Source organism: Leucopleurus acutus (assembly GCF_964270905.1).
Source record: "Leucopleurus acutus genome assembly, chromosome: 7".
Lineage (NCBI taxonomy): Eukaryota > Metazoa > Chordata > Mammalia > Artiodactyla > Delphinidae > Leucopleurus > Leucopleurus acutus.
The window spans coordinates 25735004-25879182 of record NC_139150.1 but is presented as its reverse complement, the minus strand read 5'-3'; the positions used below and the strand labels follow the sequence as shown (position 1 = coordinate 25879182).

Below are 144179 nucleotides of genomic sequence, written 5' to 3'. Positions count from 1 at the left end.
CATCAAAGTGTTTCTAGAACTGGAGAGACAAACCTAGGAATGAAGCTTGCAGCAAAGAAAGGATAATCGATCTATTCAAAGGACCAGAGTTCTCCTGATAAGACTGAATGGGAACAGCTGGAAGTGGGCCCAGCAAAGGCTACAGATTAGGCAGTGATGGGAAAGGGAACTAATTTATTGGTACCCGTTTCTCTTCAAATACTGAGCTTGGTGAATTTAACAATGAACAAGATGATCCCTGCCCTCAAGGTGCTCTCAGACATATAGAAAATCCCCATACAGTGTGAGGTGAGCACCAATATGGGAGCAGAGGTTTGGGGCCCCAGGGAAATTTCCCAGAGACCTGAGTAAATACACATGATCCAAGGCTCAGAACATCAGGCCTCCATAATCAATGTCTCCTAAACGTCCACATCACACTTACTGGATTCAAACTATATCACAAAGGTATAGTAATTAAAGTAGTATGGTACAGGCATACAAATAGATACACAGACCAATGGAACAGATCCAACAGCCCAGAAATAAACCTTTGCATATACGATCAACTAATATTTGACAAGGGAGCTAAGAATACTCAATGGGGAAAGGATAATCTTGTCAACAAATGGTGCTAGGAAGACTGGATAATCACATGATGAAGACTGAAATTGGACCCCTATCTTACACCACTCACAAAAATCAACTTGAAATGGATTACAGACTTAAAACATAAGACCTGAAACCATAAGACTCCTAAAGAAAGCATAGGGGAGAAGCTCCTTGACATTTGTCTTGGCAGTGATTTTTTGGATTTGACTCCAAAAGCGAAGGCAAGAAAAGATAAAATAAACAAGTGGGACTACATCACACTATAAAACTTCTGTGCAGCAAAAGAAACAACAAAATGAGAAGTGCTGTTACAAAATGGGATGGACTGTCTTGAGAGGATGTACATCCTCTTATTTCTGCAGACATTCAAACACAGGTGGGATGAGCACTGGGCAGGGGTATGGCAGAGGGGCTCAAAATAGCAGGAGGTCATTTAGAATAGATGACTTCAAGCTTCCTTCCAAGCCTGACATTCTGTGACTCTACGTTGAAGGTTCACGCTAGATTTGCTCCAATGCACTCTTGATCCCTACAGAGCTCCCTGCCCAGAATCATGCTATGAGGAATGGTAAGTGGCATCTTGGATGGGCCAGGCCCAGGGCTAGCTGGAGATAAGTAAATAAACACATAAATATATAAAATCATAATAGTGCCAAACATTTATGTATGATACGCCTTCAATCCACTCATGGAAGGTAATCCGATGGCAACTTTATTTCTGTTTCCCTTCAAATTGTATTCAGTGGGCTAAAAACTCAGGCAATCTCGTGATATTTGGATCAATTTCTGATCAAAAGTCTGACAACCACTTTGAGCTGCAAACACAGTATAAACCCTGAGATTACAAAGACCAGCCTCCTATAATACTAATCAAAGCTGCCTCCTCATTTGAAGGAAAGACTTTCCCCTACTTCCCAGGGAGGGCGGGGACTGGAGGAAGGGGAAGGAGTGTGGTAGCTCCTCCTCCTGCCAAGACTCCGCTCCCCCAGCTTGTCAACGGCAGTTTCTGATCCCCTCAAGGTTGGGGTAGGGAAAGATCAGGTGGGGACAGGGGGTAGGAAAAAAAGTAAGAGTGGCAGGAATGTTTTACCTGCCTATCATAAGCAGGTTAGGCCCTGGAGATGGACTGATATTAAAGTTGTTTTCTGGGGCAGTTCACTGATGAGCTCTCACAGGCCACGCCCTTGACCCAGGAAAAAGCCCTCTGGTCTACCATTGCTCGCTCTCTCCTCTACCTCTAGGAATCCAGAAGCACGACTTCGACTTAGCCTCTACTGAAGGGCACTTCTCTCACCTTGGTGACTCTACTGGACAGCACACCAGATGACCCCACCCAGAGTTGCCAGATAAACCATCTTGTCTTTGCCCAAAATCTAGGAGTGAAGACCGATCTCCAAGCAGGAGCAGTTCTCCTTTGCTTTGCTGCTACATCAGCTAATAGCCCAGGTTTCATCCTCTGACATCCCGGGTGGGCACAGTGGTGTGGGACCAGACAACAGGCCTGTGTGTTTCCCTAACTGCTCTCTGGTCCCAGTGAAACTCCTCTGCCTTGACAAGATGAGGGGGGAAGCTCCCTTCAACCCTTTTCCTTGGATGGGGTAGGAGGACTCACCGCACAGCCACAACTCTCCAGGGAAATCCTCATAAATTTCTCTAACTTTCCCCTCTTCTAACCTTATTATATCCTTGATATGGCTGGGGGTTTGGTGAGCTGTGTTTTCCAACTTCTCTGTAATTTCTGCACATGGCCTAGACTCTCCTTTACATTGTATGGTATTGCATCAATTGAAACTTCCAATACAACATCCTGTTTAATTTTCAGTGACCAAATTGGTAAGAAACTATAGAATTTATTTATAGCTATCTAAGTGCTTGATGCTCCAAAGCAAAGCCCTTGTAAGAGAACAAAGAATGCAGGTGAGGCCTGAAGCCCCTTGCTTCCCACTCATGAATCTCTGCCTCTTCTATTCCCCAAACCCAAGGGTAGGATGTTAATCACTGCTGTGCAAAGAAAAACCACAGTGAACCACAACTACCAGAGGAAGTGGAGCTAGTCAAAGCACTAAAAGGACCACATTTGATCCCAAACCTAGTGCTGAGTATTCCAGGCACCTTTTTGTGGGACGAGAACAGTAGACAAGGTCAGGTTGTCATTGGGGAGAAATTCAATCCAACTGGAGACGGCCAAGTCTCCTCCAACACAGTAGAGAAAGACCCAATCATTCAACTAATCCTTGGAGTAGGAAGTAAAAGAGGAAGGTGCAGGAGAGCCTATCATGCATAGATTCAAGAAGTAAAAGAGAAAGAGGATGGCTTGGTCCCTGCCCCTGAGTAATCCAGAGCTTCCCAGTGGGCCAAGCTGCGGTGCCATGAATGGGTTCCAGATGTGCCACAAGGCCTTAAACCCCCAAGCCTTTGGGGGCTGCAGGAAACCCCAGACAGGTCAACTCTGGTCATGAGCAGCCTTATTTGGGGCTCTACAGAGGGGGGTTCCAGATAAGCAGGACCTGTCTGTACATCCCACAGTCCCTACAGGCAGAAGTGTACTGAGTACCACTGAGCATGAATGGTCAGCCTCAACGTTCTGCGCAGAGCTAAGCAGGAGCCCTTCGACGTGGACAGTCATGCCAGCAACTAAGCATGGAGCCCAGACTGCCCATCATGGACAAGTGGCCCATGGAGCTTCTGGGGCAGTTTGTATTCCTGGTGCCCAAGGAGCATGGTGCATAGCCCAGGGTGCCATGTGTCTATGTTGAGAGAAGGTAGACCAGGAAGGTTGAGCTCCTGGTGGTGGCCTTCCCATACATTTGGGACTTCTGCCCATTTGTAATTGATGTGTCCTGTCAATGATGACTGCTCTCGTGATGTGTGAGAGTTTTGCACATTAATATTTGGAAGTACTAGATGTGAAAAAGTTCTATTATATTTAAAAACATTTGCGTTATCACAAGAAATTTCAATATTAAGTTTGTCAATAGAAGGATGGGCTGCTATAGTCCCTAAATATAATTTCAAGTACTACAGATTTTGAGAAAGTTGTAAAACAATGGTTAAATAACTTTTTATGACCTCCTCATGCAAAGTTTCTAATTGATGGTGAATAACCAAAATTTGAAGAGATTGTTATTAAAGACTTTTTATCAGGAATTGAGTTCAGCCATTTCAAGCATCAAACTTGATATTAAAAAGTTACATTTCTAGAAGCAAACTCATTTATTTTCTCATTTTGAAAATTGACAATGCTCAATTTGGATGTTTTTATGCAAACCTAATATCCAATATCTTTCTCAATTTAAAATTTTTCTTGTAATTCCATGATGTAAAAAGAAATGATTTTTTTTCACCTTGTCCCACATAGGTGCCCCTGGAACCCCTTCAGTCTACCCACAATGTGCTGTAAGAATATTGCCATCTTCTGTATGAGCCATGACACAGAGGTAATCCTTGAGTTTGAGCACATGGTCTAATAATCAGATTAGGTAAGGGCTCCTTCTAACACTCTCTTGAGCTGGGCTTAGAGGGAAATTTTCTAACGAGGAAATTGCTTTGACGTACATATTTTTAAGTTTCCATGCTCTATCAAGAACATATCCATTGTGTGTAGTGTGTCAAAGGTGTTTCCTAAAACACTGATCCTCAACTATGGATCTCAGCTCTCCAAATTGCTGCATGAACCCCATCTTGGGAGCATTGTTCATGGCTACCTCCTTCCTCAGGATTCTCCCTCCCGTGGGAAGACAGAGAACAATCTGGGCGCTTCACTCTCCCAGGTGTTTCATATTACCAATCCACATTTTCTTATTTGGTCGTTTGGCCACCTCAAAAAAACAAAACCAATTTAATCTAAGTCTAGCATACTCTTTGGCTAATTTTACTATTTTCATTATTTTATCTTTAAAATATTTTCTCTATTCTTTTAACTTATTTGTAATATTTTATCTCTTTTCTCCTAGTCCTTCCCCATTGTGGAATGGGAAGATTGGAGAGATGAAGGTGTGACTCACATAAGTGACCCAGGTCAGAGGACAATGTGTAGTCAGGCCCAGGCCTCAGGAAACCTTGCTGAGTTTCTCCCACGCCCTCATTCATTGTTCACCTGCTATGTGCTAGGCACACACACATGCTATCGCTAGTCAGTACAAGGACCCTGCAGTACAGGTATTAGTAGGTCCAACTTACAGATAAGGACACAAAGGCTCAAAGTGACTTAGCAATTGCCCAAGGATACATCTCTAGTGAGTGCGTTAGTGTCAGGAGTTACAGTAAGATCTGTTTGATTTTGAACCTGTGCTCTTTGTACTCTGACAGTGCTTCTCAAACTTCAATATGCTCACAAGGACTTCCCTGGTGGCGCAGTGGTTAAGAGCCGCCTGCCAATGCAGGGGACATGGGTTTGAGCCCTGGTCCGGGAAGATCCCATGTGCTGCGGAGCAACTAAGCCCGTGTGCCACAACTACTGAGCCCATGCACCTAGAGCCCGTGCTCCGCAACAAGAGAAGCCACCGCAATGAGAAGCCCGAGCACTGCAACCAAGATTAGCCCCTGCTCGCAGCAACTAGAGGAAGCCTGCGCACAGCAACAAAGACCCAATGAAGCCAAAAATAAATAAATAAATTTATTAAAAACATATATATGCTCATAGGTCACCTGGGTGTCTTAAAATGCAGGTTGGATAGGTCTGGGGTGGGGCCCCAAGAATCTGCATTTCTAACAAGCTCGTAGGTGAGGCAGATGCTGCTCCTTGACCTCACTTGAGTTAAAATCTGTCCATGGGCTTAGCCAGGCCCCTCTGGGTACGCCAGCATCAGGGAGACACCCCAGACAGAGCTGTCGAGGTTATCATTTACAGCTGATTTCTCCCTCTTTCGCTCACTGGCTTTTGATCAGGGTTCCAATGGATGGCTAGCAAAAGCTAATTACAATCCCAACTAATTCACTGTGTCAGTTGTTATTCATTAACAAATTATGTTCCTGACAAACTGCTCTAGTGTGGTACCCTAAGTACTGTAATTAAAATCTTAGAAAGTTGCATGTGGGCCTAATTGATTTCCTTAATGTATTACTCAGACTAAACATTCCATTATTTCCTGTCTTGATGTTTATGAAGGGGTGGAACTGCCGCTGCCACCCAGGCAGCAGATAGATGGGCTCTGGCTTAATGGGGAGCTTGGCTGCTCTTGGGGACTGCCCACTTCCCCAGCAAATGACAGTGGGGACTGCTCTCCACCAGAAATATTCACGGAGAAAGGGATGGAGAGTAATTTGACTTGTGTCTATAACTAATTTGTGTCCTTGGATTTCCGGACTTTGGGGATGTTATAATGATTCCCTAGTGTACCGATGGAGAAACGGAGAGATGCTCTCCGAGGCTGTCATGGCCCCATGTCAAATAGCCTCTCCCTTTTAGCACTGAGCACCACAGGGCAGAATTGGAGAGGAAGCTGGAGACAATGTTTATATTCCATCTAAAGGTGTGTGTGATGCAGACAAGTCCAAGTGCATTTGGCAAATTTGGAATGTTACAGACAGCCAATATGCATACTGCAGGCCATTGAATTAGACTACATGTACTCATTCATTCATGTTTTCAATAGCCTCTTAATGAATACCTAGGATGGGCCAGGCCCAGGGCTAGCTGGAGATAAATAAATAAATACATAAAATCATAATTGTGCCAAACATTTATGTATGATATGCCAGGCACTGTTCTAGGAACTTTAAACATATTAATTCATGTAATTCTTGCTCAGCTCCTGTTTAGTAGGTATACTTATTAGCCTTGTTTTACAAATGAGAAAACAAGCAACAGAGAAAGTGACGAACTTGCCTAAGGCCACACAGCCAGGATTCAGATCTGAACAGTCTGGCTCTGACTCCTTGCTTGAACCCCTGAACTATACTGCTTCTCTTCAGTATAATAATAATAATTAACAAGGACTTAGTGTGTCCTCATGAATAACTCTAGACTCACAAAAACCCTAAAATGGGGTAGGTACTGTCATTATTCCCATTTCACAACTGAAGACACTGAGGCATAGAAAGGTTGCTTAACTGCCCCAAGGTCTCACAGCTGCTAAGGGGCAGAGTCAGAATTTGGGCCCAGCCCAGGACCACAGCCTATTCTTAATCTCTCTGCATCTTAGATAAAACTAGCAGAGATCTGAGAAATCATATGGGGGTTGGGAGCCTGCATAGGTCAGCCAATTTAAATAATTAAACTCCAGGTGGCCCTGCCCTAGATTTCCAGTGGATGAAAGTACAGAGCTGGATGTGAAGGCAGATGGTCCAGTGCCTAGGGCTGCCCCTGACCTCTATTATCACGCCTCTTGACACTATTCCCCTGCCCTCCGCCTTACTCACTCAGCATCCAGCACAACAGGGGTGGAACACACGTGTCTAAGGATAAACACATTTCTAAGGAAATGTGTTGCATTATTTGCTGCACACTGTGCGTTATGTACTTAATTTTGGAACTTCACTTTCATTTTTTATGAAGGCAGACATCAAAAACTGCAAACTATAAAAGACAGATGTTTCTTACATTTTCCTGATTTTGAAAAAAAAGGTGTCAGTTGTGAGGTCTTTGGAAGAACTAGACTACTTTGTTTGCTGGAACAGGGGACTGGGCTTTTCCATAGGTTATTTCTCTCACCGCAGCGATGTGCTCAATGAGGACTCCCATTACCCACCCACTGCCCTAAGTGTGAAGTGCTTCCTTAGTACGTTCAAGCTCTCCCCTCAGTTCTGGAACCACAGCTTGACATGACTCATCCCCGCTACCCTCTGAGTCACTTCCTGTGTCACTGGTTCACAGGCTCCCTCATCGTAAATTGCATTGTTTCTGCTTCTCTCAGACAAGTGCCTTTGCGTACACCCTAACCCAGAGTCAAATAATCTACACCCCATAGATCATCTGACTCCCACACTTCTGCTCCAGGAATCACAAATTCCTTTCCCTCTGGTTTCTCTGACTATGTGCCATCCTTGCGGAGCTCCTTCTCTCAGCAGTTTCCGCTCATTATTAGGCATGTTTTCCTCTCAGTAAACTGATTGTATATCCTTCCATTGGACTATCCCACCAGTAGAACAAACTGGCTTTTCATTCATCCCTTTTAACACATCATGTTCTCCAACTGTCTTTAATGCACATATATACATATATTTATATTTTAATATTAGCAGCCAATACTGTAAATTTTTGTCATATAACTAAGTTCAAAGAAATTTGAGTTTAAGTTTAAAGAATCATGTAGACATATATGCATCCCTGCAAACTCCATTTTTCACTTCTTATGCAGGACCTTGGAGCATTGATGACTTAGCTAATAGAAATGCTGTCGAAAGCTAAAAGTCGCTCCTTGGGGCAGTGCTACCTTTCTCTAAGAAAGTCCTTAAAAACACTTGACAGAACTCGGTTGCCGATGACAGATTTTCCCCTCTACACTAGTTACCATTTGCAAGCAGAGAAGGAGGCAACGCAATCATCAGAAAAGCTTCAACCATTCTTTTCAATTTATTTGATATAAAGGAAAACATCTGGTTTAGGGTATGTGTTCAGAATACAGACTATCTGTGAGGCAGGCATGATGCCGGTACCTAGGAAAGACAGAGTCTCTTTTTTCTTTGCTGGAACTGCCATTGGGAGGTTGCTGGCAGCTTCTAGCTTGGGGAGGCTGAGAAAGCTCTCAGAATTTCTGGAACCGATTCCTTTTGTTTTTGGAAAATTACCAGGATTGGTTCCGTAGTTATATAAATATAAAGCAAGTCCCCACCCATTGTCCTTGGCCACCGCAGTGAAGTCACCATAAATCTGAATGCTGATGCTGCAGATCCAGATGCCAAGTATTCTGTCCAGTGATGTAAGTGGGTATCTTCAGCCAGAACCATGCCCTTGAAGAGGGTGAGAAATGTTTTGCCTAAATGTGAATCTAGAGCAGGACCACTGGTATTTAAAGAGTAAATTAACACTAACCTTGTGAAATGTATTTTCAACTATTTGAGTGTTTTCAACTTTTCTGATTAAAAAAAAAGACATTTAAAAAGATATTTTATATTTTACATAGTATTCCAGTGAACATATGCCACAAATCTAACAAATAAGTTTCATAAAGCAACACCTGTCCTTATTATGCATAATGCTGATATTTCCATATATTCTTTGTCATTGTTTTTGATGTTGGTCATGTCCCACTGAATTCATATTAGGACCTGTTAATGGGTCGCAATTTGCAGTTTGAAAAACATCCAACTATTGGGTCCAGTGGTCAATCTGTGGAATCCAAGAGATTGGGGGCCTTAGACTTTGAGGTTTGGGGACCTATAATGATGACAGCATTTTACTTTAAAACACTTCAACATAGATAGGGAGATTTTATATATGTGCCAGTTAGTTTCAGTTTTAACTCTATGGGTAGCTGGGGCAGTCAGCTAGCATTCTGATATAAAGTCCATCCACCAGTGCCCCTGCTGTCTGTATCTCAATCAATAGTCATACATAGCTTTGTTATTTTGCACATGGAATGTAAAAAATTGGTTTTTATTGTGGAAAATGGTGTCCTGTTGATCAGCATAACAGATACCAGAAATGGGCTCCTTTTAGTGAAATTAAAAGGATTTTTTGTCAAATATATTTCAATTTAAAAACGTAAAAAAAAAAGAACATTTATAGTAAAGATGTTTCTAAGAACGTTAAAAAAAAAGTGTTCTTAATATGTGGACTAGTTTAGATATCTCTACCCTCTCTACACGAGCAGGGTGTCAGAATCCAGAGAGCTGGGCAGCCTACAACCCTTGGAAGACTTAATTGCTAAAGGTTCCATATGCAACACCGGTGTGTGGCCATCGATGTGGAATATCCTTGTTGTTGGATATTGACGGAAAGGGTGACAGAATCCTGCCTCTGCGGTCTTGGCTTTTGTCTCCAGTGAACAGAAGTTTATGCAAGGTGTTCATCAGACCATCCAAAAGGCCAGACAGAGGCTGTGACTTCGTCAAGCTTCCAGAATGACAGTGTGAGCTGCTTTGTGCCTGCTTGTTAGGGAACGTCTGCTGTGTGGCAGTCGTGGTCTGAGACTTGCTTTCAGTATAACACAGTGGTGAGTTACATGAGAGTAGCAAATTGTCCCCCACCTCAAACTTTTTTGGGTTACCATGTATTCTTTCACATATATTAAAAAAAAAAAAATGAGCTGTGTTACCAAATTGATTAAATCCAGTTCATAGGCCCCTTCGGCTCTTGCAAATCTATACAGAGATCAAGGCATCCCGGAGAAGCAGGTCACCTCAGGGGTGAATGGCTGACAAACACGACCAGAGAACAGATATGTAGAGCATGTGAGTGTCCTCTTGACGCCCAGAATTCAGTTGGTAGAAAAACCCAGCAGAGGAAGGATCTTCAAAGGATGAGGACTTAGGGTCATTTTACTTTAGATCATAAAAGGAAATATGACCTTCCTTGGTAATCAGAGGCTAGTGAGGCCTGGAAACCCTTAAGTCACCTTTGGAACCACGGTCTATAACAAGAAGGATTTTGTTCATGTTCCACTCTATTTAAATGTTGGTGTTTTCACTGTGAAGTTCATTTTCTCAGGATAAAATGGTGGGAGGAAAAGTGGCAGGACTCCCATTTGCGCCTAAGATATATCCACTGCTGAGTTTCAGACCATCCTGATGAGCCAAAGAAGGGGACAGGCCATAACTGAACAACCACTGAGGAAGGGGCTTTCTGAATTATGGGATTATTTGGAAATAGCGAGTGGAGGTTTGAAAAGGGCCCAAGAGCAATGAAGATGAAAAACTTGGGATCCTCCTTGTACATCACTCCCTGGCCCAGCCCATGAACTATGGGTCTGGTTAGATCTCTCAGGGCTGCAGGCAGAAACAAAAGGAGACATGAGAATATTGCTCCCAGTGTATTAGACCCGGCGAATTAAGTGTAGCCCAGACAGGAAGAAGGATCTTCTCTTCATTGCTGTTTGGATCCAACATAGAGAAGATTCAAGGGAGTGCAGAGCCACTTGGGAGCTACAGAGTTGGGGTCTGCACCTTGGGTATCACTTGGAGAACAGACAGTGCTGTCACCCAATGCCCTGGGATCAGTGACAGTACTGGAATATGGCCACTGAGGGGCTTTTCCATTGGTGCACATTGATTATGTAAGCCAGAGAAAAAGAATTTGAGATCAGTGTCTGTAGCCTCATGCAGATTGGGGCAAAGACAAAAAATTTTGGTCATTACCCATGCTGAGCTCCACTGTACCTATTTATGCAGGTAAGACCTGAGGAAACTTGAATTAAATTTAGGACTCTCATTAGAATTGTGGTGATTCTGGGTTCTCCTTCAAAAATAGAGCCTGAGACGAGGTCTTGTGTGCGAGCAGTTTATTTGGGAAATGATCCGGAAAAGTGAGGCCAAGAGGGAATGGCAATACCAGAGTATATTATCAAGTTGGTCACTCTGAGTTACTAGGGCTTGACCCAGTAAGACCCTCTGAGAAGCCATGTAGAATATGCCTCATTTATCCACCAGCTCTCATCCCCCATTAGAAAAGAGATGCCCATTGGCTTTAACTCTCCCACCCTTTCGGGTTCCACATGCCTGAGTGGGTTTCCATAGCCATCTCACGGCGCAGCATTTGAGAAGTCCCAGGGCAGGAAGACATGATGCAGATGAAGTGAGGCGCTGTCAGAATGTTTGCACAAAGCTAGCTGCTACAACACCAGCTGGAGTAAAACGTGGGCTGAGAAACCTCGAGGATGTGCAGTGGCACACACACAGTGATACGGTACATCTCTTGCATGGCTCAGATCCACTCTCGTCCGACGTTAGTCCCATTCATCAGACAGCTTTCAGTGTGACGGCTTTCTACAGTCTCTACAAAAGACTTACAGGAGGCTTCCTGGAAAAAGCTATAGTTGCTCCTGATACAACCGGCATTGCAGGAAGGGGTCCCATAGAGTCAATCTGCTACCAGATGCCTGGCCAATACTTTCCCCATACCTTCACAAGAAACAGAAATTCTCAATTATGGGAATTGCAATTCAGTTTCAAGTAATAGATAACTGACCCAAAGTGGTTTAAACTAAAAAGGGAATTTATTGGCTCATCTAACTGAGCAGTCCAGGAGTAGATCTGGATTCAGATAGGGCTGGATGCAAAATATATGTGGTACTGTTGCCATAGAACAGAAGGAACTGATGCAAGGCAGGAAAAAAAACAGGTGTATATTACATCAACATTTTAAAATTTTGCCAATACAATAAATGAAAAAAATAGCATTTTTATTTGCATTTCCCCAACCACTGCTGGTTTAGTGGTTGAAGTGGAATTTGAACACAAGTCAGTTGACCCAGAAATTCATTTTTTTTTACCAATATCCTACACTATATCTTTCACATCAGCTCCATTTGGAATTCTGAACTAGAAAAAGGCAGGAAAGAAAACACTGTCTATAAGATCTAAAAAGATGACAAAAGATTTAGAAATTCTGCCTGGGAAAATTTAATGGAAATGGGGATTTTCTCACTGTTAAATTTGTAAAGGCTATGAAATAATGTAACTTCTCAAGAACATTTAAGGGTTTAACTGTTGCCTTTTATTGACGGAGAATCATGAAAAGATTCTGACCAGCTGGCAGAAGAGGAAAGGAATTAGCCAGAGGGAATCAGTTTAGGCATAACAATTACATTTCTCAATAGAAAAGGTATAACACAGGGATGGGTATAGTAGACACACGTTGTCTGTCTACCCTGCATCCTCCCCTGGTCATGTGGTCCTAACGCAACTGTGAATAGTGATGCCACCCTACCCTCAACTCAAGAGTGGTCATGCAGCCCAGGCTGACCAGTGAATATGCTCATCCTTCTGGTCATGGTGAATGGTTCAAAGATGGGCATGTGACATAAGCAGAGTGATGATTAGTGAAGTAGAAATAGAAAGCATATCACATATTTAAGGAGACTTAAGGATCTATACCCAGGCCACAAAAAAGGAGAGAAAGGAAGACAAAAGCAGAAAATAAAATAGAAGTAATACAGTTACCACATGATTTCTGTAGTATGTAATAGAATGCGTATGCAATAGTGCAATTTTCTTTACTAGTCCAGCAAGGCAAATCTGAGCGGAGTCCTCCCCAAGACTTTTCTGCCAGAGCAATCAGAATCCCTCTGTTTCATTGGGGTTGATAGCCTGGCATCTAAAATCAGCATCATCCCTGAATTTCCAAATCATCTGAGCCAATAAATTTCCTAATCATCTGAGCCAATAAATTTCCTATTTTGCCTGAGTTGACTTGTTCAGATTTCTGTTTTCCAACAACAAGTTTTCGACCAATATACTAGCTCACTCTCAAAGCTGTTACAGCTCCTTCTTCTGAGTCTGTTTATGTGAGAGGCTTCGTGTGTGGAAGGACGATGGCCAGTCGACACCTTTAGACACCGGTCCCTTCACCAGGTCCCATGGAGAGTGTAATGGAAAGAAAAAGGAATGCAGGGAAGGGTGAGTCTCACTTCAGATTCCGGAAAGTGCATTCGTTCCCCCCACATTCCTTAAATATGATTCCAGAACCCGTAGGCGAAGGATATTTAAGTGATTTACAGTGTGTAAGCTATAATCCTTTTTCCTTTGTCGCATGGGAAATGAAAAGTTGATTCCTATGTACAATCATTTAAACAAAACAGATTCTGGACCAAGTGTCAGCTGTTATGTTATCAGCCAATACTGTGCTTTTTAAACAGTCCTTCCTACAACTCGTCCATTAGAGCCAATTGATAAATCAGGATGTGAGTTGGAAGCAAGGCTGTGATGAATAAAGACTAACTGCAGCCCAATTAAAGCCTTTCTGAGGAACTTTGTAATGTGGGGTTTCAAAGGAACAAAAAAAGGAGCTGAACTGAGTCTCTGACCCAAAGGTGCTTAAGTTCCCTGGAGAAGGGGAGGGACATCAAACCACAAGAAGAATGGCCACCTTTTGTGGAGCTGCTTCTCCATGCTAGGCACGCTGCCTGCTTTATCCCACTTGATCCTCACAACTATTTTATAAAAGAGGCATTTTTAATCCATGGATATTCACATGGAGAAACAGAGGCTCACAGAAATCAAGGTTTGCCCAAGGTTGTATAATTGGTCCACGGAGGATCTAGGAGTCAAGCTCAGTTCGAGCTTGTCCAAGGCCTGTGCTCTTCCCAAAAGCCTGTATTTTTTTCCACAGCATTATGTGGCCATGTATAGCTGTGTTTATTAACAGTTTTGCATTTAAGGCATTCCTTCCAGAACTAAACTTCTAGTTAAGACCTCTGAAGGAATCAAATCACACCCACAGTTATTACAGTACTGCTTGGTCTTCTTTTCTAGGAGGATGCTCTTCTAGAGGAATTGTTTACTGCCTTGAAATGCTCTCTTATAAAATCTCAGTTCAAAGGCTGTGTGTGTCCCAGTAAAAAAAAAAAAAAGCTTTTAAATCTTTTGCCACCGGCTTAAATAGTGCATTATTGTCACTCACGAGTCATATCCTAATCTATGGTAAATCACACGATGTACTCAATTTGTATTATAGCTAGTGCCCTAATTATATGTATCCTTAACTGTTTATACAATTGTGATGGAATCAATTCTATTAATTTTGCAGTACCCACAGATTTCCCCTCTTACCCAGTCTGCCAAAGAGATCCTGTAGTTAATTATCTGCTCTGTTCTCCTCCTTAGGAGACACGAGAAAATGAAAAAATTCCTCTATTATTTTGTGCTTATTTGTGCCTCTATAAATCCGACCCTTCTCTGGAACTGAAGCACCTGGGACACAGCTTCTATAGCGCTGCACGACAACACCTGTGAAAAGCTAGCAGTACACCAGGTACAGAATCACACATGCCTGGCGGCGTGGCAAGGTGGGATGATTCCTGGAGCCTGACCATCCCTTATGTGCTCTTCACAGCATTACCAGGGGGATTCCATGAAATAATATACATGAACATCCCTTCTTAACTACAAAACACTGTGCAAATGTGAGCTGTCCTAAACAGGTGGTGTGTGCAATGGAGATTACCTTTTGCCAGGGGGTAAGCATTTCAGTTTATATAACACTTTTCATTCCAGGAGCCCCAAACCCTTGTGAATATTATCCTAAGAAATATCCCTTGAAATAAAGTGCACATAAATAAACAGAGTCTAACAAACGGAGACACCAATTATGATGACAATGATGAAGGTCTTAAAAAAGATCGTCAATATTTTGACAAGTCAACTCTCAAGGATGCTGCCACTGTAATCACAACACCTTCTGAGGGGAAAAATCAATTCTCAACATTAAAGTTTCCCATCAGTGTTGACTGTTTGGGTGAGGGGGGAGGACGAGGGGAACAGAAGTGGGAAAACATTTTAAAATGTGAATTTTATTTCCCATAGCAGTATACATCAGAAAACTGAAATGTAAATCCGCGACTCTTTCAAGAGTTTCTTTTTGTTTTCCGATGGTAAAGGGGGAAAAAATAAACTGTCATTATCAGAATGATCAAATGCAGGGAGAAAAGAGGCAGAGGTAAGGACAGCACCAATTACAGTGCTGCCAATCTGTGTGCATTGGGCTCCTTCCAAACAACAGTGCAAATGGATCAGAGGATGTGGGGAGGGGATGGTGCAAGTAGGGAAGGGAGAGCTGCCAAAATACAAGACGGGAGGCGGAGAGAAATTGCCCCCTGGCGCTCTGGCAGCAGTTTAATCAGCCAGAGCCCCTACATTCCCAGGCACCGATTCCACTGTGTGTGTTCACTCGCGGATTTGGCTTCTGCCTCAGTCTCTTTGTTTGGGTAGCTAGGCATGAAAAAGAATCATCGGCAACCAGAGCTCCACTTAATTCCCAGTTCCTCTCTGGAAACTCTCTGTCCACTTAATTCCCAGTTCCTCTCTGGAAACTCTCTGTTGGCATCGTGTAATGTTCTGTGTAAAAGGCCAGGCTTTGGCAGGTCAGAAGAGAAATTTCAGACCCTCCATCAGGATCCTCATGGATAAAGCTAAGTCAATTCTTGGAAACTGGCAGAAGAACCTGCACCTCTGGAATAATGTCTTGCCCTGGCATCTCACTGTTGTTGACAGTGACAAATAGGAGCCCCTGACAAATGTTCCTCCCTCTCCTAGCGTATGCAATGGCGGCACAGCTGTTTTCCCACTATAAAAAGACAGTTACTCCTTTCTCACTCCAGACTATAGCAAAAGTTCAACTTACACTAGTGATTGAACTACCATGTGTCGTATGAAGAAATACAAAAGAAATTCAGCAGGAGATGCTCTAAGATTTCTAATCATTTTACCCACTTTCCAGTACCTAAATTTGAGCATGATGGCCACAAGTTTTTGAATGAGCAAAACCCAAGAAATCTGGCTGGATATTGCATTACCTGCTCTTTTCAGAAATCTTCATGCAGGGTAATTTTAATCCCTGCCTTTTGTCCCCATGGGTCAGGGAAGCCACTTTGTCTTATTATAACTGCTTTGATTTGTATCCAGTACCTATTGGGTTCAAGATACATTGAAGAGTGCTCTGAGAGACATAAGAAAAACTGGAAGAAAGAATAAGTGAATAGACTTCCAGTAAACAAGAAAGATTATACACATAAATTTGCCTTTCCCTTCCAAACCCCTCTAAAATGACAGTAAAAATTAAAAGAAAAAGAAAACATGAACCTACAAAAACAAAGAAAAGAGAAAAGGAGATGACAGCAGATTATAGACAGCCACAATATTTTGGAAATGGAAACCCAAGGAGGGAAAGGAAAGGAGGTACGGGAGGAGGACTTAACCAGAAACACACCAGTTCATGCCTCAGAATCCCCAGAAAGTCTCAGGATTTGAGGATGCCAGGTGCCTCCCAAGGAAGAAATGCTGAGTGGGTTTGAAAGCAGGACAACTGACCGCAAGTTTTGTAAGGAGTGAGCAATCCCTCCAACCCCTCACCAGCCCTTTGTGGCCAGGCAGCCACAATCCCTGCCCCAGTGGAACCTCAGCACTGTCCCCCGGACATGTCGTGCAGAGGTGTCTGGACTTGGGAACATCAGACACAGCTGACAACGGAGTGAGGCACCACAATTAAAAAAGGAGACTGTGTGATAAATCACACAATAAACAGACAGTCCAACCAAATCCATCCTCTTCTTCATGGTAGTTCTCAGAAATATTGCCATTTAAGCTTCAGATTGCAGACAAGACGGGAGTTCCCTGGTGGCCTAATGGTTGGGATTCCGGGCTTTCACTGACGTGGCCCAGGTTCACTCCCTGGTCAGGGAACTGAGATCCCATAAGCCATGCAGCGCAGCCAAAAATAAAATAAAAATTAAAAAATAGAACTACCAATAACCAAAAGGACCTACTGTATAACACAGGGAACTATACTCAATATCTCAAAAAAACCCTGCAGATAGGAGAGAGAAAACTAGTCACAAAGAAGTAGGGATAAGAATGGCATCATCTTCTCAATAGCAACACTAGCATCTTGACCCTGGTTGACTCTCCTTCAGTCCCACCCCACATCACTCCACATGCTTGGTTCTGCAGCTTTGACTTCATGCAGAGGCTCCCACAAAATATTAGTGTTTCCCTCTGTAAGTGCTTGGTATGGCGTATCCACCCAGCCCCCTCTTACCAAAGAAATGGCCTTGGTTCTCAACCTACAGAGATAATGAGGAACTGCTTTAGCAAGGGAAGAACCAGCATGGATTGTTTCCCTGGTCTCTCTGTTCTTTGGATAGTACTTTACTCTCAGTTCCCTGTCCTCCTCTTGTGATTATAACCTAAAGTGCAACGATGGCAGCCAATCCCAAATATATTCCTGATTCCTGCAATGTAGCCAAAGACTGATTTCATCACCCTTTCCTTTTTTGCTGGTGATTGGAGGAACAAACGGATCATGGGCCTGGTTTGATGAATAAATATATGGCCTGGTGACATCTGGAGTGGCAGTCTTCCAGATCTGCAATTGGCATAAAACACACATAATGAACCTGGGGTGGAGACACTGGGTTTAGGGACCATAGATTTGATATTACCTCACCATCCGGACATCAGCCTAGATTTCCCTTTCTTGGCTGCGTTCAGGGGCTAAATGCCAGTTCCTCATCAACTACGCAGTGGAGACAAGAAGATGATGCTTGGAAAGTCCACCGTAGTTTAGGAAGCCTGCCGCAGCCAATCTGCTGTGTCCTTTTAATTAAAAAAAAGAAAGAAAAAAGAAAAGGAAAGAAAAGAAGAAGAATCTCATTGTTAGATGACTGACGGAGAAGATGATTGTTTTTGCTTTCAGCAAACCAGTGGAAGAGAAAGTCAACCCACATGGTCTGAAAAGGAAAATGAGAACCTCACTCATATACTAGGAAGAATTTAAGAAAGACAATTTCCAGGCACTTGAATGGATACAACTCTGTTGTGCCTCTGGTTCCTGGATTTTGTGTTTGAGCTTGGTCTCTCTGCCTTTTGAACTTTCCACTGGTAAGGCCGGCCCCACCTCACTCATGAGGAGGAAATTTGCACATTTCCAGGTTCAGATGCTGAGTGGATCATGGAAGATAATGTTATTTGCAATAGAGGAGAAGCAGCCATTGAAGGAAAGAAGATGATAAGTTTGGTTGGGGGCAGGGAGAGTTTGAGATACCTGCAGAATGTTCAGGCTGAGGTTCCTGTGGACACTGAGAGTGTTACAAGGTAACTAGAAACCTAGATCCTGGGCTCAGGTGATCAATTAAGTTCAGTTCAGTAGATTTGGAATTCATTTAATTAGAGGATAAAGTTAAAGCCACAATCTGGATAAACTCATCAGGGGCTAAGGTGAAGAGTTTAAAGAAAAAAAAAAAAAAAAAAAGAAGGTTATTTCAGTCAGGGTAGAGCTAGATTATGCTGTAGAACAAATAATCCCCAAATCTCAATGACTTAATACCTCAAAGGTTTATTTCTCATCCATCCTTTATGTCAAGGGTTGACTAGGAATGCTATTCAGTGTCATCTCACTCTGGGATTTGGACTGATGAACAACCACCCACCCGCAACATTGCTGGTCTCTGTAGCAGGTGGAAAGCTGGGTCTCATACTGGCAGTTAACTGTTGTAGCCCAGAAGTGACAGATATTGCGCCTGCTCATAATTCAAAGGCCAGAACTCATCCCACAGCCCCACCCAACCGCAAGGAAGGCAGTACTCGTCATCCAACCATGTGTCTGGAAAGAGAGGAGTGCTGACATCAGGAGCCACATTAATGACTACCCCAAGGCCCAGGACAGACTTTGTATAAACATGTCACTACAGAGATGCAAGAACTAAGAGTCAGCACAGAAAAAAGACCAGGAAAGAACACTTAGGCATAGGAGGAGGACCAAGAAAGCAAGAGTCATAGATGACCAGGAGGAAGGAAAGAGAGTGAAGAAAGGAGCAAGTCATCAATGCAGAAGCTTCTAATAGAAGGGTACACCATGCACAGTAAGGCAGAGGGATTTAACACATCCAACTGGCTATCTCACAAGAGACCCTTCAAGATGGTGCTCATTTCCTTGATGATTTTCTCAGTCACAATTTCTGTCCGTCAGCCCAACCCTAACCCCACAACTAATCTTAATTATAATGATGTATACATAAGGCTGCCTCAGCCTGTGGCCACCAAACATTCTAAAGGTCTAATGATTTCATTCTTGTTAAGCAAACTTCTGCTTATGATTTGGCTTTCCTTGAAGGTCTATCTTCAGTAAGAGCCGTGTGTTAGTTATTGTATATTAGAGCATTTGGGACCACGTGACAACTCCACTGCTCATTTGGGTAAATTTAAAAGACAACATTCTGATTCATCAGTGGGATGAACATGGTATATATGAATCTCTCCCTAGATGGTTCCACCCTTGATATGCAGGTAAATGTATGATATGTAGGCAAACATAAGGCCTGCAAGCCCTATGTGCAATACTGACTTTTTTCTACAATGAGCATTTAGCAGGAAAAATCCAATAAAAATAAACTTCACATTGAAGAGAGAAAGAGGAAGGAGTACGAAGAATTCAACAGAGGAAAAGGAGTTAGGAAGTAAAGGAAATGGGGAAAAGAGAGACCCTGAGAAGAGATCGCAATTTCAGCAACCTAAAAACTTTGGTAGCCTTTTAATTTTTGCTGAATTTAAAACAGGACTACAATTGTTTGCAGACTATGAGGTCTACAGTTTGGCAAAGTTTAAGTTAAGGTTATTGATGGTGGGATGAAGTATCAAAACTGAACACATGTCAGAAGCCAAGTATATACCATATTTTTCTATTTCTAGAAACAAGCAAGCTGGGAATTATTAAATAAATTATAATAGAACCAGATTGTATATTTTAATATTACATATAACATGCATTATAATATAATAAATTATAACAGATTATAATATGATGGAATATAATTTGGTCACCAAAATTAGATCATTAGATAGTATTAAATAGCACAGAAAAAAAAACGGCCTCAATAGCACGTTCAGTGGGAAAACAGCAGGGCTTTGAAATGTGTGTGCACTATTATACCCAGCTTGAAAAACAGAAAAGCCTAGAAGATCTCCAGAACGGGTGGGGAAGTAGTGCTGTGGTTATGCTGATTTTTATTTTAGTCTTTATATTTTCCTGTGATTTTCAAATTTTCTATAATGAACTTAAAATTCCTTTAGATAATGTAAATGACTTGTATAGAGAAGCATGCTTCCACTAGCAACTCAGTTTTTCAATTATTTTGTTAGTTATATTAGAATTAAAACCTCATTAGATACATTAAATGTAGCATATTTAAATGCTCAGGGTATATATGTTCCCAACTGCTTTTAAAATGAAATTGTAATTAGATGGAATAAGAGAATTGAGACTAGAAAAGCTCTCTGAGGGTAACGGCAAAGGCATGAAATGCCCTATTTCAAATATTATAAAATACCATACAAATGGTAATCTTGTGAACATATTTTGCAGAATGCAATACATATAAATTAAAACTTGACTTTAGATTGTCTCATAAGTTTTAGTATGAACAGAAAAAGTTTTCTAAATTTCAAATTAAGCTCAAGGTTTATTTTTACAATATATGAAAATGAGATGATAAGCAAACCAATACTGAAAATAAGATTATGGAGAAAAGAGTTTACCTGCCTAAGAGAATATACGATTGTCAAATAGTGGAACCATCCTTTACATATTTACAATATATGTGTTAATTAACAATTAATACTCTAAGTACAGTTCTAAGCTCCATTTGGGGATGCAGAAGAAATGAAGAGTTTCCTCCCTTCTGATGAATTCTGCTCTTTCTGCAAAGACTGAAGCAAGATCATCTGAGAGTAAGGGGGCAGTGTGAAGCTCAGGGAGCAAGGAAGGTCGAGAGGCTCAAGGTAACTTTGCAGAGAATAGGAGGGTGTGTCCACCAGAGAAAATGCTATATTGCCATGGCTTGAAGGTCTCGACCTAGCTTTGGATTGAGATTATTTCAATGATATAATTGAATGATCTCACTGAGCAAGATGGATTCCTAGGGTGCAAAGAGAACACAATTTTATTCTTCACCCCCAACTGCCCATTTGAATTCTCTTTTTTGAGCCAGCTCTTCCTTACCTTTCAGATGAAACATTAGGAAGATCTTCTAACTCTCTGATCATCTCAGATAATAAAATGTCCTCTGGTCACTTCATCCCCAAATCACAGCTTCAGTTTATAAATTAATATGCCAAGAACTATTGCAACAAAACTCCAAACTTCACTGCAAGCTTGGATATGCTTTAGAACAAAGGGCCTGCCGTGGGGAATGAGATTTCACCTCTATTTCCCCATTAGTGCTACTCCTCCCGACCCCTGTCCGATCTCCCACCACTTGGCTACCAAAAGGTCTTCCAAGATGGGAGCAGAGACGGCAGGAAGGTAAGCGGAAGGAAGGCCTTATTTGACTGACACACATATAAGTTGGTGTAGCTTCCCTCTGGTTCTGGCTGCTGTTTTAAGCTGGCATTTCTTCTCTCATTCGAGTATCTGTGGCCTCCCCAGAAACCCGCCTGCTGGACCCTTCCAATTGGAATTCCTTTGCCTCAGGCAGTGCCTCTCCTCTAACCAGCCACCTACAATCCCTCTCTGCTTGTCTACCTAGTAGAACGTCCAACCCCTTTTTGCTGAGGACATCTCATTGACTGCAGGAAGTCCTTTGGGTCAGAATTCCTTTTAAACAACCCAGACTCACATTCCTTCTGTGGGTTTCACATTTGGTCCCTGGAAAAATACAGCTTTGGCCTGGCATAGACCAGAATGTGGTTATTTCCTAAATGCAGCCCTCGGCTGTACTGACACAGTTCATTTCAGTCAGCCCCTCATTAAAGACTTTCTTCCTGGGCTTCCCTGGTGGCGCAGTGGTTGAGTCCGCCTGCCGATGCAGGGGACACGGGTTCGTGCCCCGCTCCGGGAAGATCCCACATGCTGCGGAGCGGCTGGGCCCGTGAGCCATGGCCGCTGAGCCTGCGCGTCTGGAGCCTGTGCTCCGCAACGGGAGAGGCCACAACAGTGAGAGGCCCACGTACCGGGAAAAAAAAAAAAAAAGACTTTCTTCCCTAGGCATGAATCTAATGCCTGTCTGTGTCCCCCAAGCTTCAAAACATACCTGTCAAAGATGCCTGTGAAGCTCCCACATGGCTAAGGTATGGGGAGGGAGGGAGTGTCACATAGGAAGAACTCACAGCTCAAGGTAAGTGAAAGATAAAACTCATAAAACCTGTTTCCACCCACTTTCTTCACAAGTCATGTATAGGTGGGCCGAATGATTTGCCTTGGAATATGATAGTATTTGGCATCCTTGGTCTTCGGGCCTCAGTAAAAACTGGAACAGAGGATTCTATTCTACTTTTATCTTCCCTCTGTGCAATTTTTTCACTACTGCTCAGCCTCCCAGTTGAAGAGAAACAAGATGGTTGGGATCACGTTATGTCAAAGAGAAATGATGAAAAATAGAGCAGCAAGGGGATTTGGGCTCTGGTAAGAGTGACCGAATTGATGCAGCATGGAACCAAGGCCGGATAAGGAAGGAAGTAAAGGAGGTCAGTGGACTAAATGGTTCAGGAGGTTGAAGAATGAAGAAGGAATGGCTGAGTAAACATTCTGGAAAGATACTTTTAGCAGTTGATTGACTAAAGGGAATGGAGATGAGGGCAGTTGAACAGTCTTTGGGGTTTGGAGCCTTGTGGACCGGTCAGTGATTATGGAATTATTGGCAGGGTTGGAGTATTGGAGAGGAGAGCTGGTTTTCAGACCAGAATGATGAACTCTACTTTGTTGAACAAGCTGAACTTGAGAGGTTAGTGAGACATCCAGGTAACGTGACTGGAGGGTTGGAGCTCAGAAGAACAGCATGGTCCATGAAGCGCCTTTCAGAGTTAGGACCAGAGGTAATTTTGGGAGTCATAGGATTCAATGATGTCTCCAAAGGAGAAAGTAGAAAGACTGAATGCAGAAATCAAGGACCACTTGGGAAATGCATCTTGTTTGAAGAAAGGGGCATAAAAAGAGACTGTTAACAGAGAAGAAATAAAGCTCTCTGCCATCCCAGAGAAAGAGCTGCATCTGGAAGTCAGGCTAATCTGTTCTGAAGAGTGCTTCATCCAAGAATACCCTTTCTTCTGCTTCCTTTCTAATCACATTTATTGCCTGATTATGCAGCTAAATCTCCTCCTACCTCTATGCTTAGTTTCCACATCCATAAAATGAAGTTAGTAACACTTTCTGCCTCTGGGGCTGTGGTGAAGATATAGTGAAACAAAGGGTGACACGCCTGGCATAGAGTATAAACCCAGCAGATGTGAGCTATGATTATTATTATCATTTTTTCTCGTATCTGTCTCTGCTTAATCAATAATTACTCCTTTACAGGATGAGTATACCGAACTTGTTTCCAAAGGCTTTGTCTTTTTTTGCCTCTCCGTTAGCTCCTCCCTCTAATGCGAACGGCACTGGGAAAGAGAGAATAACTCAAATGTCGCACTCCTGATGCCCTGGCATGGTTAAGATAAATATGCTGCCATAACGACACTGGTTTGATTTTCAAATCTAATGTTCAGAAGTCACTATTTCCTCTTAGGGACTATGCCTAAAGTTTAGACACATTGTCCCCAACTGGACGATGATGGCTGAATTATGACATTTATTTACTGTATTAGGTTTCTATTGCTGTGTAACAAATTACAACAAACTTGGGGGCTTAAAACACCACTTCTGTCTTAGTTCACAGTTCTATGGGGCTGAAATCAGGGCACTGCGTGGGTAGGTTCTCTGCTCAGGGTCTCACAAGGCTAAAATCAAAAGTCAGCTGCAGTCCTCATCTGGGGCTCAGAGTCCTCTTACAAGCTCACTAGTGTTTGGTAGAATTCATTCCTTTGTGGCTGCAAGACTGAGGTCCCTGTTTTCTTGCTAGTTTGTTGTCTGGGGATCTGTCTCGGCTTCCAGAGGCTGCTCCTTTCCACTGGCAGTTCACTACATAGCTGTACGTATTCTTCCAGGCCAGCAGGAATGTTTCTCTCCGATGTTTTCCTTTGCTGCCAGTTGGAGAAAACTCTGCTCCTAACAGACTCGCCTGATTAGAGCAGGCCCATCCAAGAGGGTTTCCCTTTTGCCGTATAACATACCCTAACCACTAGACTGATGTCTCATCATTTTCATATGCTCCGCGCACACTCAAAGAGGAACGGATGATACAAAGGCAAGGGTCACCGGGGGTGGCCTTAGAATTCTGCCTCCCACGCTCACTTATGGAACAGCAACTATGTCTCATGCACTGCCCGAAGCACCGTGGGTACACGATAGATTAGATACTGCCTTTCAGTTGCTCGTCCTCTACCCCCCACTGTCCAACACAGGAGCCCCTGCCACATGTGGCTATGTAGCATTCAAACATGGCTAATCCAAATTGTGGTATGCTGTAAATGAAGCATGCACACTGGATTTCAAAGAACTAATACCCCCAAAAACCTGTGAAATATCTATTAATATTCATGTATTAAATACATAGCAAATTGATAATATTCAGGATACATTGGCTTCAAAAAATATATTATTAAAACTAATTCTACCTGTTCCTTTTTACTTTTTTAAAGTGTCTACAGTTGAGCCTTGAACAACGCAGGTTCGAACTGGGTGGGTCCATGTATACACGGACCTTTTTCAGTAGTAAGTAAAACAGTATTACATGGTCTGTGGTTGGTTGAATCCACAGATGCCAGGGAACCTTGAAAAGGGAGGGCCGACTATAAGTTATACACAGATTAACCCCCTGTGGTCAAGGGTCTACTGCTTAAGAAAACTTAAAATCACAAATGTAGCTGGACAGTACTGGTCTAGACCAAGAAAAAGACAAGCACTTCCATGCGTACCAGGTGCCAACAGAGGAGAAGCCAATGATGTTTTGGGCACACAAGGAGGAGTGGTCAGTTCAGCTGGGGAAGAGAGAGCAAATAGGAAAGGCTTCCATTGCTTGGCTTCCCATTCACAGCAGACAAGGTAGAGCACACTGGTCCTTTTCCAATAGATAGCAATTTATATAAAACTGCAAAGCAATTACTAGTGACTTTTTAATTTTAGAAGGCACACATCAGAGCAAGATTTTAAAACAAATGCAAATGCCCAAATACAAGTGAACACTTCCTGACAAACTTTTAACTGTTCTCCATCCAGCTGCACTTTCCTCTTTTCCTTGGACCCCAGCAGACAGAGCCAAGTCTCTCTTTGAGCTATTTTGTAGGGTGAGAACTTCAAGGCTGTCATCATGGAGAGAGGAGAGTGGCCTGTCTTCCAAAGTCCTCGCCGGCAGTGATTCTCTGGCTTTTAATCTCTCCGATAGAGGGTGGCTATTACCAGCTTAATTAGAGAGCAGTTAATTACCCTCTTGGCCCTCCCAATTAGTTCAAAGAGCTGTCTTTGGCTTCCTTGACTTATGGCAAATGAGAAAAAGAAATGCTGAAATGTGATTTATAACATTTTGTCTATTATGGTCTTCATTCCCATTGGGAGATTCCCTGTCAATTATCTTTTTAGACTATATTCCACTTCCTATAAAGACCCCTGTAAATAATGTGTACTCAGACAAATGCTTTTATATGCAAATAGTTAATACCCTTTAAGCACATGTTATATATCAGATGTGCTCAGCACTTACATCATCTCATTTAATCTTTACAACTCAAAAAGGTAACAATAATAGTATGATACTAACAATTATTGAGTGCTTGCTAGGTGCCAGCTACTTTTCTAATCTCTTTTTATTTGTGATGAAGTTAATTTAAGGATTAAATGAGATAAAATATGGGAAGTGCTAAGAATAGTGCCTGATACCAGAAGAAGTGCTCAATAAGTGTTAACTAATATTTAATCCTCACAAAGGTTTTGTGTCATCAATATTATTGTTATTATTTCTATTGCAAAATAAAGGTAAGTAAAGTGAGGCTTAGAGGGCTTAAATTCCTTGCCCTATATCAGTGTAACAGAATCACCTGGAGGGCTTGTTAAAACAGACTGCTGCCCCCACTCCCCACCCCGCCCTTGAGTTTCTGATTCAGTGGGTCTGGGGTGGGAGCCGGGAATGTGCATTTCTAGCCAGTTTCCAGTGAGGCCCATGATGATGCTCAGGGATCTCACTGCTCTGATCACACAGCTCATAAAGACTTCGCCTCTGCTGCCCATGCTCTTCACTACTCAACACTCCCTCTTTCCACCTTGTGTTAATGAAGCTTAAAGTGTCTAAAAATCAAGCTAACGTCAGAACTCAGACAGCTTTAAACAAATTATAAGAGTTTTCAAGGACAGTATAAAATGATTGACTCAAACTACATACTGGGAAATCCTGAACCAAATAGGGCAGCAGTTCTTCTGAGGACCATGCTATCCATAAATGCTCATTAGTAAGGGCCTTTTGCTCACTTCCAGCCACCATATATACCAGCAAAGATGAGTACTGTCTTGTCTAAATATGCATGTAGATGGGTTCTTTCCATGCAAATTATGGCTCGTTCTTATCATCTTCATGATAAAGGTTTTCTCCAGAGTGCAAAGGAGGGCTATGGGATTGAGAGGAATTCACAAAGGTTTTAATTAGAATACCAATGTTTTTGTTCTTTAAAAAAAAATGTGAAACAATTCTGGCAAAATGTTGAGATTTGTTAAAGCTCATTGATGAGTACACAGGTGTTTATTATGTTATTCTCTAAATGTTTCTGAATCTTTGGACTATTTTTTAAGCATATATATTTAAAAGATCCTATGCCTACTAGTTAGTAGGGAAATCTCATAATGGAAAAACAGACACAGACCCAATTCCCATAGGAGTCACTGTCCAGTGAAGGAGGTGACCCTGAATCAAACAATTATAGATAGAGTTTCAAACCGCAGTTTGTTTTACAAAACTAAGGTTTAGAGCACAAGGAAAGCTTTCAACTCTGGTACCTGACCTAGACTTGGAGTCAGGGAATGCAGAAGTTCAGCTATGAGCCAAAGGACTTGAAAGTGTTGACTAGGAGCAAGTGGGTTGGGGCACAGAGAACACTGTAGAAAGGCCAAGTGCTGGGAAGGAGTTTTCAAAGGAATGAAAGCGTGTCTGTGGGTCTGAAGAGCTGGCAGCAAGTAAAAGGGTGGCATAAGACGCAGCTTAAGAAGCAGGCAGCTTAAGAAGCAAGGGGCAGGTCATGCAGAACCATATTTAGGATTCTGGACGTGATCAGGGCCCTAGCAGAATGTAATGTGCCTTCATGGTCACCTGGAAATAGGTTGAAACTATAAATATTAAAGCCTTGACTACTAAGCATCTATAGTTTAACAAGTGGTATACTGGCAAACTGGCTTTCCAAATTTAAAAAAAAAAAATTCCTGGTTGAAGTGTTTGCCTATGTCTGTGGTGGAAATACTCCCTCCATGTCTGATTTCAGGTCACTCACGTGATGTTACAGAAGAGATGTGTAGCCAGAGCTGATACAAGCTGGCTTCTGTTCACCACCATATTGTAACTTAGTTCTAGACACATTCTAAATGGAAATGATATTGTGTACCTTGGTATTAGTGAGAAACAACAGTTGTTGAGAGCAGATAGAATAGAATGCATTTTTTTCACAGAGAATATAAGATGTTCTCTTATTTCCTGAAACAAGTCACCACGGTGAATTTTAGGTTTTGTCACTTAATGGAATCAAATCAGAACCGACCATGATTTCAATCTAACCTTGAGTTTATAAGCTTCGTTCATCCTTTGTTTCCTCATGCATAAAATGTGGAATCCCTTGAAGGGATAAAATCTTTATTATTTTATGAAATGAGGTCTTTTATAACCAAGATCTAAGTTATGCCCATTAAGGGTTATAGCTTTCTAGTTTCATTGTCAGGGTGTGGGGACACAAAAAATCAACCATCTGCTGCTTGCTAGTGGTTTCTGACTCATAAATCAAAATTTCCCTCTTCTCTGTATGTCAGAGAATCACCACTGACGTTGGTTAAGTGATTTGACTTGGCATTTTCAGCACTTAGTCCTTAGCCTACTATGAGAAGGCATCTTTTAGGTCAAATATCCGTGTAACTAATGCAAGCAGTCTTTATGTCCAAAATTTACTCCACCAGGACTTGGAATTAATTCTATAATTAAAATGTTAGACACCTGATTTCCTACAGCTACTCTTGGTGATGTCTCACTGTGTATGAGGGCCTCTGGAATCCCTGACTTTCTAAAGAAGTTTAAAAAAAATCAGTATTATCTCATGAATCCCAATTTGGTACACCATAGGTATTTATAAACCAGATTATACAGAAGGGAGAATTTCCTGATTGTGAAGTTTTGTTTTGTTTTGTTTCTTTTCAAGAGTGGTCTCCTTAACAAAGGGTATAAGACAGTATCTTCCAGCATCATTGGCAAGGGGCTATGATAATTTCCCTTGTAAAATATTCCTGTATGATTCATTTATTTCATGAAATAAAACTGAATGGTGGCACACACTTGCATGGAATATAGTTTGAAATCTCTCCAAGGACTGCTATTACTTTAAAAACATTCCATTACAATATTTATCGTGAACTCTTATTCATTCAAGCTTGCTGCAAGGGCTGTACTTGGAGCCCCAAAGAACCAAGCAGGAGCACATGGCCACGTATTGGCCATGTTACTCTGAGAAACTTTCTAAATTTTTATTATAGACATGCACTTTCATACATATCCCAAATGAGGGAAAACAGCAGAATGAATCAGCAGGTACCCACCACCTACTTCAATAGTTATTGATTCATGGCTGATCTGGTTTTATCTTTACCCCCACCCCCTTTTCATTCATCCAACCCCACACTGAATTCCTGAGAGCTTTCAAAGGAAGTTGCGGAATCTTAGCCTGTGGCAATAACAACTGCTCACATTCCTTCCTGGAAACTACACTTTCTTGTAACCTTACAGTTTCAGCACAGCCATCAAAGAAGGAATGAACACATTTTCCAAGGCATTCTATTTACATGCTCCGGGTTTTTCATCAATCATGTAAAACAGAGTGACATTTTCAATTCAAACTAAAGTGACTCATCAAGCCAGAGGGACGGGTCATTGAGGACATACGACACCTTCCAGTTTAACCTGCTCTTTGACTGTGAACACCTGTGTAGTCATCTTGCCATAAATCTCTCCCTGACCTTTCTGTAATGAGAGACCCTGTTTACATAATCCTGAGCCTTACCAGTACAGTAAGAAATGATTTCAAAATTTATTGCAGGAAACCTCAATTTTTGGAAAGTAGAGATTTATATCAAATTCAACAGCAGGTCCATACTTTTACATTAGAAGTAAAGCAATGGGAGAGAGTTTGATTCTTTCGACTAGAAATTTTTCTTAAAGAAACAATCAAGCAACTCTTCAAAAATGTATGTTAGGGTGTTGAGTGCGGTAGATTGAATATACAAAAAATACTGGAAACAATTAATTATCCAACAATAGAGGATTGTGGAAATAAACTCTGGAACATCCACACAGTGGAATATTATGAAGCCTTGAAGAATAATGGGGAAATGTTTGTGATATATTAAGTAAAAGAAAAATGTTATCTTTAATAAATAAAGCGCTAAAAAATAGATGGAAGAACCTATAGATTAAAAGAAACTTAAGAGAAATATTAACCAATTGCAGTGTACTGTATTGTCCTTGTAAGTCTAAGCATGCATACGTGGGCATAGAACTGAGGAAATCTGAACAGTGACCAGTTATTGAAAGATACTATGGGTTTTTTTATAACTATTTTTTAAATGTAATAGTGGTATATTTTTTTAAGTTCTATGTTTAGAGATGAAATGCTATGCTGATGGGGTGTAAGGCTATAGATGAAACAAGTTAACAAAATTTGAGGGTTCATTACACTCTCTACATCTGCACATGTTTAAAATTATGCACTGTAAAAACATGTTTAAGTTTGAAAACAGTATACACTCTGTGACTCTGTTTATTAATTTTAGCTATCTTTTTTCTCATTCTGTATGAAACATGATAATCTTTAAACACTTTTTGTAATAAATTATTTAACAACTTGAACGAATGAGACAGGAACGAATGGGGGCAGGCACAACCGTTAAAAGAATGACACAGCCATTGAGAAAAACGGGATACGACAAAGACTGGTAAAAACCGACCAGGCCCAAGATGGCAGAAGATTCAACCTCCAGGAGACCTTGAGCCTGAGCATCTGCTCATTGTAACACATCAGCTAAATGACACCCCCACAGGCACCATGGCAGCTCTGAGGCTGACCATAAAAGGCCAGAAAGTGGGCGGTAGCCCGATTTCTGAAGTCCCCATCCCTTCCCCAAAATAGTTAGAATATTCCTCCCACTCCTTAGTGGGTAATTCCATATTACCCACTCCTTAGGTAATATGAAATTACCCAGCCCATAAAAACTAACAACTCCATACCCCGGGGCCGCTCTCACTTTCTGATACAGCCGGCATTATGCCTGTGGAATATGTCTGTCACTAATAAACCTGCTTTCACTTTACTTTCGCTCGCTCTTGAATTCTTTCCTATGAGAGACCAAGGACCCTCACTTGGTGGCCTGTCCCAGGAACTCGCCCGAGACTTGGGACATGACCATTCTCTCACTCCCCCTTCTCCTGCAACAATAATTTATGATAGACGTTAATCACCAAAATTTTGCCGTTTTCTCATTTTTGCTAGTAAATCACTGTGTTCATAAACTGTTAAAAATAGCAATCTAAGATGAAGTCACATATTGTCTCAAACTGAATTTGGTGATCTTCTATTGACCTAAGGCCCATACACCAGTTATGAAGTGACTTTTATCCTGTGGCCTGGGAGCAATTTATGCCTGAAACAAGCAACGAGACAAGCACAACTCTTTTGAAATGCTTGGCTTTCAAGTTTCAATACGAAGCTAAACTTTCATAAACAAAACAAGTAAGCAAACGGAATCTCCTAACAGGTGAGTGTAGAGAAACAAACAAAAACTTATTTTATATAAATGATTTGAATAGTCTATAACATTTTAGGGACAATTCTGCCCAAACTGATAAGAAAATGCAATTTTTCCAGGTACCAATTTTGCTTTTGCTTTGTTAAGGTGGCAGGATTTATCTTATGTAGGAAAAACTAAGTCACCAAGACATTGAACTTCCAAGCTCCTGAAAGATGCAGTTAAGCCTGAAATGGGCTTTCCAGAAAGTGACCACAAGCATACAAAATGGAAAAAGGAAAAATCACATATAAAGTACTTACCATATCAGAACCCCTGTGGATAGGTGTGTGGTGCTTTGTAACTTGATCCTGCTTAAAAACTCAACCACAGACCCTGTGTGCAGGAAAGAGAACAGTCTGGAAACTGGATTTTTGTGATCCTGCTTGAGTCCTCCAAGGCTCCAAATTGTTTAACTGACTAGAAAATTCTGCTTCGCTTCTAGTATTGGTCTCTCCTCCCTGGCCCTCTCAACTACAGGCCCTGAGCCCCATTTGGGGTAATTTAAGTTCTGTCCCACTCACGCTCCTGAGCCCAAGTTCATCCTCTGTCCTGGGTGAGTCTCCACCCCCCCCCCCAGAGAGTGGGGTCTGGAATGGGCCTTGCTGCCCTGTTGCCAGATGGGTACAGGCAGCAGGAGGCTTCTCCCCTCACTCCTTCTCCCATGGCACCTCAGGACTTCTGTTTTGCTTTCCTGACTGCTCCCCTGGTCAATACCCAGAAAGAAGCCCTGAGTCTCAGCCTTCTGCCCCCAGATGTGGCCCTTATCCTTCTTCCTCTAGTAACTGCAGGCTGAGGTCTGGCTCCCTCTATGAGGGACCACCTGGAAGCACACTGCCCCCTGGTGGATGCCATTCTTCCTGCTTGGAGATCCCTGCAGCCAGCCCACCCCTCATGCCAGGTGGCTACCCAAATATCTCCTTAAGTGGGGATTAAACTGTAATTTGCCACACCTGTAAAAAACATAATTAGAACTGTGGGACGTTCCTTGGTGGTGTGCCAACTGATACATTTTTAGGCTTTCTACAAGTTGTACTGTTAAACACTGTCATTATTAAAATTGGCCACTGAGCCTGCGCGGCCGGAGCCTGTGCTCTGCAATGGGAGATGCCACAACAGTGAGAGGCCCGCGTACAGCAAAAAAATAAATAAATAAATAAAATAAAATTGCATAAACTTAAAATTAACTTACATTAAAAACAAAGGCCATAAATACTCAAAACTCATCCCTTCTTAATAATCTTACTAAATTTTACTATTTTCTATGCTCGTGAGTTGTTTATATCTATTGGTATCTGGGTGGTGGAAATTACTCCACTTGTCAAATCATAGTTGAATTGCAACCAGAGGTTGGCTATGGATACAAGAGTTCAGCAAAAAATCAATGAAGACATTCAGTGTGAATCAACTGGCTATATGGAATTTAAAATAAAAAGCATTGGGGCTTCCCTGGTGGTGCAGTGGCTGAGAGTCCGCCTGCTGATGCAGAGGACACGGGTTCGTGCCCCGGTCCGGGAAGATCCAACATGCCGCGGAGCTGCTGGGCCCGTGAGCCATGGCCGCTGAGTCTGCGCGTCTGGAGCCTGTGCTCCGCAACGGGAGAGGCCACAACAGTAAGAGGCCCGCGTACCGCAAAAAAAAAGAATAAAAAATAAAGAGCATTGTATATTTTATTATTACTTATAAATGGTGTGCTGCATACCCTTTACATCAGTAAAATTTATAAATGGACACAGTTTTTTTTTCTAGAGAGCTAATTGTTAAACATTTTGAAGCACACTACAGTGTCCCTTCCTCCCACTCCAGGGCCAGTTGTAGAGTCTCATTAATTCTCCCAGTTCTGCAAACACCCCATTACTGACTTTGAGAGCTGGCTGGAGGGTGGGAAGCTCATACTCCCACCCCCACCCTCACCACCCCCGATTAATCCTGTCCAAGTGGAGGGACATCATTAGCATACCACACCTGGCCTCTTCTGCTTCCTGACACATTCCTTCCCTGCGGAAGGTGAACTGACTTCCCTGGTTGGTGAGTTTAGAAGGAGAAAGAAATCATGCATGGCCTAGCTCCTGCTTCTGTTCCTCTTCTTAGAAGCCACCCACAGGGGGCGTCTCTCTCCACATGGGGAAGTCTGCCGTATTCTGGTATTGCCTGAGGCTGATGAGCCAGTTGGTCAAATTCTGGAGTTTGGTATTGAGAAGCCCACTTGCTCAGAGATAGAAGCTATGCTCTGTAAAGTAGCATTGATCATAATGAGGGCCATATATTGGCCTCCATCTGCTAACTCCTTTGTCTTATTTCTCACTGGTTTAAAAACTGAATGGGGAAAAGGAGTGCTATTTACTGGGTCCCTGAGAAACTCACAAAGGCTCCTCTTCCATCAGCCTTTGCTCCTGAGGTCACAGAATGCCTTGTGGCTGTACCCATTTGTACTGGTATGCATAAGCCTTTTCTAAGATGAGAAAACTTGACTGGCAAATTTATTTGATTCTAATTCCTTTTATTACCTATACGTGTATGTGGAATAATAATGCTTACACAGTTGAGCACCTTGTACATGCCAGATATTGTACATAGGAACACAGATCTTAGAAAGCAAGTATCAATGACCTAGAGTGTTAAAGTAACTTTCCCAAGGTCACAAAGTAACAAGCTCGTTGTCTGATTCCAAGGCCCTTGCTCTTTCCAGTACATTTTCCCTCATTCCCCTTTTCTTTCTTTCCTCCCACCCCCAGCTCTCTAGTCTTCCCTCCTCTCCTCTCCTCTCTCTCCTTCTCTCTTTCACCCATCCATCCTTCCACCACTACCTTCCCCCATTTCCACATTTTCTAGCCCTTTGACACTACAGAAAACTAAGACAGTATCTGAAATCTCAGAGGTTATTTTATTTTTTTTTTGCGGTGCACGGGCCTCTCACTGTTGTGACCTCTCCCATTGCGGAGCACAGGCTCCGGACGCGCAGGCTCAGCGGCCATGGCTCATGGGCCCAGCCACTCCACGGCAAGTGGGATCCTCCTGGACTGGGGAACAAACCCATGACCCCTGCATCGGCAGGCGGACTCTCAACCACTGCGCCACCAGGGAAGCCCTCTCAGAGGTTTTTACACATATATATAATTTTAGAATTTATACATATAATTATATATAATTATATATAAATTCTAAAATATAATAAAAATAAATAAAAATTCTGCAAAATCTTACCCCAACAGCTGGGCCCTCAAGGAACTTGGCGGCAGGCATGAGGAAAACTGTGGCTGTCTTTTTAGTATCCTCCTCGGGTTGCTCATGAGCAATGTCTAGCATCCCATTCAAGATCCTGGGGGAGGAGGTCACAAAGAAATGAGTGTGTGTCGAGAGAGACCACAGGATTGCATCAAGCTAGAGTCTGTGCAGGCTTGACCAGGGGGCTGGGCTCTACGTGGAAAATGCAGCCTTACCTCAAATGGAGTGTTTTCTGTTACCTCCACATCAAGCTTTCTTTCCCTGGGGTCAATAGTTGTGCAACAGTTTCAGAGATTGAGCAAACAGTTTAGAAATTATTTGGGGAATGATTACAGGAAGGGGAAAAATAAATACATATATATACACATATATACCTATTATATATATTAAAAAAATGCATTCTCTATGGGAGGTAACATCATCCCCACGGGGGTGAAAATTTGTTCTCAGGGGAGAGGGTGAAAGAAATCTCTCTTTTTACATATAAAGCACACATAATACTGACATACATATAGTGCCTAAACAAATACAGTAAGTCTTTGGTATTAAAATTTCATGGAGGGGATATTAAGAAAAACATGTCTAAAAAGGCTCCTTAGGGGAACAATAATTTTTTTAAAAATGGTTGAAAAACAGTGATGTATATTGAGAGCCTAGCAGACTATGTGACACATGGTAGGTATTCAAAACATGAGACTTGTAGGTGCTATTATCATGGTTAGTTGTTCTTACAGTTGTCCAACAAACTAACTAGAGAGCCATGCCATCCCATCATGGTTACGGTGGAGAAGGGGTACTGTGGCCAGCTCCCAGATGAAGTTAGCTTAGGGTGGATGCATGAGCTAGAGGTCCAAACTGCCTGGAGTTCTAGAAAATACGCAGATTCTTGCACACCACTGGGATGACCTCTGGGATGCTCAGGAACACTTGTGCAGGATGGTGTTAAAATCCAAAGAACAAAGCATGGCACAGACATTTGTGAGCAGCCCATAGGCTACCACAATGCCCATGTTAATCCTCTGGGGAAAGGACGTACTCCTAAATTCAGTTTCTTCCTGGCTAAGAACTCGACCACCGAGTTTTGTGTGCCTGCCTCTGTTTCTCTTTAGAGAATCTGGCTTCTAGGAGGCACTCAATATTTGAGTTAATACAGGGTTGGAGCAAATATTGAGCAACGTCTCATGGCTGCTGCATGTGCTCTGCAGGTTGAATTACCCAATGATTATTCTTAAGACCTGTATTTGTGTTCCTTTCAGCATACAAAGTGGTCTCATATATAGTATCTTATTAAATCATCATAATAACCTAGTAATGTTATTATTCTATCACTACTTGAAGGATAAAGAAGCTGAGGCTTGGAAAGTTCACTTATTTTAGTTATTTGTTGTTTTTTTTTGGCCGTGCTGTGCAGCATGCAGGATCCTAGTTCCCCGACCAGGGATCAAAACTGTGCCCCCTGCAGTGGAAGCATGGAGTCCTAACCACTGGACCTCCAGGGAATTCCCAGTTATTTCTCCTCTTTAGCTGCCCAGTAATAAGTAGCAGAGCAAGCCTCCTTTCTACTACGCTACACCACCTTTGATATTCCTTTCCCACAGAGGAGAAAGACACACGAATGGTAAAGCTACAGAGGAGAAGTCATATGCTGGAACTTGGGGACTCTGAGCGAGGGATATGGTAATGTCTCTGAATTGACACAATTAAGTCATGCAGGAAGAGGAGTTATCTCGCGGAATACAAATCTGGCATACGGCAGAGCCTGCTGAGGCTGGTCAAACTATAAACTGCCAAGTTACAGGGAAATGAAAAGCCGTCAAAATAGAGATGGAAGCATCTCAAGATGCTGTGAAATTTGGAACATAGAAGACTTAGGGCACAAATGTGGAGAACGAAAATGTGACATGAAAAATGAATGGCCAGGGGACTTCCTTGGTGGGGCAGTGGTTAAGAATCCGCCTGCCAGTGCAGGGGACACGGGTTTGAGCCCTGGTCCGGGAAGATCCCACATGCCGCAGAGTAACTAAGTCTGTGTGTCACAACTACTGAACCTGTGCTCTAGTGCCTGTAAGCCACAACTACTGAGCCCATGTGCCACAACTACTGAAGTCCACATGCCTAGAGCCCATGCTCTGCAACAAGAGAAGCCACTGCAATGAGAAGCCCGCGCACCGCAACGAAGAGTAGCCCCCGCTCGCCGCAACTAGAGAAAGCCTGCGTGCGGCAATAAAGACCCAATGCAGCCAAAAATTAAATAATAATTAAATAATTTTTTTTAAAAAATGAATGGCCAGGTACACACTTGGTGCAAATTTTCATTTCAGGGCCACAGCTTCAAATGTAGGAATGAAGGATATTTGACTAAGAATGGAGAACATTTTTCAAAGAGTGAAAAGAATGTGTTTAGTCAGAGACCAACTCATCTGGCCAAAAGGGCTGTAAATGGAAAACAGATGGGAAAGGAGAAAAAAACACCTACATAAAACTGAAATGGGTTTCCATGGATGACATGAAGGAAGGCCTGGGAAGAATTTCAGCAGTGAGGGAGGTGCCGAGTGATTCCATGAGAAAACTATTGGGAAGGACATCAGAAACAAACTAGACAGCAGATGTCCTGATATCATGCACAGAACATAGTAACCTTGAGATTACAGCACAGGGTGACAAACAAGACCTCATAGATACCAAGAGAGTTGGCAGGATGGAACAGGTCCATGGGAACATAGTGATAGAAGGGTGTGCTGTGCACAAAAGACCCGTTGAGAGGAGATGGAACAGCACTGTAGGCTGTAATAACAATAGATTCAGAGGAATCCCTGAACACTTGGATGAAGATGAAAGGAGAGAGGAACAGAAGTGATGTTTTTATGGAAACTGAGCTGAGCCACATGGGGGAAAGCCACAAAATTGGCAGAGCACACACGCTGGGGATAACATTCTGGATATCTCATTCAGATAAAAGCAGAGTTTTTTCACTTGCCTTCACATCCTAGAAGGTAGAGGAAAGAATAAAAATAACTATGCTCTGACTGATTCCAACCAATGGGAAGAAGCCATTTGTTAGAGAGGAAGGGATGAGACCCCGGGAGAACGTGGCCATGTCGTCTTCAAGGGAAGACAAGGATGAGCTGGATAAAATGCGTACAGAGGACTTAAGAAAGCTAGACTTCAAAATATCTTTTAAAATAGGCATAATTCCACAAGTTTCCAAAAGAAGACAGTACCAGGAAGTGCTCAGAAGCATGACTTTGGGCAATTCCAAAGAAGAGAAAAGAGGTGCGGATATTCTTAAAGAAATTAGAGAGATGGCACAGAGCTCTTTAAACTAGAATATAGAATGAACACTCAAAACGACGGAGGCAAGTGATCAGAGTGACAGAGAACCATACAAATAGTAGCAGGAATGTTAAAATCCTGGAGGAATCAAAGCATGCAAAACTGGCAAGGACCAGAGGATGTGTTACAGGTACAAGGGAATTATGATAATGGATGGTAGAAAGGATGTACTATTTCTCAAATTTCTCTTTTAGGGTCTGAAAAAGACTGCAATTGTGGGGCTGCAAAGACAAAAGTGGATAAGAATATGTTGAAATCCAAGGTTGGGGAAGATGTTACTGATCCCTTTTGAAAGCTAATACAGGATCAAACTTGGTGGTCCACAGTCTATGGATCAAGTGGCATTCATTTGCCTATCTCCACACATTCTTCCTTCTTCCTAAGTATTACCAATAGCATGTTAGCAAGTTGATCTCCAAATTCTTACAGGAGATTGGGGGTATCACTGTTTCGGATCAGAAGAATTGATTCCATTTGGATCATCTGCATACTCTCCTATTATCAGAGTGCTTTTAGTTGAAATATGTCTAGTTTAAGGCTTAAAACTAGCTAACTAATTACAGAAGAATAGTTTCTAAAGTCCTCAGCGGCATACTGTTTATACTTCTAGTAAGGTATTCTACCTTTACCAACACAAAATGAAATGTGTTGGAGTTTTCCAAGGGTTGTCTAGAGTGGTTTCTCTTAAAAGAACTTGGAAAAATGAGTGTCACTGTCTTATAAAAATTATGGAGTTAGCCCATAGTTAATACATCATTTTATGAAATTATAGAACAGGCAAAACTGATCTGTGGGGAGAGAAATCATGATAGTGGTTGCCAGGATAGATAGGGGCAGGGATAGAATGGAAGAGACCGTAGTGAACCTCCTAGGATGATGGCATACTCAGCTGGAGTACTGGTTACACGGATATCTGCAGTTGTCAAAACTCATCAAATTGTCACTGTCACTGTATGCAATTACACTTCTATAAAAATATATAAAAAGTATATAATAAATCTGGGCAGTGATATGAAGTGAAAAAAGAATGATTTTCTCCCATGACTTGACAGCGATCGAATGAAGTTAAGAACATCAGGGAATCAGAGAAAAGCAGTCTCAGAGTTTGAAATTAGCAGTACTCTACCAGTAGATTTAGTGAAAAGTCAGTCTTACCAACACGCTTGACCTGTTAATTTCCTATTGGCAAAGTCTCCCATATTGTAGAAAAGGGGCACCACCACCCTTTTTCCTGGTTACACTGGAACCAAGTACTGCTGGTTCCCAAACTTCCATGCACATAAATATCACCTTGGATGTTTGTTAAAAGTGCAGACTCTGGGTCCATACCTGGAGATTTTGATACAGTAAATCTAGGTTAGTGCCTAAGAATTTCCATTTTAGTGAACATCCTTGGGGAGACTGATGGAGGTAGTCAATGGACTTATACTTTGAGAAACACTTCAGATAATCAAATCATAAAACTAGTTCCTAATTCCTCTAATCTCAGGCTCTCCAGCCCACCTTCTGATAATATAGCCTTTTTCCATTACTTCACAAAGAAAATATGTTGCTTATAACAATACGTGTATTCCAGCCCATGTGACCAGAACTTTCTTATTCAGTAATAAATAGGCATTGGTTTTGTACCTCAATCTGACGGACCTGGTATTTAAATAAATATAAATACCCTTATAAATGTGGTAAACGTTTCACATGATACTGAAAAACTGTACTTCTTGGACTGAAGGACAGATACGTGCCAAATTTATGCCAAATTTACCAAGATAAAGGGTATTTACAAAATTCCCTCCTTAAAGAAATCCTATGCCTGACATCATTACGGTTGCTGTGTTCTTTTTTTTAAATTAATAGACTTAATTTTTTTAGAGTAGTGGTAGGTTCACAGCAAAACTGAGTGGAAAGCACAGAGAGCTCCCATGTATTCCCTGTCCTCTCACACACACAACCTCTCGCATTGCAGACATTCTGTGCCACAGGGTATGCTCTTTATGAACAATGAAACTGCACTGACATACCACTATCACCCAAAGTCCACGGCACAAATTAGGGTTCACTCTGTGTTGTACATTCTATGGGTTTTAGCAAGTGTTGTGTTCTTCTAAGCCAGTAAGCTTAACAATAAACATGTAAATATAATATTTCCATTTTAAACATAACTCAACAAATATTTAAATAATTTGTGTTGTGGTTTACTTTTCTAATGCTAAATAAAAGTTCTTTATTGACATTTTGGAAAAATGAAAACATATTTAAAAACCACAAGTGGGACTTCCCTGGTGGTGCAGTGGTTGAGAGTCTGCCTGCCAATGCAGGGGACCTGGGTTCAATTCCTGGTCCGGGAAGATCCCACATGCCACAGAGCAACTAAGCCCGTGCACCACAGCCACGGAGCCTGCACTCTAGAGCCCGCGAGCCACAACTACTGAGCCCACGTGCCACAACTACTGAAGCCCATGTGCCCTAGAGCCTGCACACTGCAACTACTGAGACCACATGCCACAACTACTGAAGCCTGCACACTCTAGAGCCTGCACACCACAACTACTGAGCCCACATACCACAACTACTGAAGCCCATGTGCTCTGGGGCCCATGTGCTGCAATTACTGAGACCGTGTGCTGCAACTACTGAAGCCTGCACGCCTAGAGCCTGTGCTCCACAAGAGAAGCCATTGCAATGAGAAGCCTGCACACCGCAACTAGAGAAAGCCTGCACGCAGCAATTAAGACCCAACGCAGCCAAAAATAAATAAAATATTTTTAAAAATTAAAAAATATTTTTTAAAAATAAAATTAAAAAAAATGAAAACCACAACTTATTTTACTACCCTGGGCTAACCATTGTGAATGTTCTGATTCTTTATTTCTTCTAGTCATTGTTCTGTTTTTATGTACATATATTTATCATGGTGGTGGTAATGGTGGTTGTTTATTTATTTACAAAACCAGGATTATAATATATAAACAGTTCCTAACACTGTATCATTCTATCATATTTTAACAGTATTAACCCTCCTCTGCTCTGATTTTATTTTTCTTCTTGGCATTTATTGCCACCTGACATAATACATTTACTTTTTTATTTTCTGTCCTCACTGAATGTATGTTCCAGAACAGCAGTTGTTCCAGAAGGGAGTTCTGTTCATTATGAAAACACAGCACCTATGACACGTGTTAGTTATTCAATACATATTGGCAGAATGAACAAATAAATGAATAAGTGGCACTTTATTGTGTTAGTAAATATGCTTCAAAATCATGATTTACAATAATTAAGCAATTCCATCAAATGTATACAATGTAATTTGTTGAATCATTCTTCTAAGTGATCAACAGTTGGGCTATTTCCACCTTCTAGTTTTTTACTATTATAATTAATGAGGATATATAAATCATGTTTATAAAAGGGAGTTCATATTTCTGATATTTCCTTAGGACTAATATCTGGAAGTAGAGTTATTATATGAAAAATTATAAAAATCTTAAAGATGTTTTTACATATTGCCATTTAACTTTCCAGGAATATTGTAATTCATTTGTCTATAAACAGTGTAAGAAAATGGCCACCCCTTTTCATCTTTGCTAATAGTGAGTACTGATATTTTATTTCAAAAAATTCTGTCCTGAGAAAGAAAAATGGAGATGTGGGAATCAGGCTCTCTGACTTCAGATGATACTACAAAGTTACAGTAATCAAAACAGTATGGTACTGACACAAAAACAGAAATATAGATCAATGGAACAGGACAGAAAGCCCAGAGATAAACCCACGCACCTACGGTCAACTAATCTATGACAAAGCAGGCAAGGATATACAATGGAGAAAAGACAGTCTCTTCAATAAATGGTGCTGGGAAAACTGGACAGCTACATGTAAAAGAATGAAATTAGAACATCCCCTAACACCATACACAAAAATAAACTCAAAATGGATTAAAGACCTAAATGTAAGACTGAATACTATAAAGCTCTTAGAGGAAAACATAGGCAGAACACTCTTTGACATAAATCACAGAAATATTTTTTGGATCCATCTCCTAGAGTAATGAAAATAAATACAAATAAATGGGACCTAATTAAACTTAAAAGCTTTTGCACAGCAAGGAAACTATAAACGAAATGAAAAGACAGTCCACAGAATGGGAGAAAATATTTGCAAATGAAGTGACCGACAAGGGATTAATCAAAATATACAAACAGCTCATGCAGCTCAATATCAAAAAACAAACAACCCAATCAAAAGGACAAGTGTTCTTTTCTCTTGTGTTGAGTTGAAATGTAATTTTTTTTAATGTGTATATTGACCACTTGTGTTTTATATTTGTTTATTGCCTGTCCATATCATTTGGCAAATTTCCTATTAGACGTTTTCTTATCAATTTGTAAGCATGCTCTATTACTTAGAGATATTAACATAGCACATGGTTTATTTTTGTCTTCATTTTAATTCTGCTCTTTTTTGTGAATGAAGTTAGCTGGAGCACTGACCCCTTTCTGTAACTGGCCTAATTTCTGCAGTACAAGCTTACTATTATTGAAACATCCATTCTTCTCCCACTGATTTGAAATGGTCACTTTTATCACATTCTGTTTATATGGACCAGTGGTTAATAGTGAAAACCCTGGAATCAGACTGCTGCCGTCCTCTTTGTCACCGTTTTTTATGAGGTTGTGAGTGAACTGGGGCAGTGGCCTTCAGTACATAGTAAATGGTACTTAAGTGATAGCTGTTATTACACTGGCTAAATGATCTCTCCTGTTGTGTTTTTTGTTTGTTTTCACATCCTGCTTCATTTGGTGAGATCAATCTCAGTAAGCCTTGACCTTTGCTCTTGGAATATTTTCAGCTACACACCTCCCTAGAGACAGTTTGGAAACTCTCTCAAGTAAGATAAATGGAGTTCTCTAAATTCTTTGCTTTGATGCCCTCCCTGCCACCATTAAAAAATTGCCAAACATGCCAGCTTTTGTCCTTGGATATTAGAGATATTGCAGGAGGTTACTGCGGTGGTGATATGCTGGACTTGTCATGACATGCTCAATTTACCATGGCAACCTGAAGGGTCACTGCAGCCACCAAACCCCTTACTGCCCGATCCAGGAGCTGGCTGTGGCACACCCCTCCCTTAGCCAGCACGCCTAGCAAAGTGAAGGTCCTTAAGTTCACAACCCCACCCAATTCTTTGCATCTCAGGGCTGGCTCCTGATAGCACTGCCTCTGCTCTGAGCCTGGAACACATATAGGAAGGTCTACCTGCGTTTGTTTGTTTACTGTCAGTCCACTTCCAGATGCTTTATAGCTTCTACAATGATAGCCAAGTATCAATCAACCCAAAATTTCATGGCTTAAAACATTAACTTATTAAGATCTCTCATGACGTTATGTGTTGACTGGGTTCAGCTGAGCAGTTCTTCTCCTGGTGTCATTTTAGGTCTCTTGCGCAGTTACACTCAGACGGCTAAGCTGCATGGGGACATCCGAGATGATCTCACACATCTGGCCCCTTGGTGCTTCTCCAAATGGCCATTCTCTCCATCCTCAGGGGTATCTCATCCTCCAAGGTCTTTCTACATGGCCTCTCTCTATAGCATGGTAGTTGGACTTCATACATGGTGGCGAGTTTCCAAGAGTGGGTAGGGGCCAGAATATGCCACCCTGAAATATGCCATTGGCATAAGGATTATTTTGAGCTAGAGGCAAATGAGAATTGACAAGTGCAGAAAGACACTTTCCAGGAGCTTCCCTTACCTGACAAAAAGCAGAAACTTCTGAGAAATGAGAGCTGCCATAACTCCCTCTCCCAGGGAAGTTTTATGGCCATGAAAAAGATGGAAAGTCAACACCGATATGGACCTGCAGAAACCAACCTCACTCCATTAGCTTCCCCCACATATTTACCAAACCATCTCCCTTTGTCCTGTCACTTCTCTACAAATTTATTGTTCTTTGCTAAGATGCCATACAAGTCCAAGTTCTAGCCACTCCTTTGAGCAACTCATCACTGAGCATACACATAATGCAAGTGTTAATAAAATTCTTTTGTTCTTCTCTCTGTCTTTAGGCAGTTTAATTGGCAGGGCCCCAGTCAATGACCTAAGTTGGATACAGAAAAAAAGTTTTTCTTTCCTTCCCTGCAAGTGTAAAAGAGGAAGCTGCCAGGACTTTTAAAGGCTTAGATACAAAATGGTCCAGTACCACTCTTGGTATTCTATTGGCTAAAGTCCTGCTTCAATATGAGAGGAGAACTACACAAGGACCTGAGTACCAATGTGCCTGTTTCACTGGGAACACTTTTATATAACTATCACATCACCTTCCTGGTTTTCCAGAGCTCTTATTTAAAAAACAAAACAAAACTAGATTACTTCAAAAAGATTTCAAGGAGAGAAAAATGGTGAATTCCTAGTTTTAATTCATCTTCTTCAAAGTGGAAATATTTGTTTTGAAGATGGCTATGCAAATTATTTTTTGCTATTTATGTCATCCTCCTTTTACATATGTGTATTATGTAATACAACATTTACAATACTCTACTCATTCTCCAATCCTCTCAATATCACTTAATTGAAAAAATAACCTTTCTTTGACAATGAGATCTCTCGGAATAAGAATATATTTAATTCTTATTTTAATAAACATTTTAAAAATGCCAATTATGTGCTGCGTCCTAACAATTAGGGTACAAAGAGACTAATATTTTCAATTCAATTCAATAGTCAGGAACAACAAAGCATTTTTTTAGAGGGCATTAAGCTGTTGTTAAATTTTTTTAGCGGGCATTAAGCTGGTACTGTAAGGGATATAAAGAATTATAAGACACAGTGCTGTCCTCAAAAGGCCTTCTTGCAATATGGAAAATTAGCAAATGTAATAAAAATGAACATCTAATATCCACGTGCAAAAGAATGAAACTGGACTCTTATCTAACACCGTATACAAAATTAACTCAAAATGGATCAAAGACCTAAACACAAGCTCTAAAACTATAAAACTTTTAGAACTGGGGAAGGCTTCATGACATTGAATTTGACAATGATTTCTTGGATATGACACCAAAAGAACAGCTACAAAAGAAAAAATAGGCCAATTGGACTTCATAAAAATTAAGAATTTTGTGCACCAAAGGACACTGCTATGTTTGTGTCCCCTCAAAACTCCTATGTTGAAATCCTAACCCCCAAGGTGACGGTATTAGGAGGTGGGGCCTTTGGGAGGTGACTGGGTCATGAGGGCACAGCCCTCATGAATGAGATTAGTGCCCTTATAAAAGGAACTCCAGAGAGCTCCCTCATCCCTTCTGCCACGTGAGGACACAGCAAGAAGACTGCTATCTATGAACCAGGTAGTGGGCCTTCACCAGACACTGAAGCTGCTGGCACCTTGATCTTGGACTTCCCAGCCTCCAGAATGGTGAAAAGTAAATTTCGGTTGTTTATAAACTACCTGGTTTATGGTAATTTTGTTATAGTAGCCCAAATGGACTAAAACAGACACTATTATTAAAATAAAAAGGCAACTCACAGGAGAAAATATTTCTGGATTATATATCTGATAACGGAATAACATCCAGAATATATAGAGAACACCCAGAACTCAACAACAAAAAAACAAACAACCCAATTCAAAAATGGGCAAAGGACTTGAACAGCTGTTTCTCCAAAGACGATACACAAATGGCCAAAAAGCACACGAAAAGATGCTCAGCATCACTAATCACTAAGGAAATGCAGCTCAAAACCACAATGTGATACCAGTTCAAATCCATTATGATGGCTATTATTTAAAAGAAGCTTTGGCAAGGACGTGGAGAAGTTGGAACCCTTGTACGTTGCTGGTAATAATGTAAAATGGTGCAGCCACAATGAGAAACAGTATGGCAGTTCTCCAAAAAATCAAACACACAATTACCATTTGATCCAGTAATTCCACTTCTGGTTATATACCCAAAAGGACTCAAAGTAGAGATTTGAACAGACATTTGTACACCCATGTTCACAGCATTATTCACAACAGACAAAAGTGGAAACAACCCAAATGTCCATGGGCAGATGAATGGATAAACAAAGTGTGCTATATACATATAATGGAATATTATTCAGACTTAAAAAGGAAGGAAATTCTGATATATAATACAACATGGAAGAAGGTTGAAGAAATTATCCTAAGTGAAATAAACCAAACACAGACCAAACACAGAAGGACAAATACTGTATGGTTCCATTTATATGAGGTACCTAAGGTAGTCAAGTTCATAGACAGAAAGTAAAAGGGTTGCTAGGGACGAGGATGGGGGAGGAGTCGGGGGGGCAAGGGCAGAATGGAGAGTTATAGTTTAATGGGTACAGAGTTTCAGTTTGGGATGATGAAAAGTTCTGGAGATGAACAGTGGTGATGGTTGCACAACAATATGAAAGTACTTATTGTCACTAAACTATATATTTTAAAATAATTAAAATGGTAAATTGTTATGTTGTGTATATTTTGCCACAATAAAATAAATAAAATAAACATATAGAATAGAAAGTGATAAATACTATAAGAGAGGCACAAGTAACCTTTCCCTAGGATTTCCCTCAGACATGGAATCTAAAATTTCAATCCTGGACTTCCCTGGTGGCGCAGTGGTTAAGAATCCACCTGCCAATGCAGGGGACATGGGTTCGAGCCCTGGTCCGGGAAGATCTTACATGCCGCGGAGCAACTAAACCCATGCGCCACAACTACTGAGCCTGCGCTCTAGAGCCCGTGAGCCACAACTACTGAGTCCATATACCACAACTAAGGAAGCCCGCACGCCTAGAGCCTGTGCTCTGCAAAGAGAAGCCACTGCAACGAGAAGCTCACGCACCACAACAAAGAGTAGGTCCCGCTCACCGCAACTAGAGAAAACCCGCGCACAGCAATGAAGACCCAATGCAGCCAAAAATAAATAAATAAATAAATAAATTTAAATTTTCAATCCTATTTCCACTCTGATACTTCTTACCCCACCCCCACGTGTGCTTTCTTTGTTCTTACCGCTATTTAATATTCTATAAATTTAACTTTATTTATTTTTATTGTCTGCCTTCCCCCTTAGAATGTAAGCTCCATAAAGGTAGAAATTTTTGCCTGATTTATCCATTGCTTTAACTGCAGTGACTAGAACATACAGTAAATGCTCAATAAATATTTGTTGAATGAGTAGATAAAATGATAAGGGAATTGAGAGGAAGGAAAAATGATTTACTGAGCAGTTGAAGGAAATCTTCAAGGAGAACGTGCCTTTAAGGATGAATAGGATTTGAATTCCTGAGAGGCAAGAGTGATGTGCCCATCAGATTGGCAAAAAAGAAAATTATAGAACCTATGAAGTGTTGGCTGGGGGGCAGGGGAAACTGGTACCCTCAAACCGTGTTGATAGGAATATACATGGCAATTTCGATAGAACTTTGGTAGGCTCTATTAAATTGAAAATCCACATTCTCTGTTGACCTAGCAATCTCACGTCTTTGCATCTTTCGTGGAGTAATTCTCAGACATGTTCACAGAGGAGGGAAACTGAACGGTACAGAAAGATTAAATAACTCGACCAGAGTCATCTCATAATGATGTGAAAATTAAAAGTTAATATATTAGGCATTTAGAAAAGGACCTGAACACATAATAAGCACTGTATAAACAATGGCCCACGGGACTTCCATGGCGATCCAGTGGTTAAGACTTTGCCTTCCAATGTAGAGGGTGCAGGTTCGATCCCTGGTCGGGGAGCTAAGATCTCACATGCCTCGCGACCAAAAAACCAAAACATAAAACAGAAGCAGTATTGTAACAAATTCAATAAAGACTTTAAAAATGGTCCACATCAAAAAAAAAAAATCTTAAAAAGAAAACAACAATGGCCCACATTATTATTTACTGGCTAAATGTACTTTTCCTGCAAATTTTCTGTATAAACCATTTGTGCTTTTGCCTAATTGGATTGTAATGTTTTTCTTTTTAATTTGTATGAGTAATTTATATATTAAGGCTATTAAATTTGTCACATGTTGGGAATATTTTTCAGTTTGTTGCATGCTTTTTATTCTGTTTATATTGTTACCACATGATGAGATAATGAAATCTTTATCTAGTCAATCCATTATGGCTATTTTTTTTAACTTGGATATTTGCTGCCAACCAGAAATTTGATAAATATATGCACCTTATTTATTCTGTTTCCATAGTCTGACTTTTTATATTTACTAATCAATCCATCTGGAATCGTTGTTAGTGTTCCTAGAAGTTCGGATATCAGTTTCCTAGGGCTACTGTAACAAATTACAGCAAACTGGGTGCCTAAAACAATAGAAATGTATTACCTCACAATTCTGGAGGCTAGAAATCTGAAATCAAGGCGTTGGCAGGGCTATGCTCTCTCTGAAGGCTCTAGGGGAAGATCCTTCCTTGTCTCTTCCTAACTTCTGGTGGTTGCTAAAAATTCCTGGTATTCCTTGTATTATGGCAGCATGGCTCCAATCTCTGCTTCCATTGTCACATGGCATTCTTCTCTTTGTCTGTGTCTGTGTCCAAATTTCCTCCTTCTTATCAGGTCACCAGTCGCTGGATTAGGGTCCACTCTAATCCAGCATGACCTCATTTTAACTGGATTATATCTATAAAGACTCTTTCCAATATGGTAACATTCACAAGTACTGGGGGTTAGAACTTAAACATATCTTTTGGGGAGACACAATTCAACCCACCATGGTTTCTACATAGCTAACCAATTATTCTACTGCTAACACTTTTCACTATTAAAGATTATTAAATAGTCTTTTATTGTGCCATCAGATCCTAAATTGAATGGGTATATGCTAAAGTCTCAGGCTGTCAGTTTTTACTCTGTTTCTTATACCAATATGAGAGGTGATATTTCTTTAAGTGTCTTATAATCACTTTTTATAAGTAGCTGAATATGATACCTTTTTAAAATGTCATATAATGCAACAACACAACCAAATTATTTCCCTCTGCCAAAAACCTATACTTTGACCAGCAGAGTCTTCTTCATTCCTAACTTTCTCAGAGCCTGTGGTTTCATCATGAAAGCTACATGGAAGAGCAAGAGGTACAGCTCTGCTACGTTTAGGAGCACATCCTATTCACAGCCCCCGTATTTTTTGGTTTTATTTTATTTTTAGCCCATATTTTATGTAGCCCATAAACTACAACATGGGTTACAACTACTTTATAATAATTTGGAACTGGCAGTAAGGAGACTCAATAAGAAATGAGACAGATTGGGACTACCAGTAGGAACTAAAACCATAAAACCAATTTCACTCAACAATGAATATGCAAGAAAAGATGTATCAGTGCGACAACTATCTAAGTTTCAAACACTTTGGGTCCTGGGACTCTTCTTAATTAATATATAGTGCAACAGCTCTGCAAAACACATGTATTGCATGTATTGCAAAACCACAAATTATAAACATGGGTCTGGGAAAAGGAACCCATACTTTCTATTTAAAGTAGAAAAAAAATTTTAAATGCTCTAAAGTTTCTTTAGAGAAGCCCATAGGATTATATTAATTTATTCATAGTTTCATTTGTGACAATATAATATTATAACTCTAATATAATTTTCAAAACACTTGACCAATATATAGATTAGATAACCAGCTGTGAAACAGAGACAGACAGAGAGCTGAAAAGATGCTGGATCCCTGTGTCCATCTCCTACCCCATCAAGAGCCAATCAAGCCTTACTGCCTTCCTGGAATCTACCTCAATCCCAGCACATAACAGAGATCTTCGACTTGTTTATTTCTCTTAGTAACCTCCTGAGGGCAGAGATTCAGAGACTCATCAGACATAGGTAGGGCCTGGCATATAATTGCTTCCCAATAAATATTGGAGAAAAAAATGACAATAAACTAATAAACACATAAACGTGATTTCAACAAAAAGCCAGCTATGCTTTTTAGCTCAAAAGACAAGCCAGGTATACTTGAAATAAATCATAAGTAAATCAGCTTTAGCTAGTAATGAAAAAACCTGCTGAAAGAAAAAGAATGATGAACTGGGAAAAAACAAAAGAACCCAAACTATTTAAACATATTGAACTTCAGCAAAAGATCTATTTCACAACTTGTTGCTAACAATTTTTCGACTCTCTCTTGCAAAATTAATGAGAAAATCAGTTCAAATGAAAAAAAAAGAAATTGGAAAAGAAGTAAAACTGTCACTGTTTGCAGAAGACATGATACTATACATAGATAGTCCTAAAGATGTCACCAGAAAACTACTAATCGATGAATTTGGTAAAGTTGCAGGATACAAAATTAATGCACAGAAATCTCTTGCATTCCTATACACTACCAACGAAAGATGTGAAAGAGAAATTAAGGAAACAATCCCATTCACCATTGCAACAAAAAGAATAAAATACCTAGGAATAAACCTACCAAGGAGGTAAAAAACCTGTACTCAGAAAACTGTAAGACACTGATGAAAGAAATCAAAGATGATACAAACAGATGGAGAGATATACCATGTTCTTACTTTGGAAGAACCAGTATTGTGAAAATGACTATATTACCCAAAGCAATCTACAGATTCAATGCAATCCCTACCAAATTACCAATTGCATTTTTTACAGAACTAGAACAAAAAATCTGAAAATTTGTATGGAGACACAAAAGACCCCGAAGAGCCAAAGCAATCTTGAGGGATAAAAAATGGACCTGGAGGAATCAGACTCCCTGACTTTAGACTATACTACAAATCTACAGTAATCAAGACAATATGGTACTGGCACAAAAACAGAAATATAGATCCATAGGACAGGACAGAAAGCCCAGAGTTAAACCCACACACCTGTGGTCAACTAATCTACGACAAAGGAGGCAAGGATATACAATGGAGAAAAGACAGCCTCTTCAATAAGTGTGCTGGAAAAACTGGACAGCTACATGTAAAAGAATGAAATTAGAGCACTCTCTAACACCATACACAAAAATAAACTCAAAATGGATTAAAGACCTAAATGTAAGGCCAGACACTATAAAACTCGTAGAGGAAAACATAGGCAGAACACTCGTTGACATAAATCGCAGCAAGATCTTTTTTGACCCACCTCCTAGAGTAATGGAAATAAAAATAAACAAATGGGACCCAATGAAACTTAAAAGTTTTTGCACAGCAAAGGAAACCATAAACAAGACGAAAAGACAACCCTCAGAATGGGAGAAAATATTTGCAATTGAAGCAACTGACAAGGGATTAATCTCCAAAATACACAAACAGCTCATGCAGCTCAATGTCAAAAAACAAACAACCCAATCCAAAAATGGGCAGAAGACCTAAATAGACATTTCTCCAAAGAAGACATACAGATGGCCAAGAGGCACATGAAAAGATGCTCAACATCACTAATTATTAGAGAAATGCAAATCAAAACTACAATGAGGTATCACCTCACACCAGTTAGAATGGGCATCATCAGAAAATCTACAAGCAACAAATGCTAGAGAGGGTGTGGAGAAAAGGGAACCCTCTTGCACTGTTGGTGGGAATGTAAATTGATACAGCCACTATGGAGAACCATTTGGAGGTTCCTTAAAAAACTAAAAATAGAATTACCATATGACCCAGCAATCCCACTACTGGGCATATAACCAGAGAAAACCATAATTCAAAAAGACACATGCACCCCAATGTTCACTGCAGCACTATTTACAATAGCCAGGTCATGGAAGCAACCTAAATGTCCACTGACAGACAAATGGATAAAGAAGATATGGTACATATATACAATGGAATATTACTCAGCCATGAAAGGGAAAGAAATTGGGTCATTTGTAGAGATGTGGATAGACCTAGAGACTGTTATACAGAGTGAAGTAAGTCAGAAAGGGAAAAACAAATATTGTTTATTAACACATATATGTGGAATCTAGAAAAATGGTACAGATGAACCGGTTTGCAAGGCAGAAATAGAGACACAGATGTAGAGAACAAATGTATGGACACCAAGGGAGGAAAGCGGGGGTGTGGGGCATAGTGGTGGGATGAACTGGGAGATTGGGATTGATGTATACACACTAATACGTATAAAATAGATAACTAATAAGAACCTGCTGTATAAAAAAAATTAATAAAATAAAATTCAAAACAAAGAATGTTTGGTTGCATAAATGATACTGTTTAAACATAAAACATGTGAATGCTAAGCCTTCGCCCCAGTGGCTAGCTGACTGCACCATTGTATCAACTTTTCAAATCATATTTAGATAGCTAAGCTGAGAAAAGTAGTTTCAGAGGTTTCATGTAGTGTGTACAAGAGTTGAAATTCCAGAAGTTAAGAACCACCTATATGCTAAGTGGCTTTCCAAAAGGTTGTAACAAATAGTAAAATCAGCAGCAAACTATGAAAAACATTTTTCCCATATACTTTTTGATATTATTGGAGGTTATTAAGCCTTAAATGTTCATTTTAACATGTAACAATATCACCTTGTTTTACTTTGCTTTTTTTTGATGGGTGGCTAAATTTTCCTTTCATTGCTTAGTTCTTTCTGTTTCAGGCACTCTTCCTGGTGCTTAAAGAATGTAAGTAAAATAGACAAAGATCCCTGTGTTCTAGCAGGGGAGACAAACACTAAAGAAGAAACATAATAAATAAATAATGCACTGTGTTAAAAGAGGAGGAAACAGGGTAAGGGGTATAGGGAGTGCTGGACTGGGAAATGGGCATTTTGTCATATTACTAGGGTGATTAAAGGGTTAGAGCAGGTTTCATTGAGAAGGTGAAATTTGAGCAAAGGTTGGAGGAGGTGAAGGAGAGGGCCGATATCTGTAGAAGAGTATTTCAGGAAGAGAGAACAAAAGATCGGGTAGGAGTGGACCTGTTCAACTCAAGGGACAGCAAGGAGGCCAGTGCGGCTGGAGCAGATTGAACCTGTGTAGCTGATGACATCAGAAAAGTAAAGAAGAGGATGGGGGAGGGGGCAATGTGAAGATTTGGGATTTTACTGATTGAAGTGGGTAGCCAGGGTAGGGCTACCCTACCTAAGTGAACAGGTAAGCATGAGTGAACAGATACATGTTTTAAAAGAATGTGGCTATTGTATCTAGAATAGACTATAGGAAGCAAGAGTAGAAACATGATGAGTGGAGTGACCATGGTGGCAGAGATGGAGACTATGTATGGCCTCTTGGCATGAGCTCTCGGTAAGGCTAATCTAGCCATCATCACCTCTGAATGTCCAACCTGCCGAATTCCCAATGTGGTACTATTCTCTGAGGGACCATCTGGTCCCTTGGTGACAAGTTGACTTCGTTGGGCCCTATGCATGCTGGAAGGCCAAGCAATTCATTCTCACAGGAATAGACATTTATTCTGAGTAGAGGTTTACATTTCCTGCCAGCAGAGCTTCAGCCTATACCACTCTACAGGAGTTTACAGAGTGCCTGATCCATAGACCAGAACCCTACCTATCACAGCACCCAACCAGGAGACCCACTTTACAGTGAAGGAGGTTTGGGAGTGGTCCCATGGTCATGGGACATGTTGGTCTTATCACACACCACCCTTCCCCAGAAGCGCCAGCCTGAGAGAGTGACAGAACAATCTGCTGATGGCGCAGATGAAGCACCATCTCAGGGGCAACATTGTGTAAGAACAGGGTCTCATTCTCCAGGGTGCAATCTACAAACTGAATAAAAGTACCCTCCAGGCTCTAGAGTCTAGGGCACGGTGTCCCCAGCAGGAAGACCAATTGGGTCCAGGAATCAAGGCAGGGAAGCAGAATGGTCTCATTTACCACTCCCAGTGACCTACTGAGGATTTTTCTGTCCCCACAACTCTGGGACCTGTGGTGTTAGAAGTCTTGGTCCTCAAAGGGGGAGTACTTTGCCAGGGGACACAGCAATGGTCCCACTGAACTACAAGCTTTGTTGCTTATATTAAGAGACCAAAAAGCAAGAAGAGTCATCAGCTTGGGAGGGGCAATTGATCCTTATCAGCGAGAGAAGGTAGGACCACCTTATACTCAGAACAAGAAGGAATATATGTGCAATTGACTTGGATGCTTCTTGCTACTCCCTTGCCCAGTTGTGACTATGAATGGACAAGTACAGCAACCAGACCTGAGAACAGTGGAAACACCAAAGGCTCATCCTCTTCAGGAGTAAAGGTTTGGGTCACACCACTAGGCAATGCACCAAGACCAGCAGAGGTAACTGACGAGAACAAGGGGAATTTAGGATGGATAGTGGAGGAGGGAAATGATAAGTACCAGTAGTGGCCCCGAGACCAGCTGCCAGTATGCAGTGTGGGGTTTGTCCCACTGTCCCACTTCATTTAGGTTTCCCTTTAGTAAGAGAGGCTCAATGGGCCCCTGGAACAGCTGTTTCCTGAGTGTGTATGGAGAAGCGGGTTTACACGGTGCAAGCAGATGCCTATTTCAGCCAAAAAAGTGCACTGCCTGGATAGCCCTTCAAGAAAAAAATTACCTGTGAGAACTTAGCCATGAGGAGTACAGTTAGCTGACAGCTCTTCCTGGGCAGCCTCTAGCCACTGAACATGGCAGGGATACCAGAGTCTGGCAATTTCATCCAAAGGGTGAATGCTCTAACAGGTAATCTTCACACCATTTACTCCCGTTGGGTTGGCTAATACTTTGTCAGATCTACATCACAATCTGAGTCTTTCTCTACCCAATGTTTCCTTCTCTCTTTCCTTTCACAGCAAACGGATCAGCATTGTGCTCTGAAGCATTCTGCTTCCTCCCTTGTATTCTTCACAGTCGATATCCACCAAAAAAACTTCTTGTACTCCTAACTCCATTTCAGTGTCTGAACTGACCTAGTGACTGAACAATGAATGAGACTCACAGGGCTGAGAAACTTGGGGTGGGGGAGGCAGGGTGGAAAATGAGGAAGGAAGGCAGAGCTAGAAGACAGAAGAAATTTTCAAAGCTCAATTGTTATGGGCTGAAGTTGTTTTTAAAAGTATATTTAATTGCAAAAGGAAATACTTTTAATAAAGAGTTGAAAATTTTAATTACAATAAGGAAATATTTGCACCACTCTATAAACATCTAGAACTTGGAAAGAGGTTCTATTAACATAAAGCTTACATCATAAATCACCAATAGGTTTTATAACCAATGGAGATGGGAGCCATGTGCCTTGCCTTTGGAAGGGCTTAAGTCAAACACTGCTATTTTTTTGAATAGGATCCCTAATCAGTCTTTATCCATTACTGTATATCCAACACAATGCCTGGCACAGAGTAGATGCTCAGAGAGCATCTGCTGGATAGGGGTGTGCCACACGGAACACCGTCAGTCAGGACAGACACTCTGGAGTCAGGAGGACCAGAGAATTCCAAGGAAGTTTCCTAATGTGAAACTCATGCACAGTGAGCCTCTTTCTCTCACATCCCGCATCAACCCCATCAGCAAAACCTGTAAACTCTATTTTCAATAAATTGAGAATCCAGCTACTTCTTACCACTTGTAAAGTTTCCACACTAACACAAGTCACCAGTCTCTTATGGATTACTGCAATAACCTGCTAACTGGTCTCCTTGCGTACATCCTTGCTGTCCCCCCAGCCCACACCAAGAAGTTCTCCAGGCAGCACTCAGAGTAATCCTTTTACAGCCTAAGTCAGATCCTGTCACTCCTCCCCCTTAAAATTTCTAATGACTTTCCAAGTTACTCCGAATAAAAGCCAAAGCCTTTACAGTGGCTTTGTGCTCACTGCCCCACTTCCTTTACACCTCTAATGCCACCAGCTACTCTCTCCCCACAGCTGTCCCAGCTCCTTCACCCGACATCCTGGGTATTTCTCCAATATGTCAAGGATACTTCTACCTCATGGCCTTGCACCTGCATGTGACAAATGCTATGTGAGTGTGAACATTTATGGCTATTATTGTTGTTCCCTCTACTTAGTCCCCTCTAATTCTACTCAGCAGGTGAATGTCTCCCTTCCTCACTTCTCTCTACTCTAATATCAACTATCAGGAAGACTTTCCTTGATTGACCCGTGTATCAGGCAGAGTCTCAGCAGAAAAATATACCACATTCAAATGAGGTATTGTTACAGATTGAACTGTGCCCCTCCAAAAGATTTACCTTACTTAGTTAAATTAAGTCATACTGGAGTAGGGTGGGTCCTTAATCCAATATGACTGCTATGAAATAATAAGAAATATATCTATTGGTCTCTGCCCCTGGTTCTTGCTAATATTTGGTCTTTGACCTTGGTTCCTGACACAGGGCTCTCCAAAACTCTTATAATTTTCTGAGTGATAGCAGTATCTGACACAGAGCTCCTAACCCCTTGGAATTTCCTGAGTAATAGGAATGTCTTTTGTTGTAATGAGGGGACTCTTGGTGGGCTCCTGGATGGGGGCTGGTCACCAGAGAGACTAAGCCATGATTAGAAGGTTGTAACTTTCAGCCCAACCCCCCATTCTTCAGAGAAGAGAGAGAGGCTGGAAATTGAGGTAAATAATTGATCACCCCTGCGTGATGAAGCCTCCATAAAAATCCCCAAAGTACAGATTTTGGAAAGCTTCTGGGTTGGTGAATGTATCCACGTGCCAGGAGGGTGGGGCACCCCAACTCCACAGGGACACAAGCTCCTGCATTTGGGACCCTTCCAGATCTCACCCTATATATCTTTTCATCTGGTTGGTCATCAGTATCCTTTATCATATGCTTTATCATATAATAAGCTAGTAAACATGTTTCCCTGAGCTCTGTGAACTGTTCTAGCAAATGATCAAACCCAAGGAGGGGGTCGTGGAAATCCCAGTTGGTAGCTGCTCAGTCTGAAGTACAGGTGACAAGTTAGGACTTGCAATTGGCATCTGATGTAGGGGCAGTCTGGTGGGACTGAGCCCTTAACTTGTGTGATCAGGTGCTAACTCCAGGTAGTGTCAGAACTGAACTGAACGGCAGGACACCCAGCTGGTGTCTGCTGAGAACTGGGGAATTACTTGGTGTGGGAAAAAAGCCCACACATTTGGTGATCGGAAGTAAATATTAAGAGTAGTAATTGAGCGGTGAGTAGAGGAGAAACAATAGAGGAGAAACATGAACGTCACATGACGATGGAGACAGAGACTGAGGTGATGCAGCAAGCCAAGGGATGCCAATGATCGCCAGCAAACCACCAGAAGCCAGGAAGAGGCAACAAAGAACTCACCATGACAGGTGTCAGAGAGAGCACTGCCCTACCAACACCTTAATTTTGGACTTCTAGCCCCCAGAACTGTGAGACAATAAGTTTCGATTGTTTTAAGCCACTCAGTTCATGGAGATTCAATTAAAGGGACTCTTCACAATCATGTAGGGAAGCATACAGGGACACTACAAGGACAGTACAGCACGCTGGAGTGAGAAGTAGGGGCCCTCTAGGCATGAAGGGGCAAGGTGGGGAGCAGGTACCAGAACCTGGAAGGAGAGAGTCACCTGGAAGGTCAGGATACAGAAGCAATGACCTTGTATCAAGAGCATTGCCAACCACAAAGAGGAATACATGGCCTAACTTCATTCTCCTCCCTTAGTCCTATCACCTGCTGGGACTCCCCAGGAAGCCAACTGTGGTAGCCCATACAGGGCAGCCCTCTTGGGGCCAACTGCTGGGTGAAAAAGGGGTAAGAAGATGGGGGAGGGGAATGAAAAATATCTGGCACATTCGCTGTAGCAATACTATTTCAGCTCTGTACTATTGATCTTCTTCATGTTCTTTTTTTTTTTTATCAGTACCCCATATACTATAAATATTGATAACTTTGATTTTTAGTTTATTATCTGTTTATCTATTATTCCACTAGAATACAAACTCCATGAGGGCAGGGACTTTGTTTCTTGTTGTATCCTCAGCACCTAGAACAGTTCCTGGCATGGGGAGAGTCTCAAGAACTATTTGATGAGTGAATGGCTTGGAGTGTGGCATTTTTACCCTGGTATTGTCTAAGTCAGCAGCTGCTGCATCTCTGCTTGCTCATCTTCTTCCCTGAAATTACTTGACTGATTTCCAAAAATGCAAGCAAAATTCCCTGGCTTGTTACCAAGTATTTGGAATCAATGACTCCCTCCTGTCTTTTTATCTTGGCCCAATAGCTCTTGAAGAAGCCCAAGGCCTATCCTACAAGGCCTTGCTCATAAGCACCCTCATCTTGGTGGCCTTTGCGTTGGGGGGTTGGAGGGGGTCTTATCATCTGTCATGTGAACGGTGGAACTCTTGGCAAACGTATCTACATCAGACGAGGAGGCCTACAGGCTGTCCAACCTGTACTATTTAGCCAAGCAAACAAAAAGTAATAATTTCAGGTAGAGCCATGAACATCTTTAAACCAGGGTACTGTTGTACTATCACATGGAGTTTTGTGGGGCTCAGATGAGATTATCCATGGAAAGTGCCTCAAATGGTGCCTTGCCTAAAGGGTTAATGTATGTTTATTATATATTATTAAAGTTGTTGAAGAAGTCCTCTGTGAGGAAGTAAATTATGACTTGGACCCTGAATGATGAAAAGGAGATAGTCAATTAGAGATCTGGGAAGAGAGTTTCAGGCTGAAGTAACCTCAGCTGCAAAGGCCCAGAGACGAGAACCAGCTTGGCCTGTTCGAGGGATGACAGTGAATGAGAGGGAGACAGAAGGAAAGAGATGGGGCCAGAGGGTTTGGCAAGTATCAGATCATGTGAGCTCCCCAAGGCCAGGTAAAGAGTTTGAATTTTATTCTTAAGTATAATTAGGTATTAAGAGTAGATGTGACATGATTTATATTTGAAAAAGACCACTCTGCTGGGGAGGTTGAAAAAAGAGTAGAAGTGGAGAGACCAGTTGGGAGGCAGGGGAAAGATACTGATGCACTAGCCTAGGGTTGTAGAAGTAGAATTGGGAGAAATGGCTGAATTGGGGATATAACTTGGAGAATAAAGTTGATAGGACTTGATAATGGATTAGGTGTGGTGATTGGCAGGGGTGGGGTGGGGGGAGGAAGAGAGGGAAGAGATTTATCAGGGATGATGACTAGATTTTTGGTCTGAGCACCTGGGTAGATGGTGGTGCCAGGAACTAAGATGGGGGAAAACTGGGAGAGGAGCAGGTTTCAGAGGAGGGGAGGTCCAGAGGGAATCAATGGTTCTGTTTGGCCATGGTAAGTTTCAGAGGCTTACTATATTTCAAGTGAAGATATTGTGTAGGCAATTGGCTAACTCTATCCATAGCTAAGGGGAGAGGTCCAGGCTGGAGGTATTTCAAAACAAGGGGCAGGATGAGATCACCTGGTGACTAGCAGTAGATATACAGAGGGCGGAAGGTTAGATACTGAATTACAATACAGGGAGATATGTGCTGTGAATGGGGCAACACCAGGTTAGTGGAGAGGGAGGCTGGTCAGCAAAGTTCCGTGGAAGCATTATATCCACAGAAAACCAAGCAGTGACATTTTATCAGTGAGGATGCTGGTCCAGAGAGGTAATTTGCAATTAGTCACACAGCTAGTGACCTAACTGTAACTTTATACTTCAACTACTTTAAGTCAAACCCTATTAAGAGGCAGGATAGTCAGGCACCTAGGAACACAGGCTCTGGAGTCATTCTGCTTGGGTTCAAATTCTGGACCTGCCACTTACCAGGTGGGTGACTCCAGGTACATTACTCATCATCTCTATACTTCAGCTTTCTTACCTGTAAATAGGCATACTACAAATAGCTATCTACTTAGGGAATGCTTACTATGTTTCTGGTACTAAGATTTTACATACATTATTCAACACCCCCCTCCAATAATCAATGAAGTTGAATGCTATTATTATCCCCATCTTACTGATGAGAAACCGAAAGCATATTTACGCATTCACAAATATTTACTGTGCCTGCATTACATGTTTCTTCATGCTAGGGGTACATCAGGAGATACAACAAAGTCCTTGCCTTTGTGCAGCTTGTCTGTGATTTAGTGAAAGGAGAAAGATGATAAACCTAATAAATATGTATACTATATGGCAATTAGAAGATGATAAATGCTATAGGAAAAACACCAGGGTAATGGAGCTAGGAAAGTTGCTGTTTTAAGTCGGGTATCCAGGGTAGACCTCTCTGAGAAGGCGACATTTGAGCAAAGATTTGAAGGAGGTGAGACAGCGAGCCACCCAGGTAGCTAGGGAAAGAAGACTCGGAGCGGAAACAGCAAGGGCGAAGGTAGGCTCTCAGGTGAGAGCGTTTGTCTAACATCCACCAACAACGCCTAGGGCCAGCCGTGAGAGTAAGATATGAAAGGAAGGGGCTGTGTATCCAGTTCTAAGAACTTTGACTTTTACTCTGGGTGAGATGAGGAACCACTGGACAGTTCTGCCCGGGGGAGTGATATAACTTGACCTTGCATTTAGGCTCAAGGTCCATCAAGGAAGTCTAGCGCTGGAGTCAATGCTCTCAGAATAAAAGAATCAGTCGCCGGCACAAGGACTCAGCCACACAGCGAGCGCCCTGCAAGCGCCGGCCCACAACTGTGGCTGTCACAATCCTTTCACTTAAACCCCGCCCCGACCTACCGCCCTCTAGTTCCCCAGCTCCTGGGCTTCGCATCCACTCAGTCCGGTCTCCACGTAGCGCTTCCCCGGCTATGGATTGCGCAACTCAGACAACAGGGCGGAGCCTGGACGTGGGCGGAGTCTGGACGTAGGCCGAACCGCGGCGGGCTTGGAGAACGCCCGGGCCGAAGACTCTCCATGGAAGCCCCGAGAACCCCGAGACGCCCACTGACTGCGCCTGCGCACGCACAATCCAGGCCGCCGACATTCCAAAACGGTAATCCGCGCCGCCCCGCCCCGCCCCAATTCCGGGGCGGAGTTCTTGGCTGCGCCTGCGCACAGGCTCGCCGCACCCTACGCCTGCGCATTCAGCCAGCCCGACCCCATCCCCCAGGTTTTTCGGGTGGGGGAGGGGGTGCGTCTCGGCGAGTCACGATGATGGCGGCCACCATCCTGTGGTGAGGTAGCGGATTCTCTGCTGATCTCGCAGAGCCCCTGGCGCTTCCTGCAGACTCAGTGGCTGGCGCCGGGCTCGTGAGGAAGCACGGTGGCTCGTGCTCGCGAGGAAGGCCGCAGTCGCGGAGGCAGCGGCGCGGCCCGGGGCCAGGGCTGGGGGAGAGGCCGCTCTGCAGGGCGAATGTGACAAGCCCCCACCCCCACCGCTTTCCTCCCTAGTGCGCGAGGAGCGCGGGCGACCCCGGGGCCCCGCCAGGCCACAGACCCCGCCCAGCGGCCAGCACCCGGAGCAGGCCCGGCAGCGGAGCTGCGCGGCGGCACCATGCTGGTCACCCTGAAGACCCTACAGCAGCAGACCTTCAAGATCGACATCGACCCAGACGAGACGGTGAGTGCGGCGGGAGCGCGGAGCCCGGCACCGGGCAGGGGAGGCGCGCGAGGCGCCCACCGGCCCTGGGCTTGGGGCGGTGCGGCGGGGCCGTGTGCGGGGCCCCGGCCTCAGCTTCTAGAGGGGCCCGGCGGCGCGCCCGAGCGGGGAGACCTCCGGTACACCCTAGAGGGCCCGGCGAGCGGGGTCTTGGGCCCCGGGCGCTGGATGAGGCCTGCGGGCTCCGAGCGCGGGCAGGGCCTGGGGGCCCGGCGGCAAGCGGCCCACCGGACCTTCAGAGTTGGCTGTGGGCTTTGTGGCAGGAGTAAGGGGAAGCAGTGGTCGGACACCGAAGCCCTGGTGGCAGATGGCGTGGAGTACACGCCCGCTGGGCACGGGAGGCCTCGGCCTGGGCGCTCTCGGCGGAGGGGCCAGAGGGGGAGGGGAGGTCAGGGCTGCCTCGGCGGTCTAGCCGGGCTCCCCGATGGTGGGTGCACGGGTGGGGGAGGGAGATGTCGGCGTCACCACTGTCCCTGAGTGGACCTGGTTAGGCGCTGAGGTCTAGGAAGCGCTAACTGGAGATAATGAGCCTTAAATAAAAAGTATCAGATTCCGTCTGCTGCACAGTGAGAGGCGAGTGGTGAGGGGTGGTGAAAATGCATTCTTTGCCCCCTTCGCCGCAGAATTGGTGACCCTTTTATTTGCCTATCTCTTGAACCGTTTCGCTGCAGTTCTCCCGCCACCCAACCCACACCCATGTGTAGATTGCCCTTTGAGCCCTCTTTGGTGGTGAAGTTTGTTGGGTTAGAGCCCTTCAAATCCAGGCTCAAACTTAACTCCAGATTAATGAGTTCCCTGTGTTAGAAGTCTTGAAGTTGTAGGAGTCGGAACTCTGCACCCAACCCCCAAGTAATAGCCTTTCAGGGGAGAAAAAAAGAAAATAAAAACTTTGAATCTCTTCTGTAAACTCTTGAACACCTCAGAAGTTCACGTGTTAAATTCTCATGTCATCCTGTGTATTTGTGAGTGCAAAAAGGCACTGTGTTGAAATCAGTACAACTTTTTGCCAAGATCTAAAAATGCCATTCAGTGTAAACTTATTTGTGTTCTGGAATTGTGATGCTGTACACCATTGAGGTTGTCATAAGGCTGTATTTAAAGCAGCAACTTTCAGCCCATCTGTATTTTTAAAAATAGGTGATTCAATTTTGGTGGAGATCTGGGGCCTTAGTGTTAGCTAATTAAATAATCCTGAGCTCCCATGTGTGGCCCTAACTTATTTGCTATGTGCCTGTTTTGCAAAGATGTGAAGATTAAATATTATTTAATTGGTGGTCAGTAAATGGAATCGATTATTAATCACTCCATACCTTTGAGTGAGGGTATAGTGTTATGTTTTACCTATATCATTTAATCTAAAGTTTTCTACACCTTTAATTATTTAAAAAAAGTAGTTCCCAACCTTTTTGGAATTGTGGTACTAAATGATTTTAGTTCAAGATATTTAATTATATGTGTAAATATGCTGTGTGGTAAATTCTTAAAGGTGCAGGAGATAGCAATTTTAGATGAGAAATTCAGTGTTCTCAGAAGTAATTGACAACACCCTGTGGATTGCTATTACTAACAAAAATCATATTCTTCCTGAGTATTCCTTTACTGCTTGGTGTATACTTAGAAGTTAAAGGATGAAAGTTAATGCAGCTGTTTAATGTTTTCAGACGAAACTTTTCATAAAATGTTATTGACTTTGGATTTTTGTAGTGACACGTGTTGGTGCTGCAGGAACTTTACCAGCTTATATTCACAATTAATTCCAGGATTATTGAAACCTAAAGGATTTTTTTTTTTGGTAAATATCTGTGGATTTATTGAAGTTATGCAGTGACTTTCTACAGCTCCACTGAATTATTTATGTTCTATAAAGTTTGTATAGCTCTTTAGGCATTTTATGCATTCTTTATCTTAGAGCCAGTATTGTATTTGTATAGATTCTTAACTGTACTTGCTGTTTTCCAGTTTATTTCCAAGGGGATTTAAGTTATATGAAACATACTTCTAGAGGTATATTTTCAGAAAGCTCAATTGTTACAGAGAGTTGCTTCTTTAGCTTTTTATTGCTGTTTGTCCAAATATAATTTTGTTGCTGTTTATGTAAATATAAAAGCTAACATTGTTAGGCTGGGACAAGAAATGAAAACACTTAATCTGGATATACTGGAACATTTACATTAAAATGACTTGTGGGTTTTTACTTTAAAGGACTTAAATTTTAAAAATGGGAAAAATGTTAGAACTATTTTAATTCCATCTTTATAGTGATTTTTAATTAAATATTTATTTTTGATACAGTATTTGAGAAAATTCCAGTAAGAAAAGAAGCAATGAAAATTACATAAATAGAGGGAGGCTGTAAGTGTCCTGTTTATAATTTGTGAAAGCTAGATAACCAAGGATATTAGAAATAGATCTAAAATAAAGGGGAAAAAATAGGATTTTACTGAGACCTCTAGGGAGATTCACATAAAATGAACAGATTTTGATCTCTAAGACCTCTATTTTGGCCGCTCAAAGGTTTTATTTTTACCTAGAAGGAACTAAGAAACCTTAAGGAACTTAAGTAACTTGAGGTGGCCGGTATAGAAACTTGTGAGCTTGAGATGAGCAGGAGCGAAAATGAGTGAAAGGACTGAGAGATAAGAGGAATCATGGGAGTGAATCATTTGCTCAACAAGTGAATGTTCAGTGAGCTTTGACTGGCAGAACTGGAGGAGTACAGGGACATGGGAGACATGGTCTGGGTCTTCTTGGGAGCCATATTGACATAGTCTTAGCTCCGTCAGTGGCTATAGAGTAGATGCACAAAGTAGAAAAAGCAAGAGGATTTGTTTTTAAGGTGTTTGTATTTGCTTTAGTGTTTGAATGTTGAAAGTCCTCCCTTGCCTCTTTTTTAACAAGAGAAACTTTCTTAACATTCATTTGCCATTTTGTACCATTTACTTGACCATTACCATGCACTGCCTTTAGTGTTAACCATTACAAAACAGTGATTTTATTATTACAATAATAATTCATCTCCTCATAGAATAACTGGGGAAAAAACCAACAGTAAGTTTCAGGTGAGACTTTAAATGCATAAGCTGAAATATGACTGTATTATATAAGTGACATCAAAGTTATGTGTATACACTGGAAGTTTTTGGTAAGAGAATTGTGAAGATACAGTAGTTTTAATTTCTATAGACAGTATATCTAATATGTTATGCAGTAATCTGCAAAGAATTAACCTCACTTTGTGGTATATTTGTGTAATGGTGATTATGCTATAAAATACTACTTGAGTACTAGTCTTGTACATGGGATTTACTAGCCATCATTTATTAGCAAATTGTTCCCATTGTGGCTTATTGTATTTTAACAGAGTTGTGCTGAAGATAGTACCTTATTATGGAAGTTCCCTAGATTATTAAAACATTAAGTAGTAAACATTAAAACACTGTATCACAGAGGTAAAAACTAACGTTTCTTGGCATATTGGTAAAACAAAATACTGTAGTACCTGGGAAACCTGGTATGGTTTGTATCAGACCTTTGCTCTTTCTATACTTGGCACACAGTAGGCATTTAATAAAGATCTTTTGAATGAATTAAATACATTTTTTGGTGAATTGCCAAGTCAGTGATCCCTCAGTGTTTGCATGTTGATTTATTTAATGTTTGTTGAATACTTACTAAAAATATCAGGTCTTGCTGTCATGGTGTGTACATTATAGTGGAATAAATTAGTCGAAAGCAAATTTTAAAAAACAGATAGTGGTAAGAGTTATGTAGAGAATTGAAATAGGGTGAGGTAATTTGATAGCGTCTGACTGGGTGGCTACTTTTAAATTGGTCACAGAAGGCCTTTCTAAATAAGGTGACATTTAAACTGAGATCTGAATAGTAAGCACTCAGAGATGGGGAGAGTGTTTTCTGTAGGGAAAGACCTTTAAGAGTGTGTTTTGGGAATCAAAAAAAGGCCTGTATTGTTGATCTAGTAGTTAAAGGAGAAGAGAGGTAAGGGATTAGAGTTAGGCAAGGGGCCAGGGCCTGTAGGGCTTTGTAATAAACTGAAGGTTTTCAGTGTAAAATAGGAGGCCTTTGGGGGCTTTTAAGCAGAGGAGAAAAATTATTTCTTTTATGATTTGAAAAGGTTACTTTGCTGTATGGAGAATAGATAGTAGGAAGACCATTTAGAAGGCTTGCACAACAGTCTTAAGAGGTCAAGGCTTTGACCAGGGAAGTAGGAGTGGAGATACAAAGAGAGGTGGAGGGATTTGAGATATGATTGGGAGGATAGAGTTGAGAGAATTTTTTGATGCGTTGGAGTGGGGAAAATTGAGAAATCAAAGATTAAACATAGGTTTTGGTTGTATAACTTGTGTGAATACTTGTGTTCTTTCCTGAGATGTGGAGGGATGGGAGAGGGGCAGGTTTAGGGGTTGGGGTGGAAACTCAAGACTTAAGTTTAAGATGCCTATTAAACATTCAGGTGGAAATGACAAGGAGATTTGCTATGAATTTCCGTCCCAAAGGGGCATTTGGGCTGGAGTTAGAGACATGACAATAAGCAGCATATATGTTTGACCTCAATCCATTGGACTGGATGAGACCATCTTGCCACAGTCTTTTTCAGTGTCCATGCCTTGCAAAATTGAGTCCAAGTGCCTAGATTATCCCTTATGTGTAATTAACTTCTCTGCTACTGGAATTGAGGAACCCTGGTGAGAATGTAGTGGGATGGGGCTTAGGGCTGAAGCCTGGGATGCTATAACACTTGGAGATTGAGTACTGAAGAGGTCAGTTAAGGAGCAACCTTTGAGGTAGGAAGAATCCAAGAGAAGAAAAAAGTTTCAAAGAGGAAGAAAAGGTCAAATGTATCTACTGCTTGAGAAATCAGAAGTAAGATAAAAACAAGAAACATGACTTTTGGTTTTGGCAAGTTGGAGGTCATTAGTGACCCTAATGAGTAGTCTCCATGGAGTGTTAGGGCCAGAATTTAGTGGATTGAGGAATGAGTGGGAAACATGTGAAAATGATCCCAATAATTCTGAGCGTCACAGCCTATGGTAGGCATCGTTTAAAACACACACACACACACACACACACACACACACACACACACACACACACACACACACACACACACACACACACACACACACACAGCCCAGAATTGTGGAAAATATGTAATAGTGTATGTTTTAAAAAAAAGAAATGGAGACCAGCATGATTGGTAACTTGCCTGGGGTCATACAGCAATGGCCTTGGTAGTTTCACTGTCTGTGAATGATGTTCTTGCCCATACTCTGACCTTCTGTTCCTTAATCGCTCGTCCACTGATCTTTCCTTCTACTCTACCTCAGTTATTCAGACTCATGACTGGTAACTAGCTCTTATCACAACCAGTAACTGTAGCTCCTCCCCCCATCCACAGTAATCAGTTTTTAGTATCCCACTTTAACTTCCCTCTGATTCCAATGCTAATGAGACTTACAGTCTATTCCATCCATACTCCTTTTCACTGGCCCTCCCCTCGTGCCCAGCTAAGATAGAGTCAGTGACTATAATCACTCTCTTGCAAGGGTCAGGTATAGCATGTCTCTTGAGCCAGGCTGCCTAAGTTTCAATCCTGGCCTTAGTACTTGCTGTGTGATGTGACCTTTGGCAAGTTACCCGATTTTGTGCCTGTTTCCTCATCTGTAAAAAGAGAACACAGCCATGGAAGTACTAACCTCACAGGATTGTTTTGATGGTTATATGAGTTTGATATGATACACAGAGTGCTTAGTGACAGTGCTTAACAACATGGTCCCACTCTCACTCCATTATTCTTGTTTGAAATACTCCAAATATGATTAAATTCAAGTCTGTGTCTGTACCTGTGCAGCTAGAAGGCGAACACATAGGCACCTTGACTTGTCTCACTTAAATTCCTGAACAATAATCGTAATCAGGCCCTTGTAGTGACAGTCATACATTTCACTATTCACTTTTCCACTGTCATAGGCAGATTTCATATCATCTTCTCTCTTTATTTTCAATCAGTGACCCTAGATTTTAGGTTTTATTGAAAATATAGAAACAGTCGGGACAGAACTTTTACAAGATCCTACTGGAACTCCCTACCTGCTAGCCTCCTTTTATTGTGGAGATAGCTATGTATTGTGGATGGTGCTAAGGCCAATCCCCCCCCACTTTAACACAGCATCCTAAACTCTTGTCGTTTATGAAGGACATCACTCCATCAGTTCTCCTTTTCTACAATCATTGATTTTTCCATTTCTAAATTTATTTAATTTATTTCTGCATTGGCTCTTTGCTGCTCTGCGCGGGCTTTCCCTAGCTGTGGTGAGCAGGGGGCCACTCTTGTCTGTGGTGCTCGGGCTTCTCACTGCAGTGGCTTCTCCTGTTATGGCGCACGGGCTTAGTTGCTCCGTGGCATGTGGGATCCTCCCGGAACAGGGCTCGAACCCGTGTCCCCCTGCATTGGCAGGCAGATTCCCAACCACTGTGCCACCAGGGAAGCCCAATGTTTCCATTTCTAGAGTATCTAAACATTTTCCTTGTCTTAATAAAACCCTCCCTTGTCTCCACATTTGTCTACTCCTCCATTTCTCCCTCTTCCTCACATCAGAACTTAAGAGTAGCTCTTGAGTCTGTTTGCTTTTTTTTTTTAACATCTTGCTCTTTCAAATACATCATGCTATTCCTAAACTAGAGGAGAGTTTTCTCCCACTTTATAGTTGCCCTGTGCCCTTGAGCATAGTACTTAAATCTCTTTTCTTGTGAGTAAAATGGGAGTAATAATACTTTACCTGCCTTCCTCGTAGAGTTGATCTGAAAATCAGATGAGGTTATGGATCTGAAAAATTTTTGGTGAATTGTGAAATCAGAAATAAATCTGTGCAATTTCTTTTTTAACAAGTCCTGTTTACAGTTATTTTGATCAGTGTTTTCACTGTCCTTTTTGAACAAGGTTTGTGTAAGTGAGATATCCTCATTTTCTTAGCTTGATGTAATCAGCAATTTCAGTGTTGAGAGCAGTGTTCTAACTTTAGCTTGGAAATTGAGATTATTTGATAGATAATGTATAAAATTTCTGTTGCCTTTGGAAAGAAATGTGCTAAATTTAAGCCTGCTGTAGAACAGTGAATCCTGCTGAAGGACACCATGTCTGTTGCCTATAAGTTTGGATAAATACATTCCTTGTGTAATGTCTCAAAGAGCTAATTTTATAATGGAATGAACTTTATAAACCCTTTAACATTACATATACCTATTCCAGCAGAGGAAGTAGACCAACTACAAATGACTAATATGTACGAATAGGTCCTAGATACTTCAACAGGTAGATAAAAATTGTTACTTGTCTCTCCCTCTGCCCTCTCCGCCACACACTTCTGGTTGAATGAGGTAGGTGGCTTCTTTGTAGTATGTTAGATCCATTTTCTGCCTATATAGAAACTTGAAAATTTACAAGTAACTTGGGAGTTTCTACTTTTCAATCTTCAAAGTCTGTGTCTGTTTTGATTGTTGAAACCATACTGTTAGGGATATATTTTATAATAGAAGAGATTAAATTGGCGTAAACAGGTAGGTTTAGGAGCCTGAATACCATAGCTTCTGTGGGGGGAAATTAATTCTGTATTTAAAATTATATTTTAAAAAGTAGCCTTTTGGATCATAACCCTAATTTGAGAATTGGTTGCCTTTGTTTACTGTTTATCCACATATTATTAATACTGTAGTCTTAGTTATTCTTTCAGTTAAAAAAACAAAACAAAACTCTTGTGCCACATTTTTTTCATTCCTTGGGTCCAGTGGGGAGATTTTTCCTGTTGCACTGATGTCAACCAACATCTTCATAATTCTGTTTTTAGAATTAGCAGAAACCGACTTTGTGGAAGAGATTCAGGAAATACTCCTTGGTGCCTGCACCAGTTTCTCAAATGGAAGGATACGACCCAAGGAACCAAAGAGGAAAAAGCTTTGCCCATAGCGTAAATCTATGAAATTCTTTTGTAAACATATTTGGCTTTAGGTCTCTGTTTCCTTTTGTTAATCGTTTAATTGCCAAAACTTATTTGCTCTTACTAATTTTTTTTTTTTTTTTTTTTTTTTGTGGTACGCGGGCCTCTCACTGTTGTGGCCTCTCCCGTTGCGGAGCACAGGCTCCGGACGCACAGGCTCCGGACGCACAGGCTCAGCGGCCATGGCTCACGGGCCCAGCCACTCTGTGGCATGTGGGATCTTCCTGGACCGGGGCACGAACCCGTGTCCCCTGCATCGGCAGGCGGACTCTCAACCACTGCGCCACCAGGGAAGCCCGAAAGAAGTACTTTTAATGGTGGTTGGCCTGAACTAGGGTAGTGCCATGGGATGCAATATAGTGTTCACATTGGGAAGTAGTTAGATGGTAAGTTGGAACAACTGAATAAATGATTTAATGTGAGGAATATAGGAGAAGGAAGAGACAAATACCTCACAAGGGAATGGGATGAAAAAGGATAACTGATCTGCTTTTGTGTTGGCACTTTTTCATAGTGATTATCTCCCTTTTGGGGAAAAAATAAAAACTACGTCAACTATGTTTAGTATTAGATGTTGAGTATATTTTTCTTTTAAAATGCACAATTTCGTAAGAGAGAAGTATGTGGCTAGAAGAAATTTGACTTCTTGAGTGTTAACCATGCATTGTCTCTAGTTGAATCAATGATAAACTCCCATTCTTTATCTAGGGGGAAATAAGCAGCAAAATGAAAGTTTAGTTCCTGCTTCTTGTTTGTTAGCCTTGGAGAAGCCTGGTTATTTACTGGGATCATAGTGCTCAGTTTTAGATCCATCCTGTTGAGATGACTTATTGGAAGTATTGGCACGGGGCTCAGCACAGAGGAGTCATAACTACATTGGCTGTTGGACATAACCTTTCCAAGGGAAACGATGTGCAGAGTTGCTACCTTTTCCTTCTTTGCAACATCCAGAAAGAAGGCCTTTCTTTATAGCTGTTTTAAAGTATGCTCAATTTGATTGAGTTAGGGAAGACTTAGACAAAGTAGTCTAGAAACCATCTTTCAGCAATTACATTATGGTTGAGATGCCTATGGGACATCCAGTGAAGGTGTCAAGTAGAGTCAGGAGAGAACTGGGCTAGAGATACACATGACATATGAATGGTTCTTAAAACTAGGAGTAGATGAAATGCATTATCCTAGAAGTCTGTGTGGAAGAAAAGGCAGTCTTGGGCATAGCCCTAAGTAACACTTAAAGGTCTCGCCAAGGAAGAGGATTTCAAAAAGGAGTGAACAAAGAGATAGGAGGAAAACCAGAAGAGTGTGGTGTTATGGAAGCCAAAGGAAAACAGTGCGTAAAGGAGAGATGAGTCAGTACTGTCAGATGTGGCAGAGAGGTCAAGTAATACTACAGAGAAGGACTAAGAAGTATCTGATGATGATGTTGCTGAATTTAGTGGTACTGGTGAGGGCAGTCTTAATGGAATTGTGGGAGTAGCACTACTGCAGAAAATAAGCTGCAGAATGAGAACAAAGTCTGTGCTTCAGTTTATCAGCATTGTGTTGCACCCTGGAGTAATAAGTGTGGGGTTATGAGTAAGTAAAGACAATGTATAGTTAAGTTTTTGCAAACTACTTGAGACCAAGAGGAGGAGGAGACTGTGGGGGATTTTGTGTGTTTTTAAGATGATAGAGAATTGGGTCTGTTTAAGTGTGAATGGAAATGAACTGGCTTTGAGGGAGAAGTTGAAAATACAACTCGGCGGGGTGGGGGAGTAGGAAACAATGAATCTAGCAAGGTACTGGAGAAAGGAATTAGATTTGAAGAGAGGGATAGCTTTCATTTAGTAGGGAAGAAGATTGAGATTAGGTGGATCTGTACGCAAAAAACCATGTGTCAGTTTGGTAGCAGAAAGTTGAGGGTATGAGTTCCTGTGGTGTCTTCTGTACCTTGAAGTAGAAAATGGTCATCTGCAGGGGGTTGCGGGGGAGTGTTGGGAATCAGATTTAGAGGAGAGTACAGGTTTCAAACAACCTCTTGGAGGAGGGAGGAGAGGGCTAACCAGGGGAACAGAAGGATTGGGGGTGTCGTTCTTTTTCTCCAGTAACATTTAGAAGACTGGATATAAATGTGGATAGGCAGCTGGTTAGGCATTAAAGGTGAGATGTGTTAGATAAGTGAGGTAGAAGAGTATGACACCACAGTGGTTGAAGTAAATTTTATTTTGAGTACTGACAAATAAATTCAACTGTGCTGGTCCAGATGTGGAGTTTTACCTGGTAGGAGCAACAGAAAGGCAAACAAGTCTGTGATGTTAGGAAGAAAGTGATAGAAGCAGTGGCATTATTGTCTAAGCTGAATAGAGCTTGCAGTAAAGATCAGAATGAATGAAAGTAGAGGCTCAAGGAACCAAAGTTGTAATGAGATGCAAGACCAGGTGTAGTGAACAGTTACTGAGAGCTGGTGGGAATAGGAGATTGGCACTTACCATTTCAAAGAGCATTTTGGGGATGATGAGATTCAGCCTGTGTCCTGAATGACTGTGAGTAGATGACTTAAGTGGATTGGAAGTAAAGATCATTGGGTTGAGGTTAAGGAACAATGCCAGAAGTTTGGACAGGTCAGGGAACCTGGTTCCAAAGTCTGGTTCACTTCTTTTCTTTTTTTTTTTGATGCAGTTGTAAACAGGATTGTTTACTACAAGGTATTTTTTTCATCTTTATTGAGATATACTTCAAATACTACAAAAGTTCACGTATTTTCTTTGACACATGACCCAAGGTGGTTTTGCTGCGTTGAATCCACACACACACACACACACACACACCCCCTCTGCCCCCAAAATGTCAAGGTGTCCTGGCATATTGCCCACAAAACATTGTATCATTTGATACCCTTGTTCTGAGTGTGTCTCTTCACACTTATCACCAAAAATTGTTCAAGACAGTCTTTTCCAGTATGACCGTCTATTGGATTAATGATGTCTGACATTAAAATTTGTGCTTTTGGTTACTAATGATGTTGAGCTTTTCTTTTTATTGGGTGTATAATTGTGAATTGCCTGCCCCTGTCATTTGTCCATTTTTCTGTTGGCACAAGAACCATTTTCTACCATTTCTCTTAATTTTTTATTTGCATTGTTTCTTTTGTTATGTGTCTTGTTATTTCTATTTGAGTTGCGTGCTTGGTTTATTAATTTTCCTTCTTTAATAATAAACATGTTTAGTGTTAGTCTATGATTACTTTTTTAACCACATCATATAGGTATTGTTATGTAGAGTTCTCATTGTTATGTTTTAGTATTCTTTAATCACAGTTTTGATTTTTTGAAGCAATGTTATTTAGTAGTAAAATGACTAGAGGGTTTTTGTTGTTGTTGTTTGTCCTCCTTTCCCACTCTTAATCATATATATAGCGGGTTGAGATTCTTGTGATGGATTTCCACTTTGGGGATATCAGAATAGCAGTGATGCTACTGGCCCACTTCAGGAAGATCAGTATAGCAAGGGTGATTTATGTGGCATTTGCAAAATACTCTGCTCTAAAGCTTGGCGTCAGAAGAGCTGGTTTTGGATTTCAGCTACTACTTATAGTAGCAATGTGATTTGGGGAGGAACCCTACCTTTTGTATCCCTATTGTGACAGTTTTCCACTTAAAGCTCAGAGCTATCAATTCAGAGAATTTTTTTTTTTTTTTTTTTTTTTTTTTTGCGATACATGGGCCTCTCACTGTTGTGGCCTCTCCCATTGCGGAGCACAGGCTCCGGACGCACAGGCTCAGCGGCCATGGCTCATGGGCCCAGCCGCTCCACGGCATGTGGGATCTTCCCGGACCGGGGCACGAACCTGTGTCCCCTGCATCAGTAGGCAGACTCAACCACTGCACCACCAGGGGAGCCCCAGACAATTTTTAGAAGAATTCTGGGAACTGAAGGAAATGGAATTTTCCCCCTTGATTCTTGGTCATTTAAAGTAGTGAAATTTAGTTCCATTATGTCTCCTTGCCTCTTTTTTTTCTACTCCTGTGCCACCCTACTTCAGAAATTGATTGCACTCTTTTTCTAAGTGTCAATACTTCATAATGAACCTGTGGTCATGTAATTTTAGGGATGGAAGACCATAAAGATCATGTATTCCAGTCCCTCTTTATAGATGAGACTGATGTTGAGAAAAACTGAGCTACCTGTTCAAGATCATTGAAGTAATACAGTGATTCTCAAGTTTGGCCGAACTTTGAAACCAACTGTAAAGCTTTTCAAAAATATTGATGTCCAGACCCACCCTCAGAAATTATATTTTAATTGGTCTTTGTAAAGCTCCCTCAGGTGATTATAATGAAACATTAGCCACTTTTAAAGTGAATAATTTGCCTTTTAACATTCACATTTAACTTTTTTTTTATTATTGTGGACAAGACCACTTTATTTCTTAGACCTTTTAGATTAGAGAGCTTTTCTTTACTTTCTTACTCTGTGAGAAATAAGCCCATAAACTTTATAGTGAGAATCAAAACTTTCTGCTTTTGAAACCTTTATTTTGAATAGACTTATAAAGTCAACTGATAAAGTCTTTTTTTAAAAAACTGTGTACGTGGAACAGATGGTAAAACAGTTTATACTTCTACCTAGTAGTATGGGTTGTTAATAATAGGTCTTTTTGACGTAATATTAAAAAGACATGATCTTTGAAGTTTTTGGAGTCATTGATAGTATGTATAAAATTTTTATCTTGCATCATTTGTTCAGATTCTGGATTTTCATTTGCTTAGACTTTTTCAAAAATCAAAAAATTTTTTCCTATAGGTAAGAGCACTGAAAGAGAAGATTGAATCTGAAAAGGGTAAAGATGCCTTTCCTGTAGCAGGTCAAAAATTAATTTATGCAGGTATGCATTAAATGCTGAAATTAATGTGCCATTTTCTTGTGTACTGTGACATTCTTTAGTTTTAGAAATTGCCATCTTACAAACTGTAGTGTATACAAATTGATTGTCAGAAACATTGTACAAATAAAAGCAGAGAATGAACAGTCATTTGAATGTTATTAATATTCAGTCCTCTGTTTTTTCACATTTGCTTTATATATTTCTCCATGCAGTGATGTTAGATAGTTTTGCTTATTAGTTTTATCTTTTGTAAGTATTATGTAACTGGCTGTATTTGTTTTGTTTTGTTTTTTGAATTTAAAAAAATTTTTATTGAATTAGTTTGTGTGACATTGTATAAGGTGTACAGGGTGTTACTCTGATACACTTATATATTGTAATATGATTGCCAGTGTAACGATCTTTATCAGATTACATGGTTAGCAGTACAGTGTTATTGTCTGTGTTCATTATACTGTGCATTAGATCTCTATGGCTTATTTACTACTCATTAGAAGTTCGTACTCTTAAACACCATCACTCTTATCTCCCCCCACACCCCATACCCTTGGTAACCACCAAGGTAAAATACTTTTTTTATATAAGTTTAGGTTTTTAGAGTCCACATATAAGTGATATCATACTTAGCATAATGTTCTCAAGGTTCATCATGTTGTCGCAGACGGCAAGATATCTTCTTTCTCATGGGTGAATAATATTGTGTATATGGGTCACGTCTTTTTTATTCATTCATCCATTGGTGGGCATTTTGGATTGTTTCCATATCTTAGCTATTGTGAATAGTGCTGCTGTAGAGATGGGAGTGCATATGTCTTGTCAAAATCCTGTTTTCATTTTCTTTGGGTATATACCCAAAAGTGGAATTGCTGGATCATATGGTAGATCTATTTTTAATTTTTTAAGGAACTTCCATATACTCCATAGTGGTTGGACCAATGTACATTCCCACCAACACTGTATAAATATTCTTTTTTCACCACAACCTCACCAGCCCCTCTTGTTTCTTGTCTTCTTGATGATAGCTATTCTAACAGGTGTGAGGTAATACCTCGTTTTGATTTGCATTTCCCTGATGCTTAGTGATGTTGGGCATCTTTTCATCTGTCTGTTGGCTATTTCGATGCCCTCTTTGGAGAAATGTTGGTTTACTCTGATGATTTTTAATCAGATTGTTTGGTTTTTTGTTATTGAGTTGACTGAGTTCTTTACGTATTTTGGATATTAACCCCATATCTGATATATGGTTTTCAAAAATTTTCTCTCATTCTGTAGTCTGTTCCATTCTGTGGAATTCTTTTCATTTTGTTGTTTCTTGCTGTGCAGCGCTTTTGAGTTTGGTGTAGTCCCATTTGTCCATTTTTTTTGTTTTATTTTTTGTGCTTTTGGCATCATGCCCAGAAAATTATTGCCAAGACCAAAATCTCTGACTTTCTTCCCTACACTTTCTTCCAGGAGTTTTATGGTGTCAGACCTTATGTTTAAGTCTTTGATCCATTTCAAGTTAATTTTTGTGAGTGGTGCAAGATAGGGGTCCACGTGTTTCTTCAGTTTTCCCATCAAGCTGAGCATCTTTTTTAATCTATTGGAATGAAACCATTTATACTGATTATGTGTATTAATGTACTTGGAATCATTCCTGTGAAATTAAATTTCAGTTTATCTGTTTTTTAAATAAAATACCAAAATTGAAGAATACAGAAGACCTTATATGTCAAAAGACACTATAAATAAGCGACAGGAGAAGAAAGATTAATATTCAGATTATATAAAGAGCTCTTACAAATCAGTAAGGAGAGGATGACCCAATTAAAAAGCAACAAAGGATATGAATAGGAAATTGTAAATTAACTAGCCTCACTAGTAACCAGAAAAATGTGTGTTAAAAATAGACTTGATATGTGAATTTTGTGGAGAAAATTCTTTTCTTTGTTCTTGAGAAGAAATACTGAGCACTGTCATTGTAGATGTCGGTAAGGTGGATCTTGAGTTGCCCATGGATTCTTGTCTCTTCCTACATAGAGATTTTAAAGTATTTTCTTAACTGAGGTGGTTTAGAGGAAACACCAGCCCTGTGATGAGGAATCAGAAGCCTGAAGAGATGCATGTAGTTGATGGCAGACATAAAACTAGAATTTCTGTTTCCTAGTCTTGGCCTGTTTTTTCAATCCTATGCTGAGTAGAGACACTATTCCCTTTTGTCTTAATGCTTGCAGCTTTTGATTCAATAACTTTTTAAAAATGGAAAACGAATTTCAAGGAAAAGGAAGCCTGAAGGAATCCTGACCTTTCATTTGTCCTTCTGCATGACTAAAATCTTACATAGTCTGTGTGCCTTACTCAGTTCTATATTATCTTACCATTTCTGTGTATCAGGACACTATGAGTATCTTATTTTTATAGCAGTGGAACATTTCTGTGTTGCAGGTATCCAGTAGTTGTGGGAGCAGGCAGTTCGTTCATTTTTCCTTCCATCACGAGGGATTATAGGTTATTCTGGGGAAGGGGTGGGGAATCCTTGAGCATCTCAAAATTGAATTTTGTTTGTCTAAATGATCTCCTCTTTCTCAGGACCTAGTTAATATTTCCTTACCCAGCAAGTCTTTTTTATTATAAGTAATAATTTTTAAGAAATGTTTGGGATTGAGATATCTACGTACAGTATATGAGTTTGCTATCTTTTAGTCAAATGCTTATTTATGCCTTCTTAACTAATCATGTATCCACTTATGTTTATCTTGGCTGACTGGTTAATCTTTTTCTTTGGGGAAAGTTTTAATAGAATTGATGTTGGTGATTGTTTTAACCTCAGTTAGTGTAAGACAAAGTTACGGTGCCTTCAGTAATATGTTTTTTTCTTAATGTGCTAGGCAAAATCCTCAATGATGATACTGCTCTAAAAGAATATAAAATTGATGAGAAAAACTTCGTGGTAGTTATGGTGACAAAAGTAAGTTTCAACCTCGTTGTATATATCTTTATGCATGTGAGTTTAAAAAGAAAAAAAAGATGATCCCAAGTCTTGCTTCACACTTTCAAGTGAAAACAGTTTATACACATCCATAGTGGCATGCACTTAATTGTTATTAAAGATTTTAACAGTTTGCTTTGAGTCAACTATAAAGTTAATAGTTTCATATATTTGTAGTTTGAGCATAATTTTAAATATGTCAAAACAACTGATATGTGAAGTGTCATGTTAAAAATTATTAGGTATTGTTGGATTAGTAAAATCACTAATTGTATAATTATTAGAGAATGTGATTCTTAGAAATTGAATAAGTGTTTCTCATTTTGTAGTTTTTAATAAGAGTGCCTTAAAAGGATTTGCTAATTGATGTACTAGACCTAACAAATACTTCAAGGCCAAAAAGACATATAGATTAACAATTTCAGTGATATTTCTTAGCCAGTGGGATAGATTTTTAGAAACTAAAAAAGGGAAAAGACAGCTAAGCGAACGATGGAATGATTATTGTGAGAAGGTTTTTAACAGGAACTTTTTTGTGATTTATTGGACTGAAATAAAAGTCAAAAGTTTTTCTCTAAAGCAGAGAATGAATATGGATTCTCTCAGGATTTTTGTTTTATTTATATACTTGTTTAAAGATACGTAAACATGCAGTAGAGAGTTAAGACAAATAGAGGAGTGGTGGTGCTCATGATACTTTTAGGACTGAATTATGATCCTAAATTCTAAACTCCTAATAATCTCAGAAGAGTAGTGTTACTTGTAGCACCCAAAATAAATTTAAATAGGTAATTGGAAACCAGTTTGTCAAAGACTGTAGATAGAATAAATGTGAGTTTCTTTTAAAGTCTCAAAGTAATTGATATATGCAGTAGAAAACAAAGTTGAACAAGTAAATTTTTTTTAACATCTTTATTGGAGTATAATTGCTTTACAATGGTGTGTTAGTTTCTGCTTTATAACAAAGTGAATCAGTTATACATATACAAATATCCCCATCTCTTCCCTCTTGTGTCTCCCTCCCGCCCACCCTCCCTATCTCACCCCTCTAGGTGGTCACAAAGCACAGAGGTGATCTCCCTGTGCTTTGTGGCTGCTTCCCACTAGCTATCTATTTTACATTTGGTAGTGTATATATGTCCATGCCACTCTCTCACTTTGTCCCAGTTTACCCTTCCCCCTCCCTGTATCCTCAAGTCCATTCTCTAGTAGGTCTGTGTCTTTATTCCCGTCTTGCCCCTAGTGAACAAGTAAATTTTAATTATGGAATACTTTTGTAGTGAGAAATGAAAAGCAGCTGAACAGTTTACATGTACTGGACTTAATTTTTTTTAATCTCTTAAGAACCATATTGATTTTGCTATATTTAAGCACTTATTAAATGTTAAACTTTAAATACACAGGAACAGAATCATATGAGGAAACTTTGCCTCATCTAGTTTTTTCAAAAACTGTGGTACACAACACAAAATTTACAGATTTAACCATTTTTAAGTGTTTGGTTCATTGGCATTAAATGCATTCACATTGTTGTGTAGCCATCACCACCATCTGTTTCTAAACCTTTTTTCATTTTCCCAAACTGAAACTCTGTACCTGTTAAACAGTAACTACCCATTTCCCCTGCCCCCCAGCCCCTGACACCACTGTTCTCCTTTCTATGAACTTGACTACTTTTCGTACCTCGTATAAGTGGAATCATACAGTATTTGTCCTTTTGTGACTTGTTTATTACCCTTAGTATAATGTCTTCAGGGTTCATCCGCATTGTAGCATGTGCCAGAATTTCTGTCCTTTTTAAGGCTGAATAGTATTCCCTTGTTTAGTTTTATCATACATAGTACATAGTGGAAAATGTGGTAGCCACACATTTGGGTATGTATTTGTTATGGTCTTAGTTCCTTTATTATTATAGTAACGTTGACTATTTAGAACATAACTAAGAGTTAAGCAGGATAGGTAAGTCCCATCCCCCTACCTTGCACAAGGCACTTTTTTCCAGTACACTCTATACTAGCTCAAATAGAACAAGGCACAAATCCACTCATTGCATTTACAGTTTGTTGATTTATACTTGGGGCAAATTATGTTGAATTTTAATCTCATCTTCCATCAAATCAGTTACCTTTTCACCTTAGGTAAGTTATGAGCTATGCAGGTAGTGAGTATTGATAGGCTGGAGAAGAATAAAACTCATATAATATGATTTTTACCCATATGTAATTGCTTTTTGCTTGGTGGGAATGTTTATGGCTCTGATTCTAGTTCAGAAAGTGCTGAGCATGCGGTTATAACTTTATTTGGCCTTTATTTGTCGGTTTAACTGTATATACATCTCAAAAGTTATGTTAATCTCTTTGTACTTACACCTATTGGCTTGTAGTCAATATTGGGATTTTCTTCCCTCCTCTAAAATACAGTAGACTTTCTGGCATGTTCATTAATCATACTTCTGTTTATACTTTCATTTCAAGAAAGTTATTTTTGTTGCTTTCAAATGACGATAAATACTTTGAAGTTGTAACCAAGAAACTTTAATTGTGAAGTTTTGGGGGGGGGATTATGTGGTTCTTTTTCTGGATACACATTCTGTACGTTTTAAAATATTTGCTTCTTTTGGTTCTTTTTCATAATGATCCGAAGACTGAAACCGTTGGCTAAAGCTAATGGAAGTTGATAGTTAATGTATATGCTCTCATCAGCTTTGAAAGAATAACATAAATAGTGATTCAGATTGCCGCTATTGATCACTCATTATGTCACCTTACAAAATTATTTTCAAGTTACAAACTTGTATTAGTGTTATGTTTGTAGCATCCAGAGATCAGGTGATAATGCAGTGTTTTATCATAATGCATTATTTTGATTTGTAATGTGTTTAGCCCAAAGCAGTGACAACACCAGCACCAGCTACAACTCAGCAATCAAATTCTGCCACCACTACCACAGTTAGTTCCTCCACAGCACCAACTGTGGTTCAGGCCCCAACCCCTGCCCCCACTTTGGCTCCCGCTCCCACTCCCACACCTGCATCTGTCACTCCAGCATCAACGACAGCGTCTTCTGAACCTGCACCTGCTAGTGCAACGAAACAAGAGAAACCTGCAGAAAAGCCAGCAGAAACACCAGTGGCTGCTAGCCCAACATCAACTGACAGGTAAGAACTGGATTCTAGGAAATTGTATAGGAATATGTTTATAACAGTGACTTCATGAATGTATTTATTTTGATTATTGTTTTGATCAAACTAACTTTCTATCTACTATGTTAAACTTTTTCTAAACTTTGAACCCTGACTAAAGCAGTATGCTTGTGTCTGTTCGGTAATCTGAATTTGTATACTCTGCATTGTTTTTTTTCTCCCAGGGTGAAGGGAAAGGGGTCAAAGTCATTATTCATTTTGTGTAGAAAAGTTAGGAAATACAAATGACCAAAAAGAAGAAGAATTATAAAATAATCTGACAGTATATTATAGCTTGAAACATTATAAATAACTTGACATTTGTCCCCCAATCATTATTATATTTGACCTATATTCTTTGACTATTGTCACATCTATCATAAACATCCTTCCATGTCAGTAAATTTTTCCAGTTGCTACGTAGTATTGTGTTTGGGTCTAACATTTGTTAGGTCTTAACCTTAGAAAAGAAATTAACATCTTTGGATTTTTCCTCATCTGCAAAATGTGGATGACAGCAGGACCTATCTCATAGAGTTGTTATAAGGATTAAATGAAATAAGTAAAAGATATGATATAGCACATGGCACACAGTATGTGCTGAGTAAGTATCTACATCTTTGTGAAGTTGTATAGAAATTTAAGTTTTTGCCTATGTAGATCTTTAGAACAGAAGAAAAAGTGCTGGGATATTTGGGGAGCAAAAAAAAGTTCTTGTGGGAAGTTGGCAGTTAGGATTATTGAGTAGTTTGTGACAAAGGTTTTTTTCCCCAATGATAAATAAAATAACCAAAACAATGCTTCAGTTCTCTTGGCTGGAAATCATACACGGGAATCTCTTCTTTATCTGAGAGCCTGAGTTGCTTTGTGTCCAGTATGTATTGGCACTGAAGCAAGCGGTTTGTATTTTGTGACTTTGGTGCAACTCAGGACCTCAGTGGCAGTAGAGTCCTGGAATCAGGACCAGTCACAGTGGAAAACTATGCAGCATTTGGAAACACTGACATAGAAGGATGTCTGTGATAAATACAATGATGAGAAAGAATTTAGTCATGAATTCTTTCTCATCATCTTTCATTTTAGTGTTTTGTCTTTGAGTGCCGTTTCTTTGAGTCAGTCAGCCATGTTGGGAGGGGTTTGAGTCACCTGGTTTGTTGCTGCTTCGGGCCTCTTTTCAAGGATTTAATTCCCCAAGAGAACACAGGTTCAGGTAGTAAAATATTTTCCCTATGTCAGCCTGCTGTACTTTGCTTTAGGCATTCTGAAACACTGTTGCCTAATTTGGTACTTCTCCCATGTGCAGCTAGAATTGCATATAATCATCCTTAACTAGTGGGAGACAACCCAGAGTCGGCCTATGCTATTGCATCTAAAGGCTGTTACATCTTTTCTGTGTATGGGAGGGAACTTATAAATTTCACAAATTGGTTTTCCAAATCATTTAAACATTGTAAACTTAATTAAATATGTCTTGAGTTGGTACAGTATATCTTATTTTCTTAATTGCTTTAAGCTCCTTTTAAAAAGCTCCATAGTGTAAGAATTCCCAAATTGATCAATCCATTTTAATGTGCTAATATCATCAATTCAAGTTTTTTTATTATCTCTATTCTTTTTATTTCTTCTTGGGGGTACAGTTTTATTCATCTGTTCTCAAGAGTCAGGATTATCTTTTCAGACCCATAGAGATTACATAAAGGAGTTGATGGTCAGAAAAGCAGACTCCAGAGTTGCCTACTTACTTGGGCTTTGTACACCAACCTTTTACTCTTTTTTTTAAAAATATAAATTTATTTATCTATTTATTTATTTTGGGCTGCTTTTGGTTCTTTGTTGCTGTGTGTGGCTTTCTCTAGTTGCGGTGAGCGGGGACTACTCTTCGTTGCAGCATGTGAGCTTCTCATTGCGGTGGCTTCTGTTGTTGCGGAGCACAGGCTCTAGGCGTGCAGGCTTCAGTAGTTGTGGCACGTGGGCTCAGTAGTTGTGGCTCACGGGCTCTAGAGTGCAGACTCAGTAGTTGTGGCGCACGGGCTTAGTCGCCCAGTGGCATGTGGGATCTTCCCAGGCCAGGGCTCAAACCGATGTCCCCTGCATTGGCAGGCGGCTTCTTATCCACTGTGCCACCAGGGAAGCCCAACCCTATACTCTTATTTCCCCAAACTATACACCTCAGAGAAGGATAGCACAGAAAGGGAAGGGAGGGAAGCTCAGAAAACCAGCTGCTTAAATGTGCCTTAGTTTCTTCATTTGTGCTATAAAACATTTAGTGTCTTATAAAGCACAGAACTCAGTGAGATAATTATCAGGAGATACGCTGGTATGAATTTTGAGGAGTGTCAGAAAGTTTGTTTATCACCCTGGCCTGACATTTCATTATTAGGGATTTGTATTTTTAGGTCAGTTTTGTTCTTTTAAAAACCACATATTGCAGTGCAAATTCCACTTGTTGATATCTACATTAGAGAAACTGCACTTGTGCACAAGGACTGTATTGCTTGTAATTGAGGACAAATTGGAACCAACCTAAATATCCATTAGTAAGGGCATGACTCGACATGTTATTTGTATTAGAGAACTGTGCTATTCAAGTGTGGTAGTGAATAGACAACATCGGCATCACTGGGAGTTTGTTTGACATTAATTGTTAGGCTCCACCCTAGACCTCTAAATAAGAATTTCTGGACGTGGGTCCTAGAAATCTGTATTTTAACAAGCTCTCCTGGTGAATTCTTGGGCTTCCTAAAGTTGGAGGAGCTCTGATATCCAATACTACAGGCCAGTTAAAGTATGCAGTGTATATGCATATTAAATAAATGTGGTTTCAAGGCTTTGTTATCAAGTGAAAATAGCAGATTGCAGAACAGTATAGGCAATAACCACAAACCAAACAAAAGCCACATAACAACATTGCATATTTTCTGTGGGTGGCATATTAATGTGTAGAAAAACAGTAGCAGAGGGACAACACACTAACTGATAAAGTGGTTTCCTCTGCGGATGGGGAGGGGAGGAGTGTTGAGGCAGAATCAAGATTGAATGGTGGTTAAACGGTATCTCAGTCTTATCTGTAATGTTTAAAAAGAAATTTTAAAACAATGTGCAAAAATAGCACAAATTGTTCTATAAAAGAACAGTAACAAAGGGGTCTAATTCTACCAGATAGTAAAATGTATTATGCATGGTAATGATTACAATTTAGTATGGCTCTTAACTAGAAAGACTGCTTGGTGAAATAGTAGTCTAGAAACAGACAAAAATACATACAGGGACTTAATATAAGATAAAAATGTAATTTCAGACTACTGTGGGGAAAATTCTATTAAGATAAATGTCTAGCCATCTGGAGGTAAAAAAAAGATGGATCACATCTTACACTCATAAAAATAAATTTTAGATGGATAGAGATTTAATGTAAAAGTGAAACCATAAACTAGAGGAGAGCATGGGAAAATAATCTTAACCCAAAAAAGTCATAAAAGGAATGATTAATACATTTGACTACAGAAAGAATTTAAAGGTTGGAAACCAAACAAAAAATGTCTTTATAGTTTGATTTGGTCAATTAAATGGAATACTATGCACCCCTGGGGAAAATTTAGGCAGTTGTAGTTCTGCTGACATGCAGTAATTGTTCAAACACACAACAACAAGACACAGGTCGGGTCTAAGGCAGGAGAATTTGTTTTCCTATATATATAGTATAGAACTGTAGTATATAGTTCTTTTTGATATTTTGCCTTCTACATGTTAATTTTACTATCTAGTTGATGAAGATATGTTAAAAATTATACCAAAGTATTGTCTTAATCATAACAATCATGTTGAGTGTTATGATACCAGGCACTTTGCTGAGCACTTTACCAGCAGTAACCCTACCCACAGCACTTAGGGATACATGGGTACCATTGTTGACCTCATTGTATTGGAAGAACTGACTGAGGCTTACAAAGTAATTTATGAATTCAAACTTAGATATTTCCGTTACTCTTACTATGCTGTAGGGTTTTCTCAGAACTGAAGTCTACTGTGTTTTGTTTCTAAAATTGGGACAGAGGTATATGTGTGTATTGTGTTGTGTGTATGTTTTACTCCAAACTGCTAACTGCTGTCTTTACCACTTTTGTAAACCTCAATTTATTTTTCTTTGGCCTTCTCTTTATGGTCTTTCATTATTGTGTTTGTGTCTTCTTTGTTTTCTAGACTCATCTTCTGCAATTGCCTAACAAAACTTAGTCCTTCTAAACTGGCTTAAAATTTGGTTACAGCTTGGGTCTATCCTCCCTCTGCATCTTTTTGTTTATGCTGCGTTCCTTGACCTGAAGGCTTTCTTGCAGTTTCTGTGTTCAGAACTTAACTATAAGACCTAATGAAATTCTACTATGTAAAGACTTCCCAGGCCTTTCCAGCCTAATGCAGTTTCTGCATGTGCTGTTTATCATATACAGCTTTTGATATTTCTTTTACTGTGACTTGACTTATAGATTTAATTTTTCTTGTAAATTCTTTCAGGGAATTAGTTGTATGTTATCTTTTTTGTATTCCTTAAATGGTAAGCTCTCTGTAAGGATGTTCTTTTATATCTTTGGACATTTTAAATGATGGATTTGCAGAACAGAATGAGTATTAAAATTGAAAATTCTTCCCATGCCGTAAATGTTATGGATAAAGCTTTGGGGTTTAATCTGGAAGCCTTTTTGAACACTGTAGCCAGACTTCTACATTCAATTAAAATCAAAGAATCTCTACAAATTGGATAGCTACTAAACTTTAAGGTAGATTTTACATACTTTCTGATACATGATTTTCTAAAAACATTTTACAGTACATCAGGTGATTCTTCTCGGTCAAACCTTTTTGAAGATGCAACAAGTGCACTTGGTAAGTATCTACATTGTAAATTACCTTGTAAGAGACAGGGAGGAGGTTTAAGTTTCATTTTTCTAGATCACGAAAATGTTCATTTTCATGGTTGCTTACAATCAAGTGGCTAAATGATTTAGATAATTCAGTTGATGTTACTGAAGACTTTTGTAAGTTAATGTTTTATATATTGAATCCTTTAAATTGTATTGTTAGAGTTAAGCATACTTATTGCCTTAAAGCAGATAGTTTTCCATTTTCCAAATGTAGGTTTTAAATGAGGTTTTAACAAAGTTTGATCTGTGTACAGGTTTATTACAAAGTATCTTTGAAATGAGTATAAGATGTTACTAAATCTGTCTCACATTTCATCTTTATTCACCTCCAGCCTTCATTCCACCTTGTAGCCTTATAGGTCCCCATCTGCATCTTGTTGCTTGTATTGTACTTGCAGTGAAAGTGCCTTTTTATCCCGACTTTCAGTTTTACCTGTTGAATAATGTCTTTCCATCCTTCCCTTCACATCTAATCTGTCAAAATCAATTTGGGGTTTTTTGCCCATTTTCCCACTGTAACTATACCTGGTACAGTGCCTGCTATAAGTACTCATTATTGGTCTGTTGGGTGGCAACCCCATTCCTTCCCTTTGGTACTCTTCTGTACTACATGAAATGGTAGGGAGGTAGAAGGCGGGGAACAGGTGGGAATGGCAGCTTCAGTAGAGTATGGGCTCCTGGATTCCTTGTTTAGCTGCTACAGCAGCAAGGTTCCAACAGCAGTAGTATCTCACAAGTTATGGGATTGGCCCTCTGACCTAATTGAACTTGAACTCCATGGTGCCCTCATTGCCATGGAAAATGGCTGGCTGATTTCCCATAGCACATAGGGGCAAAATAGTTGTTTAATCAACTTAAGATCACCTGGATGTACCAAACCCACATTCCTATCTTTGAGAGACTGTTCTCTGGGATTACTCTGCTTCATATGAGTTAGTGTCCAACAATCAGGAAAACAGAAATCACTCTATTTCAAACAGGAAAAGGCTTAATCTTAGGAGATTGTTACAGAGGTGCTGAAACAGCTCAAGATTACCCAGAGATGAGTAAAGGGCTCTGAAACCAGCTAGCACGTGCCCCTGCTGCTGTCGGAGGCTGTGGCTGTTGCCGTTGCTGCTTCAGCTGGAATGCACTGATGCTGCTGGGCGGAAGCCCAGGAGTCCACAGCTCTAGCTGCTCCTGCTCTAGTCTCTGGTGGTGGTGTCTTACCTTTTACACCTTGCATCTCTTAGAACAGCAGTTCTCAACTGTATGGTCTCGAGACCCCTTTACTCTTTCATCTTTAATTTATCCAGTCTTTGTGTTGATACCTTGCTTCTTTAAATATTTCTTCTTTGACTTCTGTGACACCACTCTTTTCTTGAACCGTACCTCTGACTATTCCTTCTCAGGCGAATTCTGGTTAATTCTTTCTATCTCACCTGGCTTTTAAATGTATGAGTTTTCTTTGGTTCTGCTCTAGGTCATAGTTCAAAGTTCAGACATGGGAATGGCAAATACCACCCATATACAGTTGACACTTGAACAACACAGGGGATAGGGGCGCCAACCCCATGTAGTCAAAAATCCATCTATAACTTTACAGTCAGGCCTCTGTATCCACGGTTCTGCATCTGCAGAGTCAACCAACTATGGATCATGTAGTAGTGTACTAGGAATAGACTTAATCTGATTATTAGTGGATCTATGCAGTTCAAACCCATATTGTCCAAGGGTTAACTGTACTACAAGCATTCTCAAAATTAAAACTCTAGTACATATCTCCCTCTGACTTCCCAGACTCATTCTTTAAGCTGCCAGCTGGAAAACCTATAACCTCCACAAACTCCTTAGGTTCCAAATTTATTCATTTTTAATTCCCCCATCTGATTCTTCTCCTTTGTTCCCTTCTTGCTTGCATCATCTTCCACTCTCTACCAAAGTATTGGCATCATCCTTGACCCTCTGCCTCTCTTGGCCCAGTGAGGCCAGGAGTCCTATTGATCCTCCTTCCTAAAGTCTCCGGAATATTTGTTTCTACTGCCACTTAATTGCCTTGGTTCATGTCCTTACCTTACTGATGCTCTTCTGTTACCCTCTTTTAGCTGTTCTATTCTCTGCCACAGTGGAGTTTCTAAAAGGCAAATCTAAATGAGGTCCTTGTTCCTTTCACAGCACCTCCTAACCTAGAAGATAAGTACAAGACTTTTTTTTTTTTAATATTTATTTATTTTTGGCTGTGTTGGGTCTTAGTTGCGGCATGTGGAATCTTTCATTGCGGCGTGCAGGCTCTTAGTTGCAGCGCGTGGGCTTCTCTCTAGTTGTGGTGCGTGAGCTCAGTAGTTGCATCATGCGGGCTTAGTTGCCCTGCGGCCTGTGGTTTCTCAGTTCCCCGACCAGGGATCGAACCCACATCCCCCGACCAGGGATCAAACCCACATCCCCAGGGATCAAACCCACATATACCTCTGTATTGGAAGGCGGATTCTTAACCACCAGGGAAGTCCCCCAAAACTCATTCTTAATGACATCTTCTTCATCACTTCATCATTAGCTCTGTCTCATGTTGTTCATTGCCCCTAATTTTTCTAGGAGTCATTTCCCTCATACTTTCAGGATCTAAAGAGTATCAAACTTGAGCGTAGGCATTTCTTTTTGAGTTTTAATAACTTAGTCGACTAAGAAGTGTGATTTTAGGACGCATAGCATCAAGGAGAGGCATGGGAGCTCTGGAGTCTAGACAGCTTGTGTTTGTGTCTCTGCACCATGACTTAACAGCCGTTGATCAAATTGTTAATCTTTCTAAGCCTCAGCCTCATAATCTTTAAAAGGAAGGGAAAATAAACCTTTCTTATAGAGTTCCTGTAAGAAGTAAATGAGAAACACTACGTTAAAATAGTACAGTTATGATACTCCACAACTCTTAATTTTGTTTATTATTGATAATATTTTCTGTTTCTGGGAACTAGATTACTGAAAGTGTATTGGCACCTGAGTGATTTGTGCTAGAATTATATCAGTGGGTATTTTAAAAGATAAAAATAGCTTAAGTACTTTATGGAATAGGTAGGGAAAAGTCATTACTCTAAACCAAGGTATCAAATGCTGAATTTGCTCAGTGATACTTAGTTTTTTAAGCTATGCTTTCGTAGTTACTAGATAACTTTATTGAAAATTTTGCCATCAACAAAGTAGAAAGGCAACTTATGGAATGGGAAAAAATATTTGCAAACCATGTATATAATAAGAGGTTAATATCCATGATATATAAAGAACTCATACAACTCAATAGCAAAAAAAAAAACCAAACCAATTTAAAGTGGGCAAAGTACTTGAATAAACATTTCTGCAAAGAAGATATACAAAAGACCAACAAGTATATAAAAAGATGCTTAACATCACTAGTTGTTAGGAAAATGCAAATTAAAACCACAATGAGATACCACTTCGGGCCTGTTAAAATGGCCATCATCAAAAAGACGAGGTATAGCAAATGCTGGTGAGGATGTGGAAAAAGGGAACCCTTGTAAACCGTTGGTGGGATTGTAAATTGGTGCAGCTACTATGGAAAACAGCATGGTGGTTCCTCAAAAATTAAAAATGGAACTACCATATGATCTAGCAGTTCCAGTTCTGGGAATCTATCTAAAGGAAATGAAAGCACTAACTTGAAAAAATACCTGCATCCCCATGTTCATAACAGCATTATTTACAATAGCCAAGACATGGAACAAACCTAAATGTCCATCGATGGATGAAGAAGCGGGGTTGTGTGTGTGTGTACACATAATGGGGTATTACTCAGCCATAAAAAGTGAGGAGTTTCTGCCATTTGCAACAACATGGATGGACCTTGAAGGTATTATGCTAAGTGAAATAAGTCAGAAAGACAGCTCCTATAGGATCTCACTTATATGTAGACTCTTCAACAAAACAAATCATCAAACTCAAAGTGGTTTCCAGAGGCAGAGGATGGGGGATAGGAAGTTGGAAGAAGATGGTCAAAAAGTACAAACTTCCAGTTATAAGATAAATACTAGGGATGTAGTGTACAACATGATGACTAGGTAGCTAGCATTGCTGTATGGCATATAGGAAAGTTTTTGAGAGTAAATCCTGAGTTCTCGTCACAAGGAGAAAAAATTTTTTTCTTTTTTTTGTATCCATATGAGAAGATGGATGTTAGCTGAACCTGTTGTAATCATTTCACAATATACGTAAGTCAAGCCATCATGCCCTATGTCTTTCACTTATACAGTGATGTATGTCAATTATTTCTCAATGAAACTGGGTTGGGGGGGTAGATAGACCAGAGTTTTAGTGTAATATACTATATGAAATAAGAAAAAATTCTGCAGAAAAAAATCATTCAACTGATTTTGTCACCTGTATATCAGGGAAACAGTAAAGCAAAAATGGCATGGTCCCTAGCAAGGTTGAACCTGTGATGGGGGAAAGAAAATAGAGTGAAACATAAAATAAATTGCAAATCATGATAAATGATATTTAAAAAATTAATGGCTTCCATAAAGAAGAACAAAAGGCACTTATATTTAGGCTAGTCAGGCAGTACCTCTCTGAGACTGTAGCGTTTAAATTGAGAACTGGAGCATGTAAAGGAACAGACCATCAAAGAAGCCTGGTGTGTGTGAAGGTCCTGGGGCAGAAGCTGTGACTTGTGAAGCAAGAAATGGATTGTTTGGAGTGTGGCACATGCAGGGTTGTTGAGGTTGGGAGTCCAAAATGAGATTAGGTTTTCTTTCTTAAAAGCTCACTTTTGCAACTGGCTGAAGAATGGATTGTAGGCTTGGGGGCAGGAGAGGAAGCAGGGCATAATCTAGACCAGAGATTGTTGTGGACTGGTCTTGAGTTAAGGCAGGGAGAAAGAGGAAGCTTGATAGGTTTGGGGTATATTTTAGAGATAGGACCTACCAGGTATGCTAGTGGATTAGATGCAGAAGGAGGGGAAAGGGAATTGAAATCACCAAGGTTTCTGGTTCAAGCACTTGGATGGGTAGAGGTGCTGCTAATTGAAGTGGAGAAGGCAGATGATAAATGGTGGGGCATGTTTGAGGGGGAATCTTTGAGATCCAAAGTCACATGCTGGTATTGGTTGTGGAGTGAGCAGAATGTGAGAAGTGGACACCGCGTGTACAGACAGCTATGGCTGTGAAGGGAGGAGAGCAGACGGATGGACCAATTCCTGAAAGAGAATTGGGATGCAGTCAAGGGAGGCGTGTTTTTGTTTTTAGGATGACATTCTAGGACATAGTTAACTGCTGATCAAGATAATTAGGTGGGCAGGAAAGGGTGGGAGATGGACAAGAAGTGTGGTAGCTTTAAGTTTAGTGGGAGAGAGTTGGCTTTCTTTAAATCAGAGTGTTGTCTGACATTTCCATGAAGTGAGTCAGAGTTGGAGAGATCCTGTGGGAAATGCCTTACAGGGATAATTGTACCAGTTTTATACGGTATGGGACATTCTAACTTTCTAGCTTCCAACCTCCTTTTCCCCTCTGCTTTGATAACGGAAGGTGTCCAAGGAAAACAACTTATTACAGCACAGTTGATTTTGTGAAGTGTCCCTGCGACTTGTTCTCAAAAATCAGTTCATCTGTCTCTTCTTCCAGTTTGCCTGCCCTGACTTGCTAATTCTTTTCTGTGTTTGTGCTACACTTGATATTTTTATTATGTGTATTAAACATACTGTATTTTCCATTGCTGCTCTGTACCACAACTTAGTGGTATAAAACAACAGGTTTATTATCTTATTATAGTACTGTAGGTTAGAAGTCTGGTATGGAGCTCACTGGGCTAAAATCAGAGCTGCATTCCTTTCTGGAGACTCTAGGGGAGAATTTGTTCTGTGTCCTTTCCAACTTCTAGAGGCTGACCACATATCTTGGCTCATATCCCTTTCCTCTGTCATCAAAGGTGGCAGCATAGCATCTCTGACCCTGCTTTTGTCCCTCTCTTCCTTACATCTATTTCTCCGACCCTCTCATCTGTTTCCCTCCTACTTTTAAGGACCCTTAAGATTACATCGGACCCACCCAGGTAATCCAGGATGATTTCCCTATCTTAAAGTCAGCTGATTAGCAACCTTAATTCCCTTTTGCCTTGTAACCTGACTTACTTAATAGTTTCCAGGGATGGGAGGGGGTGGATTATTCTACCTACCACATATATGTTGTAGTTGATAACTGTTACTCATCTTTGTATTCCTGGCACTGTAGTGCCTGAAACAGTGTATACGTATATGCACTCACATTACATGGAGATTGTTTATTTATTAAATTTTCTTTCTCTTTCCCCTTCTTCCACCCACACACACCTTTTTTTAGTGACAGGTCAGTCTTACGAGAATATGGTAACTGAGATCATGTCAATGGGCTACGAACGAGAGCAAGTAATTGCAGCCCTGAGAGCCAGTTTCAACAACCCTGACAGAGCAGTGGAGTATCTTTTAATGGTGAGAAACATTTTGCTTTCTTTGTTCTAGTTGTTTAAGAACAAAATCTCAAAGAAACAGAGATTTTAAAGGGATAGTAACAATTCAGAAGATAATAATGATGTATGCTAGATAATTTACATAACGCTTTTATTTTTCTTAGTATGTTAACATTTTGTGTTAATAAAATGTAACCTCTTCTAAAAGATTTTGATAGGATTTTCAATTAGAAAACAACGTGGCTAAATGGGTTGTAAAATTTGCTATCCACTTGGAGTAGTACCCTCAAAGGATGACAGCTGTGTGTTAGAGGGGTAGGGGTGGGGCAGATTTTAAATCTAATTGAATCCAACATTTTAGTAGCTTTTTTGCCTGCCAAGCATAATCCTGGATGTGCTATTTAGAGCAAAAGTTTCAAGTTGGAAGCCCAAGCCAAATTTTGTACTATGTGTAAATTTCTTAATTAGTTGCCAGCTTTTAAAAACTGGGAGATTTCACTTAAAAGTTCAGATAATCTGGTTTATCTGGACAACTCAGATCCCAGATTTAGGAAAAGTTTTAGGTTGTAGACTCTTTAATTCACTGTCTTCCTGTCCATTCCCTGTTACCTGACAGCATCATGCATTTAATTTAATGTATGAAATTATGACTGGTTCTGTTGGCATTTGAATTGTTAGCTTATTTATAGTCAGTAGCAGTCGAGGGAATTTTGAATAAATTATTGGGTTTTGTTTTCTACTAATGAAGGTTTTTGAGAAATAGATTGTTGTGGGCATGGACTGAAACCCGTGATATTTTATGACAATGAATGTCTGTTTTACAAATGTGACATGGGTCAAAAGCAAAGTGTAGAAGTTTGCAATAACATTGGATTAACTTTTTAGTCTTAACATTTTATTCTATAATTCTTTGGTGTGTTGGAATATTATCAAAAGTCTCAATTACCTTAAATATCATCTCAGATCCTAACTCTTCGGGGAATACCATCCACAAGTTTAATCCATTCCTTTGTTTCCAGTTGTACTTCTGTTAGAAACTCCTTTTGAGAGCGTAGTTTCAGGAGAGTCCCTGTCACGAGCAGATAAGATAACTGTGCTTCTCTACCACCAGTCATTTGCCTACTTATTTGCATGAGAGTCACAAAATCTTTTCTTAGCATATCATTTGAATTCTTTTTCCCATTGTCCTCTTGAGAGTCTTTAAAATGCTGGCAGTTCATTTAATTATCATTTTGTTTGAAATTGAGGAATCATACTGGATTGATAGTTACTGTGGATCTGTTTGTGGTTGCCGCTCATTCCTCCCCTCCCCCCAAAAATACATATTATGTTAAAATATTGCCTTTCCTTTCATAGAATGGCTCTAATTTATACCTGATTTGGAATTCTGCATAAATTTAATGATATCAAATATTTTGATCTAATAGATTTGAAATTTTGAGGTATAAAAAAATGGATCACTCTTCACAGTTGCTGCTATTTAGCATCAAATACAAATGAATAGATGAGAGATAAGTTCATGAAACAGTTTAAAGTTTTATATATTTACTGTTTGTTTCATAGACTGGAAAAAAGGGGCTACCTTTAACTGTTACTAGTTTTTGACACTTCTGTGTAAGTGAGGGTGAGTGTATGGGAAAGGAGAAATAATGATCTAATAAAGGGCTAAATACTATGAGAATTTGAGGTAGATCTGTAGCAATGGTGATTAACTTTTTAGTTTAACAAACTTGTTTGAGAATTTGATGGAGGCTTTTGGATCCTCGGTCTATATAGTTTGTTAGCACTTGATAGCTCCTCATCTAAGGGTTTGAATTGGTGGATTGTGAAAAACATTTGTTTGCAATGCCTACAATAAACTTCTAATATAGGCAGCCATTATCCTGCTGTTTATTACCGTTCATTCTTCATATGTTTATGATTTTGGCTTCTGATTTACTGGGAAATGGAAGCAATTACTATTACCATCTCATATTCAAATACAATATTTTCTCCTTTATTCTCCTTCCAAAATCTATGAAGATTTCATAAAGACTTTAATAAGTTATATATGAGAAGTCTTATAAATCGTTTATCAAAATAGGGGTGTTCCAAAAATCTTAGTGCAGTTTTAAGTTATAATAACTTCAGAAGATAAATGCCACAAACTTAGAAAAAGCATTACCTAAATACTTAATTATTTAAGATTCTTTTATACCTATTTACTTTTTTTTTTGGCTGCGCCATGCAGCTTGTGGGATCTTAGTTCCCTGACCAGGGATTGAACCCATGCCTTTGGCAGTGAAAGTGTGGAGTCCTAACCACTGAACCTCTAGGGAATTCCCTTTATTTTTTGTAATTTTTGAATAATCAATTTTAAGTTTTTGTATGTGATACATTTCTAGATGACGCTTTCTCAGAACCATGGATCAGTAGAGGACATCCTCCTCACTTGGCTGCTGTCATCACCTGCTCTGTCTCCATTAGACTCTTTTTCCAGTGATCACTTCACAACTGCCATGTGTGCATCAAAATCTCTTTGGATGATCTTAAGGCTAGGGTTAAAAATACAATCCTTTCTGTCACTGAGCTGGTGAAAGTTTCTGTGAGGTTCAAAAATCAATTAGAGTGATATATAACATAAAAGCCAGATGTGTCTAATTTTAATAAGATTTGTGTTGATACTTTGAAAATTTAAATAATTAGCCTTATAATGTTAGACACCATTACTTCTATGCAAGTTTAGGGTCTTGCCCAATACTTTGGTGTTAGATGTTAACATGTGTTGCTGGATAAACATTTCATGATTTATTTTTTTAATTGCAAAATTGTTTACTTTATATCCTAGATGTACACTGTCTAGTAGGGTAGCTGTTGAGTACTATCAAGTACAAGTAGCTATTTAAATGTAAGAAAATTAAAAGTAAGTTAAAATTTTAAGTGTCTCAGTACCATTAGCCACATTTCAAGTTCTCAGTAGCTACTTGGGGCTAATGGGTATTTTATTGGACAGCATAGATATAGAGCTGTTCCGTCATCATGGAAAGTTCTGTTGGACAATGCTACTGTATATTATAGCAGTATGGGTTTATCTATACCACATTGAGGCCATTTCTAATCTGATTTGAGTATGTGAAGATTTCAGATATGTCTTGATCCTTTACATTTAATTGAAGCAGACATCTGTTTGATGCTTTTAGAAATTAGACAAGGATATTAAATAGATGCATAAGTCTCTTACTCCGTGTAATATTTAACTAACTTTGAATGATGAGCTATGTTAAAGCTTGGAAATTGTGTTATAGGGAATTCCCGGAGATAGAGAAAGTCAGGCTGTGGTTGACCCCCCTCCAGCAGCGAGTACTGGGGCTCCTCAGTCTTCAGTGGCTGCAGCAGCAGCAACTACGACAGCAACGACTACGACAACAAGTTCTGGAGGTAAAGTGGAATCTTTCAATGGGGAGGAAATGGTCCTGAATCTTTAGTAAAAAATAATTTAATCTAAAATACTTTTGAGATGAGGTTCATTCCCAGAGCATCTCAGTAACTCTTAAATTCTCTATTCAGTGTTAGAGAAGGGCCCAAAAGAAATTATACTAAGTGGATATAAAAGATATTCTCATTTATATTAAACATCATTACTACAGTTTTGGTAAAGGGCATATTCTGTTTAGCTTATTCTAAGGAAGAGATGCTTTCCAGTTTGCATTTAGTGTTATATTCTGAAGCCGTTTGGAACGGTTTGCTCACCTTGTCTCTTTCTCTCCCAGTAAATGTCTTCAAAGCCAGTAGGATCTTAATGGTTATTATAGAACCAAGGAAATAAAACCTGGGAGGTTTAATATCTTGAATCTAGAGGTGAAAGCAGAGCTTGAATTCAGGTGTCTTTACAGCACCCACTCTTCCATTGGCAAAGGTTTGACTAGAAAGCAAAGCCTGGAGCCCGTGGTAGTCCTAGGAATTATTTAATGCTCTCTTTCATTATTTCTTTGTAAAATTGATAAAGTAATTCAAACTGTTACTTTTATTTTATTTTATTTTTTTATTTTATTTTATTTTTTTGGCGGTACGCGGGCCTCTCCCTGTTGTGGCCTCCCGCTATTGTGGCCTCTTGCGTTGCGGAGCACAGGCTCCGGACGCGCAGGCCCAGCGGCCATGGCCCACAGGCCCACGGGCCCAGCCGCTCCGCGGCGTGCGGGATCCCCCCAGACCGGGGCACGAACCCGTGTCCCCTGCATCGGCAGGCAGACCCTCAATCACTGCGCCACCAGGGAAGCCCCCAAACTGTTACTTTTGAAGAGATCATTCTTTTATGTATTTCCTAGCTCTAATTGTGGCAGTCATCTCTGGTTGACAGAAATCCCTAAGCACTTTGTGTGCAGTCTCCCGGAGGATAGGCTCTCATTTCCTGAGATTCAGCATGGAAATAGAAGAGGAGGCCACAGCTTTGGTTCAGATTTGGGGTGCTATCCCATTCAGTGGCAGTTATTGGGTAACTTAGTTTCTGAGTCTTGTTTTCTTCTTCTGTAAAACTGGTGTTACACAAAGAAGAATAAATAACCATATGATGTGGCCTTTTTTTTTTTTTTTTTTTCTTGGCGGTACGCAGGCCTCTCACTGCTGTGGCCTCTCCCATTGCGGAGCACAGGTTCCGGATGCGCAGGCCCAGTGGCCATGGCCCCCGGGCCCAGCCACTCCGCAGCATGCGGGATCTCCCCGGACCAGGGCACGAACCCGCGTCCCCTGCATCGGCAGGTGGACTCTCAACCACAGCGCCACCAGGGAAGCCCGATGTGGCCATTTTTAATTTGAATGATTGTCTTGAATAATTTAGATGACAGTGTACATCTAAAAAATTCTCATTACTCTTAGTAACCTCAAAAGCATAATTCTTTTGAATGCAATTAAAGTAGGTAAGTTTTTTGTGTTTCTTAATCCTGGTATATATTTTTCTTAGGAACTTTTGAGCATCAAGAACAACTTTTAATACTTTTTATTTTGATAGAGTGCACGAAGGGCACAAGTTCTCCGTGTTACTTGATAATATTGAGTGCCCAGGGCAATTGTAGGAAAACTTTGGTTTTTTAGTGTTCTGTACTCTCTACCTTAGCTAATAGGAATAATTTCTGCAGTATGAGACTTGCGAGCTGGTGCAGTTTGAAGATGTTTTCATTATTTACTTCATTTTATATACATCTGAGAATTCAAATCATATTTTTTCTTAACAGTGTTTGCTGTCTAGATTATGTTTGTATATGTAATTGCTATTTTTGTTTAAAAATGTTCATGTGTATTTTAGGACACCCTCTTGAATTTTTACGGAATCAGCCTCAGTTTCAACAGATGAGACAAATTATTCAACAGAATCCTTCCCTGCTTCCAGCATTGCTACAACAGATAGGTCGAGAAAATCCTCAGTTACTGCAGGTGACTATTTAATCAGTTAATTTCCAAAAATGGGTTTAGAGTATATCACATTTTGTAGAAGTCCGTGAGCACCCCTTCTCCTTCACCAAGTCTATAAACTGTTCTTCTAAGCTGCACTTAGTAGAACATGCTATAGATAGATGTACTGATAAAACGAGAATTGGGGGTGGGGATTGGGTTAGATATTTGTTTGGGAAACACCTTATTACAGAATCTGAGAAACTCTAGCAAAAAGAAATGTTTAACTGTCTAGGTCTCTCTTTCCCAAGCTTATTACTAGTGGCGCACTACCTCATAGAAAATATACCTGTGGGCTTATTTTATTTTATTTTTATTTATTTATTTTTTTGTGGTACGCGGGCCTCTCACTGTTGTGGCATCTCCCGTTGCGGAGCACAGGCTCAGCAGCCATGGTTCATGGGCCTAGCCACTCCGCGGCATGTGGGATCTTCCCAGACTGGGGCACGAACCCGTGTTCCATGCATTGGCAGGCGGACTCTCAACTACTGAGCCACCAGGGAAGCCCTGTGGGCTTATTTTAATGCTCAGGTCATGAAATATTTGAGTTTTGTATAGCAGCAGTCCCCAACCTTTTTGACACCAGGGACTGGTTTCGTGGAAGACAATTTTTCCATGGACCAGGGTCGGGGGATGATGGTTTCGGGATGATTCAAGCACATTACATTTATTGTGCACTTTATTTCCCTTATTATTACATTGTAATATATAATGAAATAATTATACAACTCATCATAATGCAGAATCAGTGGGAGGCCTGAGCTTGTTTTCACTTGCCACTCACTGATAGGGTTTTGATATGAGTCTGCAAGCAGTTGATTTATTATGGTCTCTGTGCAGTCAAACCTCTCTGCTAATGATAATCTGTATTTGCAGCCGCTCCCCAGCGCTAGCATCACCACCTCAGCTCCACCTCAGATCATCAGGCATTAGATTCTCATAAGGAGCGCGCAGTTCATAGTAGGGTTTGCGCTCCTATGAGAATCGAATGCCTCTGCTGATCTGACAGGCGGAGCTCAGGCGCTAATGGGGGGCAATGGGGAGCGGCTGTAAATACAGTTAAAGCTTGGCTCGCTTGCCCGCCACCCGCTCGCTCGCTCACCTCCTGCTGTGCAGCCCAGTTCCCAACAGGCCACAGACCAGTACCGGTCCATGGCCCGGGGATCACGGACCCCTGTTATAGCATTCTACTGCCTACTAGTGTGGAGGATAAAATATATATATATATATATATATATATATATATATATATATATATAAAACTTCTATTTTTTCTTATACATCAAGTAGTTTTTTAACAATGACGGGGGTGGTGGGAGTGTTTATGAAAGAGAATTTGGATTCTTTTAATTCTTCACTGTTTACCTCAGAAATACGAAGTTTCTTTAATGTACAAGAAATCATATCCTTCCAAAGACTGAATAATCCAGAATCATTCTAAAATAATGCAGTTGCAAAGTTAGAACTTTCTCTCTTATTTGTATTAGAATTCTTATTTTCCTGAAGATACTTTATATCAGTGTCTTGTTTTTCTCTGTCCTTCAAATCACTGCAGCAAATTAGCCAACATCAGGAGCATTTTATTCAGATGTTAAATGAACCAGTTCAAGAAGCTGGTGGTCAAGGAGGAGGCAGTGGAGGTGGCAGTGGAGGAATTGCAGAAGCTGGAAGTGGTCATATGAACTACATTCAAGTAACGCCTCAGGAAAAAGAAGCTATAGAAAGGGTGAGTTTCAGTAAAACTTAGAAATTCAGTTCCTAGTCACACTAGCCACATTGCAGGTGCTCAGTAGTCACATGGGATTAGTGGCTCCTGCACTGGATAGCCCAGATATAGAGTATTTCCATCACAGTAGATAGCTCTTACTGGACAGAGCCAAATAGAGCATTATTAACCTAGGGACTGCAGTGGAGACAGTCTCTTCTCAGCCCTGCTCTCCATTGTGTTCTTTGTGAAGCCAAGGGACTAGCACTGAATACCAGTCTAGCATGAAATAGTTATGAATATATCAAGAAACTAAAATTTTCATTGATGTTTTAGAAAAATGATCTTAAAGTATATGCCCAATTCAAGATTATCCATTTTTAATTTATATTTAAAATTTTATTTCACTGTTGTCTCTAAAATGTAAATAGATATGTATATGAATATTTTCATAAAATACATGTGTAGTAAACATCAGAACCTGGTATCCTGATTCTCTTTTCATCCTTATGTCTGCCCATACATGTGTCACTGCAGTAACCTAGTTTTTATGATACTGTGACTAGTCATTCATTTTTCTCTAGGCCCCATTGTTAACATTTGTAAATAGGAAATCATAGTACTTGCCCTGTCTTATCCTACAAAGTGTTTTGAGATGGAAATCAGAGAAAGTGCATTTTAACTTAATACTTAGAAAATCATTGGAACTATAATTAGTCTTTGTTTATGACAAACATATCAAGTGTTCAGGTTTGTAACTATGTATTTCTAAAAAGATACTTTATATATTGCAGTGTTATTTTTTCCCCCTCAAATAAATAGAAGTGAAAATAGACAATTGCCTCACTTGTTCTAGAGCAACTATTTTTGAGGTTACAGTTATCAAATCTTGATTTCTGTGTTGGAGAAATGTTTTCTTTTGTTGCTTGTGCTTTTGGTGTCATAGAAGAAAACATTGCCTAACCCAAGGTCAGAAGATTTAAGCCTCTATTTTGTCCAAAGAGTTTTATAGCTCTTATTACATTTATGTAATGTAAAATGCCTATAATCCATTTCGAGTTGCTTTTTGTTTACGGTGTGAGGTGTAGGAGCCTAGCTTCATTTCCTTTGCCTGTGTATATCCAGTTGCCCCAGCACCATTTATTGAAAATACTGTTCTTTCCCCATTAAATTGTCTTGGCATCCTTGTTGAAAATATGTTGACCATAAATGTGAGGGTTTATTTCTGGGCTTTCAGTTCTGTTCTGATCTATATGTTTATCCTTATGCCAGTCCTTCATTGTCTTGATTACTCTGGCTTTGTAAGTTTTGAAATCTGGAAGTGTGAGAGCTCCATATTTGTTCTTCTTTCCCAAGATTGTTTCGGCTCTGTGGTTCCCTTGCAATTTCATATCAATTTTAGGATTAGCTTGTCTAATTTCTGCAAAAAGAAAACTGGCTAGAATTTTGATAGATACTGTGTTTTTTTCTGTAGATCAATTTGGGGAGTATTGCCATGTTGGCAATATTAAGTCTTTACCAAGCCGTGAACACAGAATGGGATGTCTTTCCATATTGAATTTCCATAATTTCTTTAAGAAATTTCTTTAGTCTTCAGTTTGCTAAATTTATTTCTAAGTATTTTTATTCTTTATGATGCTGTTATAAAGAGAGTTGTTTTTCTTAATTTCATTTTTGGATTGTTCATTGCTAGTTATATAGAAATACAATTTAATTTTGTGTATCTTGCAACCTTTCTGAACTCATTTATTCTGATAATTTGTGTGTGTGTTCCTAAGGATTTCTATATGTAAGATATCATTTGCAGGTAGACGTAGTTTTACTTCTTTTTCAATCTGGATGTCCTTTATTATTAATATGTACATATTATATATATATATATATATATATATATATATATATATATTTGCTTAATTGTCCTATCTAGAACCGCCTCTGTATAGTTGAATAGCAGTGGTGAGAGCCAACATCTTTTATCTTGTTCCAGATCTTAGAGGAAAATAAAACATTTAGTCTTTCACCATTAAGTTTGATGTTAGCTGTGCGTTTCATTAGATTCCTTTTATCAGGTTGAAGAAGTTCTATTCCTAGTGTGTTGGATGTTTTTATCACAAAGGGTGTGGGATTTTGTCAAATTGTGTGTTGATTGAGATGGTTGTGTGGTTGTGTCCCTTTTCTGTTAATATGCCTTATTACGCTGATGGATTTTTTTGTATGTTGGCCTAACCTTGCATTCCTGGGGTGTTGCTGGAATTGGCCTGCTAGTATTTTGTTGAGGATTTCTGCATCTGTATTCATAAGGAATATTGGTCTGTAGTTTTCTTGTGATGTCTTTGTCTGGTTTTGGTATCAGAGTAATATTGGCCTTACAGAATGAGTTCCCTCCTCGTCTGTTGTTTGGAAGAGTTTATGAAGAATTGGTGTTAATTTTTCTTTAAACGGCTGGTAGAATTCACCAGTGTAGTTATCTGGGCCTGGCTTTTGGGGAAGTTTTGTGACTACTAATTCAATCTCTTTGTTTGTCATAGGGCTATTCAGATTTTTCCTTTTTTTCTTGAGTCAATTGGGGTGGTTTTTATCTTTCTAGGAATTTGTCTATTTCATATATGTTATCTAGTTTGTTGGCATACAACAACTTAGTTGTTCTCAGTATTCCCTGATAGTAGTTTTTATTTCTATAAAAAGTGGTAATGTTCCAACATTTATTTTTGATTTTAGTCATTTGAATCCTCAGATTTCTTTTTTTTTCCCTGTCAGTTTAGGTAAAGGTTTGTCAGTGTTGTTGATTTAAAGAAAAAAAGTGAGAATTTTTGGTTTTGTTGATTCTGTGTTTTTTCTAGTGTCTATTTTATCTCCTTCTGCTTGCCTTGGATTTAGTTTTCTCTTTTTTTTCCTAGTTTCTTAAGGTTGAAGCTTAGATTATTGATTTTATATCTGTCTTAATACATAGGCATACCTCTTTTTATTGTACTTTGTTGCATTTTGCAGTTAATTGCATTTTTTATAAATTGAAGGTTTGTGGCAACCCTGTGCTGTCAGATGATGGTTAGCATCTTTCGGCAATGAAGCATTTTTTAATTAAAGTATGTACATTGTTTTTTTTAGACATGATGCTGCTGCACACTTAATAGACTACAGTATAGTGTAAACGTAACTTTCATATGCATTGGGAAACCAAAAATTCGTGTGACCCGCTTCATTGCGATATTCGCTTTATAGCAGTGGTCTGTAACCGAACCTGCAGTATCTCTGAGGTATGCCTGTAGATATTTATAGCTAGAAGGTTTCCTCCAAGCACTGCTACAGCAGCATCCCATAAGTTTTAGTGTGTTGTGGTTTTATTTTCATTCATCTCAAACTATTTTCTATTTTCTTCTGTCATTTTTTTCTTTGATCTGTAGGTTATTTAGGATTGTATCAGTTTCCACATTTATGAATTTTCCAAATTTCCTTCCATTGTTGATTTCTAAGTTCATTCCATCGTGGTCAGATAACATAATTTGTATAATTTTAATCCTTTTAAATGTATTGGGGCTTGTTTTATGGTTTAACATGGTCTTTATGGAGAATGTTCTGTGTATTCTTGAGAAGGATGTATAATTTGCTGTTGTTAAGTGTTCTCTAAATGTCTGTTAGGTCTGGTTGGTTTATAGTATTTTTCAAGTCTTCTATATCCTTGTCAGTCTTCTGCCTTCTCGTATGCATTACAGAACGTGGGGATATTAAAGTCTCCAACTATTGTTGAATTGGTTATTTCTCCCTTCAAGTCTGTCAGTTTTTGATTCATGTATTTGGGGGCTCTGTTGTTCTCTATGTTTATAATGAAGTCTTTCTGATTGTTTTATCATCATAAAATGTCCTTTGTTTTAGTACCACTTTTAATCTTAAAGTCTGTTTTGTCTGATATTAATATAGCCACTTCAGCTCTCTTTTTGTAACTGTTTGCATGGTGTATATCTTTTTCCATCCTTCTACTTTCAGCATATTTGTGTCTTTGAATCTAAAGTGTGTGTCTTGTAGAAGCAATATAGTTGGATCGTGCCCTATCTACCTTTTACTTCAGCTAGCCCAGCTTTAATCTGGACAAGACCTAGGTAACAAAATCATTTTTGAGTTTCTTCTCCTTTCATGGATGAATATAATCATGCTGAATCGGGACTTTAGCCCAGTTTTTAAAAGTCATTTCTTGATATAGTCTAATGCAAGACTATTGAGACAGTTGAGGAAGGGGGTTCATAAATAACATTTGGCTGACATAATAACATTTGGCTGTACCTAGGGAATTAGACAGTTGACCTGAGTGTTTAAAGGCTTTTAATAGCAGCAGTTACTGAGTTACAAGTGATTTTTAATAGACTAGAAAGACAAAAATTAAATGGGTCGTATCACCATTTAAAATGCTATAAAAATTAAGCAAATAAAAATCAAACACCATATGTCTTGATTTCAAAAATATATCATGTAATATTACTAATAATTGACCACCCATTTTTGTAGTATGAAGTGTTTCATAAGGCAAGGAGGTTGAGTAATATATGACCCTAATGAAAGATGTGGCTCTCTTTACAAATAATTAGCAACCTCTGGTTGCTCTCATCCATAGCTTCACCACTTATGTACTAAAAGCCATTTGATTTACAGATTTCTGTAAAGTCATTTATTTTTAAACCACCACAGAAGCTAATTTCTAGTGTTAATGCCAGTGAGTGTTATCAAAGTATCTGTTAGCCTAAGAGCTTTAACTAGGAACAAAGAATTTGTAGGTGGTTACAGGAAAGGGCCTGGGTTCTGTCTACCCCCTTGAATTGGACAAGGACTCCATATTCAGATAGGGGTGAATTCATGTAAAATTCTCAAGCTTCTTTGTGTCCTTTATAGTATGTTTTCAAGTGATGATCTGTCAGTAGTGCTATGCTGGACTCCATAATATGTTTTCTTTCTTTTCTTCCAGTTAAAGGCATTAGGATTTCCTGAAGGACTTGTGATACAAGCATATTTTGCTTGTGAGAAGAATGAGAACTTGGCTGCCAATTTTCTTCTACAGCAAAACTTTGATGAAGATTGAAAGGGACTTTTTTTTATCTCACACTTCACACCAGTGCATTACACTAACTTTGTTCACTGGATTGTCTGGGATGACTTGGGCTCATATCCACAATACTTGGTATAAGGTAGTAGATTCTTGGGGGTGGGGAGGGGGGTCTAGGATACAGGGCAGGGATAAATACCGTGCATGTCTGCTTCAATTAGCAGATGCCGCAGATCCACACAGCGTGTAAAATACTATACAACCAAAAGTCAGCTTTTGCAGGTCTTTATTTCCTCTATAAAACAGTAGGTAACTTTTCCTAGGTTTCACTCTTTTTAGTGTACTAGATCCAGAAATTTAGTGTAATGCCCTGCTTTATATTTCTTTGACTTAACAGTGGTTTCAGAAAGAATCTTTGCTACCTAGAATCTACAGTCCCTGTTTTATGGCAACACTGGATAATGGCTTTGTGAAATTAAAAAAAAAAAAAAATTGGAGCAACTGTAAACAGAAATGCCAAATTATTGATGGTTATTGTTGCTGCTTCAAATAAGTATAAAATTAATGTGTAAGAAAGCCCATTCTTTCATGATAAATACTTGGGGTTGAGGGGGGAGAGGGGGGAATCTTTTCTTAAAATGAAAATAATTACTGCTATTTTAAATTTCTTGATCATTGAATGTGAGACCCTTCTAACATGATTTGAGAAGCTGTACAAGTATAGGCAGAGTTATTTTCCTGTTTACATTTTTTGGGTTTGTTTTGGGGGGGAAATTGGTAGGTGTCTAATTACTGTTTACTTCATTGTTATATTGCAGTAAAAAGTTTTAAAACCACAGTTGCATGTTTGCTTTTGATGTATCCCGTTGTGGAATTAGCACTTTGGGGCCAATGGAGAAATGCAGCATTCACTATCCCTGTCTTCCCCTTCCCTCAGCAGAAATGTGTTTGTCAGCAAGTCATGAATTCCAACTGCTGCCTTTTTTAAAACCCACAAAATGCTGATTCAGTTCAAAATTAATGCAAATGTCTCAAAACTGGGTTTCTGATCTTTGTAAATGTTTTTCCTTATTAGATAAGAATGTATGACCATTAAAGTCATTTAGGATTATTTGCTTTCGAAAAGAGAAGGTGGACAGAACTATAATCTAGCATCCTTTATTGCATTGGACAGACTGGAGAAATCTTTTGGAAGGGCTGGGAGATGCGGCTGGAAAAGTACTTTGGAAAATATACAATCAAGATATCTCATGGCATATTAAAAGAAAAATCTTAATAGCAGTGTTGGCTTTTATTTGGATTTTTTTCATCTCAGCTTTTTTCTTTGGAATCTCCTTCATTGTCATTGTTATTTGATCATAAAGAGGGAACAGGTGTCTACTTGTTCAGTTTTTCAAATCTGTTTTCCTGAATATAAAAAAAACTGTTTAAAGAAATGTTTTTTTTCTACTATCTGATACTGAGTGAAGAAGATGAATTTGCACAGATTTCTTCCTGCATAATCTCTTAATAATACTTAGCACAGTTTGGTGACAACTTTTAAGCTTTTACGTCATGCACTCATGAACTATCTCATGAAAATAAATGAAACCATGATTTCTCCCCATGGTGTCATCATGTAGTTCAATCTTCACGTGTTTATTCCATAAACAAAACAGGACCTTTGGATTTTGTATTACCTGTATGTTTTATAATGGATTATGCAGAAATGTCTCAGAATAAAATGAGGATTTCTAAATATGTTCATCTTTCAAAGCAGAACAGTGAGTTGGGAAGAGGGCTGGCAGTTCTGGTGAGAAAATGGGATACTTTATTTTAACGATATTTTATCTGCCACTAATTGCTTAGAGCATAGTGAAAGCTGGAAAAGGGAAAAAACAACCAGCAGCAGCCTCTCTTTTCTCTGGAAAGTGACGGCAGAAGGTGATCGATCACATGGAGCTTTTGTCCTTGGACAACAAAACTACAAATAGTGGGATTAATAATTACCAGAAGACAGTTCAAGCCAAGTTTTGACCATTCTTTACAGTACTTTGTTTATCTGCTTAAAGAATCACCCATGACGCTATGAAAGAAATAGGCTTTTTGTGACCTTTTGCTGTTATCTTTTAATTTACAAACAATTTTGGTTAATCTAAGTGTCTACATGACTTTGGAATTTTGCATTTGAGGTATTCTGTCATCTGTTTCCTGAAATATATTTATTGTTGAGTTGCTTTGTGGAAAATGAGGAAGCTTAGGTTTATATTTGTTCAATTCTTATTGCCATCCCCTAGTCAAATATGTCTTTACATTGTTTAAAAATACTGAAGTGTTCCACCATACAATTTTTTCTTGTACTAGATGGCTAGGATTCTAGAGAATTAATTATAAAATATTTTCAATATATCCAACATGGCATTTCTCATTTTTTAAATGATTTTACCATATGGAATCTTAGATTGGAAGTTGATGGTGCCTCTATCACTTATCCTTCTGTTTTCTTCACTAATTGGTGAACATAGTGTGTAGGAGGCCAGGCACTAGGTCGATTTTATTGGGTCTCCTGTTTGTGTTCTCAGCTGAAATATCAACACAGAGATGGGATACTTGATAGAATGTAATCAAAGTTCATGAGAGCTTTTAGAGATTTCAGTGAGTTCCCTGTTTTCCATACTTCTTTTCTTGTATCAGCCAGCCTAAGATAGCTACAAAATATTCAACCCAAAGTAAGCAGTTTCGGGGAGTCTTTCATGACCACGTCTGTGTTCTGGTGAGGTCCCTAGCTGTGCATCTGAGGTACAATGTGTCCTTCCAATTGACGGCCCAGTGTCCATTTTGTTCCACTTTGTTCTAAGCCAGGGGCTGGCAAACTGCAGCCCCATGAGCCAAATCTGGCTCACCGTCTGTTGTATGAGCCATGAGCTAAGAATGGCCTTTACATTTTTTAATGTTTTTTGTTTTTGTGTTTGTTTTTACAAAAAGGATTTTATGACATGTGAAGATTTATTCAAATTCCAGTGTCCATAAATAGTTTTATTGAAACGCAGGCATGCTCATTTATTTACATATTGTCTATAAGCAGCTACCTTTGTGCTAAAGAGGTTTGCTGTTGAATAGTTGCAACAAAGACTATGGCCAGCAAAACCTAAATAATTATTATCTGGCCCTTTACAGAAAAAGTTTGCCACCCTTGTTTTAAATTGCAACCAAGGGGCTTCCCTGGTGGGGCAGTGGTTGAGAGTCCGCCTCCTGATGCAGGGGACACGGGTTCGTGCCCCGGTCCGGGAAGATCCCACATGCCGCGGAGCGGCTGGGCCTGTGAGCCATGGCCACTGAGCCTGCGCGTCCGGAGCCTGTGCTCCGCAATGGGAGAGGCCGCAACACTGAGAGGGCCCGCGTACCGCAAAAAAAAAAAAAAAATTGCAACCAGGTCCATCATGTGTAAAATTATGATGCTTTTCCCCCCTCTATTTGGCATTCTTGGCCTCTTGAGGTCTTAGCTTCAGTTTGCTTTGCTTATGACCCTCGTGCGTTCTTTCCAGAGGGGTGGTATCACCCCCATATATTCGTTATCAAAGGGAGGAGCGCATCGTGTGCCTGGTGTGCTTGTTTGGCATGTATGCGGTGTCTAAAATTATTCTTTGCTGTTCCTATGCTATGTCTTTCTCTTTAGCAAGATAACTAAATTCAGCACTAAGTGCTGTCAGAAGCACCTGGCATAGTGATGAATCAACCAGAACAGAAAAGTCAAATGAATGCATCTGGGAATCCCTGCGCCCTGGGATCAGAGCTGGGGCAATTCGAACAAGGATCTTAACCACAGCTGGAAGAGAGTAGATGGAACCTTGGAGGGAGGGATATAGCAGTTGGACCTGTTGGGTGACAGACTAGTTTCCAGAACTGTGTGTGGATAGTTTGGGGATGGGAGGAGCAGTGACAAGGAGGCAGGAGAAGGCTTGGACTTGGTAGGCAAGAGATACAGCGCTGTGCACTAAAGGTTGGGGAACCACAGGGACACTGCTAGTGACAAATCGGTTATAAAAGGCCTTCCCTATCATGATATAGTTGACGGAAAGTGGCCCCACAAGCAGGGTTTGCACTGTGGAGAGGCGAGGAAGACCAAAGAAACGTCAGCGATGACAGATTGCTTCACGTGTGGTGCTGTGGATTCCAAAGTGAATGGAAACACGGTCTCTGCCATTGAGCTTGATATACTATCTTAGAGACCGTTTGAATAGTAATGGATCCTTCAACAGGTGCAGCATAACTTGTCTTCTAGGAGCACAGATCCGAAAATCTTCATCTCAGACTTCTGCCTCATGTCTCACTCAAAACGTATTTCCCGTTCTTACTGATCCTCTCTTCTCACCTGGCTCAGAATGAGTTATAGATGTTTGTAGATATTATTCCTCTCCAGACTGTGAGGTGGTCTTCAGGGTGCCTGGGGAAGCTGGCCTCCAACCCTCGCCCCGAGCAGCCTCACCCTTTTTCTCCAATGTTTTGTTTAACTATTAGGTTTTCTGTGATGAAAATGTTGGGCACCTCTATCCTACACGTGTACTAGCTGTAGATGGGCTTCCTGTCCATGGCCTTCCACACTTCAAGCATGTGTCTGCCAGGATTGGTTACTGCTTGTTGAATTGCCACCTTAAGGCTCAAAGGATATTTGATACAGATCCTGAGTTTTGTTATTGACAGCTTCCATCTATAACGAAGTCCAAAATTGTAAATCATAGAAGCCAACTGGGTTTTATTTGCCAACAATAGCAGATTAGAAGAACATGTGATAAATTATCTCAAAATTGGTTAAAAATAGATGAGAATGAATGGGACTGGTAGGGCTATGCCTGAGAACAGCTTGAGGTTAGAATTATTATTATTATTATTTTTGGTTGGGTGATTTTATGAACCCTGGAGTTGATTTTTTTTTTTTCTTGCAACTTTTTAGCATTTTAGTCTATTTTTTGGTGGGGGCATTTTGTGGGGTGTTTTTTTGTTTCATTTTCAGATGTCTTTTTTGTCAGTAAGGCCTCCTTCTGCTTGTTTGACATCATTTAAGCTACTTTTTATATTATCTCCACTTGTAAGGAAATTATGAAGGAGAGAAATCTTTTCACTAATTTATTGTTACTTTAATTGTAAAATATTTTTGTATCTTAAATTTTGTTGTTATAATTTTTATACCATTTTTGCAAAAAGCCTTAATTTTTTCATCCTTACACAATTTCAGGCTTCCAGAAAAGTTGTGGGAACAGCACAAAAAGCTCCCAATTACCCCCACCCCATACTTCCCCAAACCCATTTAAGTTTTGCAGTTGTCCTAGTAATGTCCTTCATAGCAGAAGACTTCAATCCAGAATAATACACTGCATTTAGTTAGTCTCCTTCAATCTGTACTCTTTCTCAGTCCTTCCTTGATCTTTATGAGCTTAACTCTTTTTTTTTTTTAAGATTACAGGGCACTTGTTTTATACCACGTCCCTCAATTTATGTTTGGTGTTTCCTCATGACTAGACTCAAGTCATGCATTTTTATAACTCATTATATTGATGCTCAAATGTCCCATTGTTCTGGTTCTCAAAGGTAACTTCTGTGTTTGGCGTGTCTATCTCTTTTGACTACTTCCTTATTTTCTGGCACAGTAATATATTTCAGGCTCTTGTACTTTATGTGCACCAGCCCTGGAATTCACCATTTCTCCAACGAGCTCTGTTCCCTTTCAAGTAGAAACCAAAACTTTGTTCTAGGTGTGTTCATTGCTACTGGAGTCTCACTGCTCCCAAGCATTTCAGTAGAAAATAAATACACAAACATCACATCTGTATTCCTGCGTCTACATATGGGTACTGAACACCTCAGTTCACACTGGCACCTTTTTTTCCTAACAAGTTGTCATCTCCCTTTATTTATTTTATTGAAGTATAGTTGAGGGCTTTCTCTAGAAAGTCGAGGGCTTTCTCTAGTTGCGGCGAGCGGGGGCCACTCTTCATTGCAGTGCGCGGGTCTCTCACTATCGTGGCCTCTCTTGTTGCGGAGCACAGGCTCCAGACGCGCAGGCTCAGTAGTTGTGGCTCACGGGCCCAGTTGCTCCGTGGCACGTGGGATCCTCCCAGACCAGGGCTCAAACCCATGTCCCCTGCATTGGCAGGCAGACTCTCAACCACTGTGCCACCAGGGAAGCCCCAATGTATCTTTTTGAATTAGAGTTTTCTCCAGATATATGCCCAGAAGTGGGATTGCTGGATCATACGGCAACTCTGTTTTTAGTTTTTTAAGGAACCTCCATACAGTTTTCCATAGTGGCTGCACCCATTTACTTTCCCACCAGCAGCGTAGGAAGGTTCCCTTTTTTCCACACCCCCTCCAGCATTTATTATTTGTAGACTTGATGATGGCCATTCTGACCAGTCACACTGGTACCTTTAATTCTAGTCCAGCACCACAAGGTTCATTCTAGCTTCTCCCTTTCATTATTTGTAACTCCTTTCTTGCACAGTGAGAGACTTAGCTCCCATTATGCTCAATGTGTTTACTTATTTGTCATCTCCCCTGCGTGTAACCCATCTTCGTAGACACTCAGCTGCCTAAGTGTGTTTCAGGTGCTAGTGGTGGTCAGGGAGACTGCAGGAGGAGCGGACTAACGGACAGGAGTGCAGCCCACGTGCTACACTAGTCATGCTTCCCCCGCGAGGACTGCGCTCTGTGGTGTCTTTGTCTTGGCGCATGCTACCACCCTGATTCATGCGTTCAGCAACTAATGAGCAATTGCCTAAAGCCAGGCAGGCACTTGGTTTGGAATTGTTCCTACCGCTTTTATCTTGCTGATTCCTCTGTTCAAAACCATACAAGACCCCTCTTTCAGGAAGCTTGCCCACGACCCCCTTTGCCCTCCAATTTGGGCCAGAGACCTCTTTTTCTCTATTCCCTCAGCCACTTGTACGTACATATCTATCATAAAAGTGAAAACCCTGAATTGAAAGTGTCTGTCTGTGTCTCCCATTAAAGTGTACAGTGACTGAGAGAACACCTGACAAGCTTTTTAAAGGCAATGTGCCTTTATCTCTGTACCCCCAGAACAAGTGAAGGGCGGAGATGCCTGGTCAGTTTTGGATGGATAAACAGGCAATGAACAAATAGTTGGGACAACCTTTGTCATCTTTACTAGGGCTCCAGGCTCTCCTTACCCTGTCTGCCATCCCTTCAGTTCTAAAGGCCGACTAAGAAGCTGAGGGACAATGAACAGAGTCCCAAAGCCTGCTCTGTTTTTCTTTCCTCAGCCCAGGGACCTTGGCACCAGATTCTGAAGACCTGACACATAATACAGTGAGCTGGCTGGTTGTAGGGACAGCGGGATTCTGTTGACAAATTCCAAATGGGCCTACATCTGAGACTTAAATGGAGAGCAGAGCAACAGCTGCAGTCCCAAGAATCCCATGCTGGGGCCAGGTCAGAGGGTCTTGGGGGTCAGGGTTTGGACTTAGGCCTGGATTTCTGTCTTCACACCCCATGCCAGCTGTGTGACTTCGGCCATGTGTCCCGATTTCCTCATCTGTAAAGCAGAGCCTGTCTCACAGCTTGCTAGTAGGGGTCAAATTAGAGAATGAATTGGTGAACATCTTTCCCAAGGCCAAGACTTTAATGTGGCTGCAGACTGCCTGTCCTGAAGGCTGGGAGAAGTCCTCTGCCTTTCTGCAATGATGAGGCTTGGCCCCTAAAGGACTGAGAGAGTGACTGAGTTCTTTTCAATGATGCTGAGTGCGCCTCTTTGATCTCTGGGTGCCTTGGTCCTCCCCCCTTCACTGTTGGCCCCTCACATTCCCAAGGGGCTGGGGGGCTTCCCCCTCAGCGGGGGCAGCGCAGCACAAACATTGGCATTTCAGGCACAGAAAGCTTTAATGTCTACGAACTTTCTGAGCAATGCTGAATTTTCTCCTGTCCATTTCTAGGCCAAGGAATTAGCAGATACATCTCATCTCTGGATCAAATTTGGCAGAAAACCCAGCAAAAATGCCTGGCGGAATGCCCACTGCCCCTTTCACCCACCCCTAGGGACTCTCAGTGTTCCCTTTTGATTTCCTCTGACAGTCTCCGAGGTGCCAGAGGCACAGGAACTCAGACTGGGAAGGGCCTATGGGTGCCACCCAGTGACCAAGCACAGGGCCTCTTTCATGCCTCATCTCCAGCCTCCACTTGGACACTTCTAGTGATGTGGCCCTCACTACTGCCAGCTCTGACTTCCTACACTCTAGGGATTGTCAAGCTCCCCTCTCCCCTCTGCCTGTCCGGACAGGCCATCCTCAGGGCCTAATCATTTCTGGGGGTCACCCTGAGCCAGTGTGCCAACCTCTCAGGTCTTTTAGAAGAGTGATTGTGTCTCCCTGACCGCCTCCCCACCTCTGGCCAAGTCTTCTCCATGCTGAAAAAAATCCCTCACTTGGAGTGAGTTACACAGACTGCTTTGCCCATCCTGATGAACACAATACTTGAGGGGGGGTCTGAGCAGTGCAAAGTATTGGGTTGGCCAAAAAGTTCGTTCAGTTTTAAGTAAATAAAAGACATTTTTCATTTTCACGAAGAACTTTACTGAACAACGTATTCACTAACCAAACGAACTTTTTGGCCAACCCAATACTAGAGGAGCTCTCACCTCCCTTGTTCTGTGCATGGTGTCTCCATGAATGCAACCTGAATTTGAGCTTGCTGGTTTGACAGCCACATTCCACTGTGGCCTTGGATTGAGCAGCTGTGCTAATAGTACCGAAGTTTTCAAGGTGCCCGTGCATTTGGAGTTCACATCTGACCCATGTTACAGAAGCAAAAACAGCCTATCCCAGACTTACATGTATCTCTTAGCTACTGAACCAAAGCTGTTTTCACAAAGTCCTCTTTTGGCCCAAGAGGAGGGAGCTAACCTTCAGAAGTCCAAATGTCTCACCCTGTGCTGCATGCTTTACTAATACTAGCATTATTGCCATTTTACAGATGGGTTAGCTGAGGTCAGTCAGGCCAAAGCTACACAGTTACTTAGTGGCAGAGCCAGGAGGCAAACCTGTGTCGCCCTAGGTGACACAGCCTTGCTTTCACCCCTGCCTCTTCATATCCCCTGAATTAAGTCTTTTTCCTTCCTGTGATTTTTTTAAAAGCCCCTCCTTGCTGTTCTGACAGCTATTTGCTCCTCTGATGATTTGCCTGGCAGTTCTTAAAATGTGACTTGAAGACCACTTGCAGGAGGGGTCTATGAGATAAGAGCCATTTTCATAATAACACTGACTCTGCTTGCTGTTTTCACTCCCAGTCTCTCATAGGTGTATAGTGGAGTTTCCCAGAGGCTGTATGGCATGTGATATCACAACAGATGGAATGAAGGAGCACATGTGGAAATCCAGCTGTCATCTATGAAGCCAGATAACAGAGACTTGCAAAAATCAAATACAACACCATTCCTGTCATTAATTCCTTTAACAATAATTATTTTTCATAAAGATTCAAAAACACTTCAACATACACCATGTTTATTTCAAATGAATTAACTTTTAAAATTTCTCAATTTCTAATCAAGTAAATATTGATAGAGGCAACCCACACGAACGAAACCTCTTGGGTTGCTCAATTTTTAAGAGGGAGAAGAGGTCCTAAAACTGGAAAGTTTGAAAACTGATGGTTTTTCCACTTTAGACTTGTTAAATGACCCCCAAAACACAACTTGGGATGGTCACTGGGTTGCTGGTGAAAGGTTTCCTCCTGTCTGCTGCAGATATGGTTGGGAAATTGATACCTGGAGCTCGTTTGGTGCCCCTCTGCCATAATGCCCTCCATTCCTGCTTTCAGGGTAATGAACTCCAAACTCCTCTCTTTGGCTTTCAGCGCCCTTTACAGGCTTGCTTCAGTGTATGCCTTCAGCCCGTCTCCCTCCCTCTCCACCCCATACCACACGACTCCATGACCCAGGCCTTTCCACAGCTGTACACACTTACACGTGCTGGTCACTCTGCCTAGAAATTCTCCCATATTCCTCTCTCCTCATTTGAACTCCTATTCCACCTTTAAAACCCACTTCAGCGTTACATGCACTGGGAAGGCTTTCCTACCCAGGAGCCAGCAGAGGACTGCTCACTTGTTCTACTCTCTGAACATGTAGTGCACTGACTGCATATCTGACCATAATTGTTTATGTGCACATTTGTTTTATGGACACGTCAAAGCCAAAAACAAAACTTGCCATATCAGTCAGCAGCAGTAGGAGCTCGGCACTCACAGCTAACAAGGGAACTGGAAGGAATTGTGCTTTGAAGCCCTGGCTACAGGTTTGGGGTGGAAGGGAGGCTGGTCTGGCCCTGGAGAGGGAAAGTAAAATGCAAAGCCCAACGGAGTGATGGGGAAATGCCAGGACCTGACGGAACAGGTTGGGAAGGGGAATGGAAATAATGGAAAATGCTCTCCACCATACCCTGATACGCCCCCTTGTGGTGAGGGAGAGCCAGCAGTGTTTTAGGTGGGAGCACAGGATGGGGAAGAAATGGGCCCGTAAGGGGGAACCAGCACCTCTGCAACGTGGAAGAGTTGAAGGCATCTGTGGGGAATCTGGCTCAGGGGAGAAGGGGGAAAATGCTGGTCTAGAAAAGCCAGCCCACACTGGCCCTCTGTTGCCCAGAGGAACGCTGGGGTGCTCTGTGCGGGGGGGAAAGGAAGGAAGGGAACTAAACCTACAGGACCGTGGGCACTAAGCTATATCTACATTGACTCATTTAATCCTGCCATGCAGATGAGAAGCTGAGGCTCAGAGAGGGTGACATAACTAGAACATAGCCCAGGGAGGATGGGGACCTGTCTCCAAGCCACCCCCCATGTCCCCCTTTACGCCGATTTTCTGTCTGTACGAGCATGCGAGCTGGGGAGACAGTGGGATTTTCTTCATCTGACATGTTCTTGTACCTTTGCCCTCCTATGGCACACCCGGAGGGAGCAGCGCAGGGAAAGCTCTTGGGATTTGGAGTCAGATGCGTTTTTTTTCTCCTTCAGATTTATATTACTGTACATGAAGCAGGGTTGGGGTGGAGAAGACCCTCCCTTTAGGAGAATCAGCCTATTCTCCTTCAAAACCCATCCACACAGAGACTTCTCCAAGGGGCTGTGAGGGAGACATCCCAGGCGGACACCACCGGGAGCTCCCTGCTCCCTGCTGTCTGGTCTTGAGCCGTCCATGTGCCACTCTCCAGCTGGAGCGATGGGCCTCTCTTAACCATGTGGATTCTTCAGCCAGAGGCCCCTGCAGCCATCAGTATTTACTGAGCACCTACTGTATGCCAGGCACAAGGAGGAGGCTGAGCAGACCACTTGCCTCTAAAGCTACACTTCAATGTTTTACATTTGAGGCTTCTGTATATTGTTCTGTTATAGGAAAAAATAGGGTCATTGGCTAATAAGAAACACAAAAAGAAAAAACAAAAGTCTGTACCCTATTGCTTCCTTGGGGAACCACTGTAGGTTTTGTTTTTTCTTGCTGGGGGTGGGGGGGGGGGTAGTGTCATTTGTTTATTTTGTTTTTAGCAGAGGAGACAGATATGGTCAGATCTATTTTCAAAGAAATGAAGACAATTCTATGGCTTCTCAGCCCTTCCTCACAGCCACAGTACAGGAAGCAGGAAGCCCACTGCCCACTAAAGTGGAGGCTGTTCCTCTGGGTCCTGAGCTCGGGACTGGTCCTCTTGGCCCTGCTGGGTGCTCCCAAGGGAAGACAACAGTGGCAGATAATGTGGCTTCTCTCTGGTTCCAGGAGCCAAAGGAAATGTCAGTTGCTTCTGGGACGGAACATGACCTCCTTTGAGGCAGGGAGCATGACGCCAGTGCGCTCAAACTACCATCGCAACCAACCCCTTCTGCTCCCTGGGAAAGAGACAACTCTGAGGACAGCCTTGTGGAGTGGAAAGATCCCAGTCTTTGAAATAATGCAGACGTGGGTTTGAATCCTGATGTGGCCACTTATTAGCCCTGTGATCTTGGCCAACTCACTCCAATATTCCGAGCCTGAGTGCCCTCATCTGTAATGATAATAATTCTTGTTTACACCTACCTCACTTACCAGTGATTAAGATGCATTACAAAGCCATAGCCCAAGAAGCAGCACAGGACAAAGCAAACGGAAGAAAGCCGGAAATCCTGAAGCAGATCTAGGAATATGAGAGCCTCATATGCGAGGGAAGTTAACACCAAGTATCTGTGGACAAAGGATGGAATATTTAGTAAATGCTGCTGGGGTGACTGGCTTCTATCTGGACAAAAATAAAGTCATATGTATGCGTGTCTTCAGTTATCTTTGGTTGATTAAGACCTAAATGTGAAAGGGAAAACTGAAAACAAATAAAAGGACATTTTAGGGACCTGCCTGAGCAGAAGGCGCCATCACGGGAGTCGATATCCACCACCAGGAGGACCAAAACTCTCGCTGCACGGAACCCAGGAGCCAGGACATCTACAGAAGCTGTTCGCAGAGCTGCACGGTTTCTGGCCCGGAGGAAACACCTCCACCTTCAACCAGTTTGTGCTAAAGAGGTTGTGCATGAGTCGCACCGCCTCGCCGCCTCTGTCCCTGTCCTGGATGATCCGGAAGATGAAGTTCGCCGGCCGGAAAAACAAACCGCTGTGGTTGCGGGGCTATAAAGGAGGCTGGGCGTGTCCGGAGGCGCCCACGCTGAAGGTCTGCGCCGCGCGGGGTCAGCCGCGCCGGAGCCGCACCCCCGGAGTGAGGATGGGGAGCGGCGCCGTCCTCACAGCCGCCCGCCGGCGCCGCGCTCCGCCGGGGTGCGGCCCGTCCCGCTCTCTGGTCCTCGCAAGGGCCGAGAGGTGCACAGGCCTTCGGGCAAGGCCTGGGAACCCGCACAGCCGGGAGTTCAAGAACGCCTGCCCGGAGGCCAACGCGCCAGCCGAGGCTACAGAAACTAACCCCAGAGCCTGCCTTGTTATGAAAAAGATTTTGGATGCTGGGGAGAAAACAAACACTAACAAAAGGAATATGAGCGTCATTTTAACCTCAGGGAAAGTAAGGATTTCTTTTTTTTTTTTGCGGTACGCGGGCCTCTCACTGTTGTGGCCTCTCCCGTTGCGGAGCACAGGCTCCGGACGCGCAGGCTCAGCGGCCATGGCTCACGGGCCCAGCCGCTCCACGGCATGTGGGATCTTCCCGGACCGGGGCACGAAGCCGTGTCCCCTGTACCGGCAGGCGGACTCTCAACCACTGCGCCACCAGGGAAGCCCCTGGCAAGGATTTCTTAAAGGAGATTCCAGACAGGCAGAGGTGGGCTCTGAGGAGCGAATGTTGCCTTGTCGGAAGGGGCCTCTGTACGGTCTTGGGGGGGAGGGGCGGGCTGCACCAGGCTCCCGGCTTGGAGGGTTCAGTGGAGTCTGGGGAACTGACACATTCAGTGGCCTCTCCCCAGATGTCCCCATCTCATTGGTCGGGATCCCAGGACTTTACCTTGCCCTCACTGGGCTTGCCCTGGTAGGCAGTTAACTGTCTTTGAAGTTCAGCCACTCAGACTATTACGTCTTGGGCTTGTGGGCTTGCCCTGGATAGAAGATGAAAGTTTCCTTGTATGCAATTAAAGAGGCCCTGTGGCTTCCATCCCTGGCTTTCCACTGGCTGCCCCTAGGCCTCAGCTGTGCATTATCTCTCAGTGGGAGTATCAACAGTACTTAGCCATGGCCGTTTAATACTGGTATCTTTAGGGTTACTATTACTCCCCACCCCACCGTCACTCTCAAATGTCCAGTACGCTCATGGCCTGCCTGCACACTCCACCCACAGGTACACCGTCCATTCATCACCCTTGTGCTCGGGCCTGCCTGTGCTTCCCCTGCCACCAGGGATGGGGCCCTCCTTGCCAGCTGAGAGGGGAGTGATGCAGTCCCGAGCACCATCTAACCACCTGCTTTCTTGGACCTCTCCCAGAACCAGCTGCCGCAGGTAAGTTTCTCGGGAAGCAAAAACTGCAGTGGAGTTCAGGGGGCAAGAGGTTTGTTGGGGACCAGCACCTAACTGGGCCGAGGAGGGAGGCAACTGCGATGCAAGCCTGACAAAGCCTCGGCCAGTCCGTGGGGGAGACCTGGAGCCAGGCTTGCTGGGCAGAGCTGTCACACATCTGGCTGAAGTAGCTGGGCCTTTGTGCCGCCCTCCCCTCCCCCATCACTCGGTCAGCAGGTGCGGCTGCCCCAGGAAGGGCTGCTCTCTGCAGCTTGGCAGCAAGTCCTTCCATGAAGGGGCATCTGGGAGTGGTCCCGATGTCTCCCACAACCCGGGAACGTATTGATAGTTTGTGTGTGAAGGCAGACTGTGTGGATGTAACAATAGCCCATGTTTATTGAGTATTTACGGAGCCGGATGAGGCTAAGTGCCCTTTGTACTCTAAGGCAGGGACCATCATTATCCTCATGTTTCTGTGCCCAGATGAAGAAACTGAGGCACGAAAAGCGTAAATGATCTAGTCAAGGTTGCATAGCATGCAATGGAGTTGAGATTGCCTCTGGAGAATTTTTTTAAACGTTTAATAAAACGTTTTTGGAGTCATTTAAAATTTTCAGAGAACGATAATGCAGAGAGCTCCTGTATACTCTTCTCGCAGCGTTTCCTGATGTTATCATCTTACAACCATGGTACATTTGTCACAGCGGAGAAATTAGCACTTTACTGTTGACAAAATCACTGGCTTGGTGTGCATTTCCACTAATATCCTTTTACTGTTCCAAGATCACATCTAAGATACCACCTTGCATTTCACATCCCTGAGATTTGAACTCTTAGGTGTAAACTTTTGACCTGTCTGCCCTACTGCCTGCTGTTCCCACAGAGGTTTTGTGGCCATAAACCGTTCAGGTGCCGCTCGCTGCCCCAGGTGTGTGTGTGGCGGGGGGCAGCCCCAGAATGTGGCATGCTGACTAGCTCACTGCTTTCTTTGTGAGTGTCTCTTCTCTGCTGGCGTGTGGAGAAAACTCCCGCCGGGCCCAGCTCAGTGATGTGCTTGTTTTGCTTTGGCCCTTCCGACGTTTCCTGGTGCTCTCCGGTGTGTGTGGGGGTGGGGGCTGTACCAGGGCGCCCAGAGCTGCTGGGGGCTTGGTGCTGCCCTCCCGGAGCTCCCAGCCAGCTCACCTCTGCCTCTCTCACCCGGCCACCCCCCGGGCTCACTGGCTCTGAGGTCTGGCGTGAAGCAAAGAGGAGTTAAGTAGGGGACCCCTGTTCTCATCCCCACAGCACTCAGCTACCTCACAGACCTCCTAGGTGCCTGCTGTGTGTCCGCTTGGGTCCGGAGCCCCCTGGCAGCTGCCCACTGAAAACTGTGGTGCTCTGAGCACACTGCCTTTATACTATGGAATGAAAGAGACTGAGCTTTACTGGTTGGGAAGTGGGAAAAATACAGATTATTGCACTCTCTTCCCAGCTTTGCTGCTTACTACTTGTGAGGACTTTGCATTATTCCAGGTCCAGTTTTCTCATGGAACTCACTAAAACAGCATCTTGCTTAGGGGTTAAAGATGGTAGGCTGAAGACAGATGAATTGGGTCTCTGCTTATTGGCTGTGTGACCACTGTCATGTTACTTAACGTCTCTGGCCCTCACTTTCCTCACCTGTGACATGGGGACATAACATCCACTTTATAGGGCTTTTGTGAAGATGAAGGGAATTAATAAATGCACAGCGTCTAGAACCATGCCTGGCATGGATAAACTCTCAACAAACATTAGTTGTTATCGTCTAATTCACATGGGTGTTTAGAGAGAATCAAATGAGATCATTATTGTAAAGGTGCATTGTAAATGGCAAAGCATGCTAAAAAATGATTAGTGTTAGTTATTTTTTTCTTTCAGTTTTATTGACATCAATGACATATAGCACTTATAAGTTTAAGGTGTACAGCATGGTGATTTGACTTACACGCATAGGAAACGATTATCACAATAAGTTTAGTGAACATCGTCATCTCATACAGATAGAAAATTAAAGACAGAAAAAATTTTTTTCTTTGTGGTGAGAACTCTTAGGATTTACTGTCTTAGCAACTTTCATGTATAACATACAGCAGTGTTCACTGTATTTATCACATTACATCTCTAGTACTTGTTTATCTTAGAACTGGAAGTTTGTACATTTTCACTGCCTTCATCCAGTCTTCCCACCCACCCCAGCCTGTGGTAACCACAAATCTGATCTCTCTTGATATGAGTTTGTTTGTTGTTTTTGAAGTATCGTTGACCTACAACAGTATGTTACTTCCTGGTACTCAACATAGTGATTCCATATGTTTGTACATTTCAAAATGATCACCGTAAGTCTAGTTACCATCTGTCACCATACAAAGATATTACATAATTAATTATTGACTATATTCCCTACATTTCATCCTTGTGACTCATTTATTTTGTAACTGAAAGTTTGTGCCTCTTAATCTCCCTCACCTGTTTCTCTCTTCCCCCCCACCTTAGTGCTATTATTTTTTAAAGCTACTTTATTGTATCAGGAGACACAAGTAGTCTATAGGAAGTCATTGTTCACCTGGGTCAGATTACCATGGCCAGGTGCAACTGGAAAACGGAAGAGTTTGTGAAGTCTACAATCCTCTATGGAGCCCCTATGTGTTGTCTGTATTTTTAGGCATGTTTACTTACATTTTCTCACTTAATCATCACAATCCAACTTGAATGCCTATTTTTATCCACACAATGGCTGTCGAAACTAACCCTCAGGTATGTTCCAGTCCCTCAAGAAGCAGGAATCAGCCTCAATCAGTTGGTATTTACTGAAAGCCTCTCATGTCTAGACACTTCTAGGCACTGGGGAGTAAACATGATGGGTCCCTGCCCTGAAGGAACCTGCATTCCAGGGGAGGTTCAGTGAGCTGTGGACCAGTGTGCCAGTCCTTTGCCTGTCTGCCCCTGATCCTTCCCTGTCCTCCCCTTCCTCCCCTTGCTCCACGGAGGGCTTCCCTTGAAAAGTAAATTTCCCTGCCGGTCCAGTCCAAGTGAGTTTCAGGACCCTGGCGGATGGGCTCAGACTTCGAACCCCCTAGACCTGGCTAAGGGTAGGGCTGGAGTTGCCGCAGCCGGGAGCCTACTTGAGTGAGGTCAGCAGTTACTTGGAGAAAAACTGTCTTGATGATGTCTTTCTCATCTTGAGCCCAGCTGTGCCTGAAGCCGGGGCTCCTCCTGGGCTAACAAAGTCTCATTCTGTCTGAATGATGGCCTGAAACAGTCCTCACTGATTCATTGCCTCCCAGGTCTGCTGTGAGGATTAAGTGAGAAATTCCACAGAGGGAATTTAGCTCAAGGCCTGCACCTAAGCCCCAGCCGCGGTCAATTATTAGGATTAGTTTAATAAAAAGTCACTGTTAGGGCTTCCCTAGTGGTGCAGCGATTGAGAGTCCGCCTGCCGATGCAGGGGACACGGGTTCGCGCCCCGGTCCGGGAAGATCCCATGTGCCGCGGAGCGGCTAGGCCCGTGAGCCATGGCCGCTGAGCCTGTGCGTCCGGAGACTGTGCTCCGCAACAGGAGAGGCCACAACAGTGAGAGGCCCGCATAACGCAAAAAAAAAAAAAAAAAAAGTCACCGTTATTGTTTCTGTTGCCGTTGTCGGCTGTGTCCGGGTGTAGCCGGCTTGCAGATGTGGCCCAGGCAGAACTCCAGCTGCAGAGATCTGGGGTAGACGAGGCGGGAGCTCCCCAGGGCTGCATTTGTTTGGAAGCTGCGTCTCCGTGTTTGCTCTCCGTGGCTTCCCTGCGTGCGTGTAATGCCGTAATTGCAGCCTTCCCAGCTGTCGGCCACGGAGACGGCCCAGAAAATGAGGTTGGCTCGGTAAATATTGAACTAAATGATGCAAATGAGCTCCATGAGAGACTCAGCTGCAGAGACAGGGTCTGATTGGTGGGTTCTGGCCCAGCTTGCAGGAGACCCCTCCTCTTCCCCCCTACACCCCACTCCCGGCCCCCCGACTGTGCTGTCAGCCAGAGGCAGCCACCTGAGGCCCTCCAGAGAGGCTGGCGCTCCCGATGGCCGTCAGGGGTGAGGGCTGAACAGCTTTGTGGGTGAGGTTAGGGGGAGTGATGGAATGGGGGGTGTCGGCAGTAGTTTACCTCCTGCCACATCCCCATCTCACCCGTGAAGAGGCTGCCTTGGCAAATGAGTCTTTGAGGGCACAGACCTGGCCTCTCTGCTAGGTGTGTACAGCTGCTGCAGGTGGGAAGAGGGATGATGGGCTCCCTCACCCCCGGGAGTAAAGCATTGCAGTGGCCCATGCAATGCTGGCAGACCAAGGTCCTGAAAACCCCCATAGTGGCCAAGTTCACTGTGGAGGAACTCGGGGTTCTAGAACCATGGATTAGGGAGCAGGTGAGGGAAATAAAACTGAAGTTCTTTTGAGGTCGTGGAAGGTGGTCCCTGTGGCCTTAGCGGGGATGAAAATACATCCGGGCACGTCTGGCAAGAGTGGGCGTGTGTGCAGGAAGTTCACGGGTAGGGGAAGGGTGTTTGGCTGAAGGAGCAGGGCAGGTTGCGGCGACAGCCTCGGGAGAGCCAGGATGGGATGGGTGGCCGGGGTGGGATGGTATAGATCCTGATCCTTCCCCAGAGACCGCCCCCTGAGGGGATAGGGATGCAGCTGAAGGTATCGTACAGGGTCATGGGCAACACTTCCGTGAGACCAGATGCCCAGGTAAAAGACGAAGTGGGGGAAGGAGAATTCCCTCAGCTCCTTTATGGACAATGTACAGTTTGAAGTGCTGAGGACAGCAGGGACAGAGTGCCGCTTTGGAAACGCAAGCATCTGATACTCTGTGTGTCCTGCAAGGTGATCCCCTGGGGACAGGCCTGGGCGCTCTCAGAGGGCACCTGTGGCAGTAGATAGCATGGCCCAAAGGTAACAGAGGCATCACATATCACCAGAGGAGCTGGAGTGGAAGAATGTGCGGGATGTTTTTACGAGCTCTCATGAGTCAGCCAGGGACGCCTGTCCAGAATAAACAGTGAGACCTGGGATGGGTGGAGAGGGCTCAGCTCCTGGGTCAGCAAGTAAGGGCATTATATCAGTTTCCCATTTCAGCTGCAACAAATCCCCACAAAATTAGCAGCTTAGAACAACACAGATTTAATATCTTACCGTTCTGGAGGTCGGAAGGCCTCACAGGGCTAAAATCAAGGTGTTGGCTGGGCTGTGCTTCTCTCTGGAGATGTCAAGGGAGAATCTGTTTCCTTGCCTTTTCCATCTTCTAAAGGCCGCCCACATTCCTTGGCTTGTGGCCACATCACTCAGGCCTCTGCTTCCATCATCACATCTCCTCCTTCAACGGACACTTCTGTCTCCCTCTTATCTGGGCCCTTGTGATTACACTGGGCCTACCTGGATTATCTCCTTATCCTAAAGTCAGCTGATTAGCATCCTTTTTTAAAAAAAAATTAATTTATTTATTTGGCTGTGCCAGTTTTTAGTTGCCGCACCCAAGATCTTTGTTGCCGCCTGCGGGATCTTCATTGCAGCATGCAGGATCTTTATTTGCAGCATGCGAACTCTTAGTTGCGGCATGTGGGATCTAGTTCCCTGACCAGGGATCGAACCCGGGCCCCCTGCATTGGGAGCACGGAGTCTCAGCCACTGGACCACGAGGGAAGTCCCTGATAAGCATCCTTAATTCCGCTTTGCCATATGACTAACATATTCACAGTTTCTGGAGATTAGGACGTGGACATCTGGGCAGGGGGAGGGGAGGCATTATTTTGCTTCCCACAGGCATAAACTGAAAAAATTGAGTTTTTACTGTTCAGTGTAACCCCAAGACTACCCACAGGCTGACAAGGTTATGCTTATAAATATGTTCATGAAAATAAAACAATGAAGACGGCATATCAAACAAAGCAAGTGCTGGTGCACATTGTTTGTGTACAATTGGAAATTACGTGTACTCTGCTGTTCTTTTCTATGTACCATCTCTCGCTCAATATAAACTTTAGAGAATTTTTCTCCCCACAGTTTTAGTAAGAAACCTATCGATTTGTTTCGCTGTGTTGCAGACAGGCCATGCTAAGAGGCAGCTTTCTGTTTGTTTTGTTTTTTCTTGTTTTAGTCTGATCCTTCCTTCATCCCAATAATCAAAACCTTTCTGATTTTACAATTGAATATTCCTAAGTGTTTCTCCTCCCAAATTCATAAGGGATCATCTTTATCTGAAATTTTCCTAGCGGTGGGAAGCATAGACAGGTAAATCTAGGGAAAACAGAATTATCCATAAGGAGCTTGCTGTTGGGAAGAGAAACAGATGAGTTCATCCAACAACAAGAATATTGTTCTTGCTGCCAATCAGTTGTTGGGTAGCTGGAAGCACTCAGAAGTTCTGGGGTTAGAAAACCATAATTCAAAGAGTCATGTACCAAAATGTTCACTGCAGCTCTATTTACAATAGCCAGGACATGGAAACAACCTAAGCGTCCATCATCAGATGAATGGATAAAGAAGATGTGGCACATATATACAATGGAATATTACTCAACCATAAAAGGGAACAAAACTGAGTTATTTGTAGTGAGGTGGATGGACCTAGAGTCTGTCATACAGAGTGAAGTAAGTCAGAAAGAGAAAAACAAATACCGTATGCTAACACATATATATGGAATCTAAGAAAAAAAGAAGGTCATGAAGAACCTAGGGGTAAGACGGGAATAAAGACACAGACCTACTAGAGAATGGACTTGAGGATACGGGGAGGGGAAAGGGTAAGCTGTGACAAAGCGAGAGAGAGGCATGGACATATACACACTACCAAACGTAAGGCAGATAGCTAGTGGGAAGCAGCCGCATAGCACAGGGAGATCAGCTCGGTGCTTTGTGACCACCTAGAGGGGTGGGATAGGGAGTGTGGGAGGGAGGGAGACGCAAGAGGGAGGGGGTATGGGAACATATTTATATGTATGACTGATTCACTTTGTTATAAAGCAGAAACTAACACACCATTGTAAAGCAATAATACTCCAATAAAGATGTAAAAAAAAAAAAAAAAACAGAAGTTCTGGGGTTTTCCATCCTGCTTAAAATAGCCTCAGACGTAGAGGTCTGGTTTGACCCCCATCATGGACCCAGCCCAAGCCATAAGCCAGTTTTGTTATCTGTTCCCCTTGCACTGGTCCCTTTTAAGCTCCCTAGACTTAGCTCTCCCTGCGCCCCCTCAGGCCACCTGCAAGGTCCAGACACATGGGAAGCCATCATTTTTGGCAAACCCCAGCACTCTCACACCTGCTGGTTTTGGCAGCCTCTCCCTTGTTTGTCTGACTAGTCATCCTTCATGGCCCAGCTCAAGATGTCAACCGTTCTGTGCAAAACAGTGCCTCAAACTCAAAGACTCGGGAGTCTAGGCCTCTGTCTGCCTGGAGCAAGGGAGGAGAACTGGATCTAATAAGTGAGGTTTTTGGGGTTTTTTGTTTTTTGTTTGGGCTGCGCCGTGCAGCTTGCGGGATCTTAGTTCTCCAACCAGGGATTGAACCTGGGCCACAGCAGTGAAAGCCCCGAGTCCTAACCATTAGACCACCAGGGAATTCCCCGGTAAGTGAGTTTTTAAATCATCATCGACAGCCTTTAGTGCTCACATCCCACCAAGCCCTGAGATGAGTGTGTGCTCTGTGCATGACCTCATGTTCTCGTTTCATGCTGTGACCTCACAAGGGCCTTAGGATTTGTCTTAGCATCTCCACTTTTCAACTGCGCAGAGTTTAGAGTGATTGGGAACGTGCCGTAAACGATAGAGCTGGCAAGTGCAAAGCCGGGCCTCAACGCCCTTCTGTTGATTCCCAAGCCTGAGGCCTCTGCATAATCCTGCCTGCACGCTAGAGGCCGAAGCCAAGGGCATGGGCGGTCCGTGGAGGTGGCCTGGGCCACCAGACCAGGCATGGGAACTGGCAGGAGAAAGCCACGTGCACGCTGTGGCGTCTTAGGCAGGTCACTTGGCATCTCTGAGCCGCCCTCAGCTTCCTTGTGCCTGTCTTGTGAGCTTGTTGTAATGACCAGGTGAATGAAGCCAGGAGCACCCAGGTGCTCTTCCTCAACCAAGTGTCAGGGGATTTTAATCAAGGGGCATCAGGAAAAGCTTCCCAGCAGAGGAAGCAAAACAGACACATGAACAGGCAGCCGCTGTCCTGAGGCCCTGGGGGCAGCCACGGGCAGAGAGAGTGGAGGCACAGGAGGCCCAGCTGCGCAGGCACTGGCCTTCCCAGAAGCTCCAGCTGCAGGAACGTGGGCGGGGCAGTCTGGCTCGGCCGCATCCCGCTGCTCGGGGAACCAGCTCTGTGGCAAGGAAAAGACAAAAGCCTCTGGGGAGAAAAATCCAGGCTTGCTAAAGTGATAAATCAGTGCGATGGGTGAGTGTTTGCTGTAGAGAAGGGTTCCTTTTACTTAGTTATTTTTTGGCCACACCATGTGGCCTGTGGGATCTTAGCTCCCTGACCAGGGATCAAACCCGTGCTGCCTGGAGTGGAAGCTTGGAGTCTTAACCACCGGACCACCAAGGGAAGTCCCTAGAGAAGGGTTTCTGATCACCTCCCTTTCGTTGAGCCACTGGGTGAGCTCATTTGGTGCATAGAAAGCCAGCCGAGTAGACCTGGGGTCCGATCCATGGGGGTCCCGGGCCAGGTAGTGCTTAGTCTCTGAATTTTGGCCTCTGCTTCCTCATGTGTAACACAGGCTGGGATCTGTCTACTGCTTTGTGTGGTGGAGGAGTAAAGAAACTCAAAATTATTTATAATTTGTAAGGTACATATATGAGAAGCCAGTAACAGTGGTCTTCTATGGGGTGGGGAACCAGGCGGCTGGGAGACAGGAGCAGGAAGGAGGCTTTCCATGTGTGCCCTGTATACGTTTTGATATTTTGAAACATGGGAAGGCATTCATTATTGAAAAAGTAACTTAGAAAAAAACCGATAAAGTTAGTAAGAAAGTCAAAACCAATAAATGCAAATAATGGCCGTTAGCAGCAGCAGCACTGACATCATCATCATTTAAAAGGCTCTTTTGCCATAATCTTCCTAGTTTAGTCTCAGCTGGTACTAAGAAAACTAGGTCCTCAGTCTCAAATTCCTGGTCTCCCCCTGTAGCACACTGTCTTCCCAGTGCATCTTCAGAATTCTTCCACATCTGCAAGGATCAGAGTCCTTGGAGAAAGTGGGTGGAGAAATTCCAACTTAGTGCAGGTTCTTGCCGTAGAATATTAAGCAGCCATTTAAGAAGAGTTGGAGCCCTTCCAGGTGACCTGGAGGGATTTCCAAGAGCACTGATGACAGACAGAAGATGCAAGGAAACGGGTGATCTCATTTTCTAAAACAAAGACCAATAGAGCATGGCCATAGATAGCAAACTGTGTAGGACTGTATGGCTGTGGAGGAAGAGAAGGACACGTACCAGACCGGGAACAAAGATCACTGGCGGGGCACGTATGGAGTAGGGGATGGAAGTGGAAAGGGTTGATGATTAAAAAAATTCACAATACCTTCTCATTTATGGAAACTTATATCTACCCGTGTGTATATGTGAATGCATAAACAGGTGCAAGAAAGCTGGTCACCAATATTAGCAGTGGTGAGCTTAGAGTGTGAGGTTTTAGGTGACTTTTCTTTGTCCAGATATTTATATGAATAGTTCTAATTATTAAAAATCATCATGTTATTTATGTAATGAGAAAAAATCTAATTTCAATATGAAAGATAACTAGAACAAATAACTGAAACTTACCACTTTTTTTTTTTTTTTTTTGCGGTATGCGGGCCTCTCACTGTTGTGGCCTCTCCCGTTGCAGAGCACAGGCTCCGGACCTGCAGGCTCAGCGGCCATGGCTCACGGGCCCAGCCGCTCCGCGGCACGTGGGATCTTCCCGGACCGGGGCACGAACCCGTGTCCCCTGCATCGGCAGGCAGACTCCCAACCACTGCACCACCAGGGAAGCCTGAAACTTACCACTTTTAACAGCTGGAGTTACAAATAAAGTCAGATTTCTTTTAAAATTCAAATGGAATGATTCCAAGACTGCTTCCCACCCCACTTACTGGTTTCCCTGTTCTGGTAAATTCAAAATCCCAGAAGTAGGGTTTTGACCCCAGGGGCAGCCCTGGGGTATCCTTGCTGCCACCTACAGGGAGCAGGGCCGCCAGTGCCTGCCTCTGTGTGTGGGCTGCAGGGAGGGCTGGGTTCTCAGGCGGCTACCAGGCCATCTCCAGCACTGCCGCCTGCCACTGCTCTCTCTTGGTCCAGCATCGCGTGGAAGTTCTCAGTAAGAGTTGAGGCATGCACTGCTGATTGCTGCCGCTGATGCTAGGTCCCCAGGCCTTTTCTCAGAATGGGAGGCTGTCTCCCTCAGGGGAGGGACACACTGCAGAAGCCAGCTTCCAGGGGACGGTGCTTTAGGCTGTTTTAGCTCACACACACACACACACACACACACACACACGCACACGCACACACACGGCAACCCCACAGTGCCACAGGGCTCAGTGCTACTACAACAGCCCATCCTACTACCTGGGGATGCTCAAGATCACTGTGATAGGTTGAATGTATTATTGTTTAAAACATTTGCACATTCCCCTTATAGAGCCGCCCCTTATGGAGGATGGCACTTTCTGCCCCATTGATGGCAGACTTGTCCATGTGACTTGCTTTAGCCAATGAAATGCAGGAAGAAATGACACATGCAGTTTCCAAGCCAAAGGACTCTTGCCTGGTCCCATCATCTTCCTTTATTCCTCTGTTGCAGAAATGGCAACGTCCCTGATGGGGGCTGCTCCTTCAGCTGGGATCCCAGGACCATGGCCAAGAATGGCCAGCATATATGCATGAGTGCACAACAAATTTCTGTTGTAAGCCACTGCGATTTGGGTTATTTTGTTACCACAGCATAACCTGACCCAGGTTGACTAATACAATTGCACGGCTAGGAAGAGCTAGGCTGGGATTTAAACCTGTGCCAGTCAGGGCCCAGATAGGAGACAGAAGCCACATGGGCTGCTATAACAAAATACCGTAGAATGGGTGGCTTAAACAACGAATATTTATTTCTTACAGTTCAGGAGGCTGGGAAGGCCAAGATCAAGGTGCTGACAGATTCCATGTCTCCTGAGGGCTTGTTTCCTGGCAGAAGGGGTTAGGGAGCTCTGTGGGGTCTCTTTTATAAGGGTACTAATCCCACAGATGAGGACTCAACCCTCATGACCTAATCATCTTCCAAAGACCCCCACCTCCTAATACCATCACATTGGAAATTAGGATTTCAATATATGAATTTGAAGGGAGAGGGAACAAGTTTAATCCATAACAATACCTCAGACATGTGAAGAGTGCATTTAACACAAAGAATTGATAACTAGGTCATTGAAAAAGTAAAAAGAAAAAGTCTGAGGAATTACAGAGTAGCAATTGCAGGAAGCAACTACAAGAGTGGAAATCTAGAGTGGAGGGAAGAAAGGGAAGATGCTGTAATTATTAAAACTTAGAAACTCAGGGGGATTTCCCTGGTGGTCCAGTGGTTAGGACTTGACGCGTTCACTGCCGAGGGCACGAGTTCAATCCCTGATCAGGGAACTGAGACCCTGAAAGCCACGTCGCATGGCCAAAAACAAAAAACAAAACAAAACAAAAACAAACAAAAAAACCCAAAACTTAAAAACTCAGAAGAGGGACCCCATGGAACTGCAACACAGATCTCTGAGCAGGGGGTGCCAGCCAGCTGGCGCTGACATGTCTGAGGTGGACACAACGAAGCTGGACCTGCAAGCGTTGGAAAACTGCAGCCGGGATTCAGGGGCTGCTACAGGAGGAACAGCCACTGTGCGGGTGGGGGTGGGCTGCAGAAGCAAGGCTGGGTGACTCACAGGGTCAGGAGGCAGACAGGAAAGAGCAAGTCCCTTCCCACTAGCGCCCCCTATGGACAGGACTTATCATCGGCAGAACCAACTGGCAAAGCAGAAATGAGGTTTGCAGGCTCCTAGCCTGAGCATCATAAAGAAGAGTGGAGAAGCATATGGGTTTGGAGCTGAAAGACACAGCACAATACCATGAATCCGAAGCATAAGCACTCTTTAACAATTAAAAAAAAATTAAATACAATTTTAAAGGTTACTTTCCATTTACAGTTGTTACAAAATATTGGCTATATTCCCTGTGTTGCACAATAACATCCTTGAGCCTACCTTACAACTAATAGTTTGTACCTCCCACTCTCCCACCCCTAGATTGCACCCCCCTCCCCACTGGTAGCCACTAGTTTGGTCGCAGCACCAGCACTCTTCCCGCCCCTCAAGGAGAAGCGATTTTCCAAAGGCCCAGAGCTTTCACGAGATACTACCATGTCGATCCTTAGGCAGTTTACCCAGAGCAGAGGGAAGGGAATGATCTTTCTGCCTGTTGTACAGACTGGGAAGCAGGAATGGCCAGCCATAGGCCCTGGACCCCCAGTGTTCCATCAGCAGATGCAGTTTCACCCCCTGGAGATCCAGGGGAGAGGGCCTTGCTCTAAGGCCCATGCTTTAGAGGACATTTCACAGACACAGTTGCTAAAGAACATGTGGGTGCCTCTGTCACTTGAGACCTGGTGCTCAGTGCCATCAATATGTGCTCTCATAACTAACTCCATTTAGGCCTCAGGGAACTATGTCTTCAGATTTCCTGACCTGTGTCCTCAAATCAAAAGGCACCTGAGTCCAAACTCTCTGCATGTTTATGGATGCACTGCTGCTGATACTGGACGTGGGTACTGCTCTGGAGCGTGGGGAGGAGCTGAGTGTGAAACTGCCTAGATAAAAGAGGAACGAATTCACGTTTAAGAGGCTTCTCTTGCTGTGCACAAGCTTTCTAGCTTGTGATAGGCCCACTTGTTGATTTTTGCTTTTGGTGTTTGTGCTTTTGGTGTCAGAGCCAGAAAATTATTGCCAAGACCAATGTCAAGGAGCTTTCCCCCTGTTTTCTTCTTGGAGTTTTATGGTTTCAGATTTTATGTTTAAGTCTTTAATCCATTTCAGGTTAATTTTTGGGTGGTGTTAGTGGCCCGTTTTCATTTTTCTGCATGTGGTTATCCAGTTTTCTCAGCACCATTTATTGAAGAGACTGTCCTTTCCCCATTGAGTATTCTTGGCTCCCTTGTCAAATATTTGTTGACCTTATATGCAGGGGTTTATTTCTTGGCTCTCTCTTTTGTTCCATTGGTCTATGTGTCTATTTTTATGCTAGTACTATACTGTTTTAATTTAAAAAGCTTCGTAATATAGTTTGAAGTCAGGAAGTATGATGCCTCTGGCTTTGTTGTTCATTCTCAGGTCTGCTTTGACTATCAACAAGCAGGACTACATCAAACTAAAAAGCTTCTGCACAGCAAAATAAACTATCAACAAACAAAAAAATCGACAGAATGGGAGAAAACATTTGCAAAACATATATCAGAGAAGGGGTTAGTATCTAAAACATAAAAAAAATTCATACAACTTAATAACAAAAGACAAAAACAATCCAATGAAAAAAATGGGCAGAAAATTGAATAGACGTTTTTCCAGAGAAGAATGGCCAAGAGGTACATGAAAAGGTGTTCAACGTCAGTAATCATCAGGGAAATGCAAATCAAAACCACAATGAGCTACCACCTCACACCTGTTAGAATGGCTGGTCTCAAAAAAGGCAACAGATAACAGGTGTTGGCAAGGATATAGAGAAAAAGAAAACCTTGTTGGCTCTTGGTGGGAATGTAAATTGGTATAGCCACAATGGAAAACACTATGGAGGTTCCTCAAAAAATTAAAAATAGAGCTACTGTATGACCCAGCAATCCCAATTCTGGATATATATTCAAAGGAAATGAAAACAGGATATCAAAAAGTTAGCTGCACTGTCATGTTTATTGCAGCATATTCACAATAGCCAAGATGTAGAAACAACCTAAGTGTTCACCAGTGGATGAATGGGTAAAGATAATGTGGTACATATATACAGTGGAACATTATTCAGTCATAAGAAAGAAGGACATTCTGCCATTTTGACAACATGAATGCATCTTGAGGGCATTATGCTAAGTCAGACAAAGACAAATACTGTATGATTTAACTTATATGTGAAGCCTAAAAAAGCCGAACTCAAAGAAACAGAGAGCAGAACGGTGGTTACCAGAAGCTGGAGGTGGGAGGGGGGAATTGGAGAGATGTTGGATCACTCTGATTCTGTTTTGAGAACAGACTAAGCAGAAGAGGGCAAAGGTAGAGATAAGGTAGTATCAGGGAGACTAGATGAGAGGCTAGTTAATAATTCAAGTGAGAGATGATGGAGGCCTGGACCAAGGTGATAGTACTGGAGGGGGAGAGTGGTTGAATTCTTGATATCTTGTGAAAGTGGAGCCAACAGCAGTTCTGAAGGATGAATGTGGAGTGTGAGAGGAAGGGAGGCATCAAGGTTGACTCCAGGATTTTTAGCTTGAGCAGCTGAAGGATGGGGTTCCTGTCAACCGAGTTGGGAAAATCTGTGGGTGGAGCAGACTGGAAGAGCAGTTCGTTTTGGTCATGTTGAATTTGAGAAGTCTATTAGATGCCCAAGGAGAGATGTCAGAAGGTTTGCAGAGGAATCTGGGCTGAAGATAAACATGTGGGAATCATCAGCTTAGAGATAAAATTGAAAATAAGATCACCAAGGAGTGAGTGTAGATAGAGGAAAGGAAAAGAAAAAGTACTAGGTCCTGAGGCCATTCCAAGGCAGGGGGGTGGGGACGGGGTGGTTGGGGTGGTGGTGGACAGAACCAAGAGAAACTAAGAAGGGGATACTGGGGAGGTAGGAGGTGGAGAATGAGAGACAGACGACCCAAAAGCCAAGTAAAAAAAATATATCAAGGAGGAGGGAATAAATAACTATGTCCAATGCCACTGATAGGTTAAATAACAGAAGGAATGAGAATTGACCACTGAAATTTGCAACATGGAAGATGTTAGTGATAAGAATGTTTTTTCCTGGGGCAACTGGAGAGGAAGTCTAATTAGGGTTGGTTTAAGAGAGAATGGGAAAAGAGAAATGGAAGACAGCAAGAATGGATGACCCTCGCAAGGAGCTTTGCCTGCAAAGGGGAAGCAAAGAGGAAGGGAGACGGGGAAATTCTTTTTTCAAAGATGGAAGAAGAGCAGCATGTTTTTTGTTTTGTTTTGTGGTACGCGGGCCTCTCACTGTTGTGGCCTCTCCCGTTGCGGAGCAGCAGGCTCCGGACGCGCAGGCTCAGCAGCCATGGCTCACGGGCCCAGCCGCTCTGCGGCATGTGGGATCTTCCCGGACCGGGGCACGAACCCGTGTCCCCTGCGTCGGCAGGCGGACTCTCAACCACTGCGCCACCAGGGGAGCCCAGAGCAGCATGTTTTTATGCTGATGGGAATGTGCCAGTGGAGAGTGAAAAACTGATCCTGTAGGAGAGAGGGGGCAAGAATTGCTAGAGTAATGTTCTTTTAGCGCACGAAGGGAGAGACTGCACCTCAGGCATTCATCACCCGTGATCCTCAGAGTTGGAAGGCTGGGTTGTTGGCATTTATTCAGTGTCATGGAGCTGGCATCTGAGTGCTGGGGCTATGCGTCTATTTCGTCTATTTCGGATATCTCCACCCTGGGAGGAAGGAGTCTGGGAACTTGAAAGACAGCTTGGAGAAGGAAAAGACATGCATCATTTTCCGTAGTACTTAAACACCTGGACACACCATCCTTAGCTCCTGAGGTACCTCTGTGCTGGGTTTGCCAAGCTCTTGGTTCACAATTCATGGGATTCTCTGTTATTCCCAGTAAGCAACATCACTGGGACCCCATGTTTCATGGACTACCTCTAATTACTGGTGGTGTCTCTCTCTTGTCATCACGAGAGGATGATTTAACCGTGAAAAAGAGTAAGATGCCAAGAAGGTAGGAGGAGGACCTTGAGAGAAAGGTGTGGAGACCCAGGGAAGTGAGTTTCCTGAAGAATGGGGTGATTAACATGAGACTCTCAGAGAGGTCAAGGGAGACAAGGACTGGAAAGCGCCCACTGGGATTGGCAGAAGGAGGCCACTGACCTTTGTCAAAGCAGTTCCGGTGGAGAGGTCAGGAGGAAACCAGGTTGCTGTGGGTTGAGGATGTGTGGGAGGTGAGGAAGTAGAGACAGGGTGTGAGGGATATTTGTTCAATTTATTTGGCTGTGAAGTGAAAGAAAGAGATGTGATGAAAACTTAAGGGCAAGGCAGGGTGAAGGGAAAACCATTTCAAAATGGGAGATTTTTGAACCCAGAGAAGGGACCCAGAGAAGGAATAATTGAAGATCAGAGGCAGAAAAAGAGGGAAGTCAATGGGACAGAGTTTTGAAGGAGATGGAAGGGGTTCAGAGCACAGGTAAAGGAAAAGAAAGAAGATAAGCAAAACTACAGAGATACTTTGAGATGGAGAGAATCAGGCATTCCCTGGGTAGAGAAGGAGACAAAGTTCTGTAGGATGAGCGACTTCGGGAAAAGTCTGGGGTGTGAGAAGAGGAAAATCTTTTTTTTTTTTTTTGGCTGCACCACACAGCATGCGGGATCCCAGTTCCTCAGCCAGGAATCGAACCCGGGCCCCCTGCAGTGGAAGCGCGGAGTCCTAACCACTGGACCGTCAGGGAAGTCCCAGCAAAACATTTTTCAAAGGCTCGAGCCACCAAGATGCAAGGGCTGGATAAAAGAATTTTGTAGCAGCATCATGGGTCCACTGACTCTGTCAGTTAAGTTGAGAGCCCGATGAAGTTCCCTGCTCCTCCAGAAAGGAAGCATGTAGGTGTGGAGAAGGACAGGGCGTGGTAACAAAGGATCCCTAGAGTAGGATTAATCAAAACCATAAATAAGGAATTGTCACATATTATAGATGATTTTTACCCAGCCAGAGATAGCCCCTAAGAATCAGGCTTACCGTCTTCCTCTCTCTGACCTGCTGAGATGTGGTGGGATGACAGAAACTCAGCTTCCTCTTTCCATCAAAGAAAAAATTGGGGGAATCAGAGAGGAAGTATTTAGAATAGTTCCAGATATGCCAGTCAGATAAAAAATTCAGCGAATGTGGGGCTCTTTGTAGTAAAAGTAGGCCAAGGAAGTTCCTTTGAGCACAATAGTGACAGGGCTATAGTGTTACGAGGAAAAGGGTTAATATTTTCTTAATAGATGAAATATATATTCATTCTATGAGATGAGACTGTTCCCTTTGGAAGAAGATTAATGGTTTCATTGGAGGGGTGTTGCCCTCAGGTAATTCAGAAGGAACTAGTGAAAGCTTTCTCTGTTGGGGACTTCAGACTATAATTAGAGCATTCCAAATCTCCCCACCCCCTTCCTCATCCCAACCGACAGGACTGATTCAGAAAACAGGTAGAGGAGCACTTCTGGCAACAGCTGGTGAAATTGGGGTTCCAGAGTTTGCAAGATGCGAGAGCTAGGAGTCAGAACTCTACCAGGTGAGGATGATGGAATTCCGCAAGTCAGGGAGGTGAGGGGACCCTGGACTGAGGGGGTGGCTTAAGGAAACTGTGTGGGAGGAATTAGACAATGAGAGACTGAGGTTCAGAGAAAGATGGGGACTGAGTGTGTGTTTATGTGGATGGCAGGGCAGTTTCCTGGGCCTGAGACCCGGGCATTCTCACAAGGCCTCTTGCTCAGAAGGCCCCTGTCCTAATCTCTGATGTCACCTTCTTGAGATGCTTAATATTTTTTGAACAAGGGGCCTCACATTTTCAGTTTTCACTACCACCTGCAAATGATGCAGCTGATCCTGTGGGCAGGTTTCTAACAATCCAAACAGGTTGGTTAAGTCATCGTTACTGTTTTGGGTGGATGTCTGACACTTCAGTAACAAAGCCCGTTGTACACCACCAGGCAGAAGGCACCACACAGCAGCCAACATCACCTCTAAGACGAGAGACCCTTAGCCTGACTTTCCTGATATCCTCCCTCAGGATAGAAGGGGACAATGCTTTCTCCCCACCTGACATCCCCATCATGACATAGAATAGAATGGCCCAGCTACACCCTGGTAACCAAGGTAACACCCTCATGCTTAGTCCTCAGGGGATGGCATTGTGTACCCCTTGGTTCCTTTGAAGTAATTCCTTTAGTTTCTCTCACTGCTCTGTCCTTCATTCAACAACCATTTATTGTTAGTTACTGTGTAACCGAGCGTTCCATCGCCAACCCACCCAGCAAGAGTCCAGCATGCCCCAGCCACCGATCAGCCTAAAGGAGCCCAACAGACAAAGACCTGGAAAGGAGAGGAAGGAAGGAGAGGCCGTGCAGAGTGCTTCACGCTCCATTTCCCCACCCACTTCTCAATTCAAAGTCAAAATCCCCTCTTCTCGTGTGCCAGCTTCACTGTAGCAATTTATCCTGCAGTATGAATTTAAAACCTTATAAATTTCCACATTGGAACCTACAGTGGACTGTGCCCTTCCTAGGCACTGGTGGAGGATGGAAGTACAGAATAATGCAGTTGAGCTGATCACTTGACATAGCCAAGGACAGAAGGAATCGTTGTGTGAATATCCATTTCCAATACATTCTCAATGCAAAAGATTAGAATGATATGAAATCCCCTCTTCAACATTACGTCTTCATACCTTCCTTTCTCCTCAACCTGCATCCACAGTTTTGTGTACATTCTCCTCATCCTCTTCATTTACATGTAAAGTCATATGTATCTTGCATATACCTTTTTTTATGTATAAAATTTTTTTCTATTTTAACCATTTAACTGTAACCAGTATACAGTTCAGTGGCATTAAGTACATTTATATTGTTGTGCAACCATCCATCTCCAGAACCCTTGTCATCTTGCAGAGCTGGAACTATAGATCCTTTAAGCAATAACTCCCCATTCCTCCCTCCCCCTAGCTCCTGGTAACCACTGTTCTATTTTCTGTATCTACCTGTGATTGTGACTACTCTGAGTACCTCATATGTCTCAGTCCATTTGGGCTACTCTAACAAAATACCATAGATTGAGAAAGTTATAAACAACAGAAATTGATTTCTCACAGTTCTGGAGGCTGGAAGTCCAAGATCAAGATGCCAGCAGATTAGGTGTCTGGTGAGAACTGCTTCCTCATTCATAGATGGCTGTCTTTTTGCTGTGCCCTCAATGGTAGAAGGGGCAAGGGAACTTTCTGGGGTCTCTTTTATAAGAGCACTAATCCCATTCGTGAGGGTTCCACCCTCATGACCTAATTATCTCCCAAAGGCCCCATCTCCAACACCATCACATTGGGGGTTAGGTTTCAACATGAAAATTTAGCAGAGACACAAACATTCAGTCCATAGCATCATATAAGTAGCAGCATTATATGTGTCTTTTGTGATGGCCTTATTTCACTTCGCATAATGTCCTCAAGGTTTATCCATGTTGCAGCATATGTCAGGATTTCTTTCCTTTTTAAGATTGAATAATATTCCATTGTATGTATATACTACATCTTGCCTATCCATTCACATATAACTTTTTAAATAAAAAAAATTAATGGGATAATAGTGCGCATAATGTTCTGAATATTACTTTTTTACTTAATGACACCTATTTTCATTATAGCTTATGTAGCTCTATGCACTTCTTTTTTAATGGTAGTCTGTTACATTGTGCAGATGTGTCATAGTTTAATCATTCTATTTTTTGCTAGATATTTAGGTGGTATACAGTGAATATTATCAATAATCCTACTGTGAGTGTTCTTGTTCATATATGTTATGCCCATGGGCAGATGTTTTGTCAGGGAAGATGCTTCAAAGAGGAATTTCCAAATTCCAGGTTCTGCTTTTTCTTGCAACTGCCAAGTTGCAATTCAAAAAATCTTCACCAGTTTCTTCTCCCACCGACAACGTGTGAACGTGCTCCCTTCCCCAAATCTTTGCCAATATTTGATATTGATCTTTCATTATTCTTTTAATATTCATTTTGCTAGTTACTAGCAAAGTGGAACGTCTTTTAATTCTTTTGTTGGCTGCTTGAATTCTATGAATTGTCTATACATATTCTCAACACATTTTTCTTACTTTATCCTAAAAACTGCAACCCTATGAAGGAGGTACTATTATTAGCCCTATTATACAGCTAAATAACTGAATATCCAATAGCCAGAGAATGATAAAGTAACTTCCACTTGACACTAAAACATAGTGGGAAGAGCTCAGCCTCTGGAATCAGAATACCACTTCTTGGCTGTGCTACCCCAGACAAATTATTTAATTTCTCTGTGTTACAGTGTCCTCATCTGTAGAATGGAAATACTAGTAGTATCTATCTTATAAGGTTATTGTGAGGATAAAATGAGACAATCCTTGATAATGTTTGAATCATATAATGTAGTGGCAGAGACCCTCAATATATGCCAGCTATTATTAATATTATAGAAAAATATGTAGATCTGGAGTAACCAGGAAAATATTTATGACACAATGGAAAATGCAAAAACAAAACACCCCACTAAATAGTATATATTCTATGATTGCAATTTTGTGAAAACTACTTCTGCTCATGGAAAAAGACTTGAAGGAAATATGCATACGTGAAAAGAATTTCTTTGTTAGGGTGATGGATTGTGGTAGCTTTTTAAATATCATTTTATAATCAACAAAAAAGGAGGAGAAGAAAGGAAAGGAACTAAACTCTGACTATGGGCTTTGTCCCTGAAGATGTGAAGGAGGTTCACAGGACCCCCAGACCAGTGCCTCACCTCTAAAGGATATGGCTCTGATGTGCCTGAGCCATGCTAGGCTAGCTCGCCATGCTCTTATCTCTCCAAAGGCTGCCGGATGGCTTTGTCTCTCTGAATTATAAACAGCAGCACTTTGTCTCCTTGGTCATTCATTCATCCATTCACTTCATAGGTATTCATGGAGAGCTTCCTATGTGCTAGACACCATTTTGGGCACTGGATACGCGATGGTGAACAAGACAGGGAAGGTCTTGGATCCCAGTTTATAATGAGGAATTGAAGACAATAAAGCAACAAATACATAAACAAGAAACAACCAGACAGTAGTAAGTGCTACGCAGAGAATTAAAATTCAGGGCTGTGATAGTGGCTGACTGTGGTTCCTTTAGACTGGTGGTCAAGGAAGGCTTCTCTGAGGAGGTAGCTCTTCAGCTGATGGCAAGAAGGTACCAACCTGGGAAGCTCAGGGGAAGAATATTCCGGAGAGTGGGCAGCATGTTCAGACGCTCTTGGGCAGAAGCCCATTTGGTGGGCGTGAGATCTGAAGGAAGGCTAGTGCGGCCGGAGTGTGGGGTGAGGGTGAAAGCAGCGTGAGATGAGGTCAGATCAGGCAGGGCTCCGTGAGGGAGGACAAGGATTTTGAAATTTATTCAAAGCGAGATGGAAAATCACTGGAAGGTGTTTACGTAAGAAAGTGACTTGATCAGATTTATGTTTTTAGAGAGATCCTCTGGCTGCCGTATGGCAAATGGACTGCAGGAAGATTGGAAGCAGGAACGTCAGTTCCAAGGGTATTGCAGTGATTCAGGCAAGAGATGCTCAGGGGTTTGGTTAGGGTGTTGGCAGTGAAGAAGGAGAGGAGTGGATGTTGGGGTATCCTGTGGAGGTAGAGGTCATAGGACTTGCTGAACGATTGGGCATGGGCTGTAGGAGAACAGAGGAATCAAAGATATTTCCTAGATTTTTGGCTTGGGTAACTTGGTGCTGTTTACTTTGATGAGGAAAATTGGAGGAGAAGCAAATTTTTCAGGGGAAAATTACTAACCCTATTAGCTGTCTAAGTAGAAATGTCAAACAGAGAATTGATTGTGTGAGTCTGGACTTCCAGAGAGAAGTCAGGACAAGAATTGCAGGTTTGGAAACCTCCATACGTGGATGGTATTTTAATCAGGAGATTGGTGGCATCACCCAGGCAGAGTGTAGATGGAGAAGAGAAGAACGCAGGATTGAGTCCTGGGTCCTTTAAAGTGGGGAGATTAAGCAGAAGATAGAGAATCTGAAAAGGAGACTGAAGAGGAACAGCCAGTGAGGCAGGAGGAACACCAGCAAGTGAGAGTTCATAGTAGCCAAGAGGGCTTCCCTGGTGGCGCAGTGGTTGAGAGTCCGCCTGCCGATGCAGGGGACACGGGTTCGTGCCCTGGTCTGGGAAGATCCCACATGCCGCGGAGCGGCTGTGCCCGTGAGCCATGGCCGCTGAGCCTGCGCGTCCGGAGCCTGTGTTCCGCAACGGGAGAGGCCACAGCAGTGAGAGGCCCGTGTACCGCAAAAAAAAAAAACAAAAAAAAAAACCCAAAAAAAACACACAGTAGCCAAGAGAAGACAGTGTTTCAGGGAGGACATAGGCAGCTAAAACATCAAGTACAATGAGGACTAAAGTCACCATTGGATTTGGCAACAAGGAGATCATTGAACCTCATTGCAGACATTGTGAACATGGGAGGCATGCCAGTTGGGGAGCCAAATAGGATTTGGTTCGGACTGTAGTTCCACCACTTACCAGCTGGGTGACCCTGGACAGGTCACGTAACCTGTCTATAAATTTAGATAATGACATTCACCGTGTAGGATTGTTGTAAGTATAAGTGAGATAAACTATATGAAATTGCACAGCACTTAATAGGCACTCAATACATACTGATTCCCATTTTTTAGGCAGCTGTGGAAAGGCAGGGAACTTGGGACGGCCCCAGGGAAGAGGTCTTGGTGTCCTCAGGATCTGTTTTGGAAGCCTCATCAGTGCTTGTTTTCAAAGAAAAGAAAAGGGTTATTGATCCAGAGGCCTGAGAGTTGAGGCAGCTAACTCTGTCCAAGAAGGAAATGAGGGCAGGGTTTTGGGCCCCATGTTTGGCCTCAGGCATCCTTACTAATAAACTCCTAGGTCATAAGGTTTCCTACTAGCTGGTCACCATCCTCACTCCTAGTAGGTACTGGGCTGAGCAGGACAGATTGAGGCTGAAGGTGACTGTGTCTAAATCCTTGAACAGTGTGTTCTGAGCAAACTTGGTGCTTAGGGTAATGCCCCTGTGACTTGGATGAGTTTCCAGGACTCGTGAGAAGTCCCAGACCCTGTGGTAAGAAGACCATGGTTCCCCCAGTCTTTGCATGGAGAAAAGTGGATCAAACAGAGCAGGGGAGCCCATTTCAGAGTCACATTTGTGCTCTCTTCCTGTACAAATGTAGCTGGGACCATGGGGTAGAAGGAGGTCAAAACAAGGAGTCACTGCCCACAGGGCTGTGAGCAGGTGTTGGATTTAGTCCTTATCCCAAATGGTCAGGTCTGGAGACATCCAGTTCTCAGTCCCCCAGGAGTTACTGGAAATGCCAGGAGTTAAGTGGGGAAACTGCTGAGAGAGATAAATGGGACTGAGCGCCTGGGACAGGGAGGGCAGGTACGGGACACATGTGGCCACCTCGACCCCCTTGGTGCAGGGCAGACACAGCTACTCCATCACAGCTCGTTTCCACTCAACCTAAACTCAGTCTCTGAGCCTAACCCAGCCCATCCTCAACACAGAGCTGCATGCAGCCACTAGCAATAATTGAGCCTTGGCTTTCAAGGCAGACTTAGCAAATTTTTTTTTTTGTTTTTGGCTAGGCCAGTTTTACTAATCTCTCTAACTAGTACTCAAATAACTTTTTACAGCCTGAGAAGAGGAGTGCTCTGTGACATTTTAATAGTATCATGTAGCACTTGGCCATCATCTTCAATCCTCCATTACATGAAACTTATTTTAGGAGGCGATGGGGGTTTGGAATTGAACTTTCCTGGACCTCTAGAGCACTTCTTTGCAAACTTTATCATCTTAGTAAAGACAGAGTCTGATTTAGCTAGTCGAGGGTGGGACCTGAGAGTGTGCATTACTGCCAAGCTCCCAGGTGCTACTGATGCAACTGAGCTGCAGTCCACACTTTGAGTAGCAAGGGAATGGACCACGTTAGGCATTGACTCACAAGACAGCAGAGGAAAATTTCAGACAAACAGGAACCTAATAGGGCTCACAGTGTTCTAGAGACAAGTTGGCAAGATCCTGCAGCCACCTGGACAAGCAATCCAGGATGATGTAACTCTGCCATGGAGACTCATGTTATGAAATAGGGGAGTAGCTTGAAGAGAATTTACACTCCCAGCTCCCATTGCCTTGTGTGCAAGTTGCTGTTCATGGGCAGGACAGGGTGATGGCTACTGGGCCCCTTGCCTTGTCAGTTGGGAAGAGAGGCAGTGAGTGGGCTGCCAGAAGACTTCTTGGAGTTTGCTGGCACGAGGACAGGATAAGAAGCAAACCACAGTATCCCAGGAGCAGAGATAGAGCCAGGGGGCTGTGCCCTTTACATTGGCAGCTCCAGCTTTCTCAGTCCCAGTGGTAGTTCTGGAACTGCAACCAACCAACCAACCAACCAGAGATCTGTAACCCACTTCTTTGCCTTCTCACTCAGTTTCTGCAGAACCTGTCTGTTCAAGCAGCCTCCCTGCCGGAGGGGAGAAGTTGAGTGAAAGATGGTTTGTTTGCTGGCTCTTTCCATGTACATTTCCTACTGGGCACAACTCTGGCTAGATTCAAAGCATATTTAGATACGTGCCTGAAGGCTAAAGTTGTACCTGGTTACTAAAGGGGGCAGACAAGAATGTGGGGGAATAGCTACCCCCACCCAACACGGACCTCCTTGATAACCTGCGTCCCAGGAGACCAATATGAAGGCGTGATGGAAAGGGAGTTTGGATTTGAATCTCAGCTTCTCACGTAACACCTCTGTGACTTTAGACACGTTACTTGATTTGTCTGAACCTCGTTTTCCTCATTAGCCAAATATGATCTCCTTGCAGGGCTAAAATGGCAAAATTAAATGAGGCAATCGTTGTGCAAGAGCTGAAGGCAAGACCTGACTTATTCCCAGCACTCACCTATAGAGGCCTCCTTTCTGGCTCCCCCTGGCACTTCCCCTCTTATGACGCAGTCCCTGCTGCCCATGAAGAGCTGGGCAAGGGAGCTGCTGACCCCACCCAACCTCTGCTGGACCAGCGGCCTCTTCCATCCCCGGCAGCACCCCACCCAGATAGAGTCAGCTAACAGGAAACACAGGTTTCTCCTGGACCGTAAAATGAAAATAGTAAGATCCACCTCCAGGCCGTGAGGGTTTAGTGAACCACAGGATTTGGAAATATCTAGTATGACCATGCATCACAGTGTGTCCCAAACCGGTTCAGCTTAGAGCTGATGTCCAGGTGTCCATCTCAAGGGCTCCACTTTGGATGGTAAAGTGTAAACACATAAATTGTAAGGGGCTGTGCAAATCCTAGGCAGTGTGTGTGTATTTGTGGTTTGAAGCTCTTGTTGCTGACAATAAATGAAGGCTGGAAACACAAGAGTTGCAATGGTTTTCTCTTCGCCTTCCATATTTTTTTAATTAATTTTTTTTTTTTTTTTTGGCCACACTGTGCAACAGGCGGGATCTTGGTTCCCCGACCAGGGATGGGACTGCGCCCCCTGCAGTAGAAGCGTGGAATCTTAACCACTGGACCACCAGGGAATTCCCCTTCACCTTTCATATTTGACTAGGCGCTTTTTCCTACCCTTGTCTTTTTGGGGACAAGAGGAAATCCGGGGAGTTTTGATGATTGGAGGGAGCCTTGGGATCTGGAAAAGCCCCCTGACCAGAAGAATACCCTTCCAGGATCCCCTCCACCCGTGCCCCCTATCAGCTACCCCGCTCCCTTCCAACCCTGCCAACCCCCAGGCCACTGACTCACTCCCATCCAGGCCTAGACCTAAGCTCACCCAGTGTGTGGAGAACCTACTCCCCCTCGCCTGTGAGGATGGCAAAGACTTCCCTGAGAATATGAAGCCCACGTGGGCCTCTGGAGTTGCTCAAGCATCTGTCTTCCTTCTCCCTGTCTCCTTCTCCTCTTTTTTTGCCTCTTATGGAAGCTATACTGAGATTAAGCAATGCTCAGGGGTAACTGGGTCACGTCAGCTGTGTGTGGGGAGGAGGAGACAGTGGGACCGCTCAGGTCACCGTGTATCAGACAGCAGCCGACGCCTCCTTAACCAAGCAGGAAAATCGGGAACTTCCGTTCACTGACTGCTCAACTACCCATCACTTACTGCATCAAGCTCAGCTCCACTCAGAAAGCCAGGTAGCCTTCACCACTATGTCCCCCCATACCCCAGTCTTCAGCCACATGGAACTTTTCAGTGTCCCCTGGACTTACCAACTCTTCAGGCCTCTGTGCGTTGACCCACGCTCTTCCTTTTCCTCGCAGTGAAAGGAGCTCTCCCTCTTTATTGCTCTGAAAACTCTCTACCTCTGCTTCTCTGAGAAGGTTTCTCCAGGCAGAGTTAGTTTCTTTCTCCTCTCTCCTCCCAGAGCACAGCACTTGCATTGCCATGAATGCTTCACAGATCTGCCAACCCATCTTTGTATTTTCAGAGCCCATCACAGTACTGGGTTCATGTGAGCTGCTTAGTAAATGCATGTCCAGTGGATGAATGAATGAATGAATGAGTAATGGTAAGAGGGTTGGCTAAGGGGTCAAGTTACCTTGACTGGTACCAGCAACCATTGTGTGCTCTTGACCAAGTCACTTAACCTCTCCTAACCTCAGATGCCTCACCAATAAGATGGTAATAATTACACCCACACTACCTACCTTGTAGG

At 42.0% G+C, this 144179-nt stretch overlaps 1 protein-coding gene across 1 annotated transcript; it reads left to right on the top strand.

Annotated features, from left to right (window-relative positions):
* Nucleotides 1-60592: 60592 nt before the first annotated feature.
* On the top strand, nt 60593-105916 carry RAD23B (RAD23 homolog B, nucleotide excision repair protein). The gene is made up of 11 exons (XM_082842120.1): nt 60593-60616; nt 60829-60997; nt 73831-73912; nt 76780-76859; nt 79763-80037; nt 84884-84939; nt 91298-91425; nt 94688-94820; nt 96682-96809; nt 98383-98553; nt 103484-105916. The coding sequence occupies exons 2-11, from the start codon at nt 60932-60934 to the stop codon at nt 103595-103597; spliced, it is 1233 nt and encodes a 410-aa protein (XP_082698246.1). The 5' UTR covers nt 60593-60616; nt 60829-60931; the 3' UTR covers nt 103598-105916.
* Nucleotides 105917-144179: the final 38263 nt, after the last annotated feature.

What these genes read in the sequence shown, in the direction of transcription:
- RAD23B (XM_082842120.1), top strand. Translation starts at nt 60,932, where the DNA reads ATGCTGGTCACCCTGAAGACCCTACAGCAGCAGACCTTCAAGATCGAC. An exon ending in TGGTAGTTATGGTGACAAAA is followed by an intron (nt 76,860 to 79,762) that starts GTAAGTTTCAAC and finishes TAATGTGTTTAG; the next exon opens with CCCAAAGCAGTGACAACACC. An exon ending in TACGACAACAAGTTCTGGAG is followed by an intron (nt 94,821 to 96,681) that starts GTAAAGTGGAAT and finishes TGTGTATTTTAG; the next exon opens with GACACCCTCTTGAATTTTTA.